The following is a 144,179-nucleotide window of genomic DNA, read 5'->3' as shown; positions in this document are numbered from 1 at the left end:
CCAACAACATCTGGAGGGCTGCAGTTTCCACATCCCTGCCATAGAAGAAGGCCGAGGACCTTCCTGTGGAAAAGGTATGCTTTAGAAAGCTACTCTTCAGTGGTTCCTCATGACTATATTTTCGTTTGTGCTGCTGCTGTTAATGAATATAAAAGCATTCTTCTAAACTGGAAACCTGTGCAGAACGATTTCAGTGTGCATTTTACTGGGCAGCAGCGCACGACGCCACTGTCTCTGCTCACTCAGGCATGGCAGTGAAAGAAAATACATTCAGCAGCTACGTGAAGAAGCATCAATTTGTAAAAAAATATATATCAGCCCTCAAAGAATACACATACGTATTTGCACCCTCTCATAGCTTTTTCCATTCTGGTACAGACTTGAGAGCTTCACTTTCATAGCTGCCTTGCTCTAATTTGTCGTTGTGCCAACGCAGATCTATTTGTGAAGCACTTCAGTTATGTGAAGGTTATTATAGAATCTAGGCAGTATAGATCATATATGGGATCCATGCGGTGCTTAATGGACAAACTGGTCTTAAAGCCAATGTGGTCCCAAACTCTGAAAAGCACTGCACATATCTATATGCCCTCTCTTTCTAATCCTGGGGTCACATGAACTTACACGAACTTCTTGAAGCTGGATGGAATGAGACTAGAACTAGATGTTTCAACAAGAACAGGCCTATTCCTGAATACAGAGGCCTAGGCATCAAGGAGTTTTTTGTTTTTGTTTTTGTTTTGCTCACATTTAGTGTGAACCTTCCTAATTCACAGTTACTGGACCAGTACATGAACTAAAACACAGCTATCCTTCAAAATTCACACTTTTCCAAATTTTGCAATAGTCCTCCAACCAAAAGATACACATATTAGAGAAAGGTTTGCACAAAAATAAAAATACTAGTGAAAATAATGCACAAAACTGAATTATAGTAGGAGGAATAGCTTTCAAAAATGTGTATTAGGTAAACTGCATAAAACACATATATTAGGAGAAATGTGCACAAACTATATGTATGAATTTTCATGTGAACCCTTTTCTCAAAAGAAATCGCAGACTGATACAGAAATGGGGTAAACGGACCTTAAGACAGGAAAAATGAGAAACTGAAATTGACAGATTTATCCATTTCTGCAGCAATCCCCATATCTTGTTCTCCCATGTCATGTGAAAGGATAATCAGCATATGGTATTATCTTCACACTGTGAATGTCCCCAACCTCACAGGCAGCAGTCAACAAAGTAGAGGGAGGGTGAAAAGCGCATGCCGTGATAGTGTCATGTTAGATGAATATCCCTAAACCTTGTGTGGAAAGAGGAGAAATGGACACAGCACTACTGTTTTTGCTGGCAGCCTCTTGTATTGGAATCTCATTCATCCCTGAAGGCCTGGAGAACTCTCTTAAACTTTAGCTTGGGAACCACAGCACATGGGGGAGTTGCCAACCCTATGCTTTGCTTTACAAGGCATTCCATGCTGATCCTTTCAACCTCTGACATTAAAGGTTGAAAGGGGAAGTGTGAGAAAGGGCATTGTGATCCTCCCCCACTTCTCCTTTGCACCTCCACCATTGGGAGTGAAAAGGAAAAATGTGAGGTGGCTTCATAGAGCAGCGCTGGGCGGGAAAAGCGGTTTCCGTTGAATGGAAACCACTTTCCCCTCCATGAGCAAGGTGTGCTCCTGCTGCTCATCAGCTGATGGGCAGTTGCGAGCACACCTTGCTCCAGGAAAGGTACAATTAGGAGCCCACTTTCCTCTTTCAACAAGCCTTTTAAGTTGAGACCTATCCGAGTCTGCACCTGTGTCAGAATTGTTTAATATGTTTTTAATAATGTTTTTAACCCTTTTTAAAGTTGTTTTTTAAATGTTTTTAATGCTGTTTTGTGTTAATGTATTTTAAGATCTGTTTTTATGATGTTTTAAAGTGTTTTAGTGCTTTGTTTGCCGCCCTGGGCTCCTGTTGGGAGGAAGGGCCGGATACAAATTAAATAAATAAATAAATTTAAAGCCCCACCCTTACCTATTCCACACCTGATGTCATTCATATATAACATCAGCTGCAGGACAGGTGGGTGTGGATTACCCAAAATAACCTTGCAGACCAAACAGGAAGGCCTAGTGGGCCAAGCATGGCCCACAGGCTGCAGATTCCCCACCTCCATCCTAAGGCTTTTACTGCCTTATAGAGGAGGAGATAGTTCTCATTTGCCCCTATTATTATTGGTAGGAATTATCTGAGAGGCCACACTCAGGCCAAGGAGGTAGCTAGTGTTTGTCTCATGTCTACTTCCAGCAGCTGAGTGGCAACTAGGGATGATCCAAATATTTGTCAGTTATGGAGTGATAATCTGAGATATGTCTGTATCCCATCTCTCAGTTTGGTGAGCAGGAAAAGAGGTGATGGAAAGCATTTGTCTGTTTGGGTGGGTGCAGAGAATCCAAAGGATTTTTTGTTCCTTACTGTCACATAAGCTGGCTGGGTAAGCTATGTATAGAGGATTTAAAAGGCAGTCATACGACTCTTATAAGGTCTGTGTTGTCTCCCTTACCCTGCCTTTATTTTTAACAGTGTAAGCCTTGGCTGCAATTGCAGATAATATTGCATAGGGAGGAATCAAAGCTGACCAAATGATTGTGATCAAGCATCCAGTTAATTCCTGGGAAGTTCAGCTTTAATGGGAAAAATTAGATTATACAGCCACAAGAGTGGCTGTATACTATAGCCAGCATGGCTTTTTTGCATTCCACAATGTTAAATTGAAAATACCCCCATGCTGTTCTGCTGCTTCCCATAAGCTCATTTCAAAACAAAATCTTACAAAACTTATAGTCCAGAACTCAGAAATGCTTACTTAACAACCCATGGTGATACACAAAACACTCAGAGAGAATCCAGACTTGAAAGTCTGAAACATGAGTAAAACAATCCAGACCCCTGTTGGACTTTTTTCTGTCAGTGGTCTCATAATTTGTTGAAATTAATAAAAAAAAATCATCCATGTTCACATAGTACCTGTAATACTATTACTGACCTTGCCCCATACTCTGACCTTCAACTTCTGCAGTTTAAAAGTTAAAAAAAATGCATGGCTGATTTTTAATTAATTTAAGAAAATTAACATTGGAGTCTATCATGGCTCAGGCATGTCAGTAAGAACCAACTGTCAGTGTTCTAAAAGCCAGATTAACAGCTGTTTGGCTTCACTAATCAGGGGGCCACACCAACACTAGACATTTATTCCACTTAAATCAGTCATGCCTTCACCCAAAGAATCCTGGGAAATGTAGTTTGTGAAGGGTGCTAAGAGTTGTTAGGAGACTTCTATTCCCCTGACAGAGCCCCAGTGGCCAGAGTGGTTTAACAGCCAGCCCCTCTTCTGGTGATTATAGCTCTATGAGGGGAATAATGGTCTCCTAGCAACTCTCAGCACCCATCACAAACTACACTTTTCAGGATTCTTTGGGGGAAACCATGACTGTTTAAAGTGGAATAAATGTCTAGTGTGGGTGTGGCCAGGGATAGCTTTGGGTTAAATTTGAGTGGGAGACTACATGTGTCTGCTGTAGAATTAAAAATGTGTGTGTGTGTGGGTAATCCTGAAAAATAATGAAACTGTTAACAATGTTTTCCTTTTGGAAAGGAAAGGAAAGGGGCTTTCCCTCTGCCCAGTGCCCACCCACCCAATCTCCTTCCCTCCCTCCCCTAATCCTCCCCTCCCTCCCCTAATCCTCCCCTCCCTCCCCTAATCCTCCCCTCTCTCCCCTAATCCTCCCCTCTCCCTCCCCCCTCTCCCTCCCCCACTTCCTTCTTACCCCTACCATCCCTTCCCTCATTCCTCATCCCTCCTCCTCTCCTCTCCTGCCCTTCCCTCCCCTCCCCTTCTCTCCCTTCCCCTTTCCTCCTCCTTCCCTCCCCTTCACCTCTGCTCCCCATCTCCCCTCCCTCCTTTCCCCTCTGTCCCCCTCTTCTCTACCCTCCCCTCTACTCTCTTCCTCCTTCCATCCCTCTTCCTCCTGCTGCCCTCCCTTCCCCCCTCTCCTCCTCCCCCCTCTCCTCCTCCCCCATGGTCAGTTTCACCCTGTCCTAAGCACAATTGCATGGGAGTAAATCCCATTGACCTCAATAAGCATGCAAATGATCAATCCATTCTCAACAAACTTGCACAGGATCCCACTTCTTATCCCCCAGATTAAAAAGCAGAGAAATTCAGTAATGGGGGGGGGGAAACCCTTGCATTTTAAGAACGTACCTATAGCCAACACATATTTCTATCAAACTTTAAAAAGCAGGGAGATTGAGCAGCTATAATGAATGCACTAGGGGAGCAGGAGATCTTACCTCCTCTCTGAGATAGTGTATTGCCCTACAAATTTGGAAAAATGCACTAGTGCATTAATGAACAATTCTCATGATTGTAGAGAAAAAGTGAATGAAAAGTGAGTTGGGGATGAGGATGAGACTGGGAGGGGCTCACATTGGGCAAGAGAGGGGCTTTCCTATCCTTTACAGTGGGGATGGGGAATCTGTGCCTCACCAGATGTTGTTGAACTCCAGCTCCAATCTACCCCAGCTTCTGTGGCCAATGGTTTGGTATGATGGGAGTTGTCATTTGACAACATTTGAAGGCCACAGGTTTTCCATCACTACTATACTGACACCACCCAGGTAGATGTGCCCGTATTAGTTGGGGGGGGCAGCATTTCCTGCTTTTCATTAAACTGAATGTATTAGGTTGTAAAGAAATGGGATCCTAAACTTTTCTTGGACCACCCTGAATCTTTCACCCTCATTATCCACATGTCATAGTGACTGAATACTGTGGCACATGTACAGACAGTCCCCAAAGGCTGACACTCACACTTCTCAAAACAATGTGATGTTTCTCTCAGATGGCTTCTAGCTTGCACTCATTAGTAATGAAGCCCATGCAATACACCCACCCCCAAAGGATGAGAGCTTGAAGAGTGTTGCAAAGCTTCCAGCTTTCCTGTCAGCCAATTTGTGGAAGCCCTAAATTTAGCCAGGAATGAAATCAGCAATTCTACATGGTGGAATAAAACATGATCTACAGCACCTCTTTGCTGGCATATTCACCCTAGTTTGCATGTTTTAGGAAGTATAACGTAGCTATTTTTGTTTTTATTGTGTAGCAAACATTGCCTTTTCCAGTGTTGGTGCTTCCGATTTTCTGGGGAGTTTGCATGAATTAGAAAACAACACAAGATACTGATGTGTATCCAGATGCTCCGGGAAGCTTCAGAGTATATGTTTCTGTCAAGGTATGGATCCGACTGAAAAGCAGAATAGCTAAGACAAATAATCAAGGGGTGTTGCCCAGGATACAGCAGGATGGAGGGCACAGGTGAGATAGAACTGGCACCCTACCTCACCATAAAAGAAACCCGAGTGAGAAATATTAAAGAGACCTTTATTTACTATACTTCAGGTGTGAGAAACCTTTAAGCCCTTCAGATGTTGCTGAACTAAAACTTCCAGCAACCACAGCAAGCATGGCAAGTGGCCAGGGATGACGGGAATTGTAGTTCAGCAATGTCTGGAGGGCCAAAGGTTCCCCACGCCTGCCCTACATGCATTAAAAACCATCTTGTGTGCATGCAGTTCTGTTTTGTACCATTTCCCCACTCCCTTCACATCATTACTTATTTCTTTTCAGTACCCTCTAGTTCATTCAGCTATATATGAAAGGCACTTCATATTTGTTTGTCTGAGTCATTGGTGTTCCACCTTAAAAAAAAAAAGCAAACATTCCCCACCCCCAAGGTGGCTCATCACATTAAAGACAACACCATGCTAACACAAGACAAATGACTTAGAACACTTTGGAAAGAATTCCTTGCTACAATGCAAAGGCACTCACTGGTTTCACCTGTCACTTAGTGCGTGACTTGTGGTCATCACTTAATCAATGTGGTATCAGTTGGCAGGCTGCATGCATGATGAGTGAACAGCTCAGCAGTTTCACAGTGTATCAAACTCACTTGGTTCAATTCTCCACAAGGCATAACACCTGGTGCTCCCACATTCCCACCCCACCTCTGTATGCACACATGCAGTGCTCTGGGCTATTATGGAGAGTGGGAGGTCTCTGTGCATCTCTCATATCCTTAGCCAAGCCCTCCCCCTCTTTGCTCAGTTCAGTTGTACTAGTCCTCATTTCCTAACTGAGATGATCAGAGAGGTCCAGATGGCACATGAAAGGTAAACAAAGACCTTCCATTCCCTTACAATGGACTGTAGTGGTGCTTCCAAGCATGTCTCTGTGTGTACATGTTTGTCGGGCGGGGGAATAGGACTACATTATGTCTATGGCAAACCCTTCACACATGTACACTGTGCCCACAAGGTGAAACATTGGGCCAAATCTTTTTCTGTAGAGCCATTCTCACCTTCATCTTCCAAGTGACACACTTTTATGTGATGAACTGATGAGAAGAAATCAAGTGAAATTGTCTCTTGGGCATCACAGGGTTATGTAGATAAGTAAGCAGCTTACACCTCACTCTCCTGCCCATGAGCAGTTTCACAGAAGATGCAATATAGGAACAAAAATACTGTTGCATGCACCCCACTTGCCTGGGTGGTGAGAAGTTCTAGGGGCAGTGCTTAACCTGGTTTGGATGGTTAAGCACAGACAGCACAGCACTCCTGCCAAGCATCAAATCCACTGCCCTACATCAGATCCCCAGAGAGGCACCCCAGATGCTTTCCAGAGCTAAAAGCTTGTGCTCTCTCTCCACCCACCTACTCTCAGTCTGTCTCAATCTGCGGCTTTCTCTGTCTCACTCTCCCACAGCCTGCTTCTATGATTTTGCTCATTTTTAGACACACACAAACTTAGACTGCATTATCCATAGTTGGGAGGGAGAAAGAAAGAAAATCAACCCTTTTGGAACTTTTAAGGAAGGTCTGCCTGTTTCCTGATTATTGACAAAAACACCCACTGGCTATTCTGGGCCATTAGCCAGTAATTTCCCCAACAAAGGATTGGGCTGATATATCTAACCACTGGCTATTAAGGGCTTCATGCAGGTCCTTTGGGCCCCCCTTAACCCCTTTCTATCCAAACCCAAAGTCCTTCAGAGCAAACAGACAGTTCCCAGAGGGCTAGCCATGTTACTCTGGTGCAGCAATACTAACAAAGGCAAACACATTTATCATGGCAGAAGCTTCTGATGAAGGGTGTCTGATAAAGTGGTCTGTAGTCAATGAACGCTTGTGCCACAATAAATTTGTTAGTAATCAAATGCTAATCATATTACTATGTCTTAATAGTAATTAAGATGAGCCAGACATTTTTATGATTATGCTGTATTGTTTTTATGGTGTCTTACATGTGATTGTGCCTGCATATATTATTGTACACTGCCTTGATATTTTATATGAGTGGGCAATTTGAATGTTTATAAATAAAATAATATTGATGTAGATATATAGACATATAGCAAAAAATACACATTAAAACCACACGTAAAGTAAAAGAAGCAGCTATCTAAAATATAATTCATTAATAGGCAAAAAGCCTTGCGGTTTAAGAACGTACCTATAGCCCACAGATATTTCTATCAAACATTAAAAAGCAGGGAAATTGGGCAGCTATAGTGAATACACCAGGGGAGTAGGAGACCTGACCTCCTCTCTGAGATATTGTACTGTCCTACAAATTTGTTAAAATGCAAACACAATTTGGGTTGGTCTTTCGTAGTCCAATCCACTTGCTGTGTAGCTTGGAAGAATTTGGTAACATGAATTTCTCTGCTTTTTAAACCGGGAGGTAAGAAATGGGATTCTGTGCAAATTTGCTGAGAATGGATTGATAATTTGCATGTTTATTGAGTTCAGTGGGATTTACTCCCATGCAATCATGCTTAGGATAGGTAAAACTGATATGGGGAGAGGGAGGGAGGGAGTGGGCAGGGGAGGAGCAAGAAGGAAGAGGGGAGGGGAGGAGGAAGGGAGAGGAGAGGGGAAGGAGGGGAATGGCAGGTCTGATCATTTGCATCTTTATTGCATTCAATGGGTTTTACTCCTATGCAATCATGGTTAGGATAGGTAAAACCGACCATGGGAGAGGAGGAGGGGAGGGGGGGTGGGCAGGAGTGGATTGGAGGGGGCAAAGGAAAGGGGAGGAGAGGTTCGATCATTTGCATGCTTATAGAGTTCAATGGTATTTACTCCCGTGCAATCATGCTTAAAAGTGACCATGGGGAGGAGGAACGGGAGGGGGAGGAGAGGGAAGGGGAGGGGGAGGGAGGGGCAAAGGGGAGGGGAGGGGGAGGGAGGGGCAAAGGAAGGGGGAGGGAAGGGGCATGAGAGGATAGGAGGGAGGAGAAGGGAGGGTGGGTTTGATCATTTGTATACTTTTTGAGTTCAATGGGATTTATTTCTGTGCGATCATGTTTGAAAATGGAAATGGACTGCCTTCAAGTTGATCCCAACTTATGGCAACATTATGAATAGGGTTTTCAAGGTAAACGGTATTCAGAGGTGGTTTTGCCATTGCCTTCCTCTGAGGCTGAGAGGCAGTGACTGGCCCAAGGTACCCAGTGAGCTTCATGACTGTGTGGGCATTCGAACCCTGGTCTCTCAGGTTGTAGTCCAACACTGACCCGGGGGAGGGGCAGGGAGGGGAGGAGGAGGAGGGGGAGGGGAGGATATTAGGTGGGTGGGCACTGGGCAGAGGGGAAGCCCCTTTCTTTTCCAAAACAAAAACATTGTGAACAGTATCATTGCTTTTCAGAGTTCCCCCCACCTTTTTATTCTACAGCAGGCACATGTAGCTTACCACCCAAATTTAAACCAAAGCTTTCCCTGGCCACATCCACACCAGACATTTATTTCACTTTGGACAGTCATGGCTTCTCTGAAAGAATCCTGGGAAGTGTAGTTAGTGAAGGGTGCTGAGAGTTGCTAGGAGACGCCTTGTTCCCCTCACAGACCTTCAATCAGAGTGGCTGACCGTTAAACCAGTCTGGCCAACTGGAGCTTTGTCAGTGGAATAGGAGTCTCCTCTTTGGGGAAGCCATGACTGTCTCACATGAAATCAAAGTCTGGTGTGGGTGTGACCTGCTGATTAGCCAAGCCCAGCAGCTGTGAGTCTGGCTTTTAGAACACTGACAGTTGGTTCTTACTGAGCATGCCCTCTATCACTATCATTCAATTAAATGCACAATTTCTTAAATTTATTAAAAATCAACCAGGCATTTTTTTAACTTTTTAACTGCAGAAGATGAAGGTCAGAGTATGGGGCAAGGTCAGTAATAGGATTGTAGGTACTCTGTGAACATGGCTGATTTTTAATGAATTTCAACAATTTATGAGAACTCTAACAGAAAAAGGCCAAAAGGGCTCTGGGTATTTTCCCTCTCTTTTTAGACTTTGAACTCTTGATTCTCTCTGACTGTTTAGTGTATTGCCATGAAACTTAGAGGGTTGTTAAGCAAGCGTTTCTGAGTTCAGGACTATAGGTTTTGTATGGTTTTGTTTTGAAATGAGCTTATGGGAAGCATCAGAATGCCATGGGGAGGTATTTTGAATTTAACATTGTGGAATGTGAAAAATCCATGCTGGCTATAGTATACAGCCACTCTTGTGGATGTATAATATGAAACCTGGCATCATCATCATCATTATGCCATCAGTGTGCATGGTGCTTTATAGAGTATAAGAGGAGAGGTCTCTGCTCCAAGGAGCTTGCATTCTAAAGTCTAAAGCAGGGGAAGCAACAGTAGTAGGGGAGCGAACTGGGGGCAGGGGTAAACAGGGGAGCAATATGAACATAAGAAGAGCCAACTGGATCAGGTCGGTGGCCTGTCTAGTTCAGCATCCTGTTCTCACAGTGGCCAGCCAGATGTGTATGGGAACCCTGCATGCAGGACCTGAGCACAAGAGTGTTCTCCCCTCCTCCGGTTTCTAGTAACTGGTATTCGGAAACATACCACCTCCGACTATGAAGACAGAGCATAGCCATCATGGCCATTAGCAATTGCTTCAGTTACATGTGTCTGGGTTTAGTTACAAGCTAAGTTCAGCTCACATTAAAAGTTTGTTGAAAGAAAAAAGTTTTCAGGGACAGTGGAAAAGAGCCATAAGGACAAAGCCTAGTGCCTCTCCACAGTCAGGATATTACAGAGCCATGCAGCTGCCACCAAAAAGGCCCCAAAGGATGGAATAGAGAAAGCCATCCAAATAAAGCTGCATCCAAATTGTAGCTCCCGTGTGGCTTAGGTGGGTAAGAAGGGTAAAGTTTGGGTATATGGCCAACCCCAGTCCAGGGGAACTGGATGAAAAATTGTGTAGTCCACATGCAATCTACACAGAGACATTTGTTGCTAGTCCATTACATACTATTGTCTTGAGCTACTGAGTTCTCCTTTTATGATGATGATGATGATGATGGTGATGATGTCTTGTGATGACTTAGCAATATAAATGCTCAAGCCAATCTTAATATTAGCTTTGATGTGTTTCGTGAGATTTTCAATAGTCTTTGGTATGCCTAACAATGTTTAAAGGGTATGCCAGTATTTCATGCTAGTCTTTTATTCACATTCTCACAATGTGAAACAAAAGGTTCTCTTTATTTTCTCTCTTTTTGGATTCTGATTAGTTTACAGCCCTGCAGTTCCAGCTGTTTTATTCTGAAACTCTAAAACCCTATCGCTAGGGAGTTCTGTGTAATTGCCCATAATATGCGCCACATTATCCATTTCAGGAACTCTGCTGAAAGACAGCCGCAATAAGGGGTTTTTCTAAAGGCAGTCTGGTTTACACTAATGGCCCTAACAGGAAGGAAATGCAATTTGAAAGAAGCTGATGCCTATGTTCTATTGTCGAATATAATATTTGATTTAATTATTAACAGTCAGTGATGGAGAGGCAGATCCTGCTTAGCTGGACTTTGGTTTGGGGGCACCACTATTGATAACCAAGACCAATCTTTGCCTTGAGGTGCATTTTTGGGGTGGAATGTTGATAATCATAATTTTAAAAATGTTTCCTCAAATTTCTCACTTGACTATTATGAAGTAGCAGTCAGTGTCCTACAGTGGATAGTATGTTGACCTTAAACCAGAAAGAGCTTTGTTTCGAATGCTAAGCCATGAAGCTATCTGGTTGACCTTATGCTATTTTCTCTCAGCCTACCTCACAGAGGTGTTGTAAGGGTGGAATGAAAAAAGCCCCACATAAGCTGCCTCAGCTTGACTTCTTGAGGATGGGATACACCTTTGATTAATAATAATATGAATGTGCATACACTAATATGGAATGAAATCTCCTTTAAAGTCTGTGGAGGTACATACAATGCAAAAGAAGGGAATGCTTGCATGGGTTTTAAGTGAGCTCATTTGGGTGTCTAGCCTTGCTGCAGGAGTTGCACTTATGCAAGAGGAGAGAGTCTTTTATAAATGTTTGTAGGAAGTGTGTGCCTGAGTGCTGAGTGTAGGGAATACAATACAACATCTGAAGAAAAGAAAAGGGGGAGGAGGACAGAAACAAAGCCATTGGAAATTGGTAGGGATGGAAAATGAAATAGACACTTCTGATGTGAGTAACAGTGATGTTACCATATCTCATTGGTAGAAGAGGAAGGGAAGGCAACGCATTTCTGAACCTTGTGGCAGGTCCATATACTCTTAAGGTGGTCCAACCTTTAGGTGAGTGGATATCCTTTTTCATTTACTTTAATTTTGAATGTTAGCATTTTCCAAATGCAAAACATTTAAAGCCAACAAAGATCCCCCCGCATCTGAATACTGATCTTTTTTATTAGCACATTCCAAGGTACAGCCATTGTTCAATGATAGAGCATCTGCTTAGCATGCAAAAGGTCCCAGGTTCAAGCCTTAGCACCTCCATAAAGGGCTAGGAGAGACTCCAGTCTGAAATCCTGGAGAGCCACTGATAGTCAGTGTAGACAAAACTGAGCTGGATGGACAAAAGACTGACTCGAGGTAAGGCAAATTCCTGTGTTCCTATGTTTCCACCCAGTTGACTGCAGTAGGATGAGAAAATGGAGTCTGGGGCTTCAGAAAGTTGAAGGGGGTTAATGGGAGGGAGAAATTGCTGAGGGAAGGGGGCTGGATGGAAGTGGGCTGCTAGAGGAGAAGTTAATCACCGCTACAGCTACTTGTTTCCCTTGTAAAGAACCAGCTGCCTCAGCAAAACAAGAGTATGCCGCCTGCATTTCCTAGCATCTGTCTTTGTTGGAAGCAAAGCACCAATGCATGTTGCAAGTGACCAGAACCGGAAGGGTGGGGTGATAGACAGAAAGGCAATGTATTCTTTCTTCCGCTAATTCCTCCTCCAAAGTGTTTCGTGTTATGCTCCCTTTGCTCCCTCTCTCTCTTTCTGTTTTTGTTCACAGTTCATAATGGCTCCCTGAGTGCAGGCCACATGGCTGCTTCAGCATGTATGTCCTTACCTCTTTGCAGTAATAAACCTTTATTCTTTCAACTGCCACTCTTAACAGACCAATTATTTCTGCACCACTGCAATATATATATATATATATTATGTACATGTCTGATTTTATTTTTGTAAGCCACCCTGAGTGCCCTATTATAGGGTAGAAGGACGGGATAGAAATATTTTAAATAAATAAATAATATATATATATATATAAACGTAATTGTGATTAACCAAACAGAGGTTTTTATTATATTAACAAAACATTTCAGCTTCCGCCTTCATCAGCTGCTAACATACAAATGCTCAGAGGGGCTTCCTTTGCAGAAGCTAAGTAGTGGTGGTACTGTCCTCCAGGTTCAGGCCACCACTACTTAGCTTCTGCAAAGGAAGCCCCTCTGAGCATTCCATCCTCAAAGCTGTATAACTGCCACCTTGGTAACAGCATTTGTATGTTAGCAGCTGATGAAGGCGGAAGCTGAAATGTTTTGTTAATATAATAAAAACCTCTGTTTGGTTAATCACAATTACATTTATATATATCTTAGGTGATTAACGGAATCCTTACAGGGATATATACACATACATACATACATATATATATGTATATACACACACAGACTTCAAAAGCAGGAAACCATTATTTGTTAACATTTGTAGATAACTATTCCAGGTATTGCATAAGCTATTCTGCTGAAGGAGAAGAGCCAGACCCTGCAACTTCTGAAGGAATATGTTGTGACTATGAGCAACCAATTTGGCAGGAATCTGAAACTCTTGAACGAGACGGTTGGGATGAGTACATGTCTCACAACACCTGAGCATACCTAAGAGAGCAGGGCATAGCACACAGACACACAATACCTTACATGCCAGAACAAAATGGCATTGCAGAGAGAAAGAACAGATCTTTTATGGAGGTAGTAAAATGCATGTTGCTGGACTCTGAGCTACCCAGCCAAGGTGGTGGGCAAGTTTCCATTTGAACTGTGGCATGGATGAAAGCCAAACATTCAACACATCAAAGTGTTTGGATCCAAGGCCTATGTGCATGTACCAAAAGAAATGAGGTTGAAACTGGACTACAGAACTGCAGAAGCAATAATGGTTGGCCATGCTATAGGAAGCAAAAGCTACAGAATACTGGTTCCAGAAGTTCACAGTGAGCAATGTTGTCTACTTTGATGGAAGTGAAAGAACTAACATATACCATGATGATGTGGAGTACCCAACAAAGGGAATCCACAGCCAAGAAGGGGAAATAACATACTAACCAGTATGAAAAGTTGAGGGTTAACCACCTGCATCACTAGCCAAGGTGGAGAGATGCAAGACTATGCAAGGGCAGAAGGGGATGCATGAAAGGCAGAGCAGAATGCAGGGCTGGAAGTCACTACACAAGCAGATGGGGCTTCTGAACCAGAGCTCAGATGCTCATCCCAACCCAACAAAGGCATACCAGCTACACAACTGTCCTACCTTGCAAATGCAGCAGGGCTACATGAACGCTCAACATGGGAAGAGAGTGAGAGAATGACCCCAGTAGAAGCCAGAGGGTGGAAAAAAGCTGCACAAGAAGAAATAGAAGCTCTACACTAAAACCAGACTTGGACACTCACAGAAATACCAACAGACAAAAGACCTGCTGGGTGTAAATGGGTCTTCAAAACAAAGCAAATGCAGAAGGGGAGATCTACAGATACAAAGCCAGAATAGTAGCCAAGGGCTATTCCCAGAAGTATGGGGAGGGCTACAAGGAAACATTTGCTGCTATAGGAAAGTTTACCAGAATAAGGACACTTTTAAGCATGGCAGCATCAAGAAAGATGCATGTTAAACACTTAAATGTAAAGACTGCTGTGTTGCATGGATAAATTAAGGAGGAATCTACAAGGAGCAACCTCCTGAATTTGAAAAGTCAGGAGACAGCTACTCGTGTGCAAGCTTCAGAAAAGTATATATGGATTAAAACAAGTAGTAAAAGCAAGGAATGAGAAACTGAATCAGATGCTTGGAGAGAAGGTTTGAAGCGAGGTCAAGCTAATCCCCAATACTCTATGCACAATACAGAAATGGCAGATGGACTAATATACCAATTTATGTTGATGATCTACTTTTGAGTTATGGAGATGAAACTGACCATGAGGAAATTGTACATTACCTGAATCAAGATGTAAAGGTGAAGTAACTGGGAGATATCACCCACTACCTTGGGATCCAAACAGAGAGAGAAGATAGAAACTATCACCTCAGCCAGAAACAAAAGATCTATGAAATACTAGAGTAACTGGGACTCAAGGATGCCAATCTAGTGGCCCAGCTTTCTGTTTAGGACTTTTCCTGATGTTTTGTTCAATTTTTTGCTTGGGACTTTTCTCTAATAATTTTTTAAAAAAATCAAAATCCTTTTTCTTATAATGTATTGGCTTTGTGTTTTTAATGTTTTTGCTCTTTTTAAAGTTATTTATCTCCTTCTTTGAAATATTAGGCCTTTTCATGGTTGACATTCTCCTGAACGCTTTTCTGTTCGGCACTGTTTGTCTATTTGTTTGAGGTTTGAAGTTACAGGTATCATCCAAGTCCTTTTTCAAGCTTTCTCCTCCACTCTTCATTCTTTTATGTGTTTCCACCAGAGCTGTTAAAAGACTGTTGCTCACAGATAAAAAGCATTTTATATGTTCAATCTCTTTCATCAGCAAATAAATCCAACCTTCGATTGGTAAACAATCAGTTTGTGATGACTCACGTTGAGTTGAGGGATTGTTTTTATTTATCTTGTCCTCGTTGATGGCCAGCTCCTCGAATTGCTTAGACATTAGGTCATTAAATTGGTCATTTAACTGATTGTTCTTTGCAAATGACTGAGTTAACCCTATGGATGTGTTATGCTCAGCAAAAGCCAACTCAGCTGCTAAATTAATGCAGGTTAAGGGTTCGCTATGATCTTGAGTATTTCCTCTGCAGTCTAGAGTCCACTCTAAGATGGAACTTGAGGTATGTGAGGGCATACTTTCAAACTCTTTTATAACTTCTCTATTCATAAAAAATGAGTTATTGGCCACACCCATGGAGACACATTATTTAAAGGGGGATGAGAACAGTAAATCCCTTCCACAGGATGACAAATACATGGCAGCTATAGGAAAGTTGCTATACTGGCAAACACAGTGAGACCAGATATAGCCATAGGAGAAGGAATACTGAGTAGAAAGACCAACTCATCAAGGGAAAGAGATTGATTGGACAGCTATAAACAGAGTGGCCAGATATTTAAAGGGGACTGTAAACCTGAAACTAAATTACAGGCCACCTTGGGAGCAGTGACCACAGTGCTATTAAATTAAACATACATGTAACTGGCCAATTGCCAAGAAAATCCAACACGGTCACATTTGACTTCAAAAGAGGAAACTTCACAAAAATGAGGGGATTGGTAAAAAGAAAGCTGAAAAACAAAGTCCAGAGGGTCACATCACTCGAAAATGCTTGGAAGTTGTTTAAAAACACTATATTAGAAGCTCAACTGGAGTGCATACCGCAGATCAGAAAAGGTACCGCCAGGGCCAAGAAGATGCCAGCATGGTTAACGAGCAAAGTCAAGGAAGCTCTTAGAGGCAAAAAGTCTTCCTTCAAAAAATGGAAGTCTTGTCCAAATGAAGAAAATAAAAAAGAACACAAACTCTGGCAAAAGAAATGCAAGAAGACAATAAGGGATGCTAAAAAAGAATTTGAGGAGCACATTGCTAAGAACATAAAAACCAACAACAAAAAATTCTATAAATACATTCAAAGCAGGAGACCATCTAGGGAGACAATTGGACCCTTGGATGATAAGGGAGTCAAAGGTGTACTAAAGAACGATAAGGAGATTGCAGAGAAGCTAAATGAATTCTTTGCATCTGTCTTCACAGTGGAAGATATAGGGCAGATCCCTGAACCTGAACTAACATTTGCAGGAAGGGATTCTGAGGAACTGAGACAAATAGTGGTAACGAAAGAGGAAGTTCTAAGCTTAATGGACAATATAAAAACTGACAAATCACCGGGCCCGGATGGCATCCACCCAAGAGTTCTCAAAGAACTCAAAGGTGAAATTGCTGATCTGCTAACTAAAATATGTAACTTGTCCCTTGGGTACTCCTCCGTGCCTGAGGACTGGAAAGTGGCAAATGTAACGCCAATCTTCAAAAAGGGATCCAGAGGGGATCCCGGAAATTACAGGCCAGTTAGCTTAACTTCTGTCCCTGGAAAACTGGTAGAAAGTATTATTAAAGCTAGATTAACTAAGCACATAGAAGAACAAGCCTTGCTGAAGCAGAGCCAGCATGGCTTCTGCAAGGGAAAGTCCTGTCTCAGTAACCTATTAGAATTCTTTGAGAGTGTCAACAAGCATATAGATAGAGGTGATCCAGTGGACATAGTGTACTTAGACTTTCAAAAAGCGTTTGACAAGGTACCTCACCAAAGACTTCTGAGGAAGCTTAGCAGTCATGGAATAAGAGGAGAGGTCCTCTTGTGGATAAGAAATTGGTTAAGAAGCAGAAAGCAGAGAGTAGGAATAAACGGACAGTTCTCCCAATGGAGGGCTGTAGAAAGTGGAGTCCCTCAAGGATCGGTATTGGGACCTGTACTTTTCAACTTGTTCATTAATGACCTAGAATTAGGAGTCAGCAGTGAAGTGGCCAAGTTTGCTGACGACACTAAATTGTTCAGGGTTGTTAAAACAAAAAGGGATTGCGAAGAGCTCCAAAAAGACCTCTCCAAACTGAGTGAATGGGCAGAAAAATGGCAAATGCAATTCAATATAAACAAGTGTAAAATTATGCATATTGGAGCAAAAAATCTTAATTTCACATATACGCTCATGGGGTCTGAACTGGCGGTGACTGACCAGGAGAGAGACCTCGGGGTTGTAGTGGACAGCACAATGAAAATGTCGACCCAGTGTGCGGCAGCTGTGAAAAAGGCAAATTCCATGCTAGCGATAATTAGGAAAGGTATTGAAAATAAAACAGCCGATATCATAATGCCATTGTATAAATCTATGGTGCGGCTGCATTTGGAATACTGTGTACAGTTCTGGTCGCCTCATCTCAAAAAGGATATTCTAGAGTTGGAAAAGGTTCAGAAGAGGGCAACCAGAATGATCAAGGGGATGGAGCAACTCCCTTACGAGGAAAGGTTGCAGCATTTGGGGCTTTTTAGTTTAGAGAAAAGGCGGGTCAGAGGAGACATGATAGAAGTGTATAAAATTATGCATGGCATTGAGAAAGTGTATAGAGAAAAGTTCTTCTCCCTCTCTCATAATACTAGAACTCGTGGACATTCAAAGAAGCTGAATGTTGGAAGATTCAGGACAGACAAAAGGAAGTACTTCTTTACTCAGCGCATAGTTAAACTATGGAATTTGCTCCCAGAAGATGCAGTAATGGCCACCAGCTTGGATGGCTTTAAAAGAAGATTAGACAAATTCATGGAGGACAGGGCTATCAATGGCTACTAGCCATGATGGCTGTGCTCTGCCACCTTAGTCAGAGGCAGCATGCTTCTGAAAACCAGTTGCCGGAAGCCTCAGGAGGGGAGAGTGTTCTTGCACTCGGGTCCTGCTTGCGGGCTTCCCCCAGGCACCTGGTTGGCCACTGTGAGAACAGGATGCTGGACTAGATGGGCCACTGGCCTGATCCAGCAGGCTCTTCTTATGTTCTTATGTTCTTATGTTCACTAGTCCCAGACTAGTGGTTCAAACAGATGCAGATTGGGCCAAAGACACAGCAGATTGCAAATCCACTAGAGGAAATTTGTTCTTCTATGGAGGCGGAGAAGTTAACTGGACAAGTAAGAAGCAAGATGCAGTGGCAGCTTCATCTATTGAAGCAGGGTATGTGTCAGCTGCCCAAGCATAGCTAGGCACTGAAATGGCTATGTCAGCTATTGGAGGATATAGGAATAGATGAACCAAAGTCCATATGGATCCTAGACAACAACCCAAGTTGCATAGTTCCCACAGATTGAAAGAATCAGTGCATGTACCAAGCACATTGACATGAAATACCACCTGTTGAACGACATGCATGTACAAGGGCTTATTAAGATGCAGTATTGCCCAAAAGGAAGCATGATTGCAGACATTCTCACTAAGCCACTTCCCAGAGACCACTTCCAACATCTATGAAAGAAGATGAATCTCATGGGCTTGAACATGCGTAGTTGAGAAAGGGTATTAGGAGTAAAGCACCAATGCATAGACAGAAAGGCAATATATTCTTTCCTCTGCTCATTCCTCCTCTAAAGTGTTTGTTGTTTTTGCAGGTTGTGATCCTCCATTTCCTCCCTTCTCTTCCTGACTTTGTTTTCGTTAGTAATGGCTTCCTGAGTGCAGGTCGCATGGTTGCTTCAGCATGTATGACATATGACATATGATATTTGTTATTGTATTGTTATTGAAAGATGTTGCTATTGCTTTTTTAACAATAATAATATTTTTATTTAAATTTTTGTAAACTGTATTGTTCTTTTCTGATGTGTATTTTTTATTTGTGTCTATTTTTGTTAGCCGCCTTGAGGGTTTTTTTGGCCAAAAGGCGGCATAGAAATAAACTGTAACATAACATAACATAACATAACATAACATGTATGACTTTACCTCTTTGTAGTAATAAACCTGAAGTTTCTTTACTCTTTCAACTGTTAGTCTTAACAGAGCAGTTATCAGGGCCGGTTCTAAAGGGCGGCCATGTGGGGCACCGGCCCGAGGGCCCCGGAGCTACAGGAGCCCCTGAGGGGCCCCCCGCTCCCCTTCCACAATCCGCAGCACCATCCGCCTGCCTGCCATTCCCTTGCCTCACCTACCTGTCTCCTGTCTTTTACCATTGCCCTTGATGAAGATGGCGGCTGTGGTTTCCCTAAGGTACTGAAGCTGCGGCCGCCATCTTAGTTGATGGCAGAGATGCACGCACATAGCACACACATGTGCCATCAGCAAAGATGGTGGTGGAGGCTTCATCCCCTTAGGGAAACTGTGGCCGCCATCTTCATTAAGGGCAATGGTAAAAGACAGGTGACAGGTAGGTGGGGGTGTGGGGGGCCACGCGTGAGTCGCTCACGCTCATGCACACACACCGGGGGCCAGGGCAAGCTGATGCCCAAGGGCCCTGGCATGTCTGGAGCCAGTCCTGCCAGTTATCTCCACTCTAATGCACTATATATATTCTATAAAACTCTAACAGTCTTTGCCTCTCCCTGCAACAGACTGCATTCTTCTGAGCCTACAGCTCAACCAAGACAACCTGGAATGCCTGTCAAGTCATCCGTCTTGAAACCTGAAGAAGTCTTGTTTGTTGTTAACTATCCTCCTGCTAACATATAAACCAGGTAAGACCATTTAAAAAGCCTTCCTTCTCTCTCACCTGCTAAGACCTGACCTGTACCTACAACACAAGGACCTAGTGGAGCAGCCTGTACCACTTCATAGTGTGGGTAGAAACTAGCATAGGAAGGATAGCCACTGATCTAACACTTTTTTCCTCCTAGTTTTATACTTGTGTTAGTTTAGCTATATGGTGGAATTTCTTCTTTTACGTAGAGGAGCATTAAAAAAAATCTCTTACTTGTAGCCTTAGTGGTCCAATCCATTCTACTGTAGGATTTGTATAATCTCATTCTGCTTCATCTCTAGATTCAGCCTCTCAGCAGTCCAATTCTCAAATTAGGGCTTTTTCAGAACAAGGCAATTGCTGCATTGTGTTCCAAAGATCCATACTTTTTTGTGCATCTGTGACTACAAGGAGTGCATTAATTATGAACAGCTCTGACCTTATGTCCCCCACGCCTGTACAGCCGTCTCCCCCACAGAACAAATTCAGTATTGAAACCTAGTGTAGAAGCTGCTCCACTTTTGAAGATTGAAGGGTAAAAGTCCTAGCGTTCTTAAATTACTTGGATGGAAAACAGGAGTTTAACATCACTAGTAAATATAATAATAGTGCTGTGCAGTTTTAGTTGTGTATATTGTCTCTTGTCTGCGAAGATTATTATCTTTGACACAAGGCTGGACAAATGTAGGACTGGAGCTGAAATTATACAACAATAATGATATCTGGAATACATCCAAAATGTTATCTTTTGTTAGCAAAAGTGGTTTCTACATCATTTGATCCATAATTTCACATCTTTCATTTCACATATGCTTCATATAGCACACGTGGCATTGCCTCAGTGGGATGCATTCTTTTCTTTATGATTTCAAAAAGGATTGTTTATTTTTGTCATGAGTAAAATAGAAAGCAACAAAAGCTTCCTGGAAAGACACTGCCTCAATTTAAAAAGGCCTAATTGGCTTAGATAGATTAAGAGGAAAATAGGAGAGCCATTGACCGTGAGTTTCCGCTCTTGGGATAAGACAAGAGTCAGAAATTTCTTGTATAATCATTCCCCCTGCCCCCTCCACCAAATGGCAGGCTGTACTTATTACAGCATGATCCATCTCAAGCTTGATATTAAATTGGAAACTTTTGTCAGCAGTGTGCTCAGTTGTATATGGAATTTAGGTATTTCTCTCCCTATATATATATATATATATATATATATATATATATATATATATATATATATATATATATATATATATATATATATATATAAATATGGAGAGAGAGAGATAAAAATACCTACATACAGATAAAAAAGTTACATACCATATACAACTATATATTATACAGCCACAAGAGTGGCTCTATATTATAGCCAGCCTGGATTTTTTGCATTCTGCTATGTTAAATTGAAAATACCACCCAAGCCATTCTGCCGCTTCCCATAAGCCCATTTCAAAACAAACTTTATAAAATATATAGCCCTCAACTCAGAAATGCTTGCTTAACAACCCTCTAAGTATTCATGCCGGTACACAAAGCACTCAGAGAGAATTGAGAGTTGAAAGAGTAAAACAAGAGAGAGATAATCCAGACCCCTATTGGACATTTTTCTTTCAGTGGTCTCATAATTTGTTGAAATTAATTAAAAATCAGCCATGTTCGCAGAGTACCTGTAATCCTATTACTGACCTTGCCCCATACTCTGACCTTCAGCTTCTGCAGTTTAAAAGTTTAAAAAATGGCTGGCTGATTTTTAATTAATTTAAGAATTTTAACATTGAAGTCAATGATAAGCAAGGGCATGCTCAGTAAGAACCCACTGACAGTGTTCTAAAAGCCAGACTCACAGCTGTTTGGCATGGCTAATCAGGGGGCCACACCCATGCTAGTCATTTAGCCCCTGACAGAGCTCCAGTGGCCAAAGTGAGTCAGCCCCTCTTCTGGGAATTGTAGCTCTATGAGGGAAATAGGGCATCTCCTAGCAACTCTCAGACCCTTCACAAACTACACTTCCCAGGTTTCTTTGAGGGAAGCCATGACTGTCTAATGTGAAATAAAGGTCTGGTGTGTATGTGGCCAGGGACAGTTTTGGTTTAAATTTGGGTGGGAGATTACATGTGCCTGCTGTAGCATAAAAAGGTGGGGGAAACCCTGAAAAACCATGACATTGTTCACAATATTTTTTTTGGAAAGGAAAGGGGCTTTCCCTCTGCCCAGTGCCCACCCACCCAATCTCCTCCCTTCCCCCTCCCCCTTCCTCCCTACTCCACCTCCTCCACTTCTGTCCCCCTTCCCCCTTCCCTCTTCCTCTCCTTCCCCCTTTCCTTTCCTCTCTCTCCTTCCCCTCCCCTTCACCTCTCTCCCCCTTTCCTTCTCTCCCGTCCTCATCCCTTCTTCCTCCCCTCCCCTCTTCCTTCTTCCTTCCCTGCCCACTCCAGCCCTCCCTCTTCTCCTCCTCCCCTGTGGTCTGTTTCACCTATGCTAAGCATGATTGCAGAGGAGTAAATTCCATTTAACTCAATAAGCATGCAAATAATCAATCAATTCTCAGCAAACTTGCACAAAATCCAGTTTCTTAACTCCCGGATTTAAAAGCAGAGAAATTCACTAATAGGCAAAAAAAAAAAAAAAAAAACCCTTGCAGTTTAAGAATGTACCTATAGCCAAGAAATATTTCTATCAAACTTTAAAAAGCAAGGAAATTAGGCAACTATAGTGAATGCACCAGGGGAGCAGGAGACCTGACCTCCTCTCAGAGATATTGTACTGCCCTACAAATCTGTAAAAATACAAACACAATTTGGGTTGGTCTTTCACAGTCCAATCCACTTCCTGTGTAGCTTGGAAGAATTCAGTAACATGTGCCTCTGAGCATATGGTGAGTGGTGGGAATACCTGCAATCAGCCCAAAGAACAAAAACAAGACATGTGCTATGCTGATCTTGTTTTAGCAGGGTGGAAGCAATGATATAGTTCAGATAGTTACTTTAAATATGTTTGATTTACTGTGCGATTTTAGTGAAGCATTATCTTTTGCTTCTGTTTCTGTGAATATGTGTACAGCAACACTTTGCATAATGTACACAAAAAACCCTAAAAACAATTGTGGAATAATGACACTGACTATTCTGCAGAATAGTCTCCAATGGACGTGAGGAGTGTCTCAGTTTGCACAAGATAAAACAGTGGGAGGTGAAATATATTCTAGCAAATTTCTAGGTGTGCTCTATGTTTTTAATTAACTATGTCCACCCTTCCTTAATGGGGTGATTTAAGCATAGCAGGATGAACACATACATCTTGAGCAGGCCAAGTTTGTTTTTTTCCAACAGCTAGATTCACTGCTCAAGTAGCAACATATTGTAATCAGTCTGATTTTACATCAAACTGCAGTTTCAGATTCAACTGTTAATGCACCCAAAATACATATAAAATATAACCTCCAGTTTGAAACACAAAAGGCTGTCTTCACCATCATATGACATTGACCAATAAAAAGGCTTTGAAAATAATAAAATAAATTTGACTCAGATTTCTAGGATGAATCATGAGTGAAATATGATTTTGTAGGTTAGATTCTCTGTAGAAACAGTGGTAACACAGGAAAGAAGCAAAGTAAGAATACCAACATAGAAAAAAATGTAATTATCCATCTTTGGAGATGCAGTCCTGATTGCAGGTATTGCTACCACTCACCATAAAGGATAAAGGGCAGAGGGGAGAGCTGGAGTGGAGAGGGAGGAGGGGAGAGGGAAGAAGGGGCAGAAGATAAGGGGGAGGTAGGGGAAAGGATGGGAGAAGGGGTGGGAGGGGGAAGGAAGAGGGGAAGGGGAGAAGGGAGCAGAGGGAGGGAGAGGAGGAGGGTGAGTAGGGAAGAGGGGAGAAGGAAGGAGTAGGAAGCAGGTCCAATCATTTGCATGCTTACTGAGTTCAATGGGATTTTCTCCTCTGCAATCATATTTAGGATATGTGAAACTAACATGGGGAAGAGGCAGAGAGAGAAGGGAGAGCAGAGGAGGAAGGGTACGGGTAGGGAGGAAGATGGAGGGGAGAGGGATAGGATAGGGAGGGGAAGATATTTGGTGGGTGGGCACTGGGCAGAGGGAAAGCTCCTTTCCTTTCCAAAAGGAAAACGTTGTTATCAGTATCATTATTTGTTAGGGTTCTCCCCACCTTTTTATTCTACAGCAGGCACATGTAGCCTCCCACTCAAATTGAAACCAAAGCTGTCCCTGGGCACATCCACACCAGTCATTTATTCCACTTTAAAATATCATGGCTTCCTTCAAAAAATCCTAGAAAGTGTAGTTTCTGAAGGGTGTCGAGAGTTGTTTAGGAGATCGTTATCCCCCTCACAGAGCTCCAATTCCCAGAATTCTCTGGGAAGAGGGGTCGACTGTTAAACCACTCTGGCCATTGGAGCTCTATGACAGGAATGGGAGTCTTCTGATTAGCCAAGCCAAAGAGCTGTTAGGTTTTTAGAATACTGGCAGTTGATTCTTACTGAGCATGCCTGCGCTTATCATTGACTCCAATATTAATTTTCTTAAATTAATTAAAAATCAGCCATGCTTTTTTTAACTTTTAAACCATGGAAGATGAAAGTCAGAGTATGGGGTAAGGACAGTAATAGGATTATAGGTACTCTGTGAACATGTCTTATTTTGAATTAATTTCAACAAATTATGAGATCACTGACAGAAAAAAATCCAAATGGGAAAGACGTTGCTCAATGAATCCAAAAGATTTTCAGCTTCTGAGCAGAGACGTGGAAGTTTTTAGAAATTTTAACTGTACTGTTTTTAGCATTGATGCATTTGTTGCCCTGGGCTCCTTTGGAGGAAGATGTGGGATATCAGTCTAATAAATATATAAACAAAGAAGAAGAACCCAGCTAGATCAGATCAAAGGTCTATTTAGTTTAGAATCTTGTTTCCCACAGTGGCCAATCAAATGCCTGTGGGAAAGCCCATAAGCAGAGCCCCTCTGGGCTCCTGCTGGGAGGAAGGGCGGGATACAAATTAAATAATAAATAAATAAACATCAGCACACACACCTTCCCCTAATTGTGATCCCCACCAACTGGAATTCAGAGGCATATTACTTCCGATACTAGAGGTATTATAACAATCATGCCTAGGAGCCATTGGTAAACCTCCCCAGTCCATTTTAGGTATTATTAAATTCTGTCTTTGGAGGGGGCACAGGCTCTGCCCCTCCATCCTGACCTTCCCATTTTGAGCAGGAAAATCTGAAGAGGGATTGTAAGTGCATTTGGCTGAACTTAGTCACAATCCTCCCTGTGGTCAGGAATCCTGATCACTCAGCATTCTTGAGCATGGTCAGGACTATGAGCGCATTCACCAGAACATGCTTGCAATCCCAATTCAGACTTTCCTAGTCAAGGGGGCACAGGGATAGAGGGGGCAGTATGCAGACCTCTGCAGTCCCCCCCAATAGAATTTCAGAATCTCAGAATAGGGCTTTAAAACTTGTCCAATACCTTTTTAAAGCCATTCAGCTGATGGCCATCACCAATCCTGAGGCAGTGAATTTCATAGCTTCACTATTCGTTGTTATCCTGTGGTTATCTTGTATACTATTGCTATCAAGAACAAAAGCAATGATTTGCTTGCCACAAAACCAGTAGCAAAGATCCACCCAAAATGAAGCACTTTGCTTTTCTTCTGAAAAAGCAAAGAACACCAAGTGCTTGAGAACGCTCTCTTTCTCTCAGAATGCCATGCACATTCATGGCATACGGCAAGTATTAATGACATTAGGTAGACCTCACTTAGCCTGCTGAGGGTTGTCCTCTGATGTCATTACAAGAGGGAATGAATTTCCCCAATGCTGACTGTCAGCAAGGCAGCTGTGGATTTCCTTAAAGTAATAGAAGTCTGAAAATAGAAAAGAGTATTGATCGAGGCTTTCTTCCCTATAACTGAAAAGCAAAAAGACCCAGCAGGTAGAATACCAGAGTAGTTTGCAAAAGAGGGAAAAAAACACAGTGCTGAAGAAACCTATATACTGGAGTTCAAGTTGAAGAAAGACCTGTTCAGGTGAACTGCTCACATCTTCTATCAAAATGGAAGAAGGGAGCAGGGCCGCACCATTTAGCTCTGTCCTCAATGTTGTCCACTCCAACTAGCCTTTACCCCAAACATCTGGACATGCAGCAAAAATGTCTGTAGGAAGGGAGCCTTTTTGAGTTCAGCTGTTAGGGACGGAAATATCTGTCAATTTCAGTTCTTTCAATTTCTCCTTTTTTCCAATCTTACATTTAGTTCCCCACATTTCTGTAGCAATTTGCAATTTTTTTTAAAAAAAATCCTCGTGAAAATTCTCCAGCATTTTAGTACAAATTTCTCCTAACAGTTTTGATGAATGTGCACATTTTTGCAAGCAGTGTCTCCTAATATAATGTATTTTATATGCTATTTTCATGAACATATTCATTTTTATGCCCACTTTCCCCAATACATGCATTTTTGTAACCATCGCTTGGTTGGACAGCAGCATCACAAAATTCATATAAGCGCAAATTTTGAAGGGTGGCTGTGTTTCGGTTCTCATACTGTTTTAGAAACTGGATTTGAGAGATTTGGCTTTAAATTCAAACTGAATCGAATTTCTCTCCCATCCCTAGCTACTGTGTGTGAAAAGGTTCCCTGTACTCATGGACAACATGTGCTTTCTCCATGTGCCTCCATCAAGAGAGATGCGGAGAGTGGCTACATGAGAATGGGCTTCTTCAGTGATAGTTCCCCATTGCTGAAATGCTTTGCCCAAGACAAGATGCTAGCCCTGTCTTTGTTAGCTTTTAGTACCAGGTAAAGATATTTCTGTTTGCCCAGGCTTTCGGTTGTTAAGCTTGCATCATTCCTTGGTATGATTTGGGCCTTTAAGGTGGTGCTCATCTTTTAGTAGGGTGGAATAGGATTTGTCCTTTTGTATGTATTGCTGGAAGAGCATTTTTAAGAACTTTGTTTATTGTATTTCCCCCCCCCTTTGCTATCTGATTTTTAATTCATTCTTAGCTATTTTTGTATTTTGTGTTGCTTGGAGTCATCGTTTGAGACTTAAGTTTGTTGAAAGTGATGAAAAAAGTGCAGAAGATGATGATGGGAGGGCTAGTTGGAGTGTGTGCTGTTTTTGTTTTCGTTTTTGCTGTTGTTGTTATGGCAGGCATTTAATCTGTCAGATTGAGGATTTCCATGTGACAAACACTTATTTTAGCTATTTTGCTGCACCTGTCCTCATTTTATCTGTTTTTAAGCTTATCTGTTGATTTTGTGATTTCATTGGTTTGTTTCCTGTTAGCAATACAAACACATTAGAAGGTTGGGCTTGAGCCAATGGATACAAAGGTTGCATAGCCAAGTCCATAGACTCAGAGTCGCAGAAATGCTCATTTTGAGTCAATACAGCTGAAAGACAACAGTGGGGAGACAGAAAAACAGACTTAGCCTCTCCTCATCCCAAGCAAAAGGTCTTTAAAAAGCTCTACACTCTAGTTGCCATAAGTTCTAAGTGGTTACTATACAGGTGACCTTTATAAGATTATTGTTTATGCTTTCTTGGTGTGTGGCAGAGTACGAGAAAGAATATTCCAATTTATTTCAAAGGTTACCTATCAAACCTGAATATTCAATACAACTGCATTATCATATTGCATAGATTTTACATAAGAGATTAGACCCTTCGCTCTAGATGCCCTTGTGCCAGTATGATTTTCTAATCCCAGACCAGACGTGAGTGCATGATTTGTATGTCTTTGCAAGGCATTTTGGTTCCTTTTCCCCCTAAGTTGTTTCTGTTTATGAACTAACCAGTTTTGATTTGGTTTTTGTTATTTTCTAGATGATCACCATTCAAAATCTCTTACTGGTGGATGCTTCCTACACCTAAAACAGGCAATGGCCTCTCAATAATATTGTCTCCTGTCCTGTGAGCTGGAATGAAATGCACAAGTCCTAAAGCCATCTGAAAATTCCTCCTGCTTCATTTAAACATAAAACAGTGACCTTTTTTGTCTGGTATCAGACAATTAACTGTTTTAGACTACTGCGCTGCATTTGTACACGGGGCTTCCCTTGAAGTTCAGTTCAGAAACTGCATTACTGCAGAGTAAGGGTGGAAGATTTGTAACTGAAACAGCTAGGTTGGAACATATCTCATTGGTATTGAAAAAACTGTGGTGATTGCCTGTTCATTTCCCACACCCAATCCAAGAATATGTAGTGTTGACCTTTAAGACCTTATACCTCTTTCAAGTGAGGTATCAAAAAGATTGCTCATGTCCAACCTTTCCCAACCAGTGTGCCTCCAGATGTTGTTGGACCACAGTTCGCATCTTTCCTGACCATTGGTAATGCTGGCTGAGGCTGATGGGAGTTGTGGTCCAACAACATTTGGAGTCACACTGGTTGGGAAAGGCTGCTTGTGTCCATATCAACCTGCCCAGATGTTCATGTGCCACGACCATCTGAGGTGTGGTGGGTTGTGACCAGAGAAAAGGTATATTCCACTTTACTAAACGATCTGTGGAATTTCCTCCCCAGAAACGCTTGCCCGGCACCTCTTTTACATACTAAGCAAAAAGTTTTCAAAAATTATTCCCCACCTTTTATTATTTTATTTATTTATTTATTAAATTTATATCCCACTCTTCCTCCCAGGAGGACCCCAAGGTAGCAAACAAACCTTTTAGTCCTCATTCTTTTGTTTATCATGCTCTTTTACTGTTGTTTTATCTTGATTGCACTTTCACCTTTTAATTGCCCCAGGATCATTTTGCTGAAGGGCAGCACATAAATTGTCTAAATAAAAAAAATACTATACTCACTCCATCAGACTTGATAGAACCTCTTCCCCACAAATTGTGTCCTTCTGAAGATAAAGCCCACTAAGCTTCCTTGAAGTCCTGGCACATAGATGTGGCTTTTTTTTTTGTTCATGTTGCCCAGCTATAGCTATAGATATAGTTATAGATATATAGGTAGATCTTCTGTAATAACGCTTCTTTTCATGACTGGATGACTTTGGAGTCTAATGAAGAGATTCCTCTTGCAAACTGCTGTGTGAGCTGGGCTCATCTGGAGCGCCCACAGAGTTTTACATGCCAACAATTATGCATCTAGAACAACCTTCCCCAATCTGGGGAAGGTTGGGACTGGTAGCAGTTGTGATCCAAAACATCTGCAGGGCACCAGGTTGGAGAACACTGTTGTAGAGTAACTCCACTGCATTACACCAAAGTGCACTGGTCTAAAATGTGCAAGGAAAATGAAAGCCGAAGCGAGACTATTCCATAAGAACATAAGAAGAGCCTGCTGGATCAGGCCAGTGGCCAAACTAGTCCAGCATCCTGTTCTCACAGTGGCCAACCAGGTGCCTGGGGGAAGCCCGCAAGCAGGACCCGAGTGCAAGAACACTCTCCCCTCCTGAGGCTTCCGGCAACTGGTTTTCAGAAGCATGCTGCCTCTGACTAGGGTGGCACAGCACAGTCATCATGGCTAGTAGCCATTGATAGCCCTGTCCTCCATGAATTTGTCTAATCTTCTTTTAAAGCCATCCAAGCTGGTGGCCATTACTGCGTCTTGTGGGAGCAAATTCCATAGTTTAACTATGCGCTGAGTAAAGAAGTACTTCCTTTTGTCTGTCCTGAATCTTCCAACATTCAGCTTCTTTGAATGTGAATGCTCTGCTTTGGTAGAGCAGCACCAGAGAAGATGTTATGCAGTAGGCCATAGCAATTAATTAGGAAAGGACCAAACATGTTCATTGACTTCTTTTGTCAATGAAGAGCATAATTGAGTTGGATAGCATTTTCAGTATTGTCAATAATGCTGCAGAAACGTTTGGTTTAGGTCTATTGCTTTAACTAAAGGGATGGAACATCTATCAAAACTGGGTATGGAGGTTTTCTTGTTCAGAACCCAAATAACAAAGTACCAGAGCTTGGAAAAGTTACTTTTTTGAACTATAACTCCCATCAGCCCAATCCAGTGCCCATGCTGTCTGGAGCTGATAGGAGTTGTAGTTCAAAAAAGTAACTTTTCCAAGCTCTGCAAAGTACTCATAATCATCCTGTTTGTAATCTACACTAGAGTTGCTAGGTCTCCGGTTTTTGCCTGGAGACTTCGGAGTTTTGGGGTCCTCTCCAGGTCTCTGGGTGAGTCATCTTAATCTCTGGACTCCCAACTTTCCTTTTTTAAAAATTTAAGTTTCTAGGTGGTCTGGTTCATGACATATACACCAAAACGTCAGCCGCTACCCTCCTGCAACTTCTGTAAAATGAGTTCCTAGCTGTCTTCTCTAATCCCTCCCTTTCAGGTTTGTAACCAATAAGTGAAGTCAGGGTTGTGATTGACAAGGCAGAACCTAACCCCATTGCAAGGATAGAAAACTGTGTTTTCTTCTTACTTATCTGAAAATCTCATAAATTCAAAAAAAACCGATAGCACAATAAAAATAAAAATAAAAAATTTGACTTCCGATTTGTCACAGATCAGCTATAAATATATAATATATATCAAACCTGTCCCTTAATACATACAAAATCACTGTTCTCCATAGTCTATCTTAATTAATCGTCAAATCCCATTATCATCATTTCATTTTTATCTTTCAACAAAAAGTCTAAGAGAGGCTTCCATTCCGTAAGAAATGTATCTGTCGATTTTTCTCTAAGTAAACATGTCAATTTATCCATCTCTACTAAGTCCATTAATTTCAATAGCCGATCTTCCGTTGTTGGTGTTGATTCCATTTTCCACTTTTGTGCATATAATAATCTTTTTTTTTATTGTGCTATGTTTTTGATTTTGTTTTGTTTGTTTTATGAAAATTTGAATAAAAATTATTGTAAAAAAATGAAAATCTCATAAATTGAATAAATATATAGCTTTCAGTATTTTTCTCTCTTGTGCGCAGGAGTCAAACAAGTTTAAATTTTCCTGGGCTGTTGAAGAGGGAGTGTTTTGAAAACCTTCCCAATATTAAACTTTAATCCTATACTTGCTTTTCTGGAAGTAAAGCTGCACATACTGGGAGTAAACCCCATTGAATTCAATAGGACTTACTTTTGAGTAGACATGGTTATGATTGTGCTGTAAACTGATACTTATAAGAATTGTGTTTGTGCTGTAAATCTTTCTCTCCCCTTCCAACCTATTTTTTAAAACAATTAGGAAGGGCTTATTTAGGTAACACTACTTTTATTTTGTAGGAAACTAATACTGATTTTATTTTATTTTATTTTAAATGTTCTGCAATGACCAACAGGTTTTGACAATAAACTATTATATGGGGTCTATGTATTTTTACATCTCCAGTGTGTGTGTATATATGGAGTCTTTCCAACAGCCCTTTGAGGTAGGATTGCCAACTGGAATCCAAGGCAGCTCAAAATAAGAAATAAATCCCTTTAAAATTCAATAACCATAAAAACAAGTATAAACAGTTGAAAGCAGCTTAAAGAGGCATGATTCTGAATTTTGGGTTGGGTGAGTGATGTTTCTTATCAAATCAAATCAAATCAAATTCTTTATTGCATAGTCCACAGACCACCGCAATCGAACGAATAAAACATACATACAAATAAAACATAACAGCAACAATGCATAAAATCAGGACTTAGGCTTAACCAAGTTCTTCCTTATCTGCATGGCCTGAGTTAAAAATTTGCCTACACATAAGGTAACAGATTCACTGGAGCCCTGAAGAAGAACAGTTAAAAGTGTATTTTTAGACCGACCTGGAAAGGATAAAAGAATAGGAGATAAAAGATCATTTCTGAGACAATCATAAAAATTACAGTAAAATAGGACATGCAAGACGGTCTCAATCTCGTGTGCGTTACATGGGCAATACCTGAGGTTTCTTGGGGTCTTATCAAACCTACCCTTATCATTTGAGGTCCTGTGCATGCTTCCCTGTGTGAGTAAGCCCCATTGAATACATTGGGATTTGCTTCTAAGTAAACATGCATAGGATTGCACTATAAATATCTTTATAGGTTGTGTAAACAATAAATATCTTTGACAGTTATGTTTATATAAATATTTGTTCATACTATGTCCCAGTAAGTATCTGATTTCACAATACGGCTGTACATTATTTCCTCTACATTTTAAATGTGCCCTTCTTCCATGGGGTGGCCATGGTTCCTTTCTGTTGTTTTCATCCTGAGGGGCAGATTAGGCTGAGAGATGGTGCATAGCCCATGGTCACCCAGCAAACCTTTTAGCTCCTTTCTATTTAAAAAATTAATTAAAATGATTTACATGCAGGGAAAGTTTATTAAGTAGATCCACACAATACATTTAAAGCACATCCAAGTTGCATTTAAAGCACATGACTTTCCCTAAAGAATCCTAGGAAGTGTAGTTTCCCCCTCACAGTTATAGTTCCTATCACCCTTAACAAACTACTGTTCCCATGATTCTGTGATGGGATTCATATGCTTCAAATGAATGTTGAATGTGCTTTAAATGAATGGTGTAGATCTGCCCTAGGTATGATGTGCATCCATTAGTGAATTGAAAATAACAATTTTAAAAAATACTTTTTATCAGGGGAAGGGCACATGCTTTGCATGCAAAGGTCCACAAATGAATTTCTGGAAAAAACTATTGCCTAGAATCCTGGAGAGCCAATGCTAGTCCATGTCATCAGTCCTGAGCTAGATGGTACGAAATGGCCTGAGTCAGTATAAGGCAGATTCCTTTGTTCCTAACAGTGGAAAGCGACTCAAGGGCCACAGTGACCCCAAAATTTATTTATGTATTTTATTTACAACATTTATATACTGCTTTATTGAAAAAAATCTCAAAGCGGTTTACAGAAGGAATCAAAACAATAAAATTATTGGCAAAAACAGTTAAAGACAAGTATTTAAAAACATTCAAAATAATAAAAGCAACAATGAGTTAAAAACAGGTAAAAAACACAATAGCTTCTACATGCCTTCGTAGGCTTGCCTAAACAAAAAATGATTTTAGCAGGTGCTGAAAAGAGTACAAGGAAGGCGTCTGCCTAATGTCAATAGGCAGGGAGTTCCAGAGCGTAGGTGCTGCCACACTAAAACACTGATTTCTTACAAGAGCAGAACAAGAACTATGTGGAACCTGTAACATGGAAAGCACATCTTGAACTTGGCCTGGTAGCAAATCAGCAACCAATGCAGATTTCAGAGCAGAGGTATTATGTGCTGATAGAATCTCACTCATGCCAGCAATCGTGCCACAGCATTCTGTACTAACTGCAGCCCCTGGGTCAGGTTGTGCTGCATGGGGATTTATGTGACCCTGGCTGACTGGCTACCAGGATATTTTTTTAGTTTGGGTTTTTGGTTAGGAACCATGACTGGTTGTGGCATGCTGAATTTTCTGCCTTACTCATAGACCTCTTGTTGTGGTTGGTATGGTACTGCATTTAGGAAATCATCAATGTCTTTTGTTTTTCTTTTTCTGTTTGCATTTCAGTTACCTCTGACCTTACTCCCTTTCATCCATAGAAGCAACAACAGTGGGTCCATGCGCTCCACTCAACCCCCTTAAACCCACTGATGGTGCATCTACATGACAGTTTGTTACTTGCTCAATAGTGGTAAAAGAGAATTCACATACTGGACAGTGTGGCTGCAATTTTTGTTGTTCCCAAGCTGCTGCCTATGAAGGTAGACCACACCATGTGTGTTTTTTCTCTGTCAATTATTATTCACTGGAATTGGGTTGGCTGATGAAGTGAGTTTATAGCAGCCCACAGGGGAGACAGAAAAGGTAGAGAATCTTCTTACTCTTATTCATTTCTCAGTCTTTTGTGAAGTGAAGGGTCAAATCTGTAAAGTAATTTGGAGCAGCCATGTTAAAAGCTAGCAGCAGGGTATTCCAGGCAGGGGGATATGGATATCTTTGCAGAGGATCCCTAGTCAAGCTTTAGCAACAGCACAATCCAAACCATATCTACTGAGAAGTAAGTCCTGTTGAGTTCTATGGGGCTTAGTCCCTTAGTAACTGTGTTTAGAATTGCAACCTTCGGGGCATCTATCTTTACTCCCGAATGCTCCCATCTAACAACTCCACAACACTAGGCTCCTTTCTTCCTACAATGCCCTTCTGGTGACTGGCCTGGCCTGTGGGCACTTAAACCTTTTTTGCCAGAAGCAAGTTGGCTAGGTTAAATGTTCCCTACCCAGGCTCCATCTTTTAGCTAAGATTTTTATCTTAATTTCCAATCAGAGAAATGTTTTGTCTGAATTCTATGCACCAAGCAACTGTGGTTGATGCTTAATGTATCACGCTTAATGACATAACCAGGGCCCTCCCTGTGACATCACTTGGAACTGCCCTTGTGACATCATTCAGGCCTGCCCCATGACAACACTAGGGCCTGCTCCTGAAATCTGAGGGTTTGGGATGCTTCTGACCTGGCAACCCTATTATATACATTTGCCTGGGAGTTCAAGCAGCATTGAATTCAATGGGGCTTACTACAGATGTGTTGATATGTGTAGGATTGCTCTGTAACGTCTCCTATTTATGTACCTCAGGCACAGTGGCTGCTACCTCCTTGGGAGGTGCCCTTATGCAGGGCTGCCCCTACCCACAGGCCAACATTTGCCCACCTGGTGCCCTCAATATGTTGTTAAGTTATAGCTAGGCCTGTTGCTCTACAGAAAGTGAAAGCATGCCCCAGACCAGGGTAAACAACCTGGTGCCCTCCAGATGCTGTTGGACTTCAGCTCCCATCAGCCCCAGCCAGCAGAACCCAGGGATGATGGGAGTTGTAGTTCAAGGACATCTAGAGGTTGATGAAGACTGCATTAGGCAGCCACCTGGGAGGCAGATGCTGGGGGGGAGTCCCCTCCAAGACTCCTTATCTAGACTGCCCTGGGGCCCCTAAACTAGGTGCTGCCCCCAGGTGTGGTGGTGGAGGATGTCCTATTCCCAGTGTGGAGGTATTGTTCAATTATCCACCAGGTAGGATTCTACACATGGAATGGGATGGCACTTTTGTCTCAAGCAGAAAATGTCTTGGACTGGCCCTGCTCTTATGGCAGTCCCTGCATGGGCAAAGTCTTAAAAGTCTGACTGTTACCTTTTTCTTTTTTCTTTTAGCACGGCCAGTGGTGGCTGGTGCCCACCAGGACTAGTTGTGCAGAAAGCAGGGAGGCCCACAGGCAGAGCCAACTCATTCTAGTTTTGTTCCCCTACACACCATGGAGTGGGTGTCAATAAGACAGGCAAGTGGAGGCTGGCTGAGTGCAGAGTAGGGTTGGTGGGGCACTGCCCCACTTGGCCTGATGGAGAAGCCTCCATTGGGCATTGCCCACCCCACCCCTCACCTTACTCTAGTTCAGCTTCCAGCTCCTCTGACAGCCTGTAATGTGTTGCTGTTCTTCCTTTCATAGAAGCATTGCCTCTCTTACCAACACTTCTTTTTCAACCCTTGTGACTACAGGGATTTCCAAACCGATCAACGTGAGTGTGTTTGTGGGAAGTGTCCATATGTCTACACGGTTCTTGTAGAACAGTCCCTAAGGATTTCTGAGTCTGTGGCCAATGTTTAAAGGCATGAATTGAATGGTAAGCAAGCTGCATGGCCTGCGAAGATGATCCTGCTTGAAACGACGGGTGTACGTCTGTGATTCTCCTGCCAAATCTTCCTTGAGAAGGGGAGAAGAGAAAACATCTTGCTCCGTTGAGTCCTGCTGCCTTGTTCTCCCCCTTTCAGATCTTTAGGTTGCAACTAGGGAGGAGGGGGTGAAATTTGGTTCAGTCTGCATTTAAAAATGTGAACGTACTTCATGTGCAGATGCAACCACATCCTTCAAAAAGTTGCACTTCTCTGAATTTCACTGTGCAGTTCTCCAGCCAAGTAATGCGTACAAAAATGCATCTGCTAGGGTAAAATGTGCATAACAATATATACGTCTATAAAAATTGGTTTGTTAGGCAAAATTGCCTACAAATGTGTCTATTAGGAGAAAGTGGTACTAAAATGCTGATGGGTTTTTAAGAGGTTTTTTTAAATAAAAAAAACCGCAAACTGACGTGAAAATGTGGAGAACTGAACTTGTGATGAGGAGCAGAAAGAAGCCGAAACTGACATGTTCCCCATCCCTCCATCCCTCCAACAGCAGCCCTCTTTCTTCTTGCTCTCCTATAGGAGAGAGCGCATCTCTTTTGTTTCCTTGCCTCACGGTAGACAGTGATCTTGCCATGTGGAGAGAAATGCATGTTGCTTCTAAGGAACCTCCATCAGTTCACTCTCAGGTATATTTGGTGCAAGCATCATATTACAGGCATAACAGAGAGAGGGACTGCCTTATCTGCTTAGCCTCTTGTATGACGTATTTGTTAAATATACCATATATATGTGTGTGTGTGTGTGTGTGTATATGTGTGTGTGTGTGTGTATGTATGTATGTATGTATGTATAAAACAGTTTAGAAAGCAACAAACAGAACTTCCATATATGCGTGTGTGCGTATGTGTGTGTGTGTGTATACACACACACACACACACACACACATATGGTATATATATATATATATATACACACACATATATATATATTCTATAAAGGCCTCTGTAAAGATGTGTGTGTTTGTGTGTGGGTTTTTTTTTTTTAATTATATAAGCCAGTTTCCCAACTGGAGTTTCTACTGAAAACCATTTTGGGTAGAAATTATTAATATTAAGTGCCATTTGGAAGACCATATTGCCTGCGAAGGGTTATGAAGCAAAAGCTGGTATTTGCCTCTCAAATAGATTGCTTCCTTGTTGGTGCTGAGCATATATGTGGATCTAATTGCAGAGTGAGTGGCACAAAACAGGAAAGGAGGTGTGTGTTTTTGGTTGGTTGGTTGGTTGGTTGGTTGGTTGGTTGGTTGGTTGGTTGGTTGGTTGGTTGGTGGAGTGGAGATTGTTGACACCAAGATGTGCTCCACAGGGAAAGACTCCTGCCCAGATCTCAATGAAATGAATGAGACTTGTGCAAGAGGACAGCAGAGCTCTTGCTCAAATCCCATTCATCTCTATAGGGCTAATGCAGCATTTATTGTTTGTTTGTTTTTATCAAGTGATCCATTCCCTCATTCTGCACCGAGAAGCCTACAATAACACCATCACTTATGTCATTCTCATTGAAAAGAATGTCAATTTTAAACTGATAAGCTGATCTCTCTCCCTCCCCCCTTTTCTTTTTAACAGAAAAAAATCAGAAAACAAGAGGAATAAACTCTGTGAGTGTAGATATAAATATGTTGTCCTCTTCCCACCCCCACCCCCAGTATTCTTAACTGGTAGCATAACTTTACCCAATTAAAGTGATTTTCAGCTTATCAGAGATAGCCAATTAGGAATGTTAAACTTATTTTAAAAGAAAGACACTGACAGTGTCTAATTATACACATATATGTTTGGGAGGCAAATTAGTTGATGTTAAAGTCAAAGTGCTTGGCTCGCCGTCCTTATACAACACTGCCATCTAGTGGATATTGTTGGGATGGTTTGCTTTGCTGGAAGACAAGGTACGAGGTTAGAATTAAACTGTTGTGCTATAAATATTGGGGGGAGCCCAATCCATAAAACAAAATGATTTAAAATAATCATTTCTAAAGCTGTGCATCATTACACCTTTTAACAGGCCTTTGAAATCTGTTCCTTCTGAAACCAATGAGATGTTTTAGCAATGAGTGGGCTTGGGGAGGCAGAGCAGGGCTTTGTGCCAAACAGCTTGTAAGCCCTTGATTCCAAATAAATGAAGGCTGAACTTCAATCATTTTTTTCTCCTGTGCTGTGATTTTTCTTGTGGAAATGGCATTATTTGGAAAGTGACAATGGCATCCATTTTCTCTACTCCTGCTGTTAGTTTGGGCTGTTGGCGGAGCCACTAGTTCTAAATGTACAATGACTGGGAGAGCTTGGGAAAGAGTGCTGAATTACTGGAGAATGTAGTCCAGCTTCGATATGTCTTTCACAAACATCCTACGGCAAATGCACTATGCTTCCCCCCCCCTCACTCTTGTGTCTAGGAATGATTATGTTCCATCAGTGATGGCTGGTGCCCATTAGGACTGGTAGGGTGGCAGGCAGGGAGGCCAACAGCTGGTGAAGCCAGAGCCAATGACAGTCAGAGCCATCATCTGGACTGGTTGTAAGGAAGATGTCAGGCAGGAGGAGGCTGGCTGAGGGCAGACTGAAGTTGGTGGGGCAGTGACCCATTCACCCTCATGGTCCAGCCTCCACTGACAGATACTAAACAACATTGCAAATGTTTGAGACATTCAGACCCAGAAGCTGTTAAGACTGGCCTCCACAGTTAATTTCATATAACTCCTGAAACATTTAGGATGTGCTCACGGGTTGTTTTGTGTTCTGGGTCTGGGTCGCTTAGGGGAAAAAAAACCTGGATACAAACTAAGTTCAACAAAGAAAGAATTTAATGTTTGGAATCCTTCCTTGCATACAGCCACATGTAGACTCATATTCTTTCTAGTATTCGTCCTGGGATGTACTAACCTGTGATGAAAATACTGACCTGCATTCAGAAATGATCTGCCACAAATACAACAGCTCATTATGAGGAGAGAGGCTCATGGGCAATAGGGAACTATCCCACAATACCTTGTACAGTCAGTACCATGGGCACCACCAGAACCAGTCATGTCAAGTAGCCATGCTGAATCTAGTCCATTGTTCCACCTAGTGTAGACCGCAACTGGCCACTCTGGTTGGCAGGTCCCCCATGTTTCAGAAAGGGGTTTTGTGTAGCCCTGCGACATAGAGATGCCAGGCCTTGAAGCTGCAACCTTATGTATGCAAAGAATGTGCTGTACCTCCAGGCTATGGGCCATCTCCTTTTTCCCAGCCAGGTGTTCTAGAACCAGAGCTCCCCGGGTCTGTGGATGCAACTATTTGCAAGGATCTCTAAATCAAGGTAGTTGCCTTTATTCTGTCTGAAAGATGTATGGGTCCTGCTGTACAGCTGCTCTTCCACACTCCACCGCTACCCTGGTAAATTAAGGACCTTATTACATGTTCATTTCACAGAGGAAAAATAATAACGTACTGCTGCTGAGATTGAACTTGAGATCTGTCAGTGCTACTATTAATGAAAAGAGAGCCAGGGAACACAGCCCTCCCCTTATTACACAGTCATTTGATTTTCATGATGTCTACATTCATCCCCTCTTGTCCGTCACACAGGCATTCTCCATACTGCATTCATTGCTCATCCTTTGCAAAAGTTGCCTTTTCCTTCTCGTGAATGACCTCCCTTGCCTGTCTGCAAATGGCTTCCAGTTAGGAATCTGCCTTACACTGAGTCAGACCATTGGTCCATCTAGCCCAACATTGCCAACACTGACTGTCAGCAGCTCTTTTGCATGCAAAGCATGCTCTCCGCCACTGAGCAATGGCCCTTCTCTATAGTGATCTTAGCGCCAGCACGTTTTGCTCCTGGGGTGAGTAGCAGTTAGGCTTTTTTAAAAAAATCAGGACTGCCATGGTCCTGATTCTGATTGCTCCTATGGCTGCTGTTTAAATAACAAAAAGCAGACACATTAAATGTTTCATTCATTTAACATGCCATCTGGTTTGCCATTTAGTCTTTTCTCCCTTCTTACAAGGACTTTTCCTATATATTTATGCAAATCTGGATTCGGTGAAAGTTGAGCCCATAGATTGAGATGGCAGATGAGAGTCAGAAAGCTATTAGAAGAAGCAAGCACCATGCAACATACATCAGCTAATGAAAAATCAGATTTCACAGAAAGGATTTTCCCCACTACCACCAAAAAAATAAATTTTCAAATATAAGAAAAAACTTCCCTTTGCTGGTGGTGTTTTTTTCCCCACTTCACAGCAGAATGTCAGAGTATAGCGCAAAGGCAAAAGAAAAAAAAATTGCAACAATTGGAATTGCCATGGCAACTCTTTAGATTTGCCATAAAAGTTTGATCCTGTGCAGATAGTGACATTAGTACATGTTTTCCAAGTGGGTGCGATGCTGATTCTGAAGAACACTCCAGTCTATCCTGTTACAGATTATAGAAGACATAATTTGACACAGGCAGATTCTCAACAACCATATAAACAAAAATGGATATTTCACACAGAGTTTCCCCCACTGCCTGAGACTGGCTGAAATGTAGAAGCCATTATTTTAATGAGCGATTATAACCATGGTTTGGAACAGGGATTGCTAACTGGTGGCCTCTGCGCCAGATCCACCCACATCCCAGAGGCAATTTGAACCCCACCACCAGTGGCCCTACCAAATTTTAATCAACGAATAGTGAACAGGTTGCTCACATCATGCATAAGAGAAAGGAATAGATAGTCTACATTTTAATCACACATTAAAATGCATTTTGTATTTACTATATGTTTGGGAAAGTTGTTTATCTGTTTTCTGTGTATCTGGACAGCTCTTAAGATATCATAACAAAATTTTGTGTGATGGTTCCTGAAATCATGGAGCAGATTTTTGTCTATGTTTGGATACAATTGAATGCCATTTTGAATCAAGATGGTGGACTGAACCTTTCAAAACTGCACTGATTTTAACCTCTGATTTCAAATCTGCACTGGGTTTTTTTTTTTGGTTTCTTAGAACTCACAAGCAATGCCAGGTATGAGGGTGCTAGCTTAATATATTGGTAATGTTTGTTCCTAGGAGGTACAAACTTTATTAATGGGGTGGGAGGGAATCTGCAGCAAAAAAATCCCCCAAGCACTTATGGTTCTTTAAACTCAATTAAGTGTGAGGGTGGTGAACTTTATGAAGGTCTGTGATCTGTGGGAGAAGTCAACTGGAGCCATAGCCGCTGAGGGCAGAGCTAGAGCTGATGGTAGACAGAGCCAGAATGAAAGTGGCCTGAATTGGAGTCAAAAGGGAATGGAGTTTGCATCATTGCAGGATTGTATAGCAGTATAGGGAAAGGGCCATAGCTCAGTGGTAGGGCATCTGCTTTGCATGCAGAAGATACCAGGCTCAATCCCCAGCATCTTCAGGTAGTGCTAGGAATGCCCCCATCTGAAATCCTGAAGAACCACTGCCAGTCAGTGTAGACAATATTGCACTAGATGAACTATCGGTTTGACTTGGAACAAGGCAACTTCCTTGGTTTTTCTGTCTATCCCCAGCCCATCTGCATCCACAAGTTCCTCACCCTGGATCTAGAGCCCCCCTATCATACAGAATACAGCAGCTGATGATCCCTGGTTTGGAAACATTCACACATATTCAGAATGAATATTTTGTCTCTGGCAGAGCCACAAGTACCCCCCCCCCCTTTCAGGATCAAAATGGCAGATGTTAGCAATGTTTTAAGATTATATTTTACAGTTCACAACTTTCGGGGGGAAATTCCTCTGGGATACATGTTTGGCATTTTGTCTCACATTAACGAACACTGGAAAAGCTTCTGCAAACTTAATCAGTGTACATATGAATAACCAGAGATTCTAAAAATACATTTGTCAAGTTATGGCTCAGAATCTTTCTTCCTCAAATAACTATAAAACATGCAACCTTGCCCATTTATTAATTTCTGTGGTTATTAATTTATGCTGCTGCTTATGTTGTTCATTTTCTACCTTGCCTTCTCCCAAGGCAATAGCAGCAAGTTCCATGAGGGCGGGGTATGGAGGGAAAGAAAGGAATAAAAAGAGAATATCTGCATCTGTGTTGGAATTGCTTTTTAATATGTTTTTAAACCTTTTTTAAAAAAAATGTTTTAGCTTTTTTTAAAAAAAGATGTTTTGAAGCTTCTTTAAAAATGTTTTAGAAGATGTTTTGTTTTAATGTGTTTTAAAGTATGTTTTTATGACGTTTGAAGTGTTTTTAGTGCTTTTGTTTGCTGCCCTGGGCTCCTGTTGGGAGGAAGGTCAGGATAGAAATAATAAATAAATAGATAAATAAATAAATATCTCACATAGATATTCAGCCTATGTTCTATTTCTTTAACATAGCATAGCTAAGAACTCCTCTAGGTATCCTTTTTATTGTGCATTCATGACAATTTGTGCTCATGATGGTGTCGGGGTGGTCATATGCAATCCCACTTTCAATACTGTCTGTGCCTGTTTTGGGGTGGACATACTGTTTCATTTCCGATTGTTGCATGTCCCCAAACTTCCTGATCAAATTCTTGAACTTCTCATACCACCAATATTCTGGGACTCTTTCCTATCCTATTTTTGTTGCCTATAGTGCCCCTCTGGACAGCAATAATGTGGTATCATTGGGAAAGCATCCCAGAGCAACAAATTAAATGGAAAGATGTGTTGATGGTCCAGAATAAATCCACTACTAATGCTCTATTATTGTGTCAATGACAGAATTCACCCGCAGAATAAACCTCCAGTCTGGACGGGTCCTAAGAAACTGAATCAGGAAGAGGTTATGTAGATGAGCCTTCGCTGTCCTGCAGCCATCCAGATGTTTTAGACTACAACTCTCATCAGGCCCTGCCATCATGGCCAATGGTCAGGGATGACTGGAGCTGTAGTCCAAAACAGTTGGTTTTGTTCCACTTTAGCCACACTGCTTGCATACTATGGGCAGTTTTGGGCAAGATTTATCTCACTCTCTGTCTCTTAGACTCGGTCTTTAAGCTGTAAAATGGGAATAAAGGTGACCTCATTATGTGGAGTTGTTTTGAGGGCAAACAACATATTGACTGTCTCGCACATTAAAAGAGCTAAAGAAATGAATTATGATGATCAGAACTTCGTATCAATTTCTTTTAGAACAAGGAAGTTTATTACACAGGGCATTTAATGCCTTTTCCATCTACTGCCCTGAATTATCTCTAGCAAGAGTTAATCACTGGCCTCTTCATCTGTGAAGGAAAGTGTTCAGAGTCAGCGTTGGACTGGGAAGCAGAACCTCGTCTCCATCCTGGGCTTGAGATGTGGATCTGGTAGAGATGGTCCTATCACCCTCCATCCATCATTGCTGATTAAGTTCCTGAGTTGCAGTACCTTGATCTAAATAGCTTTTACTTGAAAGCCAGGCCCAGTTAATACAATCAGCAGAATTAAGTGGGAAAAGTTTTTCCTGGGCTGTACAACTTCAGGCTATAGGCAAAGACTTGTTTGCTTGAATGCTCCCTCAGGGGGAGGGGGAGTCTTCCTCCCCTTAGAAAATGAGCATGTCAGAGAGCAAGGTTCAGCCTCCTCTTCATCCAGACATACTACCTATCTATATGGTGAGAGGTTGTTGTGTGGAAGGGCATTCAAACATGGTTCATCCCCCACCCAACTGTGTTTATGTTCAAGCAGCATAGTCCAGGGGCAGCTGATTCTTTTGATTTATGGCCCTAAGCCTCTCCATTTAGTTCAGTTTACCTTGAGGGGTTCAAACAGATGTTACATATAAATGCAGGCACCGCATTTATGCTTGTGGATTATGTCCAACCAGTGCTTGCACAGATAGGTCAATCCTCTCCCGGATGTCGCAGAATGTAGCTACATCCTGGTGTCGCAACGTTCTGTGTTTCTCAGGAGGAGACAATACGGTGCCCTCCAGACATTGCAGACTACAATTCCCATCGTCCCTAACCATTGGCCCTGCTGGCTGGGGCTGCTGGGAGTTGGATCCCACAATATCTGTTGACTATCCCTGCTCTAATCCAGCTGTGCAATTGGCTGGTGGGAGCAGGCATCAGGATATGGGTAGATGTTACAGAAGGGATGGGGAACCACATGCACAGCTGCCACCTGGAACAGTGGCCACACATTTAGTATAATTAAGTTTGGGTGCAAGTAGGCATGAGTAAGACAGTGACTACAGCTTTATAAGGTGATACGATGGAAACTGGCAACAAAATATTGCAGTGTGAAGAACTCCTGTTCAGGTTTCCAGTCACCCAGCCAAGCAATGTCCTCTTCCAGAATACTCCATTCCCTTCTCCACCTACCCAGTTTTCAATCTCCCCCCCCAATAAGTCAATCGGCATTCCCTGATGCCCACTGAGAATGCTCAGTCTCCATTGGAATGTCCCCACCCCCATTTTTGTTTTGTCTACAGATTTTTTTTAATGTGCTAGTCTTTGAATTTCCCCAGGAATTCTAATACTTCCCTGATTGGTGATGTTTTGGCTACATAAGGGTCCACACGGGCAGAATTAAAGTGGCTATTGATTGGTGATCCTGTGGTCTGATCCAGCAAAGCTCTTCTGAAAGGATTCGACAAATTCGTGGAGGATATGGCTATCAATGGCTACTTCTTCATGTGGCTATGGAATTCACTTCCACAAGGTGTAGTGATGGCCACCAACTTGGATGGCTTTAAAAGAGGATTAGACAAATAAACTTGAGGATGAGACTATCAGTGGCTAGTAACCATCACGGCTTTGTTCTATACTCTGAATATGAGTATGCAGTATGCCTCTGAATATCAGTTGCTGGGAATTACAGGAACGGAGAGCACTGTTTCACTCAAGTCCTGCTTGTGGATTTCCCGTAGTCATCTTGTTGGCCACTATGAGAAGAGGAAGTTGGACTAGATGGGTCTTGAGTCTGATGCAGCAGGCCTTTTCTTATGTTCTCCTGTTACTATGCACAATAAATGCTTACATTCTGCTACCTAAAGGTGACTACGCATTGATCCAGAGATGCCTGGACTTGCGCATGGCAGACATGGCATTGCATTGCAGCCCCCTGGGCCCCATCACATCCTATTTCAGAGGATCCCTTGACCCTGAAATATGGCTTGAGGGTGCATGGGGCTGTGGGGAGGGAGGGGAAGGGGCCAGGAAGCTTCATAGCATGAGTGGCGCTCCTCTTTTCTATCTCTGGCTCTGGCCCATGAGCTGCTGGGAGTCACAAGTGGGGAGAGCGCTATCATGCTCGTGTCCTGAATGCAGGTTTCCCATGTGCATCTGGTTGGCCACTGCGAAAACAAGGTGCTGGCCTAGATGGGTTTACCTGATCCAGCAGGGCTCTTCTTAGATTCTTAAGAGTTTGCTGTTCATATATATGATGAAAAGATGGAACTGGCAAATAAACCGCCGGCTGGGTAGCCATACTGTCTCCCTCTTGGCTCCGACAGAGCAATTGTTCAGTTTCTTGTGAGCAGAATTCCCCCACTTTCATTCTCCTCAGCTCTCCACAGCCTTGGCTGCACTTCAGTGCAGGTACCCAGGCATAACTATGTGGAAAACTGAATTCTATTCCTTTCGAGTCCATGGCTCTCTATAGTAGCACAGCTGTGATTTTATTATTGCTTTGTGGCATTTTAATATTCATTTGAATATTATTGCACATTAGAATCTCTATTATAACTGCTACTAAGGACACGGGTCCCTGAAAGTATCATTTGTTTTATCAGATCGCAGCTGCAACATAGCGAAAAGCCTTGGGCGGCAGCCGTGGGAACGCTGAGGGAATCGGCATCTTGTGTTTTTCTGAAGAGAGAAAAATTGTGGAGGAAAATCTTTAAAGAGGGAGGGGGGAAATGTATTTGCAAGCATTTCAACACGGCTATAAACACCCTTGGATTTGTTTCGCTGCATCTGGCTCGCTCCCTCTTGTTTATTTTTAATTGCTGAAGGGTTTTCCACATTGGTTACTGGAAACAAAGAATGCTGATACCATTTTCAACCATGTTTCAAGAGTGTCTTCAGTTTTTTTAAAAAAATAAAAAGATGACGAAAAGCTGCACCAAAACAAAGGGAACTTTTTTAAAACAAGGCATTGGAAATTTCATTTTCTTTGTAAAGAGCTGGTGCAGTCATATTTTCAATGCTGTGTACAGTTCTGGTCATACCCTCATTTTAAAAAAATGGGAAAGAGTACTGAAAAGCATGTCTAAAATTATCACGGAGTGGAAATACCTCCCTATAACTGACTTAGGCCCTAAATATCTGAAGGACTGCCGCCTTCCCTACAAACCCTCTCAGGGGACTCTCTGGGTAGCTCCACCACCCTCGGAAGATGGGAGGGGGTGGCCCAGAAAAGGCCATTCTCTGTGTCAACCCCTCAGTTATGTTATTCCTTCCCCAGGGAGATGCATGTGGCACCTTCACTATACAGTTTCCATCATTTGCTGGAATTCCATCTTAGTTCCACCCCTTTATCATGGCCCTTGACAACTGAGATCTATATTTTTCGGACCTACTTGTTCTTGTGACTGGAATCTGTTTTCCCTGTTTTTAATATTCTGTTTTAAATTGTTGTAACCTTCCCTGGGACCTCATGGTGGTGGTGGTGGGGGGGGTAAGAAATCTAACTAAATAAAATGGACTGTTAAAAATGTATGGGAGGCTTAACTGGAAAAATACATGCTGCAAAGACGGGACATGATGGTACGAGGGTGGCAGCAGGCCCTACTTTATGAAGGACAGGCCTTTAAGGGCTTTCAGAGGGCAGTTCTCTATTGGAAGTTGTCCTCTATTTAAAGGGATGTCCAAGCCCAGTTTGAAGGTAAGAACAGGGGGCTTGAAGTTGCTCATCGGCAGTACCTGGATACACCAGCACAGGGTGGCATGGTGGGGATGTGTCACTCCCCTGACTTCCTCCTGGCTGAGTCACACCAGGATGGAGAGGGCGAGGGACACAGCCGTGGTGAGGTTGGCATGGTGGAAACATATTGGTGGAGCCAGTCTGGTGGAGCTCCTGTTGGCACATTTGCATTGTGCCAACCTCACCTCCACACCCCTCTCCACCACAGTATGGTGCAGCTGTGCAGAGCTGCCACCACGTCCACCACCACTGCCTGAATAGCAGATGGAGGTGGCACACAGGGCACCCGGTCACAGTCTTCCCCACTATGGAGAAATGGAATTAATTTCTATTTAAATTGTAGTCATTCTATCTAAATGTGCACAACGTATGCAAATCTTATGCTGATCTGTGCCCCTCTTTTGCTCACTTTATTGGTCTTGTGTATGGGGGGGTTGATGTACAAGTGGCCACTGTAATGTGACTTCATTTTGCAGGTGTACATACTGGATTTTGCAAGACGGCAGGGCCTAGCCACCATGTTAATTTCCCATAATCACCTCTGATGTAGCATCGCTCTAGGGGATTGTAGGGGAAAACATAGCTGCTACACCCATCCATCCAGTGCTCCTCAAAGCACTGCCACCAGGTAAGCCTACCTGGCCCACTAAAAGTGAAGGGAGTGATAGGGGAGGCCTGCTGCATCAGACCAAAGGCCCATGCCCATCTAATCCAGTGCCCTGTTCTCACAGTGGCCAATCAGATGTCCCTCTGGGAAGCCCACAAGCATGCAACAACACACTTTCCTCCAGTGATTCCCAGCAACTGGTATTCAGAAGCATACTGTCTCCAACAGTGAAGACAGAACATAGCCATTGTGGCTAGTAGCCTCTGATAGCCTCATTCTCCATGAAGTTATTTGTCTAATCCTGTTTTAAAGCCAGCCCGGTTGGTGGCCAGCACTACACCTTGTGGAAGTGAACTCCATAGCTGCATTAAAAAGTACTTCCCTTTGTCTGCCCCAAATCTTTCAGTCTGGAGCCCACCCTGAGGGCAGAAATGTTCAGTATTCCCAGAGCACTTCCTGTCATAGAAGGTCTCACAGAGTACTTCCTGCTACAGCAGTACTACAGACAGTGCTCAGTTTGGGTGATATATTTAAAATGTGTTTTAAATAAAACTTTGAAGAGAATGTCTTCCATTTCAGGGCTCTCCAATTCTCTCAGACAGGGAATTGAGAGCTTAAGGAGACCATTGCTAGGTAGTTCTGCACCCTTGCTGCCAAATCAAAGTAGGTGAACTCATCGGGGGGGGGAGGAATGGAGGAGAAATCTTTGCACTTTCCAGAACAATCTGCGAAGCAAAACACAGCCATCTTTCAAAATGCATACTTCTCCAGATCTTGCAGTGCAGTTCTCCAGCCAATTAATGCTAAGGTAAAGTGTGCATGAAAACTGGCAAAAATAGAAAATGGGCAATATATTGGCAAAAAGTAACCTACGCAAATGTGTTGTATTAGGGGAAATGGCTTTGCAAAAATGTACACATGAGGCAAAACTGCACACATTAGGAGAGATTCGCACTAAAATGCTGATGAATTTTCATGAGCCCTTTTTTAAAAAAAAAAAACAGCTCATAAAGTGATGTAGAAAAGTGTACAACTGCACTTAAGATTGGGAAAATGGCAAAGGGAGAGAAACTGAAATGGACACGTTCACCCATCCCTAGGAAGATACCCCTCCCCATCAGGTCCTTTACCTGAGGCTCATCAGGAGGAGTTTGGAAGCTTGCAGACTCTCACCAGCTCTACTGTTCGCCACTTGCAGCCTGTTTGAGCTGAGTGCTGATTGGGCTACTGGCAAGCAAGCGGCCAGTATAGGGGTTTCCTCCTTCCAGTTTCCCACAGAGGCAGGGGAGGAGTGTTGTTTCAGGAACCCCCCCAACACACACACACACACACAGGGTCATTGTGCTACACCAACTCTGATATTCCCCTGTGATTTTGGTGGGTTCCCCCCCCTGACCTTTCAGATCTTCTTGTCCATTCGATCTCTTGAGACGTGAAGAAGTGTTTCTGCAAGCAAATGTATGCCTAGGTCTCCAGCGCTGCTTCACAGGCAAAGTGGAGTCACATGACCCCCTCCATTTTTAGAATTATTAGTATGTCTGAGAATGTCTCCGCAAGCGGCAGAGTGAAAAAGTGGCACGGAGAGCGACAGCACATGTCTCGGGGTAAAGAACCTCTGTGGGAGTTGATGAGAGTCTGTGGAAGGAAACAGCCAGAACTGTGGATAATAGGGCATTGCGGCTGGAGGTGGTGGGGCTTATCTAGATGACAAATTGATGAGGAGGGACTAGGAAACAATGTTGATTTAATGCCAGCGATTTGAAACTTAGGCTGCACAGCTGTTTCAGGCAGAACTACCAAGATAAATTCAGAAGCGAGCTTTCTGTTGGATAGAGATAAATAAAATAACCAGGACTTCTAGGTGCAGAAAAGATCACCACAGTGCCCTTAGAATGCATCAGATATTATATATAAAGAACAAGGAAAGAGTTGTTTTTAATCTAGGTGGTGTTTTGCGTGCATGTGTTTGTACGTTTAGAGAATAGAGAATAGGCCCTTTTAAAAATAAAAAGACAGAAAAGAGAATGTCAAGTGCAAAAAAGAAGAAAAAGTGCTAAATAATACAATCAAGCTCGTACGGAGCTTTGGTTTCCAAACTGCAGGGTGACCCCAGCCTCCGCAAGCATAATCTCTATGCCTAAATTTTGGGTGACTGACTATGGACAATGAGAATTTTGACAACCTTCAGTTTTACATGGCTGGCTGGGAAGGTTCACTGGGTGGTACATAACAACATACTCAAACATTCAGATCCATTTTTAGAAAACAAAACAAAAACATAAAACCAACAATATGAAATAAATTTCAAAAACAACACATCAAAATAGAAAAGAAGCAACAGAACCAACAGTCCAGCAGCAATCCACTTCTCAACCAGTTATGTGGGCCTGAGAAAACAAATGCATCAATGCTAGGATGACAGGGAAGGCTCTGTTAAGTGCTACTGCCGCACAAACTGCGGATATCGATATAACTGGGAGCAGGGTCTCTCCAGAAGATCTTAAGGCATGGGCTGCTGGCAGGAGAGGTGGTTCTTCAGAAATTTGGTCTCTAGGCCATGTAGGTAAAACAAAGACAACATCTGAAATTTAGGTAGCCAGTGCAGATCCTTTAGGGTAGGTGTAATATGGTCTCATTTTGTTGAACCAATGAATAACCTGGCTGCCATATTCTGCACCTGCTGCAGCTTCCAGGCTGTCTTCAAGGTTAGTCCCATATACAGCATGTTACAATAGTGTGATCAAGATATTTCCAGAGCATGTAATAAAGTAGCTAAGCTATCTTGGTCCAGGAAGGGTCATAGCTGGCAAACTAGCCAGAGCTGGGCATACCTTGTCATTGAGGCTATCTAGGCTTACAAGAGTCAGCAATGACTCCAAGAGCACCCTCAAGCTATGAACCTGCTCCTTCAGAGTGAGTGCAACTCCATCCAGAATGGGCTGTCTATGGAACTCCCCGACCCAGGAATCTCTTAGCAACAGAAGCCCTGTCTTATCAGGATTCAGCTTCAGTTTATTAGCATTCATCTTGCCCGTTGCTGCCTCCAGGCATTGGTCCAGCACCTGAACAACCTTTCCTGGCTCAGATGAAATGGAGAGTTAGAGTTGCATGTCACTGGCATACTACTGATGGCATCGTACTTCAAATTGCCAGATAGCAGCTCCCAACAGCTTACTATGTTAAAGAGCATTGGGAACAAAATGGAACTGTGCAGAACCACACAACACAAGGGCAGAGCAGGCATCTACAAGTTCTCTAATATCAGTCCTACAGGTAAGAGCACCATAAACAACTCATAAAGCAGATCCAGGAGGATACCATGGTCAATTGTATCTAAAACCACAGAGAGTTCAAGAAGAATTTACAGGGTCGCACTCCCTCTGTTCTTTGAATGAGGCTGATTGTTGTTATATATGGACTCTAAAGAAAGCCGGAGAAGATCCTACAGGCTTTACACCCTCCCTTTTCCATTTATTTATTTAGTTATTGTACTTATATACCGCCCCATAGCCGAAGCTCTCTGGGCGGTTTACAGTAACTAAAAACATTAAAACAAATATACAAATGTAAAAACACATCTTTTAAAAACAATTTAAAACACAATAGTTATATATTTAAGAAGATTGTGTAGTAAATTTCAACCCTAAGTCTACCATGTACCATAAGGTATGAATTTATGGCCCTCCCAGGCTTCGCAACACCTTGTGACTCTTGTTTGAATAGCAAAGAAACTGAACTTTGCAGGCAGTTATCTTAGACTTCAGTTTTGGAAATGAGCTTTCATATGAAATGTTTGGTCTTTAACAACTATGCCTGTGAAGGAGTTAAAGAGGAAAGACTCTCAAAACACTGATCTTGTAACATGTTACAGGATGCTACCTGCCCAGGATGTTGTTGGGAGATCCTGGTAGTGCCTTTCACAAGAAAGGAACAGGAAGTTTGGAACAGAGACTGCATGCAACTACAAATACTTTGGCTCTGCTCAGAACACTTAAGCTGCAATAAGCCTGCTGGATACACCCTCCCTTTTCCATGGAACCTTTTCCTGGGATAAGGAAACTCTGTCAATCCAACTGTGTGTGTTTTGTCTTAGTTGCATTTGGGAAAGCTCACCAGGATGAGATATAGACTCAATGGATGGCCAGTGTTTCACAATCTAAGTGCCTTCTCTAAAAAGTAAATGGGAGTAATGATGCTGTAACTTGCAAGGCTACCCTAGACACAGGCAAGATGCATGGAAAGGACATTGAATCTTAACAATATTATATTACATTGTAAAACAAATACAAATTCCTATTGCATAATACAGCCTTTGCCAAGCTGGTGTCCTCCCTATATTTGAACTACAACTCCCATCAGCCTTAGCAAGCACGCGTGCTGGCTGAGACTGATGGGAGTTGTAATCCAAAACATTACACCAGGGTGGAAAAGCATAACAGGCAACTCTGACAAGTACAGATATGTGTGAAGAGCCAGAACCCTTTTCAGGTGTTCTGATTACAAGTTAAATTAGCAGATGAGGAGACCATGCTAGTTTCAGCCAGCATTGCTGTTGTCATCAGCTTTCACAATGGAGGCTCCCTGCATGGTTTAGAACTCTGGTTTTCCAGGGTTCTAAAATGCGCCAGGATCCTCCAGAAGGCTTCATCCTCTATCTCATAGAGGGCAGCCAGAATGTCAGCAAAAGCAGAGGTAGTGCACTAGTCCCCACAGCCCCCTCTTACATGGTGACACCCAATCAGAATGCCTGAAGAGGACTTGGGTGTACCCTGCATCACAGGCCTCTAGTCTACAGTTCCTACTCTAATGTAACTATGGACTTGGGTCAATAAGAACTGCTTCTATCTAATGACAAGCAGACTACTTGCTGGGTTATGTTTTATAGTAATTTTAAATATGGCTTCTTTTTTACTTTTGCAAGCCACTTGGATAGGTTTTGTAGTTGGGCAGTAACTATTACAAAAGTTCTGGGTTTGACCACAAGCCAGCCTTTCTTAAATGACAAAAATCAATAGAATGAAACCAACAGAGCAATCCTATGCTCACAGTTCACAAAGACCAAAGAGATAGCTCCAGGGTATAGTCTACAAGTACATGGGGCCACCATTTTGCTGAAGCTAAGCAGGTTTGGGTCTGGTCATTGTTTCGATGGGAGACTCCTCCTGGGAGCAATATGCAACAGAGATACAAATATAAGGAAATATATAAATATGCCACTGCTAAAGCAGCAGAATAGCCAACGTGTGTTTTGCCCCGGAGGAGAGGAAAAAACATAAAACCAGAAATATTCTGTCCTGATGGCTCCCACCCACACACCTATAGGAACTAACATTTTAAAGAAATCAATGGAACAATGAACTTCTCAACATTTTCAGAATGGGACCCTAGCCCTCTGGGGAAACTGAAAGAAAATAATGTATTAAAAGAGTTTGCATGTGGAAATCCAAGTTTTATCCCCACTAACATATCTCTGCTCTGTTCTACTCTGTGCACACACACATGAATATTGCATAAAAACAAGACAGACCAATGTTTTGCCATTGCCTTCAATTTAGGGGGCAAAAACCTAAATGTGACCCTTTCTCCAGCATATATTGTTATATCCACTTAAAGAAGGCTTCCCGCGGAGTTAAAAATCAAATACAGCAGCTGAGAAGCCTGGAGGATGAGAGGGAAAACGTGAATCAGTAGATATCCATTTGCTGCCTTAAGTGATATGCTATAGAAGAAATGCATTAGTCTTTTAGACTGCAGGAGTTCAGTAGAGCAGAAAAACACACAGTCTTAACTTCAGAGATAAGAATGGCAGAACTATACAGTTAAAAATGGAGTCTACTCAACTCTACAGCTCTCAAACTTCCCCCCCAAAAGGCGACCTCCTTATTAATGCAGATATTGAGCAGCCTTCATGACATTGTGCCATCTCACATGTATATCTCAGCTTGCCAAGATGTTACCCATGCTGAATCTCCAAGCTGCCAATCCTTAGTTCAAAAGCAGGTTAGGGATGGGGGGGTGAGGGAGGGGTGTATGCAAGGGGGAGATGCTGGGGGTGGATGAAGTGGATAGAAAATGGGCACCATGGTAAAGTGAATTATTGTTCGGGTAGATGTGTACACCTAGATCTACTTTTCTGATATTCAGTCAGAATGTACATGGGATAGGGTGGGGAAGGAGTTGAAATAGGGATCATACACACTGACATTGCTCCTGATCTGTCCATGGTTATATGTAGGTCTCTTTGTCTATATTGTTGTATACTGCCTTGATCTTTATATGTGGGTGGTGTGTGTGTGTGTATAATTATCATTTGAACCCCAATGTCCTTTGCATCCAAGAGCATCTCTTCTCTCCACACCCCAAATATGCTTCTATCCCTTTCTCTGGCACCTTGTTCTCCACACACACATCATTTTATCTTTTCCCAAGACATCTCTTCCCCCATACCACACATTATTCTCTTCCTAACCCTAACCCTAACTCTAACCCACAACCAAACCTTTACCCTAACCCAGAAACTAACCCAAACCCTAATCTAACCCTTACCATAACCCTAACCCAGACACTAACCCTAAATGGTACCCTAAAACTAACCCTGAACTTAGCCTTAACCCAGAATCTAACTCTAATCCAAAACCTAGCCCCAACCAGAACCCTAACCCAGAACCTAATCCTAACCAGAAACCTAACTGTAAAACTAACCTGAACCTAACCCTTACCTAAAACTAACCTGGAACCTAACCCTACCCCACAACCTAATCCTAAAACTAACCCTAGATGTAATGTGGAACCTAAACCTAACCCTATGTCAGAACCTAACCCTAAGCCTAACCAGAAGCTGAACCAGGAACCTGATCCTAACCCAGAAGCTAACCCTAACACAGATGCTAACCCTAAATGGGACCCAAAAACTAACCCTAACACTAACTCAGACTCTAACCATAACCTAGAACCTAACCCTAAAAATAACCCAAGAACTAACTGAGAACCTAAAATTAACACTAGTCCAGACCCTAACCCTAACCCTAACCCTAACCAGGAACCTAACTGGGAACCTGTCCCTAACCCAGGCCCTAACCCTAACTCTAGCACTAACTCTAACCCTAACCAAGAACCTAACCTGGAACCTGAACCTGACCCTAACTGGAACCCTAACCTACAACCTAACTAAAACCCTAACTGGAAGCCTGAGCCAGACCCTAACTCTAATCTGGAACCTAAACCTAACCAGAACTCTAACAGTAATTCAAAACCTTAGCTTAACCTGGACCATAACCCTAACTCAGAAACTAAGCCTAACCTGGAACCTAAGTCAAAGTCTAACACACAGCCTAACGATAACCCAAAACCTAACCCTAACCCTAACCCACAACCTAGCACTAAAACTAACTGTACCCAAACCCTAACCCAGACGCTAACCCTAAATCGACCTTAAAACTAACCCTAACACGGACCCTAACCCTCACCTAGAACTAACTCAGAACCTAATCCTAGTTGAGAACCTAACCCTAACCCTAACCAGGAACCTAACCTGGAACCTGACTGTAACCATAAAACTAACCCTAACCCTAACTCTACCCCTAACCGTAAATCTAACCTGGAACTTAACTCTAACCTAACCCTAATCCAGAACCTAACCTGGAAACTGACCCTAGCCCTAACCCTAACCCTAACTGGAACCCAAACCCAGAACCTAACTGTAACCCTAACTGGAAGCCCAATCCTGACCCTAACTCTAACCTGGAACCTAAACCTAACCAGAACTCTAATGCTAATCCAAAACCTAACCTTAACCTGGACCATAACCCTAACTCACAGCCTAAACCTAAGCTGGAAATGAACTCAGAGTCTAACCTGCGGCCTAACCCTAACCCAGAACCTAACCCTAACCCACAATCTAGCACCAAAACTAACCATAACCCAGACTCTTACCCTACCCAAATGCTAACCCTAAATGGGACCGTAAAACTAACCCTAACACTAACACTAACCCAGACCCAACCAGAAACCTAACCTGGAACCTGAACCTAATCTAGAACCTAACTCTAAAAATAACCCTAGAACTAACTAAGAACCTAAAACTAACTCCAGTCCAGAGCCTAACCCTTACCCTAACCAGAAACCTAACCTGGAACCTGACCCTAACCCAGACCCTAACCCTAAAACTAATCCTAATGTGGAACCTAACCCTAAACTGGAACCTACCTCTAACCAGAACCCTAATCCTTTTTTTTCAATTAATTTTTATTCAAATTTTCAAAACCAAAACAATACAAAAAGAAAAAACACAAATCAATAACTAATACAATAAAAAAAGAAAAAATATATAAAAATATTGACTTCCGATTTGTCATAGTTCAGCTATAAATCTATAATATATAACAAACCTATCTCTTAATAGATTATAAAATCACCTTCCTCCAGCGGTTATCTTAGTTGGTTTCAAATCTCATTAACATCATATCATTTTAATCTTCCACAAAAAGTCAAAGAGAAGTTTCCAATCCTTAAGATATATGTCAATTTTTTTTTCTAGATAAACATGTCAATTAATCCAACTCATCAAGTCTACTAAGTCCAGTAATTTCAAATCGCTCTCTTTCATTATCTGTATTGGTTCCATCGTCCATCTTCCATCTTTACGCACCCAATAATCTTGCTGTCATAGTCATATAATAAAAGTCCGATAGGAATTTCCTCCATCACAGATATTTTCTTGCCATCAATTCCGAACGTATCACTGAAGTATTGTTGCAAAGCCGCATCTCTGTTCCTCTTTTCCACATGATACACTAGTACACCTCTTGAAGATTTTTCCGTTGACACACAACAGGGATTAATTCTGTTAACTTTCTCCATTTCAAGTTCCATCAAATCCTTCCAGTCCAGGAATTTTTTTGAGCCGATAATATCTTTATCTCCAATCTCTTCAATTCCTTCAGGGACAGCGCTGAGTTCCAAACTGTAATATTTGTCTCCAGGATCCATCACAGCCAGGAAATCCAAATCTTTTTTCATGTCCATATTTAATCCAATCTCCATAGTTTGAACCTTGCCTTTAATTTCTCTTTCATCCTTTGGTTTTCCAGATCTATCTTTATTCTCCTTTCTCATAGAATCCTGAATTTCTTTCAGCTCCTGTCTCATTTCGTGAAATTCAATTCTCCACGCTTGTCTATTATTTCTCAGTTCTTGTTTTATTGAGTTAATCCCATTCATTATTTTCTGAAACATGTCTAAAGATAAAGTCCCTTCTTGTACATCCATGATCTTCTTAATTGTCATTCTTAAAGCCAAAGGAACATAACTCCTTCAATTTTCAATGTCCCAAGCAAAGAGCAATTTATTTCTTTATCCAGTTACAAAGGAGTTAATCTTTCCAACCAACTGACGTCACACGCTAGACAGCCCTTATCTCTTATATGCCCAGAAGTGCGAAAACAGCTTTAGTTCACAGCATCCAAATAACTAGTAGCAGAGAGAATGAGCAGATTCATAAAAAAAAAAAAGTAGATCAGGAAAAATAGTCCCAGACATATATTACACAAAAGTCTTATAAATCAAAAAGATTTTTCTTTTCTCTTCCAATCAGAAATCCCTCATCCGTTGTAATCTTTATAATGCTATTTTCCATGTCAGCTTTTTGCAATAAAAGAAAGATAAGCTATTTTTATTTTCTTCCCCCTTAGTTCCGTGAGTAAAAAAGGAAAGTCTTGACTCACCTAGGTTATCTTAATTGCTGTTACTTTGACAAATCTCTTTAGCTGTATAGATAAGAAAGTAATAAGCGTAGACAGGAGAATGCTTGCCTGTTAAACCGTTATTCTTTAAAGAAAAAAAAAAGGGTCACTTATTCAGCTGAGCTAGCATAGAAATCCTCGCTCCGTCCGAGCTGCTTGAAGACCTTCTTTCACAGACAATTCTGACGAATTCCAGACTCCAACAATCACAACAAAGCTATGTGGGAAATCTCATGTTTCTTCCTTATCCGGAAGAAATTATCCCCAGTCAGAAAAGACCCTTCTGACTGAATTTAAAACTGAAAAAGTTTCATCCAAGACGGGAGCCCGTCTCAGAGCTGCACAGGCGGAGGGATCCTCCTGGGAAGTCACCAGAACCCTAATCCTAACCAAGAACCTAGCCCTAAAGCTATCCCTAACCCAGACTCTAACCGTAACCTAGAACCTAGCCCTAAAACTACCTTGGAACCTAACCTTAACCCTAAAACTAACCTGGAACCTAACCCAAACTCTACCACAGATCCTAACCCTAACCCTAACCAGAAGCCTAATCTGGAACCTTACCCTAACCCAGACCCTAACCCTAAAACTAACCCTAATCTGGAACCTAATCCAGAACCTAACTCTAACCCTAATGGGAAGTCTAACCCAGACCCTTAGCTGGACCCTAACTTTAATCTGGAACTAACCCTAATCGGGACCCTAACCCTAATCCAAAACCTTACCCTACCCTGGACCATAATCCTAACCCAGAACCTAAGGCTAAACCTAACCTGGAGCCTAACTTGGACCCTAACCCAGAGCCTAACCCTAACCCAGAACCTAACCCTAACCTGAAAGCTAAAACTAAACAGTAACCCAGAGCCTAACCCTAGCCAGAACCTTACCCAAAACTGAAACCTAAAGCTGAACCCTAACCTGGAGCCTAACCCTAGCTGAAACCTTAACCCTAATCCAAAACTTTAGCCAGAACCTAACCCTAACCAGAACCCTGACCCTAGCACAGAACCTAGCCATAAAACTAACCCTAACCCAGACTCTAACCCTAACCTTGAACCTAACCCTAACCCTAACATAGAACCTAACCTTAATCCAGAAACTAAATCTAACCAGAAGCCTAACCCAGAACCTGATCCTAACTCAGATCTTAACCCTAAAACTAACCCCAATCTGGAACCTAACTCTAACCATAACCAGAACTCTGACCCTAAACCTAACCATAACCAGAAGCCTAACTCAGAACATAGCCCTAAAACTAACCCTAACCAGACTTAAACCCTAACCTAGAATCTAACCCTAACCCTAAGCAGAACCCTATCCCTAACCCTAACCTAACCCTACCCCAGAACCTAACCCTAGCCCTAATTGGAAGCCTAACCCAGACCCCAAGCCTAACCTGGACTCTAACCCTAACTGGAACCTCACCCCAATCTGAAACCTTACCCTTACCTAGACCCTAACTCGCACCTGAACCATAACCCTAACCCAGAACCTAAGCCTAACACAGAACCTAAAACTAAACCCTAACCTGGAACCTAAAATGGAAATTGACTCCTTTTGCAACTCCCATCTGCATCCCATTTTCACCTTCACCTCCTTTTCCCTCCCTTCCCCTCCCTTTTCTCAACTCACCCTTGCACACAGACTACCCCCATTTTCATTTTTCCCTCTCTCCTATTCTGCAGCTCCCTTTGCACATGCATGCACACACACAGAGTGATATATATTGAAAATGAAATGGACTGCCTTCCAGTCGATCCCGACTTATGGCTACCCTATGAATAGGGTTTTCATGGTAAGCGGTATTCTGTATCTTTAAGAGGAATAGACTCTTAAGGGCAAGCCTGTCAGTTAGCTTGTTCTGTTAGAGAAGGTTAAGTTCAGTTGATGGATGTTGTAGATATAAGGATGTTTGTTAATATTCACTAATAGGCAAAAAACCTTGCGGTTTAAGAATGTACCTATAGCCCACAGATATTTCTACCAAACTTTAAAAAGCAGGGAAATTGGGCAGCTATAGTGAATGCACCAGGGGAGCAGGAGACCTGAACTCCTCTCTGAGATATTGTACTGCCCTACAAAGTTGTCAAAATGCAAACACAATTTGGGTTGGTCTTTCACAGTCCAATCCACTTGCTGTGTAGCTTGGAAGAACTTGGTAACGTGCCTCTGAGCATATGGTGAGTGGTAAAATGTCTGTTCTAAATTACTACATTGAATCTGGACCTTCACGTTGAAGGTAACACATGGTATCAGAAGTGAAATACATTGTGTGAATGTAGTATGGAATATTTGAGGGCTTCGCATCCTTTATCTCTCTCACATATGGCAGCTGAGGAATGGAAGAGGGGGGTGTTTGAGTACAGCGAGAAAGGAGGGACACTAAAATTGCTGCCCTGGGCTCCTACTGGGAGAAAGGGCGGATATCAATCAATCAACTAATCAAATAAATAAAAGGAAAAACAGTGGCATTTTTAAACAATGGCAGAGGCTTGAGGGAAGCAGGGATTGAGGAATACTCTGACAAAACGGCAGTTTTTAAAGAATGCCAGAGGTCTGAGTGAAGCAGGGGTTGAAGGGCACCAAGAGAAAAGGGTAGTTTTAAAGGGTAGCAGAGGTTTGAGTAGAGTAAGCAGGGGCCGGAGTACAGTGAGAAGAGAATCGGGAAAGGCTGTGTTGTGTTAGCTTCCGTGCTTACTTACTTACTTACTTACTTACTTACTTACTTATTTATATACTGCCCCATAGCCGAAGCTCTGTGGGTGGTTTACAGTAACTAAAAACATTAAAAACAAATATGCAAATTTAAAACACATCTTTTAAAACAATTTAAAACACAATTTAAAAATTTAAAACAATTTAAAAAACACATGCTAAAATGCCTGGGAGAAGAGGAAAGTCTTGACCTGGCACCGAAAAGATAACAGTGTTGGCGCCAGGCGCACGTCGTCAAGTGTACCCATCTCTGCTATTTCTTCTTGTTCAAACTTTTTTTTTTTAGCAAAAAGCAACAACCCCCCTTCAATGTTGCTCCTTTCCCAAGCTATTCAGACCTCTCGCTGTTTTAACCCACCACATTTCCCTTGTCAGCATCCCTCCCTTCTCACTCCCATGCCATGGCCACTGCTGCCGTGTCACGTGCCTTCTCTTATGCTCGCCTACCCATGCCATGACTTCATGCACATCAAGGATTGCAATGTAGCACTACAAATCCTCCAGTTGGGTCTGTGTGATGATATTCTTACAATTTTATTGTATGCAATATTATATCTATAACTAGAGATTGGGGACCTATGGCACTCCAGATGTTGTTGGACTACAACTCCCGTCACCCCTGACCATTTGCCATGCTGACTGAGGCAGATGAGAGTTGGGGTCCATCAGCATCTTGAGGGCCACAGGGTTCCCCATCCCATGTCTAAACAGAACCTACCAAGTATGAAAAAAGTTGTGTGTGCACAGGGCCTCTCCATGTGGTCAAGAATCCTCCAAAAAGCAGGATACCTAATTTTCAGTTATGAGCATGTACAGTTATACATTTTTATGTTCCGGACCTTCAGAGGATTGCAGGAAGGCTGGAAGAGGGAACAACAGGTGTGATGCAAACTCCCACCCATCTCTTCACATATTTGCCGGATGTAGTAGCAGCCAGTGTAGTGGGTCAATACTGCAGAGCCACCCTTCTGACATTGGTATTGCTGCAACTTATCTGGACAGGGCAGGAGAGGTGGCATGGTCAGGACTGTGTGGATGCACCTCTGGCAGCACTGGACTGGTAAGCGGCAGGGATGATGGTGTCAGGAGGACACCAGCTACCACACTGGCCACTACCGACTGAATGTCTGAAATGGGCTTTGTATCTACTCTTGTGTCTGAAGCAGCAACTCTTGCAGCTCCAATACAAAGGAAGTGGAAGCGCCTTGTGGTATAGGCGGATTGAATACCCATCACCTGAAGTCAGGAATGGTGATGTCATCTTATTGACCTGATTCCACCACCATCCTTTTTATTAACATGTTTAGTTATGATTGTGAATATTGGCTTGGACCCAAAGATAAGTTAGCTTTATCATGTTAATGGAAGGAAAGTTTTTAGTCCCCTTCCTCCCGCTTGCAGTCATCCATGACTCCTGAAATGTCCCCCTGGAGGGCTGGGAACATCTACCCCCATCAAACAATGCAGGATGGAACAAGGAGGCCTGATGGAGGAAAAGAGATGAGAAACTTTCCTTCTGTGGACTTCCTTAACTTATGTTAAGATCCAAGGCCACTTTTGGATGATTCCTCCCTCCCTACATCGCACCCACAGGAATATAAAAGGAGCCCCGCTGAAGCAAACCAAAGGTCTACCATCTAAGCCAGCATCCTGTTCTCACGGTGGCCAAAGAGACGGTGGTGGCTGGTGGGTCCATGTCAGTGGGGCAATGGAATGTGCTGAAACACCTTGGGCAGCTTCTTGAACATTTGGATTAAAACCCATAGCAGATTCCCCCAATGATATGGAGCCACCAGTCACCACTGCAAACAGACGCCGAGAGGAAGCCACAAGCAGGGCATGAATGATATAGTACTCTCCCAGAAGGGTTCTCCAGCAACTGGTATTCAAAAGCATAATACCCCAATACTGGATGTAATATATAGCTATAATGATCAGAAGTTAGTGATAGCCTTATCCTACTCAAATTTATCTAATCCTCTCCCCCCCCCATGCTGCCTGTTTGGGACAACAATCCCCCCTCCTTTAAGCTATTTTGGGATCCAAGGCGCTAAAAATATCTCAAACAACTACAATAGAACAAAATTAGTCATTACACATGTCAAATACTGAAATACAAACTGAATTTAGAAATATCGCTCAAAAATACAATATGTAAATACAAAGCACAATAATGGAAACCAACCAACCAATACTCCAAGGTAAACGTAACTTCCAATAATACCAAATTAACACAAGCATCCTTTCCTCTATTTTCAATGTTCAGGTTGTGAGTGCCATTGCTTACACCAGATGTGGGGAACCTTTGGCCTTCCAGATGCTGCTGAACTATAGCTCCCACCATCCCTGGCCATTGGACATGCTTGCTGAGGCTGATGGGAGTTGTAATTCAGCAACATCTGGAAAACCAAAGGTTCCTCATACTTGGCTTACACCCATGCACAAGAGGCTTGGCAGCATTAGTCACATTACTCTTGTGTATCTGGTCATCATATAGACAGATTTATTAAACTGCTTTATGAATAATTTGCCCTCCAGCACTAATGATGCAATTCAGTGCATGTGTAGAACAGAACATACATAAATTGTATAGCCAATGCATGCACAGAGAGTTCTAATGGGTAGTAAGTACAATCTTGCACTTTGGTTCAATAGCCCACGCTCCTAATCAATCAGAACCAATGAATAAGCAGTTTTGTTCTGACATAGTTTTTAGTTTGAAAGCTCATCTAATGAAGCTTGTGTATCCAGATTCCAGAGGTTGCATCATAGATACTAAATCCCACTTGGAAACTGAATAAGGCTTTTGACTTTTTAAATATGAGAGAAATGAATGGGTGAGCAAATGTTACTTGCAAAGAGATAGCTAAATTGAGTAATTGCATTGATTAATTGATTAAAGGTTGCTGCCTTCATTTTTAATTGTTTTGATGCTTCTTTAGTTTGCTCTGGTTGGATATTCAAGATAATATGTCTTTATAGCTTGATCTTTTGCTTGTTTTCTTGTATACTCCACTGAGTTAATGTGACTTAATTCCAGGTAAGTGGATTGCAGCTCAAACTCAAGAAATAAATATCACTTTCTGATCTTTACAGTATTCTGTTATTCCTGAGAGCAAAAATGCTGGAACCAATTTTGGAGGTAGCTGTAATTTCCTAAATTAATTACACCAGCATCATAGGAAAACCACCTCTTCAATCTGACTTATATCTGTGTCAGCAAAAAGAGGTAGGTGCATGCCTCAACTTGTCTCATTTCATGGATTGCATCTCAACACAAAGCTTTAGCAAACATATGTTTGGGCAGTTTGCTTAGGCTAACTTTTGATGGCACTTGTTATTGATAGAAAAAGTCTCAGCTTTTACAGTTAAAGCCAAAAGCAACAAATAGTAAAGTTGAGAGAGAAGAAGAAAAAGGATCTGAAAACAAGTTATTGAATGGACATTGCAATCAGTTAAGATTACAAGACTGTGAGAAACATCGTTTTAGAAGAGCTTTATCAATGGAGATACTTCTTGGTTTTTAGAGGAAAAATAAAAGACCCATTTATTTTGTACAGCATTTGGGTAGCAGGGACAGATCAGGTTTAATTTTATGGATAACTTTTTAAGAATTTGTGGATCTGGTCTGGTAATGCTTTGTGTTTTTTCCCCTTTCCATAAAGCTTTTATTATTATTTTGTTGCTGCATTTTAATCATTTCGTTGTTTTAGAATTGCTTTTTAGTGTTATGGTTTTAATTACCGGAAGCTGCCTTGAGCACAGGGAGAAAAGGGATATATATATTTTACATAACAATATCACAACTTTTTTAAAGTTTCTATTCTGGAAGAGGCAAAAAAGGAAGGCTAATCACTTTATTTTGACTAAACTTCATTATGTCAAATCTGCAAACCTTTTAAGAGGCATTCAATCAACATTAAAAACTTGCCATAAGATAGCTAGAGAATGAATCAGAAGGTTAAAAACAAACAAGCATTTTCCAAACTGAAATAAGTGCACAGAGACACTTTATTTAACCATGTGAAAAGTATAAAAGTATAAATAAGCGCTGCTCGGGGAAAGAAATATAAGTTTCAAAGGCCTGACTGAATAACGCAGTTTTCAATAAATAGCTAAAAGTAAGCAGGGATAATTCCTGCGGAGCCTCATAGGGCAGGGCTCCCCACACTAAAGGCTTAGTCCCTGGTAAAGGCCAACTGAACCTCAGAGGCGTGGGGAACCACCTGATGTCCCCCTGCCTACTTCTAGACTTTTTTGAACCACCAGACATTTTTGTGATTAATCAATATTTGTAACAGGAGTATGTTTGAAGGAGATGGTTTTTGAAATAGCAAGTGATGGTTCACAGAAGCACCTATGAATGGGCTTCTATTGATCAGAAGTCTCTGAGTGACTGTAGTAGTTTTTCGTCCTGACAGCTTGTAAAACCATTTAGAGATGTTCTCTCTCACTGAAGTTTCTCTGAATTGTGATTTATTTGGTCATCATCCAGTAATGTATTTATTTATTATTACATTTCTATCCCATCTTTCCTCCAAGGAGCTCAAGGTGGTGTACAAATATGGTCCTCCCCCTTCTGATTTATCCTCATAACAACCAGCAGGGATTTGAACTCTGGTCTCCTAGGTCCCAGTCCAACATTCTAACCACTACACCACATTAGTTCTCAGGCATCTTCTTGTAACTGACATGTTCTTTGCTACTGCTGTGAGATGCCAAGCACTGAAAAGGGTGAGAGGATGGGCATAATGGGCAACAGCACTGGGGAAAAAGATGGAAGAAATCTCTGGGCAGGTATTTGTAGCTTGGATAGCGACTACAGTCACCTGAATAGCTAGTATTGCTGTTGGAATTCAACAGCCTCTATATAATGGCCTTGACTGAGCAATACTCAAACCAAAAAGTACTGTGTGCACACGTTCCATGCAGAAAAAGCTGCAAAAAATATATTAATGGATAGAAAGCCTAGAAAGGCCCACTTTTGGGTTCTGCCTGAGTCAACTAAGTATTTTCTTTCAACTTTCTGGAAAGAATAGCTAGGCTGAAATGTACTCCATTTGCTAGGAGGGGGAAAGTACATTTAGAAAACAGCTGATGCCTTTAAAGCGTGAAGCTGGGTTAGTGGGTTAAAAGTGACTGAAATGAGAACTGGCAGGTTAAATGTCCACCAATATTTTCTAGTTAGTATAAATTGCCTGAAACAAGTGAATGTGAAATTGTTGGGGAAAGTGTTTTGCTTTTGCCTCGGTAAGGAATACAGGTTTTAATGTAAAATTCCTCAACATTTACTGTTAGTGGTTCGTTGGTTTGTTTGTTTTTTATTTTCCCAGGTGTTTTCTGCAATTGCAGCAAAAATAATTCCAATAAACAGTCATCCAGATTACTAAAGATATAGATGTCCTTCCTATTAGAAGATAATACGTAATTGAAGCAATTGGTGTTTAGTTTGATAAAACAGATTGCAGACTTTGAAATGTGTGTGTGTTACTTATTGCTTATTTTTTAAAGGTATCATTCACAAAATAAATATATATTATTCTCTCTCTCTCTTTCTCTCTCTCTCTCTCTCTCTCTCTCTCTCTCTCTCTCTCTCTCACACACACACACACACACACACACACACACACACACACACACACACACACACACACACTATAACATCTAATAAGATATGCTTTGGTTCCAGCTCTGTGGAGACACTCTGGATTGGTGAATACATGTATAACAGCATGGATTATGTCGGTGTCCTTAGTCCTGACCACAAACTGATTCAGTGAATCTTGAAATATTCATAGGAAAACCACCATAACTGGTTGTTCAGTGGAAAGGTCTGAACATGAGGAAGGCCGCAGCCCAATGGTAGAGCACATCCTTGGCATGAAAATGTCCCAGGTTCAGTCCTTAGCATCTCCAAGAGAGCTCCTGCTGCCACCCAGAATACACAGTACTGAACTAGATGGACCAATGAGATGACTTGATGCAAGGTAGCTTCCTATTTTCCTAACAGCCTCAGTAGTGTTCAGAACTGTGTATACAGCTCTTAAAAATAAACAGGTCATCATCTAGCCAAAGTTAAGCATTTTTTAGGCCTAAAATGGATGTGAGGCAATTTCCCCCACCCCCCTTTAAAGTAGCCATGGGGAGGCTGATCAAACCCTGCTGCCACCACCAAAACCAGCTATTAATTCCATGAGAAGGAGAGGGGGGGAAATACAAAGCACAAAACAGGTATCTGCATTTTTATACAGTAAGACTAACAGAAGCTTTGGGGATCTTTTAGACCCAGAAAAAGTTTTTCTGCTCCCCACTCCTTTGTTCTGGGCAGTCAGCCAGAATACTCTGTGTTCCATAAACAAAGCTGATAACATGCACCTGCTTCTGATTAAGTTGACCGGTTAAGTTGACTAGTTGTTGATGAACAAGTCAACTCCCCCCTCCTCGCTGTCTCTAGCAGGCAGCACATAGCAGCTGACAAGGCAATGTCCTTGAGACTTTTCCTATAAAATGGAGACAATTCTCTGTAGTTCTATCAGTCTTTCAGACTGATCCAACATACTGCTGTGCTTCTGCCGAGAACCAGAGGTCTGCCACACACTGGGGTGAGATTATTCCAATTCTTTCCAGATAAGAGCTAGAAATGTATTGAAATATGTTCAGGGAAATGTAACTTGTTTGCAGAGTAACTTGTATAATGTATCAAGTAATAGAACCTTTTACTTTAGTAACATATGTTAACTACATACTGCAATGTAAACCAAAGTATAAGTGTAATATAAAATCCTGAGCTGTAATATATATGAGAGCTACTGGCTAAGGCCACTGTAAGCCTTTATGGATACCATTATGAGCTATAACCAGTCAAGACTTTGACCCTGACCTATATGATTCTATTTTATTGGCTGAAGCCAAATACACGTGTACTTGTAAGGATGTCATGAATATACAAATAATAAATAAATACAATTTATAAAGATATTCCACTGTTGAATTCCCTTTAATTTTCCTGAGATACCCCTAAACCTTAGTACAGTCTTTGGTAGGACCTCGACCATAGTTCACCTAGAACAACAGACCTAACTGCTGGCAGAAACAGCTGGTGTGGAAGCTCAGGTGACCACAACGTTTGTCATATAAGTTGTCTGTGGAGATACGGACTAGGGCAGTACTCAAGAACCCTCAATCCTGTGTTTGTACAAGAAAGAGATGCTTCAAGGACAATTCACCTCTTCCTCCCAGCCACAGGTAGATCACCTCACAATCAGCCCCAGCAGTAAAGGCATTTGGGAACAAGCGAGAGCAGGTATGAAGAGTCTTCTTCCCTCTGTTCCTGCTCCTGCAGTGCTGTAACATTTCAATGCGGGTCTCACTTCTACACATAGCAAACTCAGAATGCGATAGCCAAAATGGCACCACCCATACACAACAGGGAGGTATGAGCAGGCTTGGGGGAACCCCAAGGAGTGCCAAAAAATTAAGAAAACAAACCTAAAAGGAGGGGAAACCCAAACATGAGAACGGACTATGCTCAGAGGCCACAGAATGCTGCCTGACTGTTGGAGGAGGGGAATGGCGAATCCTGGGAGAGAGTATGACTGGCTGGTTGGAACCCTGAAAAGAAGTGCTTCACACTGCAACAGTTTGCTGCAGGCCCCACTTATTGTTATTCACAGGTAAAGGCCCATCACATTTTCAGGCAGGAGAGGGTGAGGATGGAGTGCCCAGGTCTTTTCTCTAGGCGTCGACTTCTTCAACTTGTCCCAGACTGGATCCCATTTACTTTGTCCTACAGAACTCAGTGGAAGCACTGAAGAGCAAGCTGGCTCCTATCTACATAGCCTGCCCAGATGTGTAGTGTGGTCACGGTGGAGTGTGATGGGGACTGTTTGTGAAATACAAATCAGATTTGTGAATGGAGTAGGTACCATGCAGGATGGGACTTGAATCTAGCACCAAGTGGTACATGTGTGGTGTTCTTGTTATCTCTATCTGAAGGAAAGGGGAAAAGGGTGCCAGATTCAAATCAGATACTCCTTTCTCCCTGTCCCCCAATCAAATATGGCATCGCCGATTATATTTTGTACTGCTATGGTGCTTAGAGGCAAATAGTATCTTGTCCTGTATTTGTGTATATTTCTGCAATCCTCTCTGGGAAACATTTTGCTTGAAAAATGGCCCATAATTCAATTTAATATTTTATTTTAATTTTTAAATTTAATTTAATAAAATTTTAAATTTAAATTTAAGCTAAATAAATACTATCTTGGAAGAACATCAAAAATTGTGACTATGCCAGAGTTAATAAACCTTGCAACACTGGTGTATCTGACAAGTATGCAAGTTCCAGATGAGCCTAATAGCATTCAAAAGAGAAGTGAATGTTCACCTCTGCTGTCCTTCTGACTGCAGGATTAGAGATTTAAATCCTACAGCTGGATGTTTATTCAAAGACGCTTCAGATCTCATAAATCCTGACCTGAGTTATGCAGAGAAGATTTACAAACGTCGCTGCTGTTACTCAAAAAATGCAAAGCTGTGTATTTTAGTTCACACCCAATCACTTGGAAATATGAACACACACGCATCTTACATGTGGGCCATAGATTTCTGTTTGTGTAAGGCCAGACTACTGTCAGGAAGGCTAATTTCCCAATTCGGTGTCCTGGAATGAATTGTATGAAAACAATAAAGAATTTACACAGCAATGGGTTTGCAGCAGGGGCATGCCAGCATACAGGTCTCTCAGGGATTTACCTTCTTCTGGCCCCTTCATTTATAGTACAGCTCTATTTATTTATAAGATCACATACAATAACCATGCAATAGCATTGGGTTCTTTTACTTGTTTTACTTATGGGGAAGGTTTGATGGCACTAGGGTTGTGTGTGGTGCTTCTGTTTGGGACCAGAGAATAGCAATTATGTATGAACTACAATGGCTGCCAATACGCTACCAATCTCAGTTCACTGTTTTGTTGCTAACTTATAAAGGACTTGGATCCCAAACACTTAAAAGGCCTCTTAAATCAGGCCTATGGGGCAGAATATAGCTGTGATTTCTGTTTTTATGCTTTTCTTTTTGTGAAATATGGTTTTCATGTGTGTAGTGATTATGTCTCAGTTCTGAAAAGCAGTGCTATATTAAAAATACCTCTTTATCTTGGGCGTTTTTAATTAAAATTATTTGCAGCTCAGTGCTGTTACATGGCACCAAACTGCTGTTTCCTAGGACATACGCAGGAGGGAGGCAAGTATGGCAAATCATACATTTCAAGAGTCGGATCGTCAAAGCCATGTATCTCTGAAGCACGTGGAACTTCCTTTGCCGTTCAACTCCGAAGTCCATCTATCTAGTCCAGCACTCTACCTCCAACGAGAATAGCCAGCCAAAAAGTTCATGTGCTCTAACAGCTTCAGGACAGGGAGAAATCAACCCACCACCCGTTCTCCCCCCTTGCGAAGGATGGGGACAGTCGTCTGCTATTTTCTCTCCCGTCCTCCTTATATTCCAGGAATGAGGCTGGGGCGCGCCTGGCACGGAGAACAGGTGCCGGGGTTAATCCCCGGCGCACGGGTTAATCTCCGGCGCACATGAAGCCTGGATCCAAAGGCAACCTCCCCCAGGGATCTCTAAGGGAGCGAAGCCCCCCGCCGACAGTGTTCATCTCCTCGCCACCCCTTCCCCGTCGCCGTCCGCTCTTCTACGTGCTCTGTCGGTCCTCCCCCACTCCTGCGCAATGGAAGGAAAGAGAAGGCGAAGAGTTCCGGCAGCCAATTGCCGCGCGGAGGGGAGGGGCTCAAAGTGGGGATCACGTCCGCCTCCAAGCCCAGGCGCGCACACCGGCGAAGGGGCGGAGGGATGGAGGCTGATGGCTGCGCGTCGCGCTCGCCGCCGCCGATCGCCGCCTCGGTTCCTCCTGGCGGCGATGCGGCCGCAGCCCCTGCCCTCCTGGCCGAGCCGTCAGCGTGTCTCCCGGACGCGGCTCGGGCCCCGCTTCTTCCCTCCTCCCCGGACCTGCTGGAGTTCGACGACGATGAAGACCTGGAAGTGTTCAGCAAGGTATCGGGGCTGGGAATCCCTCTCCCCGTGGTTCCCGGGGAGCCTGGCAGCCCTCGGCTATCCTGTTGAGGTGCTGGGGGGGGGAGTACAGAACCCCTCCCACAGGGCGCCTCTTTCTCTCCCCCCCCATCGCCAGACACATGCAAGTCGCTCTGCTCGCTCCTCCCGCCCCTTGTCCCGCCGCCCTTTGCTCTCGAGCTGGCCGGCGGGGTGTGTGCAGAGTGGGATAAGTTCACTTTCCTTTTTTTTTGCCAGGATCCTGATGATATGACAGGGACAAAAAGGGGAGGTGACCTGCCCGGGCGAGGGATCCGTGTCCTGTAATTGCTGAGCGGCCCCGTCCGCCTCCTGCCCGCCTTTTGGGTGAAAGGGGAGACGCCCGCCTGGGTTAGAGAAGTTTTGCAGAGCACTTTGGAAGATCCGCCTGCATCAGCAGGAAAGGTTGGCATCCGCGCCCTGAGATCAGCCTCCTTGAAAGGAAGGCGAGAAAGAGGCCGGAAGACAGCGGTGGCGCGTACACATTTCTGACTTAAAACCAAAATAGGTCGCTCTTTTTCTCAGTTCGGAGAGCCCACTGGTTTCGGGGGGCGGGGACGTGTCAAAAAGCACAAGGAACGACGGGATAGATAGGAATTCTGGCTAACATCGCGGCATCCATCACTTCCCTAACCAGCCAGCCGTGAGAGCACCCTGGATGCTGGACCCAGCCAGTGTTTTCAATGCAGCAATTAGGACATTGGAGGCTGGCTCTGCTGCAGGTTCCCTCTTGGTGTGGAGCAGCGATGGAGGAGCTGTGGCCCTCCAGCTTCTCCTGGACTACAGCAGCACCCATCCTCTCTGACCATTGGCCATGTTAGCTGGGGCTGGTGGGAGCTGGACCCCAGCAACATGGGGAGAGCCACAGGCTCCCCAGCTCTGTTGTAGGGGCCTTCTAATTTCACAGTACTCTGAGTAGATTTGGACCAAAACAATCTCTGGGCAACCTTTTCTTCCTTTTTCATTTTGTCCTGGTTACAATCCATATGTCTGCTCAGCCACTGCAGACCAGGAAAGTGGTGAGATGTTAACTCCCCATTCACGTCTCTCAAGACTAAGGGTCCCCCCTCCAGATATCCTTTGTGTCGTTCATTCTTGACAGCTTGTGGTCATGGTGATATTGGGGCAGTTACACACAATCGTGCTTTCAATCCTGTTTGTGCCTGCAAGCTTTTCAAGGTGGACATACTTCTTCATTTCCAGTCGGTGTGTACCCCATAATTTCCTGCTGAAACCCTGTAACTTTGCATGCCACAAATGTTCCCCTTTATTGTTTGTCCCACTTTTGTTGTGCTGTAGTGCAAGAGTAGCCCTCCAAATGGCAATAATGTGAAAATATTGGGAAAGCATCACAGATCAAGTAATATATCAGAATGATGTGTGGACGGCCTAGCATAAATCCACCAGGAATGCACTTTTATTGTGTCAATGATATGTTGCATAATACACTCACACACAAAAACACCATTCTGGAGGGGCCCTGAAGGATGCTTTACATTTGCCATGACAATGGTGTGGGAAACAGACTTCTTATGGTGTCTGGTTTTCTCCTTGCTGTAACCACCGGTAATGCTCATCACATGGATCAGGACCATCATGTTTTGTCTCCGTACCTGATAAACATACGAGGAGGCTGTGGAGACGCATTGGGCAACATCCCTAATTTAGGTGATACTTTCAAACAATCTTCCCTTATGCACCTAATATCTCATAGTCATTCCTAGAAGCCAAATGTGGGATAAATTGTGTTATTCATTTTTATCCTGAGGCAGGTTAAGCTGAGAGATGGTGACATACCCGAGGCCAGTGAGTAAGCATTGTGAGCTTTTATAGGGATCCAGAGCCACCGCTTCCTGTTTCCTGTCCATCATTCTCCAGTGCTCTAAACGTTTTATTTATTCATTTTATTGCACTTGACAGCTGGTATAGCACAGTGGGGAGGAGAGCCTGGCTTGGGAGTCCAGAGTCTGTGAGTTCAAGTTCCCGCTTGTGTCTCCTGGGTGTCAAGGGCCAGCTAAAGATCATCCTCACAGTGTGTGGCTCATGGGTTACGTGCCCTGCCACCTGTGCAGCCGTGGGCAAGCTGCGTAGTCCCAATGAGCCCAGTTGCCCCTCAGCTGGCAGTTGCAGACAAGGAAGGGGCTGGCTTGTGGAGCTGTGGCAAGCTGAGCAGGCCGTAGCCAGCTGGGGAGGACTAGCCTCAGAGAGAGGCAATGGTAAACCCCCTCTGAATACCGCTTACCATGAAAACTCTATTCATAGGGTCGCCATAAGTCGGGATCGATTTGAAGGCAATCCATTTCCATTTTTTAATTGCACTTATATCCCACCTTTCCTCCAAGTTGCTCAAGGTGGTGTACATAGTTCTTTTTCCTCTTTGTTTTATCCCCACAACAATCCGGTGAGGTAGGTTAGGTTGAGAGATTGTGACTGGTCCAAGGTCACCCAGCAAGCTTCATGGCTGAGTGGGGATTTGAAACCTGGTCTCTGAGGTCGCAGTCCAACAATAACCACTACACCACACTGGCTCAGTTTTATAGGAGGGATCCACAAATTTTGTCTTGGTTCACTAGCCAGCTGTAATATGTGGTCACCACTGGTGGCTTCATAGTCTGCTTTGCAGCCAGAAACTTGGGGCATGGGAAAGATGCATCATCATCATGCACTGGGCTTTGGTGCAAGCAAAAGCTGTTACAAGTCTCTCGTGCTGCTCCTGCCTGCTCCAGAGATAAGTGTGACATCTTGAAACACCTGCCTTCCTTTCCGCCTGCAGTTTGGGAGAGAGTTTCTTTCATGCTGTGCAGAGAAGTGTCTTGGTGTGGCTTCTGCCTGCTGCAGGGCCCAGTGTGATGTAACATACCCTTGTTCTCCCCTGCCTCGGCCAGAGGACAAGTTGCACTGAGTAAGAGAGCCATTGCCAGTGAATTTGAGGAGGTCTAAGCTAAGTGTTTCTGGGCCAAATATCCCATTATTATTATTAGTAGTAGTATTAGTAGTAGTAGTACTAGTAGTTCTAGTTCTAGTAGTAGCAGTATAAATAACATTTGCCATTTCCTTTTCACCATAGAAATGGGTTGTAGAACAATCAATGCACCAAAAGTAATATGGTGTTTAAAGCAATAAAACCATAGGCCCAAGCATGAAATAGGAATATTTTATTCCCTCATCCCACATTACTTGAGCCTCCTGACTCTTCTTTTCTAGTCTGTGATGCATCAAGAGCATTTTTATGCTGCTGGTTGGCATACACATTGGTCAGCAGGCACCAGTGTAAGAGGACCATTAGTCTCTTCTTCCTCTCATTGCTGTTAGTGTGCTCACGGCAGCTGAAGCTGAACGGGCCCAGATAGTTGTGCAGTCCTTCCTGGGTAGGACAGAGAACTGCAGAAAACAACTCCTCTCTCTTGGGTACAGAAATGACTATTGTAAGCCCCACATGAAGTGTGAAATGAAGCCACATTTTACATGCATTGGCAGTTCTCCTCCATCTTGTAGCATGTTATGAGGAGGTTGGCCAGGGCTAAAGAAAGATATCACAATGGGCATTATTTGGAACGGTGGCCCAACAGGTGGTCATTTGGTGAGTTGGCTTCTGTCATCAGTAATTTGCAGAAAAGCACATTGTGCCAAAAAAAGGAGAAGGATCAGGCATCAGGGCACGCTAGTCTCCACCTCTGTTGCTTACACAAATCCACCCCTTGCCAGCTGTGAGTTTAAAGCATGTCGATACAGGAACCTCGCTTGGGGTGCTTTGGTGCATTAGCACCAATGACTCACCAGTATTCAGCTGAGAGGAGTGTGCTGCATTTTCTGTGGAGGAGGAATGCCACCTACTTTGTGTGCTGCGGCCTTTTGGCTTGCAGAAATCAGCACAGGGGGCTTCATACTGCAGCTACCTTGAATGTCAAATACAAACCAGTTTGTTCGTCCACTGCCTTAATGTGTGACTCTCTGCCCTAACCTCTCCTTTCAAGGAGTTCATGGAGCTGACGCTACCCAAGCTCTGGAGCAGCCACTCAGTATAGCATATGTGGCATCTTTTTCAGACCGAGGGCCATGTGGTCAGCCTTCCTCCGCCTCCTCCTCATTATTTGAATGTATATCCCGTCCTTCCTCCCAAAGGAGCATAGAGCAGCAAACATAAACAAAATAATTTAACAAGAAAAAGAAAACATCTGAAAAACATTCCGAAACACAAATATAGTTACAACATTTTAAAACACAGGTAAAATATTCTAAAATGCATTTAAAAACATTCTTTCATCAGTGATCTTTGAGTTGCCAGGAACAGTCAACTTTAGGCTGTAATCTAATACAGTAGGGCCTCACTCATATGGCGGGTTACGTTCCAGACCCCCGCCTAAAAGCGAAACCCGCCGAAAAGCGGAACTCATTCAATAGAATGGTACCCGACGCCCGAAAAACGGTGTAAAAGCGGAACAAGCGCCGTATGAGTAGGGCCTTACTCTAATTGAAAGCCGCTGTATTAGCGGAACGCTGCAAAGTGGGCTGCTGCAAAGTGGGGCCCTACTGTACATGCTTACCTGGGAGTAAGTCCCATTGAACCCAATGGAGCTTTCTTCTGAGTAGACATGTATTGGATTTCCCCCTTAGCTGTCAAATGCCTGGGTAAATGGGAATGTTTTTAAATTCCTCCTAAAGTCAATAGTAATGGAGACACACGCACCTCACTAGGGAGGGCATCCCACAGTTGGGGACCCACCACCGAAAAGCTCCTGTCATGGGTCAGTGCCAGCCAGGCTGTGCTCAGTGGTGACGCCATCAACAAGGCCTCGCCTGCTGATTGCACCATGTGCAACTGGTAGGTGGGGCCAGAGGCAAAAGTGGGCTGAATGACCCATGAACATTTTTACTTTTGTATAGTAGGCTAGTTTTTATACGCGCTCACATACACCTCTCTGTCTTCCATCCAAGCAACTAAGACACATTATATCAGCCAGGCAAAATCATGCAAGGCGAGTGCGATACATGGCTGGTGAGAGGTGTGGCCCAAGGGCCAGATAGAGCTGACCGGAGGGCCACATGTGGCCCCTGGGCATGACGCTCCCCACTCCTGGCAGATAGGGAGAGACCAGCTCTGGGAATTAGTATGTGCAGGCACTACTGCCCATGTGGGAGCCGTCACACACTTGAACTCCAGGTAGGTGGCAGAGATGCAGAAATTTACCCTGGGCAGGGTGACTTTTGCGTAGCTTCTGTATGAAAATAGTTTGACTTTTGATAGAAAAAGCAGGGACAAATGTAAAGGCATTTAGCCCAAACGTTTAGGTTGCCCGCCAAAGCATACATTTCACTGGTGTAGAAAAATATCCCCTAGATACTGTAAGGGTCTGTCACAGTTGATGCTTTCAAAATTCGGTGATTTTCAAATTAAGGGAAACCACTTAATTTGGAAACTCAGTGAACTATGGTGCTGAACAAACTTTCCACAATGCCCTGTAATGAACTATACGTTGTAGGTATTCTGTGTTGTGGCTGCGGTTCAGGCAAGTCGGGCGATATTCCACAGTCTAAATGCATCCTGTGTGTAACCCTGCTCCACACACACATACCCCCTCCTTATCTCTTAAGAGGAGGAAGGTTCCCCTATCATTTTGGAAGAGTAGGAGGTCTAATGTGAGAATTTCCTAACTCCACTGAAGCACTAGGGTTCCACACCACACCCTGACCTCTGTTTTGGTGCTTGTCCCACAAGTTGTTGTTAACTATGTATTGATGATGATGCCTGGCATTATAATAGCTTCAAAGTGTTTTAAGCTTAAGACATCTCCATTGGGCTTGCTGTTGGAAAGCAGATGATATGCCTTCTAGTTGCATCAGAGAAAGGAAAGTGGGCACCTTCAGGCTGCCAGGGAGCGATTCAAGCACATACCGGGAAATGTAGGTTTGTGCAAGTGAAGTGGATTAAAGTGCTTTCTCGCCCTAGTGCAACAGGCTTTTTGTGGTTAGCAAAGTTATGGGGAAATGCATTGATAAGTGTAGAGTGAATGATTAGTGGGAAGTCATATAAACACCCTGCAAGCAAACCAGAATGAATGCTGATTGTGTATAGCTTCCCTGCAAAACAATCAGAATGGATGCTCTGTAAAGACCAGATACAATGTAACCTCCGTACAAACTTTGTGCAAGCAAATCAGGATGAATGCTCAGTAAATAGATCATTTGGAGGAGCCCAGTATGGAACTGAAGGGTTGTCCTATCTGCATCTTGCCATTCTTGTCTATCTTTGGTCTTCAGATTTCAGAGAGCTATTAATAAAATGGAAGTGCAGGGGTTAGTTTCTGATCCTTCCTTAATGCACAGCAGAACTCAGATTTAAAGGACTTTTATATAGGAAAATCTATGCTCATACTCACAATGGAATTAGATTACGTTGGACTTGGGCCTTAAGAACATGGTCTTAAATTCCTGCTCAACCATGAAGTCTGGTGGGTGGCCTTGGGCCAGTCGTTACCTTAGGTTAACCCACCTCACAGGGTTGCAGTGAGGTTAGGGCTGTGTATTCTATCCTGAGCTCATTGGAGGAAGGGACAATACAAATATTGATAAATAAAGAAAAATGTGTGTCTAGGAAGCCCTGCCATATCGATATTTTGTATTCTAGATGAGTATATGGCTCCATCTACACTATACATTTAATGCAGTATCATACCACTTTAAAGAGTCATGGTTTCCCCCAGGATCCTGGGAAGAGTAGTTTGTGAAGGGTGCTGAGGGTTGCCAGGAGACCCCTCTTCCTCTTCAGAGAGCTACAATTCCCAGAGTTCCCTGGGAAAAGGGATTGATTGATAAATCTCTCTGGAGATTGTAGCTCTGTGATGGGAATAGGGGTTTACCTCCCTCTGTTCCCCTTTATCCGCCACCCGACAGGTCCATGTTACAGTCCCCTTTTCTTGAAATAATACAGGCAGGAAAAAGAATCTTGGAAATATATCATGTGTAATTTGTACCTCAGCCTGTCTACATCTGTAATATAGTGATACTCTAAGCTGGCCTACCTCACATGGTTGTTTTAAGGCAGAGATGGTGAATATTTTTGGCCCAGCAGGCCAGATCTTTATCTACCCCCACCCCCATGGGCCAACATTGAGAGTTGGGCAGGGCCACCCACCAGTCCATCATCTGATGTTATAATGATGTCAGGTGATTGGCACCTGTCAAAGTGCAGCGCTTTGCACAGTGCTTCCCAAATGCCTGACAGGTCAACTGGTTGTTAGGCATTTGGGGAGCACCATTCAAACCACTTTGCAAGCTCTGTGCTCAGTACTTCCCTTTGCCCAGTGCTTCCCAAGTGCCAGACAATTAGCTGGTTGTCATACATGACATCAGGTGCAGGGCATGTGGGTGCAACTTGGCCGAAATGGACTCACAGGGTAAATAGGGATGCCTGGCAGGACAAATTTGGTCCGTGGGCAGAAGGTTCCCCATCCCCTTATTAACAAAGCACTATATAAAGGCTAAATACTGCTGTTATTTATTCTCAAGCACAGATTTTTTTTGTTTTTTAGCTCAGAGTTTGATTTGAAGGGCTCATGGGAAGTATTGAATGTGAAACTGTAAATTCTTGCTGAAATGCATGGTGGTAAATTAATCATGAGACATTTCACTCCAAAGAAATTAGTGACTAATAGTCATTCTGTATTTCTCAAGTTTATTAAACAGCAGCATGTGCATTTGCATCTGTTTCTTTCATCAAAATGTCACAATCCTTGCCTGTGGTACTAGTCTGGGTCAAATCAGGCCAGCCTGTAACTTCTACTATTTTATTATTATTTATATATTAAAATATTTCTATCCATCCTTTCCATTAAAAGAAGAAATCAAGCTGGCATACAAACGAACTAGAACAGAGTATATATACATAAAATGTAAAACACTAAGAAATATATGATTAAACAATAGGCAGATGTGAATCAAGTACTGGAAGCATAGAACATTTAAAAAATAGGCAGAGCAAATGCCTGTTAGACGAGAAGGTTTTTTATATCGTCAGTTGATTGTCAGAAAGGGAGTGAGATGGGCCTCCTTACGGAGAGGGTTCCAAAGCCCAATCATGCCCACTAGAAAGCCATCTCCCAATTAATAAAATTCAGATCTTGGAGGGATGCAACATCTCTAGAAAAACGTAGTGAGTAGGTAGGCTATTGGAGGTTAGGATTTGAAGACTACCATGATCAAGTAGACCAAGGGGACGTCATTAAAGGGTTCACATAACAACCCTGCATGCCTTAGAAGAACATGTGGGAAGGATGCTGGGGCCCTCCAGGCTAGACCCCCCCCCATCAGCCACACACCCTGTGGCCATGCCGAGGTGGAACCCAGACTGGGTCAAAGTTCTCCTTGTGTGGAAGAGTTCTATGTACACACATTGGTACATGCCTAAACCCCTTCTGACGTGCCCCAAACGTGTGGATGGCATGGGTGTGTGGCAACCAGGCACATTGGTGTGCGGTAGGGTTAGGCCATGTGACTCCCCTTGCACATTCTTTCAGCATGTGTGGGTGTGGATCATGTTAACCCCTTTTGTCAGTTGGTGGCTCAAGGCAGAAGAATAGGAAATAGTGAGATAATTGTGGAAGCCTGGAAATTAGGGTCTGGCAGGACTGACCAGCTGGGAAAGGAGCAAAAACAGAACCATGTGGCAGAAGGAATTTGAAATGGTAGGTAGAATATTTACGACTGAGGGCTATCCTGAGGCAGGAAATTTGTATACTGACCAATCAAATCAAATGGGCAGAATGGAAGCCTGTTGTGCTGTGAGAGAATTTGGTGGTGAGAAGGTGGCACCTTGGAACATACAAAAATTCTGTTACTTCCATGATCAATCTCTGAGGTACAACTATTCCAAGCTACTGCAATACACCTTCAAAACCAGCTGTTTGAAATGAAACACATTCAGCCCTGCTGTCTTCCTAAAAATTAAGCAGAAGAGCATTCACCAAGCAGCCGTAGGAGACAACACACATTTTTCATTCTTGAAAATCCGTGTTCACAGATCTGTTTATGACAGAAATTTATGGAGTGAAAAATCCAAATGTCAGCATCTTAGATTTGACTGCTAGATTTGCTGGTGAATAGAAGCCTAAGAGGCATTAATGAATCATTTATGAATTGTACACTTCTCCTAATGTTTAAAAATAAATCTGGCTAATGGAGAAATAATATTTCTGCTTCTGCTCTGTGTACAGGATCTTCTTTTGTTGGTGATGGGGTAAACACTGTAAGGCAATGTTTTAATACTTGAATGTGTTATTTCGAGGGTTCTTCCAAGCAAAACAATTTCTGTCAAGTGGGATTTCAGGATCGTGGGTGGACTCATATAAGTGTATAATATGGAAAGGTGGGTTGATGTGAAACAAGAACTCCTTTAGTACTAACCACTGGCCATGCTGGCTGGGACTGATGGGAGCTGTTGGCTGTCTTCACTAACTTCCAAGATTTTTAGCTACATTTTTGTGTTGAAATAATATTTTGAGGTATTTGCAACCTTTTATCGCAAGGGAAGCAGCCACTTCTCTTTGTTTCCAGATCAGTATTTTTGCAAAAACAGTTTTTATTAACATTAATAGAAGATTTCCTACAAGATCAATATTAATATGAAGGAAATTCCCTTGTTTCCATGTCCCCTCAATGGAATCGTCTGCAAAGTTTGCTGCCTAACCAAAACATTATTTTTCTAGTGCACGAGTACCTGGAAGTAAATTGACTTCATATATCATTTTTTGCACCTTGAACAATGGAAATAAAACAGCTCTCTAAATGGTGAAAAATGAGAATCTTAAAACTGTCAAGTTTAATAATCCGGATTATTACTCAAAACATAAACATGAAGTACATGTATTATTAGGAAATATCTGGTTGTGTGGCTTAATGGTGCCCCTGGAGCATAGAACGCTTCGGCGGTGTCTTAGAATATCATCGTGAAGGCTATCAGCCTTTGTCATCATTCCAGATTGGCATTAGAAGCCCAGGATGTTTGTATGCCATATATAGAACTGTGGCTAGTATGTTTTAAAAGGTTAAAAACTATTCTGGAACAGGCTACTTTTATAGTTTATCTGTGTCAGACATCTGCTTTAAAAGCTGACTGGCACCTGAGAACAACTTAACCCTTTTCTACCTGCAGACTTAGTGTAGCTGAGTGGCTGAGGGTATATGGAATGTGAGCTGAAGCATTCCCAGTTCAATTTGCACCTCTGCCATAACTCCCTGACTGGGTTTAGGCATGCTAGATTCTCTCAGGCTCAGTCACCTATCTTCAGGCTATGAGAATATCAAACTCATATATTAAAGGCATGCTGTAAGGAGTATTATGGTAACAGTTGTGAAGTTCTTCAGGGCCGCATTCGCACTGTCCATTTATTTCACTATTATTCCACTTTAAACAGTCATGGTTTCCCCCAAAGAATCCTGGGAAGTGTAGTTTGTGAAGGGTGCTGAGAGATTCTAGGAGATCCCTATTCTCCTCACAGAGCTACAGTCGCTTTAACAGTTGGTCCTTCTTCCAAGGAATTCTGGGAATTGCAGGTCTGTAAGAGGAATATGGTTGGGAGTTCATGTCCCATGGAACCCACTGCAGCCTACCTCTGGGTAGATGGGCGTAGGGGTTCACTCTTAAAACACTCAGGCAGAGCAGTTGAATGAGGGTGGTTGAGGAAGAATCCGGGGCAGCAGAACTGCCAAATCCCAACCCCTCCTAGTTTTACATCAGTCAGGGTGGAAGGTGGGGGAGGCTGGTTGGAAGGAAAAGACATATGCCAGCTCCATGGTTGGTGTACCCCACCTCCCCGTCCTGGAGTGTCTCAGGGAACAGGAGGTCTTCACATCCTGCAGATTTGAAGCCACCCTGACACTCAGAACCCCCCATTTTGCGCTTTCCACCATTGGATCACTGATGGCACAGGGAGAGTGTTGGTGGTCCTTCTCAATGTGGCTGGAAGGGGGCTTCTGAGGGTGGCCTTCCCTCTCTGCCCACAAAATCCTATGGCCCGTGGGACAGCATCCTAGGGATCATAGGATTGTGCCCCAAATGTGCTGTCTGCATGCTAAGTATTATTAGAGTTGAGCCAATAATAAAATTAAGGTTCTGTTCAGTTCCCCCCCCTCCTTTGTGTGTTAGCAGAAAATGCATGTGTACTAATGGGTTTTATAAACTGCTGCAAATGACTAGTGAGAGAAATCATTTTAAGTAATTATTAATTGAATCACTACGGGCAGTACAAAAATTAAAATTAAACAGACCTGCCTTCAGGCTTACAGTCTAAAGTTAAAGACACATTGCGGGGGTGGGGGGACAGGAAAAGAGGCTAATAAAAGAGAATGAGAGTCAGTAGGAAAATTCCAGGGTGAACAGATAATTTATTGTTATCTCTTTGTTTTTAATGCTGCCTTTCCTTCTGAAGGAGTCCAGAGCAGCCACACATAATCATAAATAACAGAACATAATTTAAAATATTGGAAAAATTGAAAACAGCTGAAAACACATTTTCAGTATATATAGGACAGTTTCCAAGGTGAATGTGAGGAGATCTATGAATGTAATAACAGAGGGAGAGCTGAATATCAGTTGGATGGGAATTCCAGCAGTAGCGAGCTACAAGGAAAAATGAAAACAAGTGTTGAATTGAGAGGGTACTGTTAAGTGTACTAGAAGATCGAAAGCTTCACTCTAAAGGGACCATACAGGAGCAGACAGAGAAAGAAGAGATGGATCTAGATCATTATGTTATGGGTGTTGGTTTTTGTTTTGTTTTATGGTATGAAAATATTTATTTGTGTTTTTAATAGTGTTGTCAGGCAGCTGGAGACATTCAGGTGACAAGCAACTAACGAATCGAATTAAAAAATACATAAAATAGATAAGCAAGACCATGGAAATAGCACAGTGGGGAGGAGAGCCTGGCTGGGAGGCCAGAGTCTGTGAGTTCAAATCCCCGCTCGTGTCTCCTGGGTGTCAAGGGCCAGCTAAAGATCACCCCCACAGTGCGTGGCTCAGGGGTTACGTGCCCTGCCACCTGGGCAGCTGTGGGCAAGCTGCATAGTCCCAGTTGCCCCCCAGCTGGCAGTTGTGGCAAGCTGGGGAGGACTAGCCTCAGAGGGAGGCAATGGTAAACCCCCTCTGAATACAGTTTAGCATGAAAACACTATTCATAGGGTAGCCATAAGTCAGGATTGACTTGAAGGCAGTCCATGGAAATATTTGAAACAGCGCAAGAAACATACTAGTAAAGATGAGAAGCAGGAAAAAGCTGGTGAAGAGAATGGTACAAAGGACTAATGGGATCTGAATGACAAAAGGAAAACATCAAACTGGTGGTCAGGGCTGTGGAGTCGGAGTTGGAAGCAATTTTGGGTGGAGTTGGAGTCGGTAGAAATGTTCCGACTCTGTCTTCAAAATAAAAACTTTCATAGCAATTTAGGAAAGTTTTCTTGTTCAGAAATTTTAATCAAATAAATATATTTTATGTTCTATCAATCTAGCCTAATGATTCATGCAGAGCTTGGAAAAGTTACTTTTTTGAACTACAGCTTCCACGAGCCCAATCCAGTGGCCATGCTGGCTGGGGCTGATGGGAGTTGTAGTTTAAAAAAGTAACTTCCAAGCTCTGGATTCACGTGGTGGTGATGAAATGCCTTGTGCTACCATTTTAGTACAGTAAATTTGTTATTACTAGTTAATATACATTTATGAAGGAGTTGGAGTCTGAGTCGGACAGTAGAAAAATAGAGGAGTCGTTGAAGGTTTGGCGTACCGACTCCACAGCCCTGCTGGTGGTGATAGTGAAGAGGCTTAAGATTAGAAGAAGGTAGACTGGCATAAAGACTGTTGCAATAATTGATGCAAGAATGAATAAGAGAACAAACTAAAATGTGCACCATGCATTCTGGAGCTGTTTAATCAACTGAAAATGACAAAGATATGGCAACAGCCTGCACACAGTGACAAAAGGAAAGAGAAGAATTTTAAAAAATACTCCTGAACTTGAAGAAAAGAACAAAAAAAGCTACATTATCTAGAACAAGAGAAAGTGCTGTTGAAAAATATGTCATCCTTGAAATCTTTGGCTGATCAAATGTACCAAAACGAGGGAGGGTTCTCTGCAAACTAACCCCAACTTGCAAGATGGAATAACATTCTAACAAGTGTATTCACTAGGTCAACTATTTATAGACATCATTTTGAGATATTGCAGTGTAAGGTTCAAATGTAAGTTCCATGATGAAAGAAAGGTGGGGTATCAATGTAAGAAAAAAAACAAATGCTGTCACTCATTGGACCGGATCCAACTGTAATTTCGATCGAATAGTTATACGTAACACCAGGTGTTAACACCAGTATCCCTGATACTCATATTTGGTGTTCTGTTTTGGATGCAGCACTTTTCTGGCAATCTTCAGCGTGGTATCCTTAGCCCTTAAAATTAAAGGTCAGGTTGTCTGATTTTTTAACACCTATCAAATGAGCAGATACATTAATTAAAAAAAACTGGCTGCACATCCCAATCTACATTAAAAAAACACCACCACAACAGAAGCATCCAGGCAGTTCAGTTGGGTTCAGATAAGCATCATGATACTGTTTATGTGGGAGTGTGCATTCATCTGTCAAGATTGGGGTAAATAGTACCTTTGGAAGGGGGATTTTTGCTGAGAAACTGGCATGGGCAAAAAGGTTAAAACATTGCTGTCCTGATCTAAACTGGAGATGGGCCTTGTGGCTGCACTTCATAAACAAAGAGATGTGACTTGTCTAAGCACTGTTTTGGGTGACATGCTTAAAATCACATCTATATTATCCTTATTGCTGATGAGATGAGAAATGGTAAATCGTAGTTTGTTTAAGAACATCCCATGAGTATGTGGCAAAAGTGAGAACTGAACCAGGGACTTCTTGGTTTATGAATCATTCTCTTAGCCACAAATTGCGCCTCTAACCCTAGAGAGGTGGTAGCTTTTGTTTGTTTGTGGACAGAAATGTAAAACCAAAAAACCCAATGCTGAGTGCAAACAAGGGCTGCACCCAGACATGGGTGTATTGCGTTGGTTTTACTGATTATAATGGTAGCGCTTCTGTCCCAATTTCTAGCGTTCCTTTCACACTACAGTACCTTTGCATGATGACCAATATACTGCCATGTCACACTAAATTTCATTCCCACCAGTGGGCGTGGTGTGACACAATAATGAATGTCATTGGGCATGTCGCTACTCCCCCATCCTTTCTGTACATGTTCCCTTCTGTTCCCCCTTGAAAACAACGAGAAAGAACTTTATGAGAGCTAGGGATGGAATGATCTGTCAATTTTGATTCTCTCTGTTTCTTGTTTTTCTAATCTTAAATTTGGTTCTCCACATTTCTGCAGCAATTAGCATTTTTAAAAAAAAAATCCTCATAAAAATTCTTTAGCATTTTAGTGCAAATGTCTCCTAATAAATAGATTTTCAGATACAGTTTTGACTAATGTGCACATTTTATCTTACTATAATGCATTTTGAATGTTATTTTCACCAAATATATTCATTTTGTGCACATTTTCTCCTAATATATATATTTTTGTAAACATTATTTAGTTGGAGAACTTCATTGCAAAATTTGGATAAGTGCAAATTTTGAAGGCTGGCTGTGTTTTGTTTCTCAAATTATTTTGGAAAGTGAAAATTTGATAAATTTGGATTTAAATACGAACTGAATTGAATTTCTTTCCAGTTCCTAATGCCAGGGTACCACCCGAAGTTTTGTCACTTTACTCCTGCAATTTTCTGGGTTAATGGGGTTGCAAACAGATTTTTTTCTGGAAGCAATTAACATGGAAATGAGTGTTAAACTTCCACGATATTCTGCTAGATTTCCAGAAATGTTGTTTACATTGTGTGACAGGTCAAATAAAATGCGGAAACTATCAGGTCAGGAAAACGGAATACACTGCTGTCTGAATGCAGCCAGGGACTCCCACAGCAGCTCAGGGAGTTTTTCAGGCAGCAGTCACCGTTTTGTGTAACTTGGCAATTGATACAGTGTTGTGCCCAGAAAAGGTACATGGAATATTGGCACTTAAGCCATTGTAAAAATGTGGCTTCTAGTGCAAAGTTAGCCTCCTTATCTAAAAAGAAGCTCTGTTACTTGAAAAGAAAGAAAAAAGCAGAAATGTGTGACCTTTGGAGGTCAAGCAAAGCACTGCAGTTGTCCCAGACCCAAAGGCCCTGTTCAAGGAAATAAAGGCTATTGTGGCTTGTTGGTTGATTGATAACACTTTTTTTCCCCCTTGCTGCTTCATTGATAATGGAGTAGCCAGTTTTCAAGGAGGTTGCAATTGTGGAACTGGTTATTGTCTAACAATAAAAGAACAGCTAGTTGAGATTGGTGTGCCAGTAGGGGGAAGGCAAAAGTGTTTTTAAAACAATCTTTACACACACTCACATTCACACTCACACACACTCTCACACACTTTCTCTCTCTCTCACACACATACTTATAGCAGTTAATTCGAGATAAGTGAGTCAATAATTTAATCTTCAAGTGTTAACGGTCCCCATTAAGAGCCAAGGCCACATTCACACCTTATATTTATTCCACTGTTACTTTACTTTAAACAGTCATGGCTTCCCCCAGAGAATCCTGGGAAGTGTAGTTTGTTGAGGGTGCTGAGAGTTGTTAGGAGACCCCTATTCCCCTTGCAGAGTTACAGTTCCCAGAGTTCTTTGGGAAGAGGGTCTGACTGTTAAACCATTCTGGGAACTGAACCTCTGTGAGGAGAATAGGGGTCTCCTAACAACTTTCAGCACTCTAAACAAACTACACTTCCTGTGATTCTGTGATTCATTGCGGGAAGCCATGAGTGTTCAAAGTGGAATAATAGTGGAATAAATGTATGGTGTGAATGTGGCCCAAGTTACACAATGAGCACTCTAACATGACAAGTTAGACCTGGTGTGGGGAATTGTGGGCCCTGTATATGCTGCTGAACTACAACTCCCATCAGCCCCAACAAGCATGGCCACTGATCAGGGAGAATGGGAGTTGTAGTACAGCAACTTTTGGAGGTTCCCCACACCTATAGTAGACTTATCATATCCACTGGTCCAGCTTCCAGTGGTGGTGCTGCCTTCCTCTAGCTGACGCCTCACTACAGGGTCTTCTGCAGAACTGTTGTGGCCAAGGGGAAGGAAAACGAGCAGTTACAGCTTCTCAACGAATGATGGTCTTTTCCATTTTAACGTAACTAAAAAAATATGCTTCGTATTGTAATAACCTTACACAAATGGCTTTGTAATCCCTGCCCCAAAAGTGGTATATGCTGGGGCTGCTGATAGTATTCATTGCCTCTAAGGAAAGAAAGATTGGAAAATAAATCTATTATTTAGTGCAGTAGTTTTAGTCTGCCCCACTATGTTGCATACTGACATGGGGCTGGTTCAAGCTTTTTTTTTGCTGCCTGAGGCAGAGCAACAGATGTTACCCCACTTCCCCCACTTCCCAAGTCAAGGCCAGTCAAATTATTTTGGCATTTGAGGCATAAAACCCAACAAATCCCTCTCTACTTCCCTGGCAGTAAACAATATAACCATAATAAATTGAATAAATAAGCATTTCCTGCCCTTTCATGACACCCAAAATAGCTGCCTGAGGCAGCCTCATTGCTCTTCCTAATGGTAGGACTGGTCCTGGCTAGTAAATATTGATACCATATTTTCCTCACAATCTGGAGGACTGATAGTGTCGGGAATATAATATGTTCCTGTGGCTCACAATAAAAGTCTTGTAAATGAAGCACAACCCTTGGCTATATGTTCGCCTCACAAATGATGACAAATCTATGATATATCCTAGGAGTCACTACTAGCTCTTACAGCAACAAGTAAGTTGTATCTTTTGTTGTAAGTGACAATTCTTTAAAATGTCTTGTTTTTCCACAGGATGCATCCCTAACAGAGGTAAATTCATTCAGTCCTTTGATGCCAACATCCCCATCTTCAATGATAAACCAGTACAAATTTGAAGATGAACCAGAATTAAAGGATCTTTCCATTACAGTTGATGATCCAGAAAGCCACATCACTGCCATTGAGACATTCATCACCTACAGGGTCATTACAAAGGTTAGCAAATTCCTCCTTCAATCACTCAAAGTAAACTTTGCAGCAGATACTAATGTTTCAGATGGCAGGCCATGCTGTAATAGGCATGCCAATTAGAGGAAGGGCACAGCAGTAAAAAAAACACCTTATGCCAGGTTGTGGAAGCTTTGGATTCAGCAGATCTGTCCCTCCACTCAGCCCTGACCGCTGAGTCAGCTTCCTGCTAGCTGCCGCTGAAATACCACTTCCACCCACCCAATATATGGATGGGTGAGAGGCTCACTGATTATCCCTGCTGACAGAATCCAGCAAAAAGGTCTGAAATGGGGCATTGTGAGAGTGCAAATCCACTGGATCTAGAGATGTGAAGGCCCAGGGGAAAAAAACAGAAAACCTCAGGAAAGAAATCTGTTTTTCCTCCCAATTTTTCTGGGGGAAAATCTTTTCAATTTTCTCAGTTTTTTTCCAGGCCTTTATATCTCTAGCTGGATTCCAGGCAAGTCAACCTGCTCTGATCCAGACTTAATCCCTGACCCAAGCCAAGAGCGGGCACAGGTATCGGGCCTCAACATCCTCCCCCCCTCCTGCCACAGCCCTTCTGAGTGGCTGGGTTGCAGATGTGGGAGTGGCTCTGTTGTTCCTCAGAGCTGCACTAGTGGAAGATGGGGGTTTGGATTGCACTTATAAGACAATGCCACGTAGGAAAAATGTTTAAACATAACTAAATTACTTGCAGTGATTTCAGATACATTCAGCAAGATAGCGCTGTGGTGATATCTGGTGACAAAGAAGCATATACCATTCTGGTCGCCTTAGAGGAGAGATAGCCAATCTGGTGTCCTCCAGATGGGCTACAGTTTCCATCAGGGATTGTTTCCATCATCCTTGACCCAGGACTAATGGAAACTGGAGTCCAACCTCTCCTGGAGGGCACCATGTTGGCTACCCCTACTCGAGGGCGCTGTGGGCTTGTACATCTCTGACAGCAGCTCCCTATGGCACATGATGAGCTTTCTGAAATGAGAGTAAATTTAAAACAAGGCGAATTTCAAAAGCCACATGGCATGTGAGCCTGCTTTTCAAAGGGGGGGGGAAATAGTCAAACCCCCCCCATGGGATGTGCCCAAGCCCTTGGATCCAGGCCATAGCCATTTATGTGAATGGAAAGTCCACAAGGAAGTAGTTTGCTAATGCTGCCTGCCAGTTTGTGATAGCTTCTACAAGAACTCCATTATCACCTTTCACATACCTTTCTCCTATACACATACATGCTTCTATGGCAATATTCAAATGAGAAAGTTTTTTTTAACATAGGAAGATATTTTTGACTGCACTTTAATTTACTTTGCCCATTTTAAAAAAAATCGTACAGTTGGCTGTTCCCTGAAGAGTGCTGAACTTTTAAAGTGCATCCCTTCTTTTCCTGTTTGAAAATGCAAGAGAAGATTGGCAGCCTGATCCTATACATATTTGATTGGAAGTCAGTCCCACTGTGTTCAGTGGGGCTTGCTTCCTGGTAAGTGTGCATAGGAAGATGTCATCAGTTTTAGATTCTTCTCTGTGAGTTCTTCGAAAGGCTAGTTAGAGTATAGATGTCTTTCAAATATGCTGTATGTGCAAGCTGGGCAAACAGCCTGGGGTAATTTATGCTGCGACATGACTTGATGACTAAGCGAGTCTAGCTCATGCTCAGAGTCATGGGATTGTAGTTGTGCTCTGGTTGTAAACAGTGCTTCAAATACATCTTGGAAAGTCCTACTAAAGGTAGCAATAAAGAAACTGGGCAGGCTGAGGACTGGTGAAGTGTGGATTAGGGGAAAGGAGAGAGACTAGCTGGAAGGGCTGAATTTTGCTCACAAACAAAAAAGTCCCTTCTGGAATGGCTACTCAGTAATCATGTACTATTTGCCTTTAAATCACTCATTCTCTCCCCCAAATAGCAACCATATGCTGCAAATGCTTGTGGAACTTCTAGACATATGCTTTGTTCAACTTTGGTTTTTTTCCGTGTTTTTTAGACAACCCGTGGTGAATTTGACTCCAGTGAGTATGAAGTTAGACGACGCTATCAAGATTTCCTTTGGTTAAAGGGAAGACTTGAAGAAGCACACCCAACACTCATCATTCCTGTAGGTCTAATCAATTCTTTTCTTATGTTTCCTTACATAGAAAACTGGGATCCAAAGAAGATATAAGGCACATTGGTTTGGGGTAGGAGGTGTATACAGTGGGAGATTATTCATTGCTTTTGCTGCTGCAGATCCTATTGTCAAAGAGACCACCATCTTTCAATACAGGCTTGCCTTTATGTCCATACAACTTTTTCAGTCCTGGCCCAAATATGTATATTCCCACAATGGGACTTATAAAATAGTTCATTAAATCGAAACATTTCAAGAGGGAGTTGGTCTTTTTCTATAGCATGCCCAGTTCTTCATGTTTGTTCTGATAATGAAACTACTGCCAGTCATTTTACTTTGAGGCACAAAACAACTGTGGCCTGGTTCACATGTAACACTAAACCATGGTTTAAGTTTTGAGGATGAGCCTAGGCAAGCCTTGGGATCACACGCTCCCTGCCTCCCTTCTCATCCTTTGGTGCAGCTGTGAGAAGGAGATTGGAAATTTCTGCTTCTGTCTTGGATTAACTGCAGTTAATCCTAAAATTAAAGTAAAAGCCATGCCAGAGGAGGAGCGGAAAGCATGTGAGCCTAGTGGATTGCCTGGTCTCATGCTATGATTTAGAGTTGCATCCAAACCAGCCTGATATTTTTAGAACTGCCATTTATATATACATGCAACTATGCAATTTAACTGTTTTTTCTTCTTTTTCCGTAGCCATTGCCTGAAAAATTCATAATGAAAGGAGTTGTAGAACGATTTAATGATGAATTCATTGAAACGAGGAGGAAAGCACTGCATAAATTTTTAAACCGGATTGCTGAGCATCCCACTTTAACTTTTAATGAGGACTTCAAAATTTTTCTCACTGCACAAGCCTGGGTAAATATACCTTTTAAAATATTTTGTTGTTAATCATAAAAGTAGGACTTGCCATGTCTGACTGAAATAGGTGTCCAACTAGGTTAGGATGAGTTCTTCAACTATGGTTATATGCAGTCTATCCTTCACTCAGGATTTTCCTTGGGGGAGAGATCATGAGCTAGCTTCAGACTTCTCTGTTCTTCTTACCTGCCATGTTCTCTTCACTGCAGGGAGAAAAGAAGAAACTGAAAGCTGTCAGGGGAGAAATCCCAGTTTGCCCATTCAGAGGGTCAATCTAGCCCAAAATCTGCTTTCTACTTCTATCTGGGCAGAATCCAGATGGAAAATATTGTGTTACAGCAATCCTGACTTCTTTTTTATAGAAACTTCAGAGAAAGGATCTAGATCTTTAGGAAAGCCATTGTAAAATAACACATCATCCGAGAAAGCTTAGTTGAAGCATCAAATGTTTCATATCTCCCTCCATTGTGGGAATGCCTTAAAGACATCCATTTATTTTTTTTACCTAACTGGGATTATTTTTTCTTTCTCTGTTTGGTTTGATTTCTATCTTGTCCTTCCTCCAAAAAAGATGAAGCCATGGCTTCCAAAGAAATCCATGCAGGGACTGAACAAAACAAGGGACATAGATAACATAAGAGCAGCGCTGCTGGATCAGACCTGTTTAGTCCAGCATCCTGTTTTCACAGGGGCCAGCCAGATGCCCATGAGAAGCCTGTAAGCTGGGCATGAGTGCAATACCACCCTCCAGTTCATGATCCCCAGCAACTGGTATTTAGAGGCATTTTTCTCTGATACTGGAGGTAATGCAACCATCATGACTAGTAGCCATGACAAGTAGATGGCAAGTAGTTTTATTTTGATGGCTGTGGTGGGAACACAGGTTTGCTATGTTTCATCCAAAATCAAGATATGGATTATAATGTGAATTTGGGGGTTTACTACTTTTAAAATAAATAAATGTATAGGTAAAGAATCAGTCACCCATGTCATTGTTAGATTTCCTCACTTAATTTTTAGGAACTTTCATCTCACAAGAAGCAGGGTCCTGGTTTGTTCAGCAGAATGGGACAAACTGTCAAAGCAGTTGCATCATCGATGCGAGGAGGCACTGTGAAAAACCGCCCTGAAGCATTTACAGAAATAATTGATTACATGGACGTATTTAGCCAGAAAATGAGTCTGTTGGACAAAATCTCCCACCGAGTCTACAAGGAAGAGAAAGGTTGGTGGAAGAGCAGAGCCAAGCACACTGACAATGTCGTTCATGGTCCGCAGGTTTATTTTCTTGCCAGTTCATGTTGGGCTGCCAGTTTCTTCTTTCCTTCTGGCTTCAAAACCTTCACTGTTGGACAAGTTGGAATCCAGCCGCTGTTCTCTGCTCTGGGCTAGTTTGCTGACACCACTGCTCCCAGTCCCTCAAAGACAGAAAGGGATTGACACCACTGCTGCTGGAGTGGCAGAGAATATCTTTCTTTCTGTGAGATGTTCCCAGCACAGCCATTCGGACAATACCCTATCATCTCTAGATTTTATTGTTGCCCAGCGTAAAATGGGACTTTAAGAGTGCTGACACAAATGTCTGTTCTTTAAACATTATATATACTGATCTCAGTATTCCAAGCGTGGATCCTTATGTAGGCCAATAGCACCATTCACACACAAGCAAGCTTGGGGGAACCCCAAGGTTTTGGAAAGTTAAAAAAGAAAGAAAAATCTAAAAATGCCAAGTTGGGGAGGGGACCCCACAATCAGTCCAATGAATACTGAGCATGCTTAATAGCCACAGAACGCTGACTGACTGTTGGGAATGTGAAAATGGTAAACTAGGTGGGAGGGGGGAATGGAAGGGAGTTGCTGGAATTCTGAATAGCAGCATTCCACACTGCAACATTTTGTTGCAGGTCCCGCAGTTACAAGTAAAAATAATATTGACTGAAATATTCTTTCTTTTTGAAAATTCTTAAAATTTGTAATATTGTAATTTGTAATATTAAAATTTGTAATATTCTTATTGTTTTATAAATGGATTTAAATGCAAATTCCTTCTCTTCTCCACCCCCACCCCGGCTTGACCCCTTTTCAAGACTGTTCTTATGAACTGAAGGAATTTGGCCCCATCCACACACTTTGGTCTGCATCTGAAGAAGATCTGGCTGACACGCTAAAAGGGATGGCAAGTTGCATTGACAAATGTTGCAAGGCTACGGAGAAACGGATGGCAGCGCTCTCTGAGAGCCTCTTCCCTGCTATACACGAGTATTTGCTCTACAGTGAAATATTCACGGTAAGATGGATTAGATGTTGTATGCATTCAGCTGTTCTGTAGCCCTGTTTTCAACACTGTTTCTCTGATTGCATTGCTAGAACAGTGGCCTGTCAAATGACTGCAGTCACTGTGTTTCTTAGCTGGGGTTGGCAGCACAGCACTTAAGGGAAGGGCAGCCAGCATGGTGCCCTCCAGATGTCTTTGGATTACAACTCCCATCATCCCTGACTATTGGCCATGCCAGCTGGGGTTGATGGGTATTGGAATCCAAGATCTTCTGGAGGGCACCACGCTGGCTACCTTTGACTTGGAAGGTGGGGAACATTCACTTCAGGACAAGGATAATATGGTGGTCTATTTTTTTCCCTCTGTGATGCGCCCTTCATAAATGGAAATACGAAGTCCTACGTGCCTGAGAGCCAATATATTGCTTGGTGCCTAGGGTGCTGTAGTAGAACATCTGCCTTGCACTCAAAAGGTCCCAGGTTCAATCCCTGGCATTCCCGGGTAGGGCTGGGAGAGAAATGCTGGTGAGCCGCTGCCAGCTGGTGTAGACAACACAGAGCTAGATGGACCAGTTGGTCTGACGCGGTGTAGGGCAGGTTCCTACGTTCTCCCAGCCACAATAGGCTTGATGGATTTCCTGCTTCAATGATTGCTAGTCTCTGGGGAGAAAATGGCAGAAGGGGACCAAAGAATCCTGGGTAGGAGGCTACATATATTGAGAGTGACATAGTGAGTGATTTCCAGAAGGTTAGCCGTGTTAGTTTGTTGCAGCAAAATCAATGGAGAGTCTTGTGGCACCTTGTTGTTATTATGTGCCTTCAAGTTGATTATGACTTATGGCGACCCTATGAATCAGTGACCTCCTGTTGTGTTTAGGTTGGGACTCAAGAATCAGATCACTTGGTGAAAGCAAATCAGTTTTTATTAAAGTAATTTCCAGACATAGACTCCTCCGTCGCATGAACAACTTCTGCAAACAAGAACCTGCAACATGGAAGAAAGGTGACAGAACAGGGGCGCTCTGCTCCCCCCACTCTTTATAAAGGGGTTTTTCTGGTGCGAATTCTCTCACTTCGTCTCAAAGCGCCCTGTTCTAAACCCCTCCTTTCTCTTTCCCTTGTTACTTTGAGACGCCTCCTGGAACGAGGCGAGGGTGGGGGCATGGCCCTCTCTTCTTCTAAAGTATCTGCTTCTAGGATGGGGGGAAGAGGGAGGGGAAGGTTTAAACTGTCAGGCAGGTTTTTCTCCGCTTGAGGGGGAATTGGAACTCCTCCTTTTTCCGTCCCTAACTGCTCTGGGCTGGAGAGAGGGGAGGGTGTGGGAAACTTCTGGGAACCGTCTGTTTCCCTGGTTACCGGGCTCTCAAGGTCTCTGTCGGCAGACATCTCTATCTCTGTCCTCTCTCTCTCCTGCAACTCTGGGAAACTAACATCTCCCCCCTCCTCCTCATCCTCTGAACTCCCAGGGTCCCAATCCTGCATCCGGACACCATCCCCTTCCCCATGCTGTACCTCCCCCCCCACCTGTTGGTCTGGGTCGGTGAGGGAAGCGTTGATGAAACTCTTTTACTAAGTCAGGTGCATGGACGTCTTTCTCGTCTTCCCACGATCTGTCGGACGGTCCATATCCTTTCCAATGAATCAGATATTGCAATCGATTATGCCTCCGCCTGGAGTCAAGAATCTGTGAGACTTCAAACTCAGGTTGACCCCCCACTAGGATCGGAGCCCCTGGGGCCTCTGTAGGTCGCAACTCACTGGGAGGGGTGGCCTTTGTTAGCAGGGAGCGATGGAACACCGGATGTATTTTGAAGGTGGCTGGCAGCTTTAGGCAATATGCCACGGGATTAATCTGAACCTCTATTTCAAACGGCCCCACTTTTTTGTCTTGTAATTTCCTACACTTGCCTGGCATCTGAAGGAATCGGGTGGACAGCCATACCAAATCTCCTGGTTGAAGGGATGGGCCCTCTCTCCGGTGTTGATCAGCAACTCTCTTGTACTCAGCCTTGGCTTCCTCTAGCTGCTGTTTCAACACATGTTGAACAGCCTGAAGTTCCTGAAGATATTCTCCTGCGGCCGGCACAGGCACACTCCCTGAGCTACTGGGGAAGGCTTTTGGATGGAAGCCATAGTTAGCAAAGAAAGGGGTTTGCCCTGTGCTGGTGTGCAGGGAGTTATTATAGGCAAATTCTGCAAAATGCAGGTAGGACACCCAGTCATTCTGTTGGTAGGAGACATAACAACGTAAATACCTTTCTAAAACAGCGTTCAGTCTCTCGGTCTGCCCGTCCGTCTGGGGGTGGTGAGCAGAAGAGAGTTTTTGTTCCGTCTGTAACTGTTTCCAAACTGCCCTCCAAAATTTAGCTGTAAATTGCGTTCCTCGGTCCGAGACTAAACTATTGGGTAGTCCATGCAGCCGGTAGATTTCCTTTATGAACAACTTGGCTGTCTCTTTGGCCTCCAGAGCTCCTGGGCAAGGAAGGAAATGTGCCATTTTGGTGAGCGAATCCACCACGACCAGGATAGCCGTCATTCCTTGTGCCTTTGGTAGATCAGTTATAAAATCCATGGAGAGATCCTTCCAGGGGTCACTTGGGACAGGCAGCGGCTGCAGCAGTCCTGTCGGTTTCCCTGTGTCTGCTTTCGCCCGCATACAGACCGAACAGGACTTTACATAGTTCTCAATCTCTTGACGCATCTGGGGCCACCAAAAGTCCTTGGCCACGTTCTGAATGGTTTTGAAGATGCCAAAGTGTCCAGCTGTCACGGAGTCATGACACTGACGCAAGATTTTGAGTCTTAGATCTCCCTTAGGCACATATCTGGCTGCTTTGAACCACAACAGTCCATCTTTCCAATGAAAGCTCACTTCTGGGTCTTGATCCTGTCCCACTTCTTGAATATACTGCAGCATGTGTGCATCTCCCTGTTGTGCTCTTTTGAGTTCTTCTTCCCACGAAGGCTGGCATGATCCCAACGTCAATTTCTCTGGCGGGACAACGTACTGGGGCTGGTCGTTAGCCTCACCCCCTTTGAGTTGCGGTTGTCTGGATAAGGCATCTGTTCTCTGATTTTAGGCCTGGGCTTGGTAAATAATTTTGAAGTTGAACCTGGCAAAGAACTGGGACCATCTTATTTGTCTCTGGTTCAGCTTTCTGGCGGTCTGCAGACTTTCTAGGTTCTTGTGATCTGAACGCACTTCGATCTGATGTCGGGCCCCCTCTAGATATTGTCTCCAGTTCTCAAAGGAATCCTTGATGGCTAACAGCTCCTTCTCCCATGTTGTGTAATTTTTTTCGGCATCTCTGAGTTTTCTGGAAAAGTACGCGCAGGGATGCAACTCTTTCCCTTCCTTGTCTGGCTGTAACAACACCCCAGCGATGGCAAAATCTGAGCCATCCGTTTCCACAACGAAAGGACGGCCCGGGTCAGCAAAGCGTAGAATAGGCTCAGAAGCGAATTTATTTTTTAGCTCCTCAAAGGCGCTTGTAGCGCTCTCTGTCCATTGAAATTTTTTCTTTCCCCTTAGACAGTCAGTCAGAGGGGCTGTTAATCTGGAAAACCCCGGGATGAACTTCCTGTAGTAGTTTGAAAACCCCAAAAAACATTGTACATCCTTTTTGGTGACTGGCTGACCCCAATCCAGTATGCAGCTCACTTTACCAGGGTCCATCTCCACCCCTCCTGCTGATATACGATATCCAAGAAAGTCAAAGGATGTTAAGTCAAATCCACATTTCTCCAGCTTAGCATACAAGTGGTTCTCTCTCAGTTTTTTCAGTACAGTTTTCACATGCTGGTCATGCTCCTCTTGGGTCTCTGAGAACATCAGGATATCATCTAGATAACAAACCACATACTCATCCAGAAGGTCTCTAAATACTTCATTCATGAATTTTTGAAACACGCCAGGGCTCCCACTCAATCCGAATGGCATCACTAAATATTCAAATTGACCGTAACACGTAAGAAATGCCGTCTTCCATTCGTCCCCCTCCCGCATTCTGATCAAATTGTATGCCCCCCTTAAATCCAGCTTCGTGAAGAATTTGAGAAAAGTAAGAGGTCAAAAAACCAGAATGGTCAAGGGATGAAACTTTATTCTGTGCACCAAGGCACTATAGTAAAAAAATTCCTTTATAAAAAAAAAGTTCCTTTTGGAAATGCAAGAGCCCAACGCGTTTCAGCTTGTGGATTCAAGCCTTCATCAGGGGCTAAAATACATAAAAGATTTTTTGAACTTGCTTTAAAAATATTCAGACATTTTAAACACACAGTCAAAATTATAATTATACAGTCAAAATTATATGTACATCTTATTTAAATGATTTTTAGCGTAAGAAAAACAGTTACAGAGATGCTTCTACAACAATATTGCTTTTAACTTAAAATAGTCTCAGAATATACTTACAGAAATTCACTCTTCAACAACATATAGAGACCAACTTTCACTGTTGTTTTCCTTATAGCTGTTAGCATGTAAAGAACCAAAACCAAACCCAGAAATATAAAGCTCAGAAACATACAATAAATTGAACCAGCTTGATAATTAGTTCATCACACCTGATTTGAGTTGACTATTCTTTCTTTAAATCAAAGTAAAGGCAGGAGGTTGAATTCCTCATTTAACCCATTAGGAATCATGGTATCCAATTCTAAAATCCAATGTAGTTCTCTACGCAGTAAATTGTCTATATTTTTACCATAAACCTTTTCCAAAACCCAAAATTTATATTCTGTTATAGGGTAAGGGCACTGATTGTGATGTTCTACAAGCGGTGCCCCTCTTCTATTATTCCTTAAATTAGTCCAATTTTGCCATTCGTGAAGAATTTGGCAGAACGCAGTCGGTCTAGCAATTCCGAAATCAGGGGTAGTGGGTAGCTATTCGGGATGGTAATCTGATTTAAAGCGCGGAAATCGTTACAAGGTCTGAGCTCACCTCCTTTCTTCTGCACGAACAGCAAGGGGGCCCCAGCAGGGGATTGGGATGGACGTATAAATCCACGCTTCAGATTCTTCTCCAGAAACTCTCTTAACGCCTCTCTCTCCTTTTCTGTCAAAGAATAAATTCTTCCTGACAGAATACTTGCCCCTGGCAATAAATCAATCGCGCAGTCGAACGGGCGGTGAGGGGGTAAGGTCTCGGCCTCTTTCTCATCAAACACATCCTTATATTCTTCGTATTTTGAGGGAAGGGTTACTGGCTTGATTTCCTGCACTGCCCCCGCCAGAGTGCTCTTGATTCTTTCTGGTTGACAATTTTCCTGGCAATACTGAGAAGGGAACCACACCACCTCCTCCTTCCAACTTATCTTTGGTTCATGCTTGACCAGCCAGGGCATTCCCAGGATCACATCGAAGCTCGAGAGGTCAGACACATACAGTGAAATGGATTCCTTTTTTTTTTTTTTTTTTTTTTTTATAATTTTTTTTATTCAAATTTTTCCAAAAACAAACAAAACAAAGTCAAAAAGACATAACAATACATCAACAAAAAAATGAAAATAAAATAGTTGACTTCCGATTTGTCGCAGATCAGCTATAAGTATATAATATACATCAAACCTGTCCCTTAATGTATACATACAGAGTCCCTTTTCTCCATAGGCTGTCTTAATTAATCGTCAAATCCCAGTATCATCATTTTATTTTGATCTTTCAACAAAAAGTCTAAGAGAGGTTTCCATTCCTTAAGAAATGTATCTGTCGATTTTTCTCTAAGTAAACATGTCAATTTATCCATTTCTACTAAGTCCATTAATTTCAATAACCATTCTTCCATTGTTGGTGTTGATTCCATTTTCCACTTTTGTGCATATAATAATCTTGCTGCCGTAATCATATATAATATTATTCTTCCATATTTCTTTTCTATTTGTTTATCCATAAAACCCAATAAAAAAAATTCTGGTTTTGACTGAATATTTATCTTTAGAATTTTTTGCATCTTCCTACCTATCTGTGCCCAAAATAATTTAGCCTTTTTACATGACCACCACATATGATAAAAAGATCCTTCTTGTTGTTTACATTTCCAACAAACATTAGAGACATTACTATACATTTTTGACAGCTTTTCTGGAGTCATGTACCAACGGTACATCATTTTATAAAAATTTTCTTTAAGATTATAACATAATGTAAATTTCAAGCCTTTTTTCCACATATTTTCCCATTGATCCATTTGTATGTTATGACCAAAATTTTTTGCCCACTTTACCATGCACTCTTTTACTTGTTCTTCCTCCATATCCATTTTCAATAAAAGTTTATACATTTTTGCAATTATGTTTTCATCATTTGTACACAAACCTATTTCAAAATCAGATTTATTTATTTCAAACCCATACATTTTCTTGTCCATTTTATATCTTTCTAACAATTGTAAATATGCAAACCAATGAAAACTATATCCTTCCTTTATCAATTGTTCTCTCTCTTTCATTATGTATTCTCCATGTACATTTTCTAATAGTTCTTGATAAGTTAACCATTTCTCTTTTCCAGACATTTCTCTTCTATAAAACGCTTCTTGACTTGAGACACATAATGGTATTTTCGAATAAAACCTTGGTTTGTATCTATTCCATATTTTCAACAGAGGACGTCTTATAAAATGATTATTAAAGTCTACATTTACTTTTACTTTGTCATACCATAGATATCCATGCCATCCCCACTTCAGATTATGGCCCTCCAAATCCAATAGTCTTTTATTCCTCAATAAGATCCATTCCTTTATCCAGACTAAACAGCAGGCAGCAAAATAAAGTCTCAAATTTGGTAATCCCAGTCCTCCTCTTTCTTTAGCGTCTTGAAGTAATTTAAATTTAACTCTTGGTTTTTTTCCTTGCCATACAAATTTAGAAATATCTTTTTGCCATTGTTTAAAAGGTAAATCAGAGGATATTACAGGTATTGTTTGAAACAAAAACATCATTCTTGGTAATACATTCATTTTTATCACAGATATTCTACCCATTAATGACAGTTGTAGTTTATCCCATCTTAGCAAGTCTTTCTTAATCTCTGTCCATAATTTTTCGTAATTATTGTGAAACAACTTTGAGTTTTTATTTGTCATAATGATGCCTAGATATTTCAACTTTTTTTCTATTGTAAAATCTGTCTTGTCCATTAACTCTTTCTGTTCCCTTAAAGTTAAATTTTTCACCAACATCTTTGTTTTTTGATTGTTGATCTTAAATCCTGCTAAAGGTCCAAATTCTTTTAATTTGTCCATCAGTATATGAATTCCTTCCAAAGGGTTTTCTAGTACAATTATCAAATCATCAGCAAATGCTCTCAATTTATATTCTTCTTTTTTTATTTTTAATCCCGAAATCCTTTTATCTTGCCTTATATCTCTAAGCAACACTTCTAAAACCAGAATAAATAAAAGGGGAGATAATGGACATCCCTGTCTTGTACCCTTTTGTATTTCACATGAGTCCGTTAAGTCTCCATTAACAATTATCTGGGCCTTCTGTGATGTATAAATCGATCTAATCCATTTTATAAAGTTGTCTCCAAAGTCCATTTGCTCCAAAACCTGGAACATAAATTTCCAATTCAAATTATCAAATGCTTTTTCAGCATCTAAAAAAATCAGAGCTGCTTGTTTATCATTTCGTTGTTCTAAATATTCCAACACATTCAAAACATTCCTGACGTTGTCACGTAATTGTCTTTTAGGTAAAAACCCTGATTGATCTTCCTGAATAAATTGTTGCAATATTATTTTCAATCTTTCAGCCAAAATCATTGTAAAAATTTTATAGTCATTATTCAGTAGAGATATTGGCCGATAATTTTTTGTTTTAGTTAAATCTTGGTCCTCTTTAGGTATTAATGTTATATTAGCATTTTTCCAACTATCCGGTATCTTTCCCTCTTGCAAAATAGAATTCATTGTAGACTGTAAAGGTAGCAGGAGTTCTTCCTCCAAACATTTATAATACATTGCAGATAGCCCATCTGGTCCTGGTGCCTTTCCTAATTTAATTTTATTTATAGCTTCAGATATCTCTCTTGACGTAATAGGGCCATTAATAACTTGTCTCTGAAAATCTGTAATTTTAGGCAAATTCTGTTTAAATAAATACTCTTCTATTTTTTCAGATGGAATTTCTTGACACTTATACAATGTTGAGTAATATTGATGAAAAATCTTTTTGATTTTTACATTGTCTGTCAGCGTCTCATCTCCTTCTTGTATCTTTAAAATAATATTTTTTTGACGTTCTTTTCTTAATTTATATGCTAACCATTTCCCAGGTTTATTTGCAAATTCAAAAGTCCTTTGTTTAGCAAAATTTAATTTCCTTTCAATTTCTCTAACTGTCAACATTGATACTTGCTTCTGTAACATTTTAATTTGATTTACAATAGAAACTTTAGCTGGATTCTTTTTCAATTCTTCCTCTTTTTGTTTTATTTCTTCCAAAATTAATTGCATTTTCTGTTGTTTCTTTTTTTTTAATTCAGAATTACATTTAATAAAGTATCCCCTCATAAATGCCTTACTTGTATCCCAAACAATATTTTCACTTGTTCCTTTATGTAAATTATATTCAAAGAACTCCTTTAATTTCTTCTTACATTCTTGTACTACTTTATCATTCTGTAATAAAGATTCATTTAGTCTCCATCTAAATCCAAGATTTTTTTTTTTTAAAGTTAATATCACAGGATTATGGTCCGAAAAAGTTTTTGGTAATATATCCATTTTAAAAATATCCTTCGCTAAAATTTTTGACATCCAAATCATATCAATCCTCGAAAATGTTTTATGTCTTTCTGAAAAATAAGTAAATTCCTTTGCATTATCATTTATATATCTCCAGGTATCCACCAATTCTAGATGTTCCATGAGTTCAAAACAAATCTTCGGTAATTTACCTTGTGTCTCTTTGATATTTTTTTCAGAAAGCCTATCAATTTTTGGTGAGATTACCCCATTCCAGTCACCCATGACACACCAATGCTCATATGAAAACTCTGACAATTTTTCCATAAGTCCTGTATAAAACCTTGTTTTATCTTCATTGGGGGCATAAATACCCACTATCAAAATGTTAGTACCTTGTAAAGTAATTTCAACCCCCACAAATCTACCACTATCATCCAATAATACCAATTTAGGAAGCAATTGTGGGTTAATATAGAGAACAACTCCATTTTTTTTTTTTGGTCCAGCTGAAATAAATTCTTCACCCAAATTTTTACAAATCAAATATTTAGAATCTTTCTTCTGAATATGAGTTTCTTGTAGACAAATTATATCCAATTTTAATTTTTTCAAATAATGAAACACTTTCTTTCTCTTCTGCGCCGTGTTGGCTCCATTTATATTCCAAGTTAGGTATTTGTAATCCATCGTTAAGCGTGTATTTTAAAATTTGCCTGATGCTCCTTTTGATCCATCATCTTCCTTCCCCTCCTCTGCGTATCCTTGTTGACTTTGTTTCCCAGGAACTGTATCCATATCTTTGAGTTTATCTTCTTCCATATCTTTTGAAGCTTTTCTCAAGAAGTCCCTTGCTTTTTGAACAGTATTCAATCTATATTTCTGTTGTCTGAATGTAAAAATCACTCCTTCTGGAACGTCCCACCTAAATTGAATTTTGCATTGCTTAAGTTTTTCTGTAAGGAAAGCATATTCTTTTCTCTTACGTAAAAGTCTAATAGGAATTTCCTTCATCACCAGTATTTCCTTACCATCAATTTTAAAGGTATATTTAAAGTGTTGCTGTAAAACCATATCTCTGGTCGTTTTCTTTACGAAGTGAACAAGCACATCTCTTGGAATTTTTTTCATTGTTGCATATCTGGAGTTAATTCTATAAACTTTGTCTATTTCAAATTCCATCCTATCTTCATTCAAGTCCAGAAATTTTACTAAAGCATTAACAATTTTGTCTCTAATGTCTTCACCTGTTTCCTCAGGGATTGCACGGAATCTCAAACAATGCTCTTTATTTCTCATTTCAGTCATAGCTAAATAGTCCAAATTTTTTTCTAGTTCCAGATTTAGTATATCTGTTCTATTCTCCAAGGTTTGTACCTTTTCTTTAGTATTTTTTGCATCCTCCTTTATTTGCCCAATTGTCCCTTTAATCTCATCCACTTGTGTTTTAATATAGTCTTTTATATCTGTCAATTCAATTTTCATTTCCTGTTTAATTTCCTGTTTTATAGCATTAATCCCTTCCATTATTTTTTGAAACATTTCTGGGGGTATATCCTCTTCCTGTGTATCAATAGAACCTCTTCGCCCCTGGGCCTTAGTTGTTTTTTTAGTTGTCATTTTCAAAAAGAGGCCTTTAATTTCTAAAATTAATCACTGTTTCAGAACCTAAGGGCAGTCTATTTCTTCTTTTTTTCCCTCCACCAAAAAGAAGAGTTAATATTCCAGGCCTGTAATTGGAATCCAGCCAGCACAACACAGTCCTTATCTGCATCCAAGAATGCAAAACAATTCTGGTTGCCAAGACTAAACAATTAGTAGCATATACGAGCAGCGGATTCATCCAACAAGAAATAGTCCAAAGAGAAAAATAATCCAAAATATAATAATTACCTCTCATCCGTTTTTAAACTTTAAAAGTCCAAATTCAAGCCAGCTTTTTGTCGTAGAAAAGTAAATAAGTTGTTTATATTTTCTTTCTTCCTTAATTATATTTAAAAGAGAAAAAGTATGACTCACCCAGGTTTCTCAATTGCTGATTCATAAACAAATCCCTTTTATTGCAGTAATTTAAGCCAAATGATAAGGTTTAGGCAGAAGTGGGCTCGCTGGTTAAGAACGTTTTTTTTTTAAGAAAAGAAAAAACGCTTCGCTTCATTCCAGTCCAGCTTGCGTGAAAATCCTGACTCCGTCTTCAGCCGATCGGCTTGCCTTCTTATCTCAGGAATTTCCTGATCAATTCCAGCCGCCGACAGCTCAACGAAGTCTTGTGGAAGATCTGATCGGTTCTCCTGTACCTTGGAGAACATTTAAGCCAGTCCAAGATTCCTCTTGGCTGACTTTTAACCTGAAAAAAGCTTCCTCTGAGGCAGAGCTCCCTCAGAGACAACCACCAGCCAGCACCACTTCCCGGAAGTCCACAGTGAAATGGATTCCTCATGTCCAGGAATTTGGAGTTTCAATTCCTCCATGGCTCGCGTTACCCCCCCCCTGACTTTAGGGGCCTCCCGTCAATGGTCTCCACAGATAAGGGAGCGTCCAGCTTCCACTGAGAAATTCCATAACGCTTGGCTAGCTTTGCGTCAATGAAATTTGTGGAGGCTCCGCTGTCAATTAACGCGGTGGAATTAAACATTGTCCCTTGGGGAGTTGTAATCCGAATAGGGAGAACCAGTACTCCTTGGGATGGGGGTTGGGTCATTTGAGGCCCTTTATACAAAGCTGCGCCCAGTCCACCGGCCTGTATGTGGACTGGGTGTTCTAGTTTCCCGACGGCTCTGGTTTTCCCCCTTTTAGTCCACAATCCCTGGCCACATGGCCCGGCTTGGAACAATAGAAGCATAGACGTTCTCGACGTCTTCTCTCCTTTTCCTCTTCTGACAGCCTTGGCCTAACCCCTCCCAGTCCCTCGGTTGTATTACTTGCCGTTCCTGAGGTTGAAAAGGTCTTGTTGCGAGATGCTGAAACCGAATACCTCGGGACCTCTTGTTTCTTTTCTAAGCGCCTTCCTTCCAACCGGTGATCAGTCTGTAGGCACAGTCGAATCAGCCCCAGCAGATCCGTCGGGGGGGTAATTCTGGCCAACTCATCCAGGATCTCGGCACTCAGTCCACTTCTGTACATAAACATCAAAGCTGCATCATTGTATCCAGTTTCCTGGGACAGGATTTTAAAGTCGTTGGTGTACTCGGAAGGTCCCTTTTCCTTGTTTCAGGGCCCCCAACTGCCTTGCCACTGTTTCAGCTCTTTGCGGATCCTGAAACATCTCAGTCATTTCTTGTATGAATCCTCTATATCTTCCTAGAAGGGCGTCCTTTCTCACTAGATACGGAGTCACCCACTTGGCAGCCTCTCCTTCCAAAAGGCTGATCACAAATGCCACTTTGGCCCCATCACCAGGAAATTCCGCATTCCTGACGTCCAGGTACAATTCACATTGAGCCACAAAGGTAGACAACTGATCACTCTGCCCTCCATACTTTGGCGGTAATCCGATAGGAACCTTCACAGCCACTGCCAGGGGAGCTGTTCGCATCCGATCGATCGTGGCCTTCAGGGCCTGATTGTCAGTCTTCAATGCCTTGACTGCCGCCAACAGAGTTTGAACATCTGATTGTAAGTCTGCCACGTTAGTCCTCAGGAGCCTCACTTCCTCTGCCTCAGAAGTGGGGTTTGTTCCCCCCGTTGCTCCCTTCTCCATCTCGTCACTGTCGAATGGTGAGAGCGTTGAGGGTGAAATAGGTGGTTCTGTCACGCTGTCGTGTTCAGGTTGGGACTCAAGAATCAGATCACTTGGTGAAAGCAAATCAGTTTTTATTAAAGTAATTTCCAGACATAGACTCCTCCGTCGCATGAACAACTTCTGCAAACAAGAACCTGCAACATGGAAGAAAGGTGACAGAACAGGGGCGCTCTGCTCCCCCCACTCTTTATAAAGGGGTTTTTCTGGTGCGAATTCTCTCACTTCGTCTCAAAGCGCCCTGTTCTAAACCCCTCCTTTCTCTTTCCCTTGTTACTTTGAGACGCCTCCTGGAACGAGGCGAGGGTGGGGGCATGGCCCTCTCTTCTTCTAAAGTATCTGCTTCTAGGATGGGAAGAGGGAGGGGAAGGTTTAAACTGTCAGGCAGGTTTTTCTCCGCTTGAGGGGGAATTGGAACTCCTCCTTTTTCCGTCCCTAACTGCTCTGGGCTGGAGAGAGGGGAGGGTGTGGGAAACTTCTGGGAGCCGTCTGTTTCCCTGGTTACCAGGCTCTCAAGGTCTCTGTCGGCAGACATCTCTATCTCTGTCCTCTCTCTCTCCTGCAACTCTGGGAAACTAACATCTCTCCCCTCCTCCTCATCCTCTGAACTCCCAGGGTCCCAATCCTGCATCCGGACACCTCCAAGAGCATCTGTCGTGAACCGCCCTGTTCAGATCTTGAAAGTTCAGGTCTGTGGCTTCCTTTATTGAATCAATCCATCTCTTGTTTGGCCTTCCGCTTTTTCTACTCCCTGCTGTTTTTCCCAGCATTATTGTCTTTTCTACCATAAAAACCAGCAAATTTATTTTGGTGTCATGAATTTGTTAGTCTTTAAGGTGCCACAAGACCCTTTCTGTGTGGTTTATGGTGGGTGGTAGGCAATAGAGCACTCTGAGTAGCCAGAAAGCCCGACACTGTATTGTCCCCAACTTAAAATTTTCTATATCCAAAATCCTCACTTTTGTTGCAAGGTTATTATTTTCTGTTGTTGTGGTCAACACCTTGAGGGGAAAGCTGCTCCCTTCCCCTTTTTCTCATCTTTTAAGGGTTGTCATCATCAGCACAACCTCTGATGTACAATTTGTCTGGAGCAACACTGTACGAAATGCTTTTTTCGGATAAGAAAAATACAGAAGCAAAATATTCTTTAGGAGGTGGGCCGGAGCTCATGGGTGCACCTCAGAATAAAACACACTTATGTGTGTTTTACTCCAATGGCATTGAGAGAACTTTGATGTGCCTATTTTTCTCCGAATCACATGCTTTCCTCAGAACCACTCTGTTCCACTTACAATGTACTTACTGGCAATGGAATAGCATTTTCAAAGTGGAGGGGACAATTTGAAAGCACCCTTGTTCCTGTAATTGTGTGTGTCTGTGTATGTGTTGTATATATTCTTGTGGCCAATCTGATTTTGCAGCAATCAAAAGAAAATTGAGAGTAGAGCCTCCATAGCGGTAAAGGAAGAAATTGCTCAAAATATGACATTTGTACACAGCGTGGTAGGATTCACTCAAGGAGGTAGCTGGGCATAGCCATTTTAGCCATAAGAGAAAAAAGTGCTTGTTTTAGAACGATGCTCTGCTGCTGTTGTAACACAAACACCTTATGCATGCAAGGGAATCTTGGATATTAGGGTCAGCCAATGTGGTGCTCTCCAGATGTTGTTGGACTCCAACTCCCATCAGACCCAGTCAACATGGCCAATAATCAGGGATGTTGGGAGTTGAAGCCTAACAATATCTGGAAGGCGTCATGTTGGTTACCTAAGATGTACCATCATCATCAACAAGAAAAAGACTGGCACTTTGTGATGCTTTCCACTTGCCTTAGTTTTAAATGTGGGGCGCAGGATTTCTTATGCTCTGGAGAAGAGAATTCAGTGGTGACATTTGGAAAAGAAACATTTTAAATTTCCATTTTAAACTATACATTGGGGGGGGGAGGAAAAGAAAGTACACATAGGGTTGTATTCAGCATAGTACTAAGTAAGCAGTTCCATCAGCACAAGGATTTCTGCTTGCGTAAGTGGAACTTTTCCCTCCTCTCTGCCCCCCTGTGCACCCCCTAAATCTGTTCTTGGGGTTCTCCCAACCCTCCAGAGCAGATTTGAGGAGGTGGGGGAGTCCTTTTGTGCTAGCAGTAACCCTTGCACTGACGGGACAAGTTAGTTAAACTACTGTCCATAGGTTTGTGATATCAAAGTATGTTACAGATCTACTTTTCTTCTTGCAAATATCGGGCTGGATCTAGACTTGACCTTCTGCAAGCAGATGGGCTCCTTCCATTTGTAGAAGGGACTAATACCCTTTGGGGGGCATAGGGAGTGGCAGGGGGAAAGAGGAATTGGCAAAAGTTACACACACACATACCCTCCTTGAAGCTGGAACATATTGGGAGCAGAGTTCCATTCACTCATAGCCTGGATCTCATCCATCATGTTTACTAAACATGATGATGTTAATATTTTTTTTAAAGGCTGTTTATCTGCTGGCACAGAGTCTCAACTCTTAAGTCCTATGTGGACATTCTCAAATGTATATGTGGCAGAGGGTTGGCTTACTGCTTCCCTGCCCCACCTGACATTTGCATGTTGGAGGTGCCTATTCATGTAGAACCCAGTGTGCCTAGGCTCAGTTTTCATAATCTATTGCCCCTCAAAATCTTGGGTAACTGATCACATGTGTTGAACTCCAAGAGTGTGGCCCCCTGTTTGATGTGACTCTGATGCAAGATCATGAGGAGGTAAAAGATGGTGAAATCCTCATTCCTCACTCCTGTTTCCCTTTGAGGATGTCTGCATAGAGCTGTAGGTTTATTCCAAACAGAAAACTTTCCTTTCAGTATTTGCAATTGATTCTTGTTCTACCTGAGCAAACTGGAGTCAATTCCACACATTATAAGGATCAGTTGGAGACTGTTCACACCTTACCTTTAGACATGGTGCATGCCATCCAGGTGGTTTGACCTCAGCACTTTAATATGAATGCTTGCGAAGCCTCTCTCAAGTGGGGACAATTTGTGCTTACCATGTGTGGAAATCATTTAGGCCTAATATTTACATTACGGACAATATAGGGTTTACATTCTCCCTCTCCCCCCCCCCAGCAGCTTCATCCCATGCTGTTCTGGTAATGTAGGAATGTAGAGGCCCAGTGGGAAGAGCCAAGGTCACATGGGAAGAGCCATGCCAGCATCAGAGGTTTGATTTGGCCTTCTCCCATGTGGCTTCTGCAACACCCAGGTGGCATGGGATGAAGGCATGAGAGAACTGCAGCGACACCACTACTGTAATGGAAGTGTTGGGTCTCACTTTGGAAGACAGAGGTGATCTGTGCCATCTGTATCCACAAGGGAATCGCCTCATGGAGAGCCAGTCCCAAAGTGACTTCTATATTGCCCTTTAGAATTTTAATTGGAAAGAGCTGGCTTGTGTTGCTGGTTGGGGCAAGTGGAGATGTGAGGCTAAAGGGATTAATTGCATTTGTTAGATCCCTCAACTCCTTTGCAGCCATATTATTAAGCTACATTTGATGCATGCAGGGGGTAGTTCTTCCTTCACTGCATCTCTGGTATCCTTTTCCATTCTATTCCTTACACATCTGGCTGTGTATCTCCATAGTGAGGTATGGGAGATAGCGCTTTGTACCAGCACAGCATTGTAGATTTTAGTCTTATCAAGCAAGGGAAAAAATGACAGATGTGGTTGTATCCAACACAGCACTAAGTCAGGGCTCTGTCAGTGCAGGGATTTCCGCTTACGCCCCTCCTCCCCATGCATCCCCTACATTTGTTCAGGAATGTCCCCAACCTTCCAAAGCAGATTTGGAGAGGGTGTGTGGTGCACGCAGCGGGAGAAGTGAGTCCTGTTACTCTAGGAATAATTCTTTCACTGATGGGACGACTTAGTTGAACACCGCCCCCCAAAAAGTGGATATTGTGAATGGAGTGGAAATCAGTTGTATGAACCTGCCCAAACTGATCAGACACTGCAGTTCAATCAGACCAAAAGTCCATCAAGGCTAGCATTTTGTTTTCACCTGGTGCCAGGAAAATCCACAATCAAAGTTTGAAGGCTGTAGCCTTCCCCTTTCTTTGCCTCCCATGCAGCAGCTAGTATTCAGAGGCATATGGTAAATCAGGATTGAGGAACCTGTGGCTCTCTGGATGCTGTTGGACTCCACCTCCCATCAGCCTCAGCCAGCCTGGCCAATGACCAGGAATGGTGGGAGTTGTAGTCCAGCAACATCTCGAGGGCCACAGATTCCCCATCCCTGTTGTAAATAAACCTGGAAGTTCCATTAAGCTGTTGCGGCTAATAGCTACTGGTAGACTTACAGAGCAATCCAAAACCCTCTTACACCAGACTGGGGGGGGATTGAGCAGAGGCACCCCACCACTCAGCCCTGCCGGCTGAGCCAGCCTCCCACTGACTGCCAGACGTGGAGCGGCATATCTGTCAGCGCTGACCTTCTCCTTTTGCCCACTGGCCAGGATGGGCAGGAGGCAGGGCCATCAACCTACAGCATTGGGACTAATCATCCAGTTCCCTCTGACCTTCCCCCACTCCACAGCTGGGCTTTGGAAGCAGTGACGGGTCTGCTACTCTATACAGCCCCACCGACAGGGGGTGGGGGCTCGGGTTCCGCCCTCAGTTAGTTTTTAGCTATCACTTCAAAAGTGCCTTTAAAAAAGTAAGCACTGTACAGCGATCTAAAAATAAGGCAGTCCCAACCTACGTGCTTACAATCTAATAAATGTGATTGATAAAGAAAAGGAAATGGGGACCGTACCTTGGAGCAGACTGTTTTTTCTGGAAGGGACGTGGGAAGCAAACTCCCTGCACTGTTCCTTTTCAAGCCAACGGATGGTACCAGGTTTGTCTCCCACTTCCCGTGATGTTCTTCATGGGAGGCAAGGGATGCAGACTCCCAATGGCCCTCGGTCTCGTCTCTGATGGCAGAGGCCAGAGAATGCTTCCCTTCAGCTCTGCAGGCCCTGGGCAGCTGATGGTCAGGGATGGATGTTTTTCTAGCAGAGAGGAAGAAAATAAGCTCCCTGCAGCTGCTTCTTGTCTGGCCAATGGCTGGGGCCAGGCAGGCCTTGATGTTCTTCCTGGGAGGCAACCTCCCAGTGGCTTTTGGTCACCTGGACAATGAATGGGGCCAGAGTGTGCTTCTGTATAGCATATCGTCCATGGATTTGTCCTGTGATTTTGAAAACCATAAATGTTAACAGCCATTGCCACCTCTTTTGGCAGTAAATTCATTCAATTAAATTAAATATGCACCACTTTCTCCCAAACTTTCTAATGAAAACAGTTTTAAAAATTACATATTTGCACAAATCTCAACCTGTTCTACATCTCTCTTTCTGTCTTCTGTTTCACAATTCAGGGAGTTTTGAAAAGAAGAGACCACATCCAAGCAGAGCTGGATTCCAAAGTGGACACTGTATATAATAAAAAGGCAGAAAATGATCTGGTAAGTATGCCAACCATTGCAAAATAAAAATGGTGAATTTCTCACTATTAAAAATGAGAAGTCATCACATCACATGACCAGTGTTACATGAGGCTGCTCGTCAAGCATGATGGAAAACCACTTGAGCATCTGCACGGGCTTCCTGGAACACAGGAAGCTGCCTTATGCCAAGTCAAGACTGTTGGGCCATCTAGCCTGTCTACTCTGACTGGCAGAGACCCTCCGGGGTCTCTGATAGAGATATTTCCTACAATGACCCTTTTAATTGGATATACCGGAGACTGAATCTGCACTTTCTGATTGCAAAGCATGTCTTCTGCTGCTGAGCTACAGCCCCTGTCCCTGTACTCTTCCAGATAACAATTGATTGTGCTGATCTTGCACATGCCTAGCAGACTGCCATTTCCCTTGAATTCCAGCATGATCTCTATGAACTTCTTGAATGATTATGTGATCTTTAAGTCAAATTTCCTAGAGGCATGCAGAAACGCATCCTTGGAAGCTGTCCCACATCTCCAAAAGATTGCTTGGAGAGAGAATGCAGAGATGACTGATGTACCCACTCTAAACAAAAGGTGTGTGGCACAGCCCCCCTGAGACTGTAACTCTTCAAAATAAAAGGCTGATGACCACCTACTAAAATGTCCCTCTGCCTACAAAACTCCCTGAGAAAATTAGCAGGTAGGGGAGAAGGCTGAGCTAGAACCCATTCCAGCTTTCAACAGGATGGGGAGTTTTTGACATGAGGATTTCTGGAAACATGCAGTCTCTAATCTGATGTGCCACATGGTAGGATGGACGGGACAGTCTGTTTCCAACCTGTGTCAGTTTTGCAGGTGTTCATAAGTCCATTTTGTCCATTTCTACATCAACCTGCAGATTGCACTGCATGAAAATTCACATTATTTATAAACACATTTAACCTTAAAATATGCATTTTGTGTGGCTTTTTCCTGACACTTCCTCTTAGCTGTCATCCCCCCCAGATGTTTGCAAGGTAGTCATATGTTGGGAATGTTGGCAGCAATAAAAGCAGCTGGGGGGAGAAAGTTTCAGGGGGAAAGTAGTGGGATGGTTAAAAACCTCTTTTCCTCCTTCATCTAGCATTGATTGCCCCCACTTTGCATTGGGGCTGCATTGTAATGTGTAGTTTGCCCTGCGACAAAGGAGTTCAAGTGGTGAATCAGCTAGTGCCGAAACGTAATTTATATTCCTCAACACTTTGGTGTCATTTATAATAGGTGACACCAAAGTGTTGTCAATATAAATTATGCCTCATCACTAATTGATTCAGCACTTGAATGTTAAAACATTGTGGATATGGTCCAGTCCTGTTGTAGGCACTGAGCCAATGTGCAGAGGATTCCAATGGGACTACAGAGCCCTGTTTCCCACCCTGTCTCTGGGGGGTGGACACACGGATCAACTCCCACATCACCATCCTGCCCATCCTCTGTAGAACGTTGAGTTTGCCTGTGCTCCAGATGGGGAGGAGGAAACAAGATTTTACTGAATGCTATTAGCATCCTTTGCACATAGGCGCTGAAAGCACAGTGGGATTGGATCATAGTCTTTATGTCACTACTTTGGCATCACAGCCAGGAAATAAGTCATTAACTCCACTTACTGTGCATTACCTTTATTTGCACACAGGAGTCTTGCTATTATTGTAATAATCATGGGAACACAGAAAGAGTTAACAGAAGGAACATAGGATGCTGCCTTATATGGAGAGACCATTGATCTATCCAGGGCAGTATTATCTACGCTGACTGGCAGCAGCTCTCCAGGGTTTCAGACAGGGTCATTCTCATTTCTACCTGGAGATGCTGGGGATTGAACCTGGGACCTTCTTGGTGCAAAGCAGATGCTCTACTATTGTGTTGTGGCTCTTTGCTCACATATCAGGAAAATGTTGATTCTCCCTCCTGACTACATGCAGTTTTAAGACTTAAGCCAAGGAGGTAATGTCCTGGAAGCTACACAAGGCTGGGTTTGGTGAGATAGGTCTGTGTGAGGACACACAGCTTGTTACTTGACCTGGAAGCTTGTTACTTGACCCGGAAGATTTAACAGAGGTCACATGACCTTTTCTGGCTTACCGATGTTCTAGAGCTTTGGTTGCTGGTGTAGCTGGTTCTTCTGAAGATTTGTCATTTGACCAGACCTTGGTGGTAGTGAACCATCTGAATCCACACCTGATATTTGTCAAACCCCAAGCTGAGGATCTGCTTCGGGCTTGAATCCTGACAAGAGGACACCCACACAAACTCTTTAGTATACTAACTGCCACGTTACCATTTTCTCTTAATAGAACCCCTCCCCCCAAATCCAAACTGAAATTGGTGCATCAGTTGTATTTTTAAGAAGTATGATTAAATGCAAATCCAAAGTAAGGTTGAAAAGGATCTTTTAACAGTTATGTAAATTGGGGCCCTGCCGTTTCCTTGAGCCTGGCTGTGTAACTCACTTGGAATGTTGTGTTCATATGATGCAAAGATTGTGGCCTTAATTTCAGGTTTTTATCTGTGCGTGACTCCATGGTAAGTAAGAGATGCTGTAAAATGAAGGTTATCTTGCACAAAACTGAACTTAGGCTGCCTTCCTGTACACACTCACCTGGGAATAAGTCCTACTGAACCCAGTGGGGCTTACTTCTAAGTAGACATGTATAGGATTGCACTGTTACTGAACAGTCCTATAACTGGGAATCAGCTGCTGAACCAATTTGGGTAGGATTGCATCCTTAGTCACATTTTCATGTTATTCACTTTACTATTTCAAAGTAAAATTCCCCCCTCACTTTTTTTTAAATGTCAGTTTACAAATGAAAAACCAATAACGCAAGCACTCATTACATTTCAGGTTACAGAAAACATTTGTTTACAACTTCGCGTTTTCCTTTTCTTGTGTCACAGATCTGCTATATCTATGAGTAACCAATTGGACTGTAGGGATAAACACACTCTCTTATCGATTACATTTAAGTTAATTTTCATAGCATCAAAATATTGATGTGGGTGTCTTAGGGGCATATTAAAGGAAGCATGAGAACTTACAATCTTTAAAAACCCAGTGATTGTTACAAGTAAAGGAAGTATTTTTAAATAATACTTTCCTATTTCAGTAACACAACTGAACCAAAATGCCTTCAAAAACAGCCTAATGTTCCCTTTGGTCACAGCAATACTAATTTAAACGTTGTTTCCGTTGTTTTAAAATTTAGCACACCCACCTCAATTAAAAGCTATATTTGATTGACTTATGCATATAGAGGGAAACTGTGGCCCTCCAGATGATGTTGGGGTCCACTAACATCTGGAGGGCCACAGATTTCCCACCTTTGCCTGGACTAAGGCATGGGACCCTAATACATGTCAGCACTGAACTTTCTTGGATGCATGGAGCTATACTGTGCTACCACTAGGATCTAGACTGAGCCCCCCCTGTTAGAATTGGGCTGGTGTGGATTATTTGGCAACACTGGAAATGCAGAACCGCACATAAATGTTGCCTTTCCATTTTTTCTGCTGGTGTCAACTTACTATTGTTAGTTTACATTTTATCCTGTCTTTCCTCCAACGAGCTCAAGGCTCTCTCTCTCCTCCCTTTTTATCTTCACAACAACCCTGTGTAGTAGGTTAGGCTGAGAGATGATGACTGGCCCAAGGTTGTCAAATCAGTTTCATGGCTGAATGGGATTTGAACCTGGGCCTCCAGTCCAAGTCCAGCACTATAGCCACTATACCACACTGCCTCTATTACAGGGGAAATGATTGAAAAGCTACAGTTCACTTGTCTGCGTTCAAAAGAGATGTCACAATAGTGGTCTTGTCTCTCAAATTTGTATCTCAAACAGACACGCCATTTCTAATAGAGTTGGCACCAGAGTTCTCTCAAGGTAAGCCTTCAAAGTGAATCTGGAGGTTCCTGTTCGGACAAAACATCTGAAAAATGTTGAGGGAAGCAAAATGAGCTTAGATAAAAACAACTAACATTTCTCGGATGGTGTTCTATATAGCCCTAAGCTGCCACTAGCATTTGTCTAAAGCAAAATTATGTCATAAATCAGAGGTTGCTGCTCATGCCAGGCATCTGAGGAAGAAGGGAGAATACAAGAGAGTTTTTATGCAACTTGCAAAATTTCTCAGAGGATGGTGGGACAGGAGCAGAATGAAAACAGCTCTCAGAAACCAAACCCTGCAGATGAATGTGCCAAATCACCCTAACCATAATAAGAGCTTTTTGTGTGTGACATGCACTGGTATAGAGTGCCAGCTCCTCTGTGTGTTTTTTTGGCAGCCCATAGCAGCCGTTTTGTGTTGGCACCCACAACACTTTTGTCAAAGTATAAGTACCGACACCTCTATTCTTTTCTTTTTTTTTAACCAAAAAAGCACTGGCCACAATACTTTGCAATGGAACTCACATTGTGGAGAGTGACTGGTGGACAAGACAGCAAATGGTTTACAAGCTTTTTCCTTTCAGTCATTCTCCTCTGAGTAAAAGCTTCACCTGTTAGCACCTGCCTGTTATGCAGTTGTCAATAACAGCAGAGCTTCTGTCAGTTAAAAAAAACAGCAGCAGCAAACCTCAGTCACACCAGGTATGATGATAATAAGAAACAACCAAAGGCCCATCTAGTCTAGCCTCCGTTCATGCAGTTGCCTATTCTGGAAAGTCCACAAGTAGGCTGCCAATTTGCTTCCAGACTAGACCCAAAGTTTTACTACTGGTGTACAAAGTCCTATTTTTTAATATAATTTTTTTATTCAAAATTTCAAAAACAAAACAAAAGAAAAAGAAAAAGAACAAATTAATAACTAATACAATAAAAAATAAAAAAATATTGACTTCCGATTTGTCATAAATCAGCTATAGGTCTATAGTATATAACAAACCTGTCCCTTAGTATATTACAAAATCACTTTCCTCCAGTGGTTATCTTGGTTAATCATTAAATCTCATTAACATCATATCATTTTATTCTTTCCACAAAAAGTCAAAGAGAGGTTTCCAGTCCTTGAGAAGTATATCTATCAATTTTTCTCCAAATAAACATGTCAATTAATCCATCTATTCAAGTCTAGTAAATCCAGTAGTTTCAACAGTTATTCTTCCATTATCAGTGTTAGTTCCATCTTCCATCGTCCATCCTTGCACACATACTTCTGCTGTCATAGTCATATAGTAAGAGTCTGATAGGAATTTCCTTCATCACAAATATTTTCTTGCCATCAATTCTGACTGTGTTACTGAAATATTGTTGTAAAGTCATATCTCTGCTCTTCTTTTTTACGGGGTGCACTAGCACATCTCTTGAGAATTTTTCCATTGTCACATATCTGGAATTAATTCTATAAACTTTCTCTATCTCAGGTTCCATCAGATCATTCCAGTCCAGAAATTTTTTTGAAACATTGATAAATTTATCTCTGATATCTTCACCAATTCCTTCAGAGATAGTGCTGAATTCCAAGCAATAATCTTTGTCACTAGGATCCATCACAGCTATAAAATCCAAATCTTTTTCCAATTCCACATTTGATATATCTATTCCAATCTCCAGGACTTGCACCTTCCCTTTAATTTTTCTTTCATCTTCTGTTGCTTGTCCAGTTATATCTTGTTTTTTCATAGAATCCTTTATTTCTTTCAAATCCTGTTTCATTTTGCCAAATTCAATTTTCATCTCTTGTCTGCCCTGTCTCAATTCTTGTTTCGTTATCTTAATCTCATCCATTATTTTCTGAAACATGTTTAGAGAGGGAACCCCTTCCTGTACATCCAGGGTCTCGGCCACTTTCTTGATTGTCATTCTTAAGACCGAGAAAAAACAACAACACCCCTTCAATTTCCAATATAGCCACTATTCCCAAGCAAAGAGCAATTTATTTCTTTTTCCAGCAACAAAGGAGTTAATATTCCAAGCCTGTTGACATCATCTTCTAGACAGACTGCCTTATCTCTTATGTTACCAAGAGTGCAAAACAAATTTAGTTCACAGCATCAAAATAATTAGTGGCATAAAGAATAAGCAGATTCGTCAAAATAAAGTAGACCAGAAAAAATAGTCCCAGACAAATAGTACTCAAATATTCATATTAATCAGATTTTCCTCCTCAGATTAGATGCCCCTCATCCGTTTATATCCTTATAATGCTCAATTCCATGCCAGCTTTTTGCAATAAAAACAAAGATAAGCTATTTCGATTTTCTTCTTCCTTAATTCCGTGTATAAAAGAGAAAGGTATAACTCACCCAGGGATTCTTTGTTGCTGATTCTATAACAAATCTCTTTTACTGTAACAATGATAAAAAAGATAGGAGTAGACAGAAGAATGCTTGCCTGTTCAAATCCGTTTTTCTTTAAAGAAAAAAAAAGTCTCGCTTAGTCAGTTTGAGCTTGCTTGCTTGAATTCCCTGACTCCGTCAGACGCTGCTGGCTACACCTTCGTTCATAGGCGATCCTGATGAATTCCAGTCCCCAACAAACACAACGAAGCTTCTGTGGGTGATCTCTTCGTTTCTCCCTTGCCTGGGAGAAAGTTTTTACCAGTCAAAAAATTCTTCTGACTGGTTTTAAAACTGAAAAAGCTTCCTCTGAGACGGGAGCTCATCTCAGAGGCAGTCACAGGCGGAGCAATCCTCCTGGGAAGTCCCTGGTGTACAAAGTCCTATATGGCTCTGGAGCAGGGTACCTGAGAAGCCACATCTCTCCGCCCCCTCCATAGCCCACCTCGGTCACTTAGCTCTGTGGGTGAAGATTTGTGGATGGTGCTGTGACTCGAGCATGCTTTTAGTGTTGTGGCACCCATTCTTTGCAATGTTCATCTTCTAGAAGCGAAGCAAGCCCCCACATTGTTATATGTTCAGTGTTTCTTGAACACCTTTCTTTTCTCCCAAATCTTCCTGAATTAGTCCCATTTTATCTCTGCAGTTTTTAATACTTGTTGGTGTCAACGTTTTAATCGTGTGTTACAATTTGTATTCAGGTTTATATTCCATTTTTATATGCCGCTCAGGAATTCTTTGAAAGTTGGGCGGCTTATACATTTTGAAATAAACGTATGAATAAATGAAATGAGCAAAACAGCACTCTGTCTTGGCTTTTACATAGTGCAGATATGGGAAGTGTCTGGCCCTCCAGATGTTGGACTCAACTCCCATCAGCCCCAGCCAGCATAGCCAGTAGTCAGGGATGATAGGAGTTCTAGTCCAACAACATATGGAAGGCCTCCAGTTTCCCATACCTGATATAGCACTTTAGAGCTGGGATGGGAAGCCTGTGGCCTGCTGGGCTGCAACTCCCATCACCCCTGACCATTGGCCATGATGGATAGGGCGGATGGAAGTGTGAATCCTACATCATCTGGAGGGCCACCGGTTGCCTATCCCTGCTTCTGCGTATTCAACGTGTTTTTGTAATCCTTACCCCACATCTTGTCAAGTGGGTGAGTATGCTTGTCTCTGAATTGCAGTCGGGGATCTGAGGCTTGGAATGGCCTCATAATAAAGTGAACTTCAAAGCAGGGACTTCCCAATGCATATCTCAATCGCTATGCTACACTGGTAGGACAAGGGAAGGCTTCTTCTTCTGAGAACTGGTTTGGTGCTCAGGACACACCTTACTTAGTTGCTGTGCAGAACTGGGTATGGTTCTATGCAGCACGTCCCCCTGTTCCTGCTCATAGGGCAGCCCTTTCATCTGCCTTAATGAGCTTGACACAAGTGCCCACTTGAGCTTGCCTTTGCAAACTGATATCCAGAAATTACATTGACAGTGAGTGGCATGAGCTTGAATGTAATGCGAAGAGTAGTTGTGCCAGAGAGATGGAATCACAAACAGGTCATTAGCACTGACAAAAGGCTAGAGCACTTGGTCTTTAAATCGGACATCAATTCGTTTCTGCAGAGAGTTTGGCTGTGACACCTGAGAAATGGGAGGAGAGACAGACAGAATATTTTTGCAGTCATTACATCTACGACTGAACATGGCTCTGATGAGATAATGCTATATGACAAATAACAATCCCTTTCAAGCTCATAGTTTGGCTGGCCACCAAGTGTCCCTTTGCTCTCTCCTTAGCTAGGACCCTTCATTGGCATCAATGCCTTTTAAAATAGGCCTGCCAGTGTGGTAAGAGTGGATAGAGTGTTAGACTTGGACCAAGGGGGTCCAGCTTCAAATACCTACTCAGCCAAGAAGGCCAGTAGGAAATCCTGGGTTGGACACAATTTCTGCGCCCAGCCTGACTCACAGGATTATGTGACGATACAATGGAATAGGTCACTCTTAAGTAGGAACCAAGGAAGAAGCCTCATACTCATCAACAGTGGACAGAGTGTTGGGACAGCAGCCCTGATCCTGACTGATGAGTCACTGCTACTTCCTCATGAGGAGGAACAGGAGTGAGGTAGCAGGGAGGTCAAGGCAGTGCAGATGCACCAGTGGAGCCAATATGGTGCTCATGCCGGTGCATTTGCACAACACCAACCTTCCTACAGCATCACCCCTCTCCTTCCTGGTAAGCACCAGTGACTCAACTGTTGGGTGGTCAGGTGAGTGCAGCTACCCCACCATGCCATCTGATACTGAGATGCCAGGGGTGGGGGACCTGTGGCCCCCCAGATGTGGTTGGATGCCAACTTCCATCAGCTGTAGCCAGCATTGGCAACAACCAGGGATTATGGGACTTTATAATCCAGCAACATCTGGAGGGTTCACTGGTTGCCCACCTCTTATCTTTGCTGCTTGCCAGCAGCTTTCCAAGGGTTCACATAGTCTTTTCCAAGAGGGGGGGTGGGGATTGAAACTAGGGCTTTTTGCATGCAAAACATGTGCTCAAACATCGAGTTATGAGCTTTCCTGTTCTGGACTCCTTGGAGGAAGGGCAGCATCAGAAGATAGTAAAATAAAGTTTTGATCACCAGCCATGCATGGTAGTCTGCTAGGAGCTCAATAAATCTTTTGTTTCTGCTTCCTCCCTAGGATTGCCTAACAGGGAGGCTATTCTGGTAGACTGACATTGAGCTTGATGGGTCCTAAATTGAGCAGATCTGTTCTAATCTTGCCCATGTTTCTTTCTTTGCCATTGTAAAAGGTCACTTCTGGGTTTTACTTAAGAGGTAGATATAAACCTGCCACTGTAAGAAAGCAATCAGGTGCAACAGGAACTGGGCTTCCATCCTTAGAATAGCTGTGTAGGAGATGGCATTTTGGCAGGTGCAGTTTGTTTCATCTCACCAGCTCTATGACAGGACAAGCTTCACCTGCCAAAAAGAAATTCTCTTCCACAAAACTGTTAAGGGTACATGATCCCTGTCCTTTATTGTAGCCGGTCAACTTACATGGCAGTAAACAAGAATCTACAAGGAAGTAACTGCAGCCTGTCTGCAATAGGTGCCCAAAGGTGGTTACTATGGCAACGACTATGAAGTCAGTGCTGCAAAAATGTAATGTTTGTCAGCCCCTATTGCCACTATAGCTTCCAAGGGTGTTGTCATGGAAAGCTGATACCAACATGCGTTGTCACCTTTATTTCCTAGTAGAACTTCCATGCCCTAACAAACAGAAATCTTAGGATTGACGAGGTTATCTCAACTCCATTCCATAATTGTCCCAAGATTTCAGTATCTCTGTGGTCTCTGCTCCTGTTGAAGCTGAATTCAGAGAAATAAATAAAGTGTATCTCTGTGTGTGAGATCCATGCACGCACACAGAGTGGGGGGCCCTCCCCCAAAGATCTGGGGGTCAATGATTTGTGTTTGGGGTGAACATTTGGAAGTGTTCATTAATTTGCAATAAAATGAGGTGTTGAAGGGTTCCTCTTTTTCTTTCTTTTTAAAAAACATTCTGGTGTTCAGGCCTGCTCAACTGCAGCATGCTTTGAAAACAGCCAGGTAAATGTCCCCCTTCCAGGGAATGCTATTCCTTTCTTTCAGTTAGTTCAGGAGGATAGTGCAGCCTGGAAGACAAATGGGAAAGTTGGGAGACTCATTTCCCAGCCTTCAAAATACTGGAAGCACCAGAAGAAGGATGCATACTGACATCTTGAGTTAAACTCCAGAAAAACATTTCTGGTAAGATGGAACACATGACACAGAATAGGTCCCTGTCCCGAGGAATTTACAATCTGAGATTGAATGCATGGAAACAACAGAGGAAGGTAAGGAGAAGCAGGAGGTAAACAGGGAAGCAATATGGGGTTGTTTCAGTTGCACATGCCTGGGCTTAGTTACAGGCTAGGTCAGGCGTGGAAACTAGAGGGCTGTGCCATAAAATAATAGAATTCTAGAGTCCTCTAGTTCACCGCCTGTTCAATACAGGATGCAACTACTACAGCACCTCTGACATTCAGCCATCCAGCCTCTGCTTAAATACTCCCGCAAAAGAGCCCTCCTCTCCCGAGGCATTTTGTTCCACTACTGAACATCTCTTGTCATGAGGAGGCTTCTCCAAAAGTTTACCTGAAATCTAGTTCCCTTCAAATGCCACCCAATGGTTCTAGGCCTAGAGGAAACAAGCATGTTCCATCTTCTGCACAACAGCCCTTCCAATATTTGAAGACAGCTATCATGCCTCCCCTCATGCCTAGTTAAACACACCTACCTCTTTCAACCATTCCTCATAGGTCTTGGGCTGTAGTGTATTCTGTTTCCCCCACGTTTCCTTCCTTGATAATTTCCATATTTTATTTGATCTTTCACAGGACTTAAAAGCCGCTTTGGAAATTTAGCAGAATATCATTGAAGTTTAGCACTCATTTCTGGGTAATTGCTTGCAGGAAAAAAAACTGTTTGCAACCCCATTAACCCAGAAAACTGCTGAAGTAAAGTGACGAAATTTGGAACAGTATACCGGCATAGAGTTCTTTCCTGTAATTTTCATGGGGGAACAGAAGTGTGCATGTGCCAAAAGAGTGGAAGAGTAGTGACATGTCAGTGACTTCATTGTTGTGTCATATCATGCTCAGTGGTGTGAATGAGACATGGCGGTATATCGGTCAAAAAAACCACAATTCCATAATGCAACAGATACTGCAGTATGAAAGGAATGTTTGAAATTGGGACAGAAGCCCTACCAATCAGTAAAACTAATGCAATAAACCCCATGTCTGAATGCAGCTTTGGTTTCCAGATCTCTCACTGCCCTGGTTCCCTTCCTCTGGACATGCTCCAGTTTGTCAATGCCCATAAGATGTGGTGCCCAGAAGTACTGACCAGTGCAGAACAGAGCAGACCCATCACTTCCCATGCTGTGGACAGTATGCTTCTGTCAACACAGCCTAAGACTGCATTAGGGGTTTTATAAGCAACCACATCGCACTGTTGGCTCATGTTCAACTTCTGGTCAACTAAGACACCTATGATCCTTTTTACATGTAAAGCCAAAGGCTTCCTTTTCATACAGGAAAAAGCTGTGCCTGACATGTAGATGTCAAAGACAGGAAAACTTCTGGAAAAAGAAAAGAAGAAATCCTTCTGCAGGGCCTTGCTGTTGTCCATGAACAGAAGGGAACAACCTAGAACAACGCTAACACTTTCCTGCAGCTGCATATGACACGAGACAGTCAGCTGCAGCAGCCATGCAGTCCTTCAGGGAAGCTTGTCAACCAATCTCCCAAGGAACCAGAGTTTCAACAAATAATAGTTTTTTTAAATATAGAAATATAACAAAGTCCTTGTTTTGATCCCAACAAAGTCTCCATGACTGGGTTTTTGATGAGGAGGTCTTTCCTCCCAATTTCTTAGTCTGATTTTTTTTTTTACCTTTTTTTTTTTTTTGGTCTAGCTATCGGAAGAGATTGGAAAACTTGAAGACAAAGTGGAGTGTGCCAATAATGCTCTGAAGGCTGACTGGGATAGATGGAAGGAAAGCATGCGTCTTGACATGAAGCTGGCTTTTAGCAATGCGGCAGAGAATAATATCCACTATTATGAACAGGTGAGAGTCACTTTTCAAAAAAGGTATGCAGTTGTTTACTTTTTCTGTATAGTTTTCTAATAAAAGGAATCATTTCTAATAGGGTGGGGAAGAGACATTTAAAAATGCAAACAGGCCTTTCCATTAGCTACTGTATGCTCAAGCTGCTTCTGAATTTACTGTCAACAGAGGGCAGTCTTGTTTTACAAAGCACAAGAATGGGCACATGTATTTTTCTTGCTCCAAGATTTCATTAACAGGAATACTTTATCTTGCAGGGCTGTGTAAAAAAAGGACTGTGAGATTTGATCGGTAGTTTAATCGCTGAGGGCTTTAGTTAATTAATCAGTGTGGCAACTTTTCATTGGTGTGGCTGAGATTGAAAGTAGAAGTAGATTAGAACTGCCATCTGTTTTTATTGGCTCTGTTGCTGTGCCTTAAACAGCAATCCAACATAGAAATCAAGCAGGTAATGCTATCTATCTGCATACCAGAAAAAAGCTTCATCTACTAAACTACTAAATGTCAGGCTAAAGGCATCTGGGCAGGGCATGGAAAAAAACTAATTAAAAGGCACACATTTGATTTTCTTACAGCCATTGGCTGCATTCACACATCCCACTACACTATGGTTCTATGTGGCACGTACAAGCAGGGATGAGTTGCAGGAAGCCATGAGCTTCCCCATGCAGCCAAGAGGAAGAGTATGTAATCCTTTGCTTCCACTTTTAGTTGACCACAATTTGCCATGTCATCCCATTTGGAATTATGGTTAACCTAAGTGTGGTGATCCTTCGTGGGGCAGAGTGGTAAGCGGCGGTAATGCAGCTGAAGCTCTGCTCACGGCCGGAGTTCGATTCCAACAGAAGGAGGAAGTCGAATCTCCAGTAAAAGGGGTCAAGGTCCACTCAGCCTTCCATCCATCCGTGGTCGGTAAAATGAGTACCCGGCATATGCTGGGGGGTAAAGAAAGGCCGGGGAAGGAACTGGCAATCCCACCTCATATATACAGTCTGCCTAGTAAATGTCGCAAGACGTCACCCTAAGAGTCGGAAACGACTCGCACTACAAGTGCGGGGACACCTTTACTTTTTTTAAGTGTGGTGAGATTTAACAAGCCGGCTTCATAGCCCATAGTTTGAAGTAGGCTTGTTTGAAACTGATCAGTTCTTGATGTTATGTGCCTTCAAGTTGATTTTGACTTATGCCGACCCTATGTATCAGTGACCTCCAACAGATGTTTACATTAATCAGTTTGCCACACCAGACCACACAGCAAACCATGATTAACCAGAAGCAAAACTAAATGCTTCTGAGTTACTCCCCACAGCCATACATGAGGAGAGAGGAGCCTGCTTGCTCAGGGCTCCTTGTATTGTGTCGCTGCTCCTCCATGTCACACTAAACCATGGTGTAAAAGTCAAATGTGACCATTGTAATAAGGAGTATATATGAAAGATAATATTTTATCTATAAGAGTCTTCTAGTTGCTGTAAAATGCTAAGGACCCAGTCCCATTTAACCATCTTTCTTCTTCTTCTAAAAGTAACTTACTATAATTTCTGCCTGATAGCACCTTATTAATTTGTTTCTTTTTAAAAATATAGTCTCTAAACCTTGGTGTATTCTAATATGTTTCCCTCCAATATGGGTTTTCATCTGACCTCTGTGTGCTGAATTTACAGATGATTTCAACAAAATGTAATTGGAAAGACAGAGCTCGATAATCAGGGCTGTTTAATTAGTCGGAGAGGGGCAAGGTGCTTTGATGGTCTGCTGTTATAGATCAAGATCAAAACGTTGTCTGGCATCCAAAGGTTTATTGTCCCTTAACATTTCCTCAGCTTCCTTCTATCCTCATGTGACTTCTGGATTTTCTGTCAGAGATGCCTGCCCCAAAGCTAGTCATACAAATGTTGTGCTCTAAAATTATTAGACTGTTCACAGACAGGTCTTGAGGCAATTTTTGTTTCCTTATAGGAGAAAAGAAAGGACTTGCAACCCAAATATATGTGTTTGCTTTTGAGTAAATGAATGGTTAAAGTGAAATTCCTAGAATGCCTGCCACTGCACCAATTCCTGCTCTAATGCATCCCCAGCATTGATAGGCTGATGCAGCCACTCAGAACCGGGCAATCCATTTTAAGCTTCACAGCCATTCACCTGCCACTTTTGAGTGCACTACATCATTCTTGCCCTCCTTCTCTTGCTCTAAACAAGAACAAATTATTATTATTGTTGTTGTTATTATTTTATTATTATTATTATTTTATTATCATCATCATGCCCCAAGACCCAACCAATTTTAGCAGCAACAATAAACGGGTGAAAATCAAGTAGACAGAGTGCATTGTGATACTCTGGGATTCTCAAGAGTGCTGTGGGATACAAATTGCCCCTTCCCCAGTCATCAGAATGATAATTTGATGAGTGGATGGAGTGATAATCTCCTCCCCCTTCCTTAACTGACCTGCGTTGATCAGCCTGGGGGGACGGAGCTGTGTGTGTATGTGTGTGTGTATGGTGTGTGCATGAAGGGCAAACTCCAAGCATGTCACATTAGATAAGCCAGAAGGGTTTGTCAAGCTCAGAGACAAATGTTGGAGGGTTCATAAAATCACCTTCAAACTGAGAGGAGAATGTTACAAGCCCTGATTTCCCCCAGCCCAGATCAAAACCCAAAGCTGGAGAGGAATTCCTGGCTTCCTCACCACCTCGTGCTTTTAACGAGACATCCACACTCCCACAAAGTCTCTCATACTCTGGCACATTATTAAGGTGACAGAGGAAAGGGAGGAGAAAATCCCCCCTTTTCTCTTCCTGCAGGTTGATGCCAGTGTAAAGGGAAGGGGAAATGAAGAGTGTGTGCCAGAGGGGGTGATGGCAAGGGGACAGAGTGATAGTTTTTTGAGACAGTTTTGGATTGGCTCAGGAAAATTCTCTGTGTCTTCACAATTTCCCCCCAGGAAACATCAAAGGTTTCCTGAGCTTCATCAGCCTCCAACAACCCTCCAACAACCTTCTAACATAGGCCAGCATTTACTGTCACCTTACTATAGATGGGAAGCTGAGCCTGTGAGGACCGTCCCTTGCCTACAGAGACCTAATGACCTCTTGGGTAGATTGAGATTTGAATCAATGATTTCCTGGCTCACAGTTCATTCTCCTAACAAACACGCTGCCTCTTCACTTACATATTGGTATTAAACATATGCAAAAATCATGTCATTTGTTCCGGCTGTTGAAATGTTGGGTGTCTTCAGCCCTGTGTGCAACTATATCCAGATGTATGAAAAGGTCACAATGATCCGAGGCGGTAAAAGCATTGCAAACTATTTTAGTATTTCTAAAATATCATTTCTCCTTGATTAAGACTGGGGTAAAGATGTGACCGTAGAGTTGCTCAGCATGCTTTCTGATGTACTTTTGTCTGTCAAGCCCCATTTAGCTAGTATGAAAAAATGGGTCTTATCCTCCTTAAGCCAGATAAATGTTGCTAGTATATGAAGTACTTCAGCAGAGTGCACCTGTGAACTGATCAGAGGTTTGAAATGAGTTGTGGTGCTTTATCTGCTCTGAAGCATCCCCAGCCTCTCCAGGTAGAGCTGGGAGTGTCCCCTGTCTGAAACCATGGAGAGTATAGACAATACTGAGTTCAAGGGATCAGTGGTTTGATTCCATATAAGGCAGCTTCCTATGTATAACTATTTGTAGCTAAGATTTCTTTCTCCCCTGTGCCAGTGGAATTCTGTTCTCTCTTACTAACGGCCTAAAGCTTGTCTCAAGAGCCCTAGCAAAACAGATTGCTATTCACATCCCTTTGGACCACATGGCAAATGTCCCATTGGTTTCAGTTAGCACTGTCAACCAATTAACATCTTTAAAACGATTAGCACTGCAATCCTAGCATGTTTACCCATATGTTTCAATGAGATGACTCCAATCCCAGGTAAGCATGCACAGGATTGCAGCCCTTATCATCTGCCTTAAATTGCAATCCTATGTAGACTTGCCTGAGAGTAAATCCCATTAAATAAGTGGAACTTACTTCTGAGAAAACATGCATAGGATTGTGTTGCAATGCCAATCTATTATATCCATTTAGGTTTCCATATTAACATAACCACAACTGAGTTGTCTTTTTGAGATACCACTGAAAGTGTAAGAGGACTTTCAGTTTTTAATAAACAAAAGCTACCGCTCATTGTCAGAAGGGAAGGTCATTGTTAATATTTTCTGTTTCATTCCCTGTTACAGAAATACCCCAGAACCAAAGCAGCCTCAGAAATAAACGTGTGCCAGATTCCCTTACATTACAGCCCCAACAAATGAAAATTAGGCCTCAAAATACATAGTGGAAGGACAGATACATCCTCAAACGTTACTGTCCCACAAACAACATTATCAGGAACGAAGGCTGCAATCCTACAGTCCCTGGGAGGGTGTCCTAGAATCTAGTATCCAGCATTCCAAGGATGCTTCAGATCTCCCTCTCTGAAGGTTGAGAGAGGGGTCCGCCCTTAGAGAGTGAGATTTGATCTCACAGGGCTCCACCAAGTCATGGAAACCTTCATGGCCTTTCCGTTACCATAGATGGAGCTCCAACATCAGTAGAGGCAAAAAAAGGGGGAGATGTTAGGGGCAGATTGGGGGGAAGGCTTGGATCTGAAGAATACAAAGCCTTCTCATTCCCCTCACATGCTCCGAGAGAGAGAGAGAGATGTCAGCCCTGAAGCTGGCGTATGTATTTATGTATCTATGTTTCTAGTTTTAATTGCTGTGTTCTACTGGGATTGCTTTCATTGTGTATTTTAATTTGTGTATTTTAATTTGAATGTTTATGTAATTGGTTTTTAGAAGCCTATTTTGGTTTTGAGCAGGATATAAACAAGTAATGTCTTCTCCCACTGATTCCAATGGGAGGGAAATCCTAAAAAGAGAGAGCGAGAACATGGGAGGGTGGGGGTGGGAATGTGGCTCCACCCTTCCTTCTACCCTTGGAAGATTTGGATCTTCTGCCATCGCCTCCCACTCTCTTAAAACCACGGGATTGCTCTGCCCAAGAACACTTTGAGGCACATTGTGTCAGGAACTGCTAGGACTACAACCCATGGAGTTATGTCACTGCAGTTTTATGTGTTGAGCCACCATGGCTGTGGGGCACAATATTCTCTGGGTGATGACGTGCCCCTAGGTTTGGAATGACTCTACCCACCAACGCCAGCACTAACTTCCTCCTAAGGCAAGGAAGAATTTTGCCTAGGCAACAGCAGTTTTCAGTGGGTCTGGCCCCAACTTCTGGACTATGTTTTGATCCCTAGCCTCTGGCTTTTTCTTCTAATCTCTTACATTACACATCATTAGCCCTGACACATTGAAGTTTTGAAAGAACACAGAACTAACAATAGATTTTCAAAACACTTCCCTACCTGATCTACATGGTGATGATTTTTACCCACCACAGACAGTCACGCAAATAGCTAAACAAGGCTCTTTAGAGTGTTTTGCTTTGAATTGGTAGTTCCAACATGTAGGTTCTTCATGCAACATCTTCCCCCCTTCCTGGTGAGGAACGCACCTGCATGATGTATGCAGTGGCGTTACCAAAGTGACATTACGGATGTTCCATGCCTTCTGCAGTGGCAAACTGGCCACAATGGCAATCGCGCTACGTATGAAATGGCCCTATGTTTCTCAACCCTTGCAAAAGAACTTATCAAAACTTTTGCTTTTCTTTCATTCCTTTTTACGTTTTTCTGAAGTGGAAGGAAAATTAGCCTGCTGTCTCACCCACCCTGTCAGTGGAAGTCAGTAGTAAAGACTACAAGCCTAACGTTTTTCAGGGCAAAAGAGGAATTAATGTATTCATGAGAGCTATTGTCCCCTTCTATGCTAAGTGAGATATTTTATTATTACTAATATTTCATTATTTTTGGCATTGTGGAGAAATATTTATTTACTTACTTACTTATTTATAAAAATATTTGTATACTGCTATTTCGTTAAAAACATCAAAGCAGTTTATAAAACGTTAAAAACAACCACCATAGGATTAAAAAATTAAAAATACAATAAAAACAAAGGTCGCTGTTGGGAAAAAGAGCATACTTGTCCCATTTTTGCATGAATGAGTCCCAGCTTTAAAACATTGCACTTCGTCATGGCCTTCTCATAATACCAGTAATCTTGTTTATGCCAGCCTTGATTTGCATGATTCTTAGGTTTTTTAGCATTGCAAACATTTTCTATGCTGATCAGGGTTAATTGGACCCATCCAGGGTCAATGGAGAATTTGTCACTCACGGAGGTCACTTTGCCCCTCTGGCACAATGAAAAATACAGTTTGTTGAGAATGGTTCATGATGCAGCAGCAACCTGCATGTATGAATGAATGAACCATCACAGGCAGAACTTCCATATCCTTGCAAAACACAGTGCCGTTCACGGTAATCAGACATCCATTCAGCTTGCCAGTTACCAAGCACTGAGTAATCATACAATGAGAAATTAAATGCTGTGTGATGATAAATGAAATGCTGTGCGTGCATTGTGAGAATCAAGTACTGTGCGGGCATGGTGAGAACACAAATACTGTGCATGCATCCCTCAGAGCTTGTGTAGCAGGTGCCTTTTTATGTCTGTCTGTCTCTCTCTCTCTCTCTCTCTCTCTCACACACACACACACACACACATACACACACACACCACACCCTAACAACCCCACACCATGATGGGTATTATAAAAACATGGGCACACAAATACAGCCTGCTTAACAATAAAAGAACAGCATGCTGTGCACAAACCAGCAGGTAACCAGCACGATTGTGTTTGTACTATCACATATCAGCAGGGCCTCCCCTGCGACAAGAACATATGAGTTTTCTGCTGTTCTCCATAGCGCTCCATATCTATAATGTTTAATTCATCATTTCAATGGATAGCTTCATTAGCAATCACATCATCTTGCTTGAAGGGGTGTACGTCCAGAGAGAGAGAGAGTCAAACAGTTTGAAGTCGAGATGAAATCAGTCGCGCTGAAAAGCAACACTTCTCTGTATATATACTGCTCATTTCATTGTGAGATGATCTCCCTGGATGAGTGTTGCAGCAAGGGGTTGTACAGCAGGGAGTGCATAGCCACTGGGGAGAGGGGGATAAGCTTACAACTATATCCAGTGGTGGCTTTGTGCTTCCATTTGCATGGTACACAATTTTCATCAATCCCCACTATCTACTGAAGCTCTCTGTGTTATAGCCCATACAAGTGGCTGCAGTGGGTCAGAGGGACTGGCAGAATTGGGTGCCCCACCTTGTACAAGCAGAATGGCTTTCTACTAGCACAAAGCCACAAAAACTTGCCCTTCATCTAATAGTGACCTCTGCTTGACCCTTGCCCTTCCTGGCTTATAAAAAGTGCCAGAGAGGGACTGGCTGAGTGGGTGAAGGGAATGGTTAATGCCTCCTAATGTCAAGGCAGAATTCCAGGTTGTCTAAAGGAGGCAGTTGTAAGGCCTTTGTTAAAAAAGCCCTCCCTGAACCCCTCTGTAATGGATAATTACCGGCCAGTGTCCAATATTCCATTTTGGGGGGAGGTAATAGAGTGTGTGGTGGCCTCCCAGCTCCAGGGATTCTTGGATGAAACAGAGTATCTGGATCCATTTCAGTCTGGTTTCTGGCCTGGTTATGGGACAGAGGCGGCTTTGGTCGCCTTGGTGGATGACCTACGCAGAGAACTGGACAGGGGGAGTGTGTCCCTGTTGGTTCTGCTGGACCTCTCAGTGGCTTTCGATACCATCGACCATGGTATTCTTCTGGGTTGCCTTGCGGGGATGGGACTTGGGGGCACTGTCTTGCAGTGGCTCCATTTCTTCCTGGAGGGATGAACTCAGAAGGTGGTGCTGGGGGATTCCTGTTCAACCCCTTGGCCGTTGGCCTGCGGGGTCCCTCAGGGTTTAGTTTTGTCCCCTATGCTATTTAACATCTACATGAAACTGCTGGGAGAGGTTGTCCAGGGGTTTGGGGTTCGGTGCCATCAATATGCTGATGACACCCAACTCTATTTCTCCTTTCCACCTAATTCCAAGGAAGCTGTCTCGGTTTTAAACCAGTGCCTGGCGTCAGTGGTGGACTGGATGAGGGCGAACAAATTCAAGCTTAATCCAGACAAGACAGAGGTGCTCCTGGTCAGTTGTAGGGCGAATCAGGGAATAGAGATACAGTCGGTGCTGGCTGGGTTACACTCCCCCTGAAGACACAGGTTCGCAGTTTGGGTGTGCTCCTGGACTCAGCTTTAAACTTGGAATCCCAGGTTTTGGCGGCAGCTAGGAATGCTTTTGCACAATTAAGATTAGTGCGCCAACTGCGCCCGTTCCTTGAGCCGTCTGATTTGGCCACGGTGACACATGCCTTAGTTACATCCCACAGATTACTGTAATGCGCTCTACGTGGGGCTGCCTCTGAAGACTGTTTGGAAACTTCAGTTGGTGCAATGTGCTGCAGCCAGAATGTTAACTGAGGCGTGTTACAGGGACCATACAACCCCTGTTAAAAAAGCTCCACTGGTTGCCAGTCTGTTTCCGAACACAATTCAAAGTGCTGGTGATGACTTATAAAGCCCTATACGGCTTAGGTCCAGGCTATCTATCAGACCGTATCTCCCTGTATGAACCTGCCCAGGCCCTGAGATCTTCAGGAGAGGCCCTTCTCTCAATACCCACACCCTCTCAAGTACAACTGGTGGGGACGCATGATAGGGCCTTCTCGGTGGCTGCCCCTAGGCTTTGGAATTCCCTTCCTAGGGAAGTAAGAATGACCCCCCCCTTGCAGTCCTTCCGGTGTCAAGCAAAGACCTATTCCAACAAGCCTTTGGTATTGACGGCTGCTAAAGATAGGGCTTGATGGGAACTGCATTGCTAATGCTTAATTCCTCAGTTTTTAAACTGGTTTTTTGATTCTCTTTTTGCTATAAGTATGAATGGTTTTAATATTGGAATTAGTTTAATTTTATTTTAATCTAGACTCTATGTTTTAATTATATGTGTTTATCTGGAAGCCACCGCGAGTTCCAGTTTTGGAAGGATGGCGGGGTATAAATAAAGACAATAATAATAATAATAATAATAATAATAATAATAATAATAATAATAATAATAATAATAATATGGGATTATCCCATTTCCGCCTCGCAACAACCCTTGAGGTAGGTCAAGCTGGGAGAAAGTGATTACGCAGGATCACCCAGCAAGTTTCCACGGCTGAGCGGAATCAAGATCTTGTCCAAGATCAACATTCTCACCCACTGGCAGCACACTGACTTAAGCCAGTAGGGGGCAGGAAGGGAGTGTGGCATCAAGAGGAAAATATCCAGTAGGCGCCCGTGACCCTTGGGCAACTACATTTCATACATGAATCACAGCAGCAATGGACACACTATGCAATGGAAGTCTTATGCTTTCCCAGGTACAAAATAACTGTACTTCTGAGTGCTTGAAGAAGTGATGCGCTTGCAGTGCAAGCATAGCATGGAGTGTGAAGGACCTGTGCAGAACAAATGGATAATACTGTAGCATTCATTGCTCAAAAAAATGGTTAAGTGTGGAAAGGGTCCCAAATTGCCAGATCTCTGGACTGAGCAAAAGCCCAAATAAATTGCTTTGGTTGAAAGTCAAAAGTTAATGTATATACACACATGGGCTTATCATGATCTGTTAAGGTTGCTTTAGGTGGGAGGAATTACACTACAGGGCAGAGGTGGGGAACCAGCAGTCCATATGACAGATCAGCTCCTGGGGCCACCCCTTCCAGCCCACAGCTTGCCTCCCCTGCTGCAATTAGATTTGCAAAAAGCCTCCTCCTATTGGATGCACACAAACCATTTTCAAGCCCTAACTGCAGCATGGAGGCATTTTTTGGGGGGGAGGGTCACAGCTGTATGTAAGCATGTGAGTATATGTGGGAGGGTTAGCCACACCCACTTTGGCCACATCCACTTTTTCTTGGCTATGTCCACTAGTGGTATGTGGCCCCACAGGGTTGGTCAAGAGGGAATGCAGCCGTCAGGACAAGGAAGGTTGCACACCCTTGCTTTAGGGTTAGACAATCTGTAATGGCCATATAACCCTTAGCTATTGAAGCGTCAAAGCTGGTACTAGGAACACTCAAGATTCAGACAGTGGGTGGTATTCTACTAATGCATCCCATCAGTGTAAGGATTACCGTTAGCGCAACAGGTCCGCCCCCGTCTCATCTCTCCCACCCATGTGTTCCCTGTACTCTTCCCCAAATCTGCTCTGGAGGTTTGGGGGAATCCTATAACAGATTTAAGGGGGAGGAAAGGGGAGAAGTCCTGCTGTGCTAGAGTTAATCATTGTGCTGATGGGACCCTGACTTAGTGTTATGTTAGATGCAACTCATAGTCCTTTTGTTTATTGTACCAGCTAAGTCAGGATTGTGAGACTGCAGGCCTCCATAATCACACATGAAATCGTGGAGCAGACCAAGTCAAGTGATCAGGAGTACTAACCTCTAACTCCAGCAATACATGGAACCATTGCAATAATCAGATGCACTGTTGTAAGAACAAGCAATCCCCCAAATGAGCACTGTGTAGACATGAGTTTAAGTATGAAGAGGCAGTGGTTTGCACAACATTAAAACAGCTCTCATGTATAACTGGCAAAATGAGAGATTTTTTAAAAATTAAAATCATAGTAAGCGGCTCATCTTCAAAGCAACAGTATAACGCAACCTTTCAATGCAAATATTTAGAGCCTCTTTTACTTACATAAGTTACTGAGTTTTTAAAGCTTACCCTCATTTATGTAACCAAATGTGTGCTCCAAAATTCAGATCCTTCTGTAGCTTATTTTGTTGTCGGAGATCAGAGCCCTGATCCAGCTGACGAGATATATAATTAACCATATAAATACAAAAGTAGGTCTCTGTCCCTCAGGCTCTCTGGGCTTTTTCTTCTGCAAAAACATCAGCTGCAAAAGTGACATTACTTCTGAGGCATGCATTAGAACTGCTCTGAAATTATTTTATTCCAGTCCCTTCACACGAAAGGAAAAAAAGGGGGGAGGTTGATTCCAGATAAAGGACCATTAACACTAACAAGAGAGAGTAAAATGTTCAGAGGAGATTTCATTTACATGTGTACAACTGGATTTGTAATTTAGGAGTCTAATTATTCATAAAACTGTTATGGGTCATAGGGAAAAGCTAACTACACAAAAATGAAATGGAGGGAGCTTGCTTGAAATAGCACATTACACCTGAGTGTTATATAACATATAAACTACAACATCAGCTTTAGGAGAAAACCCGGAAAGTGTTCTAATATTGCAGGCAGCTGTGCTTATAGTTCATTAGCAACTACAATAATTACACCACAATCCTGTCTGGAGCATTAGGAAGTACTATGAAGTATTTACAAATGTGCAGTAATTTTTGAACCTTTGCAATGCATGTGTGATCCATTATGCTGGGCTGAGATCAGTAAAGCAATCCCTTGGCCAATGTTACATGAGAGCATTTGAGTCCTCTCCACAGTTGTGGCTACCTTAGAATTTATTCAGTGGTCTCTTTATACAGTTGGATGGACTGGAGATGCTAATCAAACAAGGATCTGTGCAACATGTCCATAAAGATCACACCTTTATATATTTGTTAGTTGCTGTCACCCCGGTTTCTGTATTCAAATCTTTAGCACAAAATCATTTTTGCCCTAAAGGTATACCGGAAACACTCTGACTTTATTTTATGTTTTACATAGTGCCGTCTATGTACAGCATGTGTGTTACAAAGAACAGGTTTGAAAAATCCATACCCCAAGTAGCTTACAATCTAAAGGGGCATAAATAGGAAAAATATGCAATTATTTCAATTATGCATTTATGGGGAAAGGCTATAAGGAATAACTTATACATTCAGTGACCTTGAGTGTGTACTTTTGGATCCACAACTTTCATTAATGCAGCTAAAGCTGTGGCTCTATATATACTTACCTGGGAGTAAGTCTCACTGAAGTCAGTGGGGCTTGTTCCTGAGTGGACATGTACAGGGTTGCACTATTAAGCTTTACTCTTAAACAAGCCTATGAAAAACTAAGTGCCAATGAACTCAGTAGGACCAAGGCCCAGCATGTTAGGTTAATCATGTGGTTCACCCTTCAGTGCAGACGTTTCTATCACAAAGAGCCACCACAGGGGGGCTGATCCAGATGAGGAGCTTTCCCCCCATGCAGATAGCAGGTGCAGGGGTCCTAATCCAGATCAGAGCCAGTAGTGGGTATGATCAGGCTGGTGAGAACACAGGACAGGACCTTTTCAGTGCTGGTTTCTCTCCTGTGAAACTCCCTCCCCCAGGAGATCTGTTTGGCCCCATCCCTATTTTCATTTATGCAGGCCCTTTTGCAATCCACCAATGGTTAGGTACTCTGTATGTTTTTAAACTTGTTTTTATATCGTTAATCTGATGATGCAGGCTGGTTGTAATTCTGATGTATATCTTGTGTTGGCTTTTGTGCTGCTCTGTTAGCTTTTAGGCTTTTTTTCTCAAAAATGTCTAATTTCCATGTGGTTTTAATGATTGGATTGGTGACATCATTTTATTGCATTTTTTATTATCAGTTTTTAATGTGAGTCTCTTTGAAAGGGCCTTTGTCTTGACAAGTGGGATAAAAATAACTGAAATAAAATAATAAACACATAAATGTCCATGCCATCATGTCAGGGTTTCAGTCTAGATCAGCCTTTCCCAACCAGTGTGCCTCCAGATGTTGTTGGACCACAACTCCCATCAGCCTCAGCCAGCATTGCCAATGGTCAGGAAAGATGGGAATTGTGGTCCAACAACATCTGGAGGCACACTGGTTGGGAAAGGCTGGTCTAGATCCTCACACACACACATGCATGTGCGCGCGCGCACACACACAGACTGCATATTTGTGAAAGAAACATCTTGCACTCGAGTAACATGTAGTTTGGTCCTTCCAAATAAATAGGCGTAGGCTTGAATCCCAAGTGTAGATAGGAACATAAGGAACGTCCTGCTGGATCAGACCAAAGGCCCCTCTAGTCCAGCATCCTGTTCTCACAATGGTCAGCCAGGTGCCTGCAAGCAGGAAACGAGCACAACAGCATGCTCCCCACTGGTACTTCCCAGCAACTGGCATTCAGTGGCATAATGCCTCCAACAGTGGAGGCACTTATTCAGGAGCCAACCGTATTGAACTTAATGAGAACCCTTTAAAAAGCACATCTTTCTCGCAGGGCACATTTGCAGTGAATAGAAACTGCACAATGGGAACAAACTGGTTTGTTCCTCTGGCCATCCAAAAATCATAGGCTGAGAACATTCTACACCCAAGAGGCACAATCTGGGAATTGTTAAGAATGCTTTTTGTAAAAGTTGTGAAAAGCACTCTTTCCTCACTGTCCTGCCATTATGTGAGGGTTGGATCTAATTGTCCCCTTCCTTTCGTGGACGCCTCCACCGACAGAAAAGGAGGGAAGGCCAATTTTGCCAATTCCCCTTTCTCCCTGAGCCCCCTTCCATACTGGCTGAGGGGGGGCTCAGCCTCAGATTGCAAGGTCCTATAGAAGAAAAGGGAATTAATAAAAATCACCTCCTCTCTTTGCTGGACCAATAGTCCTGTGAATGGAAGGGCACAGTTGGATGTAACCCCAGATGTTAAATATTTTTTAACCATCATAATTGTAATTATTTGCAAGCTGTACACTTCCTATGCACACTTAATCTGAAAATGTTGTTGTTGCTGCTGCTGTTATATGCCTTCAAGTTGATCACAACTTGTAGCAACCCTATGAATCAGTGACCTCCAATAGCATATGTTGTAAACCACCCTGTTCAGATCTTGTAAGTTCAGATCTGTAGCTTCCTTTATGGAATCAATCCATCTCTTGTCTGGTCTTCCTCTTTTTCTACTCCCTTCTGTTTTTCCAAGCGTTATTGTCTTTTCTAGTGAATCATGTCTTCTCATTATGTGTCCAAAGTATGATAACCTCAGTTTCATCATTTTAGCTTCTAGTGACAGTTTTGGTTTAATTTGTTCTAACACCCAATTATTTGTCTTTTTTGTGGTCCATGGTATCCACAAAGCTCTCCAACCATTTCAAATGAGTTGATTTTTCTCTTATCCACTTTTTTCACTGTCCAACCACACTTCAAAGTCTTGTATGCATCAGAAAAACACACTGAACTCAGTGGAAGTTATTTCAGAGTAAACATGCTTTGGATTATGCTTCATGTATGCAGAAAGACCCTCAATATTTATACAGCCACCTTGAAAGAGGATTTTATTCCTTCGTATAATCACTGTTTGTGTTGCATTACATCTGGATAATGGAAAATCTTAAGTGCAGCAGTTGCAGCAGTTCTTTTATAGCATAATTTCACTGGGAGATCAGTTGGCAAGGACTGTCATTCATGACTCACTTCTTTATACTCTTCCTTCTGGAGGTCCTTTCTATAGCACAAATTCTGTAAATCAGAGGTGGGGAACCTCAAGCCTGGGGGCCAAATGTGGCGCTCCAGGCCTCTCTGTCTGGCCCTCAGAACTCTCCCCAGGCCACACCCCTCATTGGCCCTGCTTCTCACCTCAAGCGTTTTCACCTGGCAGGGACATGTCCTTGAACTCTGATAATGCTTCTTGCTTTCCCGGATGGAGGATAGAGAGGGGTGTGTGAGTGTGAAGAAACTAACCTATTGTACAAAAGCAAAATTCATATTTATTGCTCTGTCACTTTTGCACCCGATTCCACCCACCACCGACATGTGACCCCTGGAGGTTGCTCAGAAAAAAATGTGGCCCTCAGGCTGAAAAAGATTCCCCGTGTGCATGCCAAGTCAAAAGGAAGCCCCAGTGAAATCAGTGGAGCTTACTCACACGTAGGGATGGAGAGAAATTCAGTTCACATTTAACGGTAAACTCTCTCAATTAGCACTTTCCCCAATTTTGGAATGTAGTTCTCCAGCCAAGTAATGTGTACAAAAGTGCATATACTAGGGTAAAGTGTGCATAATAATGTATATATTAGGAAGAACAACATACAAAAAACCATTATATTAGGGGAAATTGCTTTGCATCTCTATATTAAGCAAATTTGCATACAAACGTGTATATTGGGAGAAATTCACACTAAAATGCTGATGAATTTTCATGAGGAACTGATGTGGAATGTGGAGAACTGAAAAATGAAAAACTGAAATTGATTGATTCACTCATTCAATCAACTGATCAGTCAATCAATCATTTATTACAGTCAAAGACCAGCACTATAAAATATTAAAACTATAAAAACATATCAACATTATACAGAGAAAGAAAGAAACAGCTGCAACATGAGATAATATGATTCTCATGGTGTTGAATAAATACCCCAGTGGGCAAAAAGTCCCCACGAGAGTGGCTGTGTACTATAGCCAGTGTGGATTTTTCACATTCTGCAATGTTAAATTGAAAATACCCCCATGCCATTCTGACGCTTCCCATAAGCTCATTTCAAAACAAAACCTTAAAAGACTTATAGTCCTGAACTCAGAAATGCTTGCTTAACAACCCTCTCAATTTTCATGGCGATACACAAAACAGTCAGAGAGAATCAAGAGTTCAAAGTCTAAAAAGAGGGGGGGAAACCCAGAGCCCTTTTCTGTCCGAGTTCTCATAATCTGTTGAAATTCATTAAAAATCAGCCATGTTCACAGAGTACCAGCAATCTAATTATTGTCCTTGTCCCATACTCTGACCTTCATCTTCTGGAGTTTAAAAGTTAAAAAAATGCCTGGCTGATTTTTAATTAATTTAAGAAAATTTGCCTTGAACTCAATGATAGTGTCGGGCATGCTCAATAAGAACCATCAGTGTTCTAAAAGCCAGAGTCACAGCTGCTAAGCTTGCCTAATCAGAGGGCCACACCCACACAAGACTTTGATTTCACGTGAGACAGTCATGGCTTTCCCCGCAAGAATCCTGAGAAGTGTAGTTTGTGAAGGGTGCTGAGAGGAGACTGGTTTAACAGTCAGCCACTCTGATTGAAGGTCTGTGAGGGGAACAGGGCATCTCCTAGCAACTCTGAGCACCCTTCACTAACTACATTTCCCAGGATTCTGGGAAAGCATGCATCCTCTTTTTTTCTAACAGCTAGAGTAATTGCTGAATTAGCAACATATTGTAATCAGTCTGATTTTACATCAACCTGCAGTTTCAGATTCAACTGTTAATATACCCAAAACAGAAATAGAACATAACGTCCATTTTGAAACACAAACGGCTGTCTTCACCATCATATGTCATTGACCAATAGAAAGGCTTTGAAATTAATAAAAATAAATTTGACACAGATTTCTAGGATGAATAATGAGGGAAATAAAATTTTCAAGTTTAGATTCTCTGTAGAAACATTAGTAACACAGGAAAGAAACAAAGTAAGAAGAACAACAAACTTACAAAAATATAATTCTCCATCTTTGGAGATGGCAGATGTTGCCACCACTCACCATATGCTCAGAGGCACATGTTACCAAATTCTTCCAAGCTTCACAGGAAGCGGATTGGACTGTGAAAGACCAACCCAAATTGTGTTTGTATTTTGACAAGTTTGTAGGGCAGTACAATATCTCTGAGAGGAGTTCAGGTCTCCTGCTCCCCTGGTGCATTCACTATAGCTGCCTGATTTCTCCGCTGTTTAAAGTTTGATAGAAATATCTGTTGGCTATAGGTACATTCTTAAACTGCAAAGTTTTTTGCATAAAAAACTACATAAAATGCATCAGACCTCCCAGGGATTGTTTGAAGAATTGGGGTGATAAGATCAAGTCGGGAGTTCCTGATAAAAAGGACAATACAGGAGCACATGAGCAACAGTTTCCACATCTCCAGTGTCACAGGGGCATAAGCGCTCAGAGCTTGGAAAAGTTACTTTTTTTAACTACAACTCCCATCAGCCCCAGCCAGCATGGCCACTGGATTGGGCTGATGTAGTTCAAAAAAGTAACTTTTCCAAGCTCTGAGCGCTCTTGAACTGGAGCCTTGTTAAATCTGCCTTCTAAAAGCGCAGAAGGTAAAACATTGAGCCTAGCAAGCATGAAAGCTTTTCTATACTTGGGGATTGACAAAATTTTCATATAATTTGTTGTTGTGAACATTCTTGCATAATCTCCATAGTTTGAGTGCAGCCAAGCTCAAATGATTTTGTAGGTCAATGTCCATGATTCGTTGGGAGACGAGTTTTAGCTTTAGTATAGCCTAATGCCATAATAGTGGCAGTAGAAAAACCGAAATTCAGCAGTTTTGTGGACAATGTCCTTTCCATCTAGATTGAAAAGGATCAGTCAGAGTCAAAGGAGCTAATCCCACTGGAAAAAATATCAGCTTTAGCCAGAAGTTTATCATATATATCTGTGCCTCTGTAGAGATTCACTCATTTCTACTCACAAGGAAGTGGGCACAGGATTATAACCATAGTTAACATTTACTGTGCTCCTTTTTAAAAAATTAAACAACTTTTTCTTTGCCATCTGAAGTAGCCTTTCCCCGAAATAGATAGCTAGTAGAAGAAGAAAAAACTAAACTGAATATGACTGTAGGAAAATGAATACAGTTTTGCAATTTAGTATGCACAGCCCCTCATTATGAGAGGGCACAAGGTTGTTTGGCTTGACAGGAGAATCGACAGAACTCAGAGCTCACTGAGTTCTGAGAAATTGTTCAATGTGTGCAATTTCACACATTGCACATCAGCAAATCTGAACTTGTCACCAAGTACACACTCAAAAGGGAGCCATAGCCAGTTAGAGTTTCAGTTATTTGTTTATTGCATTAAAATGCTACCCATAAGCTCAGTCCTCTGGGCGGTAATGTGCACCTGCTTGACACATGGGTATGTTTGCAATCACATCAGTTGCATTCACAAATTACCTTTCAGATGTCCTCTTAAAATGTGATCGGTGTACACCCAAGACCTATTTGTGAAGTGGCCAATGAGATGACCCAGGCAAGTCTGGAAACATTCCAGGCACATAGAAATGTAATGCAAAGGGATAGTAGGAATTTGAACTTGTTTGCCCCACTCGGTGCAAGCATTGTGTCCAGAATTCCATTACTGTTTCCCCAAAAATGGAGGCTGGGACCAATACATTGGAAACGTTTCTTCCAACCACGGGTCCGTAGAAATCCATAAACAGGGTGTTAGTAGGCAGGAACCATGATCATCGTAGCCCAAAATCTGCCATAAAATCAGCTGCTTGAGGGAAGAACTGTGAGGCAGGAACTGCTTTGTCTTCCTGACCTGGATGTTGTCACCAGCTCTGCTCCTGGATCTGATCGGGGGGGGGGTGATTCTGGGGAGGGGCTGACAGCCAGAACAGCTGCTGACATTGACTGCAACTTTAAGAACTGTAACGTTAAGAATTTGTGCTTGAGCTTGATTTCCCATTCTCCCTCCCATTCTTCCTCCCACCCCCATGTGTCATGTCTTTTTAGATTGTGATCCTAAGGGCAGGCACCATCTTAGAACTTTTTTTTTGTAAGCTGTTCTGAGAGCCTTATGGCTCAAGAGTGGGATGTAAAACCTATAAATAAATAAGTAAGACATTGGAATGTGCTCTGAACTATGTGGTTCTGGACTTCTGGGGAAAAACCAAGGATTCTGTGTTCCCTGACACTTTATCTGTAGAACAAACTGATGTACTGATGAAGTGTGTGTATGTTTTTTGGGAGGGGGGCGGAGAAGGCTTTTCAGTATCCTTTCCCAAAAGAGCTTCCTTCCTGAGAGCCAGTAGGAATTGACCTTTTATTGTAGTCTGTTAACATGAGTCACAAAGGCAATAATCAATACAGGCTTTTTCAGATTAAAAGTATCCAAAATAAGCAGCTAGTTTATAGGAATGGATTTTCTGAACCCAAGATACGATGGGCAATACAACTAACTTGCCGGTATAAAACTGTAGCACAGCTCATCACCCCCTGTAGTTGTTAAATGGACATAAGATTTTGCTGTCATTAGGAAAATTAATGAGTCCTAACATTTCACTCTATTGCTTGGTTTATTGCATGCACATTGAGACATTTTTACAGTTTTGCAAAACTTAAATTTAATTTTTTCCCTCTTGTTTGAAGTGCCTTGCTACCTGGGAGTCCTTCTTGACATCTCAAACAACAAACTTTTGCTTGGAAGAAGAATCTGAAGATCGGCCTTGACTTCTGCCTCCAAGGATCTGTTACTTAATTCTTCCTTTAAAATGTTGCTAGCCAAAGAAGTGCTCTGTGTATGAGATCAAATCCATTTATCCCATAGAACTGTTAAAATTCTGTGACCAGTGGAAAACAAATCTATGAAGTCTCAGGTATTCTACTGTCCTGGACGATATTTTGAATCATGGTATATATCTATAGAGACGGCTACAAGGATGAGACTAGACAAGCCTCAGGCTTGTGCACACCCCTCTCCTTTGTCACGGCCAAAAGGAGGACTTTAGAAGCGTCCATTTTAGATTAACTGCGATACGTCATAACCCTAAACTATGGTTTATTGATAGTATAGTTTGTTAGTAAACTGTGGTTTGAAGTTGGCTTGTTCCAGCTAACCATAGTTAACATTAACTACAGTTGGTTGGGTTTGGACAACAAGCAGTAGTTAATAAAAATTTGAACAAAATTTTCCAAATTCCTTGGGCTGTGCTGGAGGAGGGAGTATGTGAGCTCAAGGCTCGCCCAGGCCTATTCTCATAACACTAAATTATGCTTTGGCATTATGTCTGAAATGGATATGTGTGTGAGAGAGGTTTGCGTTTATTTTTAACAGTATCCTGCATATATTTGGTTTTGTTTTTCAAAAACTGTAATTTGGATATAAAATATTTTAAATATGTAAAAACAACTCCATTTTAATAAAAAATTAAGAGGATTTTTTAAATCTTAATTTTCTCTTTATACTCACTGGCACAGCCCATTTAGCTGGCCATGGGTATTTATAAAACTTCATAACAATTTTCAAGTGAAATCTTTTATTAGTAAATTATTCCAGTGATGCTTTCACTGCTAGATAGAATGTGGATGTTGCTAACTGCAGATTCCTCACCAATTAGTCTGACATGTCTGACACCAGGAAAACAAATATTTAAATTTAAGATTCTAAATAAGTTGTCTATCTGTCAAACTTCATTAAGAAGCCAGTATGTCTGTGTGTGCACACAAACACACATGCAGCCATATAGGTACATGGCACTGGGAAAAAACTTTTCAAATGGTGCTATTTTATATTAATAAAGGCAAGGGTTGTACTCTTTGTTAGTAGTCAATTAAACTCTTGATTAATTGATGGTAAATTTTAATCTGCATAAAAACAGCTTTCCTGCTGGGGTGGAGCTGCAAGGCTAGCTTCTCGGTAGCAGCGTTGTTGCCATTTACTAGGACAGGAACAAGCAAGACAGTAGGAAGGTCAGTGTGGGCGCACCAGAGGTAGCACCAGATTCACTCTGCCAGTGCATCTGCACCACACCAATCTTCCCTCTTCCCTGCACCTCTTCCTCCCAGTAAGTGGCAGCAACATTGATGTTGGGAAGCTAGCATTGCAGCTCTACCCCCTCCCCTGGCAAGCCACTTTTGAATCTACAAATTAAGGACACGCTATTTCTTCCTTTCTTTTTGCTGTTTCCTGGTGTGTTGCTCAAATGGGGGGGAGACACTATTAAATATGGTCTTCCAATAGTAGGTGGTATTGATTAAATGGTAATAACATTTTACATTATTTAATCTGTTGACAGCCCTATGAAGAATTTAGTCCTGCAGCCAGTTACACACACTTAAGACCCCTGAATGTCAGTTACATGCAGGTGCATTGAATTAGCTAGAGTCCTAGCACTACTGAAAGAAGGCCTGAAAGCTCTTCGTTGTCCCTTGTGTAGCACGGTTTTGCCAAGGAGGCAACTGTGCTGGTGTAGGACAGGGCCAAGCATGAATAGGAGACGGCATGATGACACTAAATATAGTTTACCAGTAAACAAATATGTGAATGCAGCACGCAACCCTCTACGCAGAGTTGGCTATTGGCCATTGGGACTGGAAGAATGTAAGGAAGGCCAAAAGTAGGCGGGGCCAGAACCAGTGACAGACAGGCAATGAATTCTAGGGTTGCCCCCATCCTGCTCCCTGCTGAGATCTACAAGGGCAATAGTGACACTGAGGAGGAGGAGGAAGCTGACAGCCAGGGTCACCCCCTGGGCTGGTTCTAAAATAAGAAGGTAGGCGGGTGGGGCAGACTGTGGTTGGCGGGGCAGTGCCCTGTTCTCTCTTGTAGACCAGCCCCCACTGACTCCAGGTCTATTTCTCAGTACTCAGGGGTTCCTGTTTAAATTAAAGCCAGAAAGTAACATGAAGATATATTCACATCTTCATGTGCAAGCTTTGCTGTCAGAACTTGTTCCATTCCATTGTGGTTGACCCTTCTGCCAACTAGTGAGGTTTCCCTTTTGTTCAGCGAGGCCTCCACATACAGCTGTGGCAAAAGACAATGGAGCAAACTAGGGCTATGGGTTTTTTAGTGCCTTGTTATATATTTTTAATTCTTATTTCTGTTTTCATTATTCAGCAGAGCTGTAAATTGTAAAAGGGAGAATCTCACAAGTAACCCACAAACATGAAGTTCCTTTGCTTCACAATATTAGCCATTCAGTAATCCTCCTTCTACTAATACTCTTGCATGAATTATGCCAACCAGTTCTTGTTGTCAAAATTCATTTGTAGTGTTATTATATGATGTAACAAAGGTTTTTGTCATCAAAATGCCACTAACTTTTTATATATACATGCTGTGGTTATATACTTTTCTGGAGGGTTTTTTTCTGTCAGTTTATTACCCATCCTGCCCTCTTTCTGGAGATTTGTTTCTTTAAGTATTCTTGGTTGTCGACATTGTTTTTTCTTAGGCCATAGCTCATGCATCCCCAGTGCCCTGTTATCATCCCAGCTGCCAACTTATTTTCATGGAAACATCCTTATGTTCTACCTGTTTTGTTTAGATAACTGCAGGCAAACAGTTTAAATTATTTTTAAAGAAAAAGGATGAGGCAGATACAAACTAAAGTCTGCAGTCTTTTCTGGAAATAGGCCATGTTGAACACAATGGGACTTACTCCTGAGTAAACATACATAGGATTGTACTGTAAATGCCCCAGCATGGTTCTACCAGAGCTTGGAAGATTACTTTTAAAAAGTAATAAGTTACAGTTACATGCCCCCCCCCAAAGTAGTGATTACCGTTACAAATGCTCTGAAAGTAACTGATTACTTTACTTTTACTCAAAAGTAATTGCTACAATTACATTTTAGTTACTTTTTTAAATAACATTGCCCAAATGGTGCTGGCCTTGGCTGCTGCACATCTAAGTAGCCTAAAACAACATTAAAAATAAGCACATACACACAGAGGGTAGTAGTATATATTTTTTATCCATAAGATTAACAGAATGGCATAACAGAATCTCATATCCCCTC

At 42.3% G+C, this 144,179-nt stretch overlaps 1 protein-coding gene across 2 annotated transcripts; it reads left to right on the top strand.

Moving 5' to 3' along the window:
* Positions 1-69,154: 69,154 nt before the first annotated feature.
* SNX7 (sorting nexin 7) lies at positions 69,155-141,972 on the top strand. Of its 2 annotated transcripts, XM_061633706.1 has the most exons (10): positions 69,319-69,408; positions 69,664-69,849; positions 86,380-86,562; positions 88,560-88,670; positions 89,380-89,544; positions 90,568-90,772; positions 91,635-91,834; positions 109,653-109,739; positions 121,534-121,686; positions 140,805-141,972. In XM_061633706.1, the coding sequence occupies exons 3-10, from the start codon at positions 86,419-86,421 to the stop codon at positions 140,883-140,885; spliced, it is 1,146 nt and encodes a 381-aa protein (XP_061489690.1). In that variant the 5' UTR covers positions 69,319-69,408; positions 69,664-69,849; positions 86,380-86,418; the 3' UTR covers positions 140,886-141,972. The 2 variants fall into 2 exon arrangements, with proteins under 2 accessions (XP_061489689.1, XP_061489690.1); XM_061633705.1 differs by lacking the exon at positions 69,664-69,849 and having other exon boundaries at positions 69,155-69,408.
* Positions 141,973-144,179: the final 2,207 nt, after the last annotated feature.

This window comes from Rhineura floridana, chromosome 6 (assembly GCF_030035675.1).
Source record: "Rhineura floridana isolate rRhiFlo1 chromosome 6, rRhiFlo1.hap2, whole genome shotgun sequence".
In the NCBI taxonomy this organism is placed as follows: Eukaryota; Metazoa; Chordata; class Lepidosauria; order Squamata; family Rhineuridae; genus Rhineura; species Rhineura floridana.
The sequence above is the reverse complement of the archived record's forward strand: the minus strand, read 5'-3'. Positions and strand labels throughout refer to the sequence as shown.

What these genes read in the sequence shown, in the direction of transcription:
- SNX7 (XM_061633705.1), top strand. Translation starts at nt 69,208, where the DNA reads ATGGAGGCTGATGGCTGCGCGTCGCGCTCGCCGCCGCCGATCGCCGCC. An exon ending in TCTACAGTGAAATATTCACG is followed by an intron (nt 91,835 to 109,652) that starts GTAAGATGGATT and finishes TTCACAATTCAG; the next exon opens with GGAGTTTTGAAAAGAAGAGA. An exon ending in ATATCCACTATTATGAACAG is followed by an intron (nt 121,687 to 140,804) that starts GTGAGAGTCACT and finishes TCTTGTTTGAAG; the next exon opens with TGCCTTGCTACCTGGGAGTC.